At 38.2% G+C, this 136,739-nt stretch overlaps 20 protein-coding genes, 1 long non-coding RNA gene and 1 other non-coding gene across 42 annotated transcripts in view; 7 read left to right on the forward strand and 15 right to left on the reverse strand.

Annotated features, from left to right (window-relative positions):
• Positions 1-1,378: 1,378 nt before the first annotated feature.
• On the reverse strand, positions 1,379-5,711 carry LOC103978728 (uncharacterized). Its single transcript, XM_009394631.2, has 7 exons — positions 5,452-5,711; positions 4,691-4,757; positions 4,228-4,274; positions 2,844-2,931; positions 2,025-2,158; positions 1,832-1,930; positions 1,379-1,631 (listed from the first exon to the last, which is right to left on the reverse strand). The coding sequence occupies exons 1-7, from the start codon at positions 5,677-5,679 to the stop codon at positions 1,548-1,550; spliced, it is 747 nt and encodes a 248-aa protein (XP_009392906.2). The 5' UTR covers positions 5,680-5,711; the 3' UTR covers positions 1,379-1,547.
• A 439-nt stretch (positions 5,712-6,150) lies between these two features.
• On the reverse strand, positions 6,151-7,616 carry LOC135638028 (cytochrome b561 and DOMON domain-containing protein At3g25290-like). Its single transcript, XM_065150956.1, has 3 exons — positions 6,954-7,616; positions 6,599-6,856; positions 6,151-6,528 (listed from the first exon to the last, which is right to left on the reverse strand). The coding sequence occupies exons 1-3, from the start codon at positions 7,608-7,610 to the stop codon at positions 6,247-6,249; spliced, it is 1,197 nt and encodes a 398-aa protein (XP_065007028.1). The 5' UTR covers positions 7,611-7,616; the 3' UTR covers positions 6,151-6,246.
• Positions 7,617-9,009: 1,393 nt separating this feature from the next.
• LOC135632389 (uncharacterized) lies at positions 9,010-11,730 on the forward strand. 4 transcript variants are annotated; one of them, XR_010494694.1, is made up of 3 exons: positions 9,010-9,196; positions 10,817-10,936; positions 11,028-11,730. It is a non-coding gene; the product is annotated as an uncharacterized LOC135632389 (long non-coding RNA). The 4 variants fall into 4 exon arrangements; XR_010494693.1 differs by having other exon boundaries at positions 10,861-10,936; XR_010494691.1 differs by having other exon boundaries at positions 10,817-11,730.
• Positions 10,557-10,621, forward strand: LOC135639499 (small nucleolar RNA snoR101). Its single transcript, XR_010496969.1, has one exon. It is a non-coding gene; the product is annotated as a small nucleolar RNA snoR101 (small nucleolar RNA).
• A 612-nt stretch (positions 11,731-12,342) lies between the features above and the next one.
• Positions 12,343-15,545, reverse strand: LOC135632378 (protein neprosin-like). The gene is made up of 7 exons (XM_065140907.1): positions 14,096-15,545; positions 13,935-14,021; positions 13,649-13,861; positions 13,388-13,552; positions 13,261-13,314; positions 13,034-13,180; positions 12,343-12,970 (listed from the first exon to the last, which is right to left on the reverse strand). Exons 1-7 carry the CDS (start codon positions 14,261-14,263, stop codon positions 12,590-12,592), a joined length of 1,215 nt encoding a protein of 404 aa, XP_064996979.1. The 5' UTR covers positions 14,264-15,545; the 3' UTR covers positions 12,343-12,589.
• A 130-nt stretch (positions 15,546-15,675) lies between these two features.
• Positions 15,676-21,457, forward strand: LOC135632381 (uncharacterized). Of its 2 annotated transcripts, none has more exons than XM_065140914.1 (6): positions 15,676-15,904; positions 17,994-18,054; positions 18,146-18,541; positions 20,383-20,723; positions 20,793-21,023; positions 21,164-21,457. In XM_065140914.1, the coding sequence occupies exons 1-5, from the start codon at positions 15,755-15,757 to the stop codon at positions 21,003-21,005; spliced, it is 1,161 nt and encodes a 386-aa protein (XP_064996986.1). In that variant the 5' UTR covers positions 15,676-15,754; the 3' UTR covers positions 21,006-21,023; positions 21,164-21,457. The 2 variants fall into 2 exon arrangements, with proteins under 2 accessions (XP_064996986.1, XP_064996994.1); XM_065140922.1 differs by having other exon boundaries at positions 21,169-21,457.
• A 935-nt stretch (positions 21,458-22,392) lies between these two features.
• Positions 22,393-26,900, forward strand: LOC135580938 (cysteine-rich receptor-like protein kinase 2). 7 transcript variants are annotated; one of them, XM_065140956.1, is made up of 9 exons: positions 22,394-22,631; positions 22,990-23,110; positions 23,214-24,014; positions 24,133-24,243; positions 24,405-24,544; positions 24,721-24,931; positions 25,196-25,430; positions 25,594-25,756; positions 26,262-26,900. In XM_065140956.1, exons 3-9 carry the CDS (start codon positions 23,237-23,239, stop codon positions 26,595-26,597), a joined length of 1,974 nt encoding a protein of 657 aa, XP_064997028.1. In that variant the 5' UTR covers positions 22,394-22,631; positions 22,990-23,110; positions 23,214-23,236; the 3' UTR covers positions 26,598-26,900. The 7 variants fall into 7 exon arrangements, with proteins under 7 accessions (XP_064997054.1, XP_064997028.1, XP_064997037.1 ...); XM_065140965.1 differs by having other exon boundaries at positions 22,990-23,094; XM_018822718.2 differs by having other exon boundaries at positions 22,394-22,598.
• Positions 26,901-27,862: 962 nt separating this feature from the next.
• Positions 27,863-31,538, reverse strand: LOC135632422 (CBS domain-containing protein CBSX3, mitochondrial-like). Of its 2 annotated transcripts, none has more exons than XM_065140990.1 (6): positions 31,382-31,538; positions 29,452-29,714; positions 29,222-29,303; positions 28,607-28,680; positions 28,288-28,348; positions 27,863-28,199 (listed from the first exon to the last, which is right to left on the reverse strand). In XM_065140990.1, exons 2-6 carry the CDS (start codon positions 29,707-29,709, stop codon positions 28,057-28,059), a joined length of 618 nt encoding a protein of 205 aa, XP_064997062.1. In that variant the 5' UTR covers positions 29,710-29,714; positions 31,382-31,538; the 3' UTR covers positions 27,863-28,056. The 2 variants fall into 2 exon arrangements, with proteins under 2 accessions (XP_064997062.1, XP_064997067.1); XM_065140995.1 differs by having other exon boundaries at positions 31,368-31,477.
• Positions 31,539-36,444: 4,906 nt separating this feature from the next.
• LOC135632434 (ubiquitin-conjugating enzyme E2-17 kDa-like) lies at positions 36,445-37,463 on the reverse strand. Its single transcript, XM_065141013.1, has 4 exons — positions 37,306-37,463; positions 37,082-37,209; positions 36,897-37,001; positions 36,445-36,820 (listed from the first exon to the last, which is right to left on the reverse strand). The coding sequence occupies exons 1-4, from the start codon at positions 37,373-37,375 to the stop codon at positions 36,677-36,679; spliced, it is 447 nt and encodes a 148-aa protein (XP_064997085.1). The 5' UTR covers positions 37,376-37,463; the 3' UTR covers positions 36,445-36,676.
• Positions 37,464-37,590: 127 nt separating this feature from the next.
• LOC103978720 (rac-like GTP-binding protein 5) lies at positions 37,591-44,024 on the reverse strand. 2 transcript variants are annotated; one of them, XM_065141005.1, is made up of 8 exons: positions 43,594-44,024; positions 42,364-42,451; positions 42,127-42,236; positions 41,949-42,012; positions 38,547-38,611; positions 38,388-38,453; positions 38,169-38,302; positions 37,591-37,724 (listed from the first exon to the last, which is right to left on the reverse strand). In XM_065141005.1, the coding sequence occupies exons 1-7, from the start codon at positions 43,690-43,692 to the stop codon at positions 38,201-38,203; spliced, it is 594 nt and encodes a 197-aa protein (XP_064997077.1). In that variant the 5' UTR covers positions 43,693-44,024; the 3' UTR covers positions 37,591-37,724; positions 38,169-38,200. The 2 variants fall into 2 exon arrangements, with proteins under 2 accessions (XP_064997077.1, XP_009392892.1); XM_009394617.3 differs by lacking the exon at positions 37,591-37,724 and having other exon boundaries at positions 37,933-38,302.
• Positions 44,025-44,250: 226 nt separating this feature from the next.
• On the reverse strand, positions 44,251-46,149 carry LOC135638978 (leucine-rich repeat receptor-like kinase protein FLORAL ORGAN NUMBER1). Its single transcript, XM_065152625.1, has one exon. It carries the CDS (start codon positions 46,147-46,149, stop codon positions 44,251-44,253), a length of 1,899 nt encoding a protein of 632 aa, XP_065008697.1.
• An 899-nt stretch (positions 46,150-47,048) lies between these two features.
• LOC135580946 (protein PSK SIMULATOR 1-like) lies at positions 47,049-57,817 on the reverse strand. Of its 5 annotated transcripts, none has more exons than XM_065141038.1 (13): positions 57,394-57,533; positions 56,474-56,601; positions 53,220-53,545; positions 53,021-53,113; positions 52,846-52,936; positions 51,613-51,706; positions 50,928-51,016; positions 50,695-50,764; positions 49,374-49,474; positions 49,016-49,132; positions 48,054-48,130; positions 47,851-47,895; positions 47,049-47,718 (listed from the first exon to the last, which is right to left on the reverse strand). In XM_065141038.1, exons 2-13 carry the CDS (start codon positions 56,582-56,584, stop codon positions 47,205-47,207), a joined length of 1,728 nt encoding a protein of 575 aa, XP_064997110.1. In that variant the 5' UTR covers positions 56,585-56,601; positions 57,394-57,533; the 3' UTR covers positions 47,049-47,204. The 5 variants fall into 5 exon arrangements, with proteins under 5 accessions (XP_064997110.1, XP_064997103.1, XP_064997117.1 ...); XM_065141031.1 differs by lacking the exon at positions 57,394-57,533 and adding an exon at positions 56,720-57,387; XM_065141045.1 differs by lacking the exon at positions 57,394-57,533 and adding an exon at positions 56,289-56,370 and having other exon boundaries at positions 56,461-56,601.
• A 2,416-nt stretch (positions 57,818-60,233) lies between these two features.
• LOC103978718 (E3 ubiquitin ligase BIG BROTHER-related) lies at positions 60,234-68,274 on the reverse strand. Its single transcript, XM_009394615.3, has 7 exons — positions 67,982-68,274; positions 67,567-67,870; positions 67,435-67,475; positions 65,732-65,773; positions 65,522-65,643; positions 65,328-65,436; positions 60,234-60,501 (listed from the first exon to the last, which is right to left on the reverse strand). Exons 1-7 carry the CDS (start codon positions 68,186-68,188, stop codon positions 60,448-60,450), a joined length of 879 nt encoding a protein of 292 aa, XP_009392890.2. The 5' UTR covers positions 68,189-68,274; the 3' UTR covers positions 60,234-60,447.
• Positions 68,275-70,509: 2,235 nt separating this feature from the next.
• On the forward strand, positions 70,510-79,096 carry LOC103978717 (triosephosphate isomerase, chloroplastic). Its single transcript, XM_009394613.3, has 9 exons — positions 70,510-70,824; positions 72,037-72,063; positions 72,642-72,711; positions 72,972-73,095; positions 74,473-74,557; positions 74,678-74,810; positions 74,930-75,103; positions 76,078-76,160; positions 78,815-79,096. The coding sequence occupies exons 1-9, from the start codon at positions 70,642-70,644 to the stop codon at positions 78,869-78,871; spliced, it is 936 nt and encodes a 311-aa protein (XP_009392888.1). The 5' UTR covers positions 70,510-70,641; the 3' UTR covers positions 78,872-79,096.
• A 1,000-nt stretch (positions 79,097-80,096) lies between these two features.
• On the reverse strand, positions 80,097-87,050 carry LOC135632468 (uncharacterized). 2 transcript variants are annotated; one of them, XM_065141079.1, is made up of 7 exons: positions 86,726-87,050; positions 84,792-85,171; positions 82,553-82,628; positions 81,763-81,836; positions 81,499-81,668; positions 80,473-80,553; positions 80,097-80,337 (listed from the first exon to the last, which is right to left on the reverse strand). In XM_065141079.1, exons 1-7 carry the CDS (start codon positions 86,889-86,891, stop codon positions 80,289-80,291), a joined length of 996 nt encoding a protein of 331 aa, XP_064997151.1. In that variant the 5' UTR covers positions 86,892-87,050; the 3' UTR covers positions 80,097-80,288. The 2 variants fall into 2 exon arrangements, with proteins under 2 accessions (XP_064997151.1, XP_064997145.1); XM_065141073.1 differs by having other exon boundaries at positions 81,745-81,836.
• Positions 87,051-91,872: 4,822 nt separating this feature from the next.
• Positions 91,873-92,647, reverse strand: LOC103978714 (pectinesterase inhibitor 7-like). Its single transcript, XM_009394610.3, has one exon. It carries the CDS (start codon positions 92,538-92,540, stop codon positions 91,956-91,958), a length of 585 nt encoding a protein of 194 aa, XP_009392885.1. The 5' UTR covers positions 92,541-92,647; the 3' UTR covers positions 91,873-91,955.
• Positions 92,648-95,866: 3,219 nt separating this feature from the next.
• Positions 95,867-102,382, forward strand: LOC135638039 (kinesin-like protein KIN-1). The gene is made up of 16 exons (XM_065150970.1): positions 95,867-96,055; positions 96,134-96,236; positions 96,416-96,459; positions 98,514-98,543; positions 98,658-98,780; positions 98,871-98,896; positions 99,046-99,127; positions 99,209-99,250; positions 99,323-99,356; positions 99,485-99,560; positions 101,139-101,287; positions 101,390-101,451; positions 101,516-101,607; positions 101,677-101,791; positions 101,875-102,054; positions 102,127-102,382. Exons 1-16 carry the CDS (start codon positions 95,942-95,944, stop codon positions 102,280-102,282), a joined length of 1,428 nt encoding a protein of 475 aa, XP_065007042.1. The 5' UTR covers positions 95,867-95,941; the 3' UTR covers positions 102,283-102,382.
• Positions 102,383-103,139: 757 nt separating this feature from the next.
• LOC103978713 (probable calcium-binding protein CML7) lies at positions 103,140-107,332 on the forward strand. The gene is made up of 2 exons (XM_009394609.3): positions 103,140-103,794; positions 107,057-107,332. The coding sequence occupies exon 1, from the start codon at positions 103,310-103,312 to the stop codon at positions 103,754-103,756; it is 447 nt and encodes a 148-aa protein (XP_009392884.1). The 5' UTR covers positions 103,140-103,309; the 3' UTR covers positions 103,757-103,794; positions 107,057-107,332.
• A 1,891-nt stretch (positions 107,333-109,223) lies between these two features.
• On the reverse strand, positions 109,224-119,243 carry LOC103978712 (ATPase GET3A). The gene is made up of 7 exons (XM_009394608.3): positions 118,833-119,243; positions 118,562-118,683; positions 113,557-113,707; positions 111,351-111,461; positions 110,013-110,151; positions 109,783-109,898; positions 109,224-109,711 (listed from the first exon to the last, which is right to left on the reverse strand). The coding sequence occupies exons 1-7, from the start codon at positions 119,091-119,093 to the stop codon at positions 109,535-109,537; spliced, it is 1,077 nt and encodes a 358-aa protein (XP_009392883.1). The 5' UTR covers positions 119,094-119,243; the 3' UTR covers positions 109,224-109,534.
• Positions 119,244-120,461: 1,218 nt separating this feature from the next.
• Positions 120,462-128,281, reverse strand: LOC103978711 (cell division control protein 2 homolog). 3 transcript variants are annotated; one of them, XM_009394607.3, is made up of 10 exons: positions 128,191-128,281; positions 127,842-127,874; positions 127,562-127,746; positions 123,569-123,689; positions 122,464-122,488; positions 122,315-122,367; positions 121,801-121,964; positions 121,612-121,699; positions 121,268-121,321; positions 120,462-120,754 (listed from the first exon to the last, which is right to left on the reverse strand). In XM_009394607.3, the coding sequence occupies exons 2-10, from the start codon at positions 127,848-127,850 to the stop codon at positions 120,665-120,667; spliced, it is 789 nt and encodes a 262-aa protein (XP_009392882.2). In that variant the 5' UTR covers positions 127,851-127,874; positions 128,191-128,281; the 3' UTR covers positions 120,462-120,664. The 3 variants fall into 3 exon arrangements, with proteins under 3 accessions (XP_009392882.2, XP_009392881.2, XP_009392880.2); XM_009394606.3 differs by adding an exon at positions 127,974-128,048 and having other exon boundaries at positions 120,467-120,754; positions 122,315-122,488; positions 128,191-128,274; XM_009394605.3 differs by having other exon boundaries at positions 120,468-120,754; positions 122,315-122,488.
• A 2,221-nt stretch (positions 128,282-130,502) lies between these two features.
• On the reverse strand, positions 130,503-131,414 carry LOC135638984 (SKP1-like protein 1A). Its single transcript, XM_065152633.1, has 2 exons — positions 131,091-131,414; positions 130,503-130,676 (listed from the first exon to the last, which is right to left on the reverse strand). Exons 1-2 carry the CDS (start codon positions 131,412-131,414, stop codon positions 130,503-130,505), a joined length of 498 nt encoding a protein of 165 aa, XP_065008705.1.
• A 1,785-nt stretch (positions 131,415-133,199) lies between these two features.
• LOC103978710 (uncharacterized) overlaps positions 133,200-136,739 on the reverse strand; it is a 5,091-nt gene continuing 1,551 nt past the window's right edge. Inside the window, exons 3-8 of one of the 2 annotated variants that reach the window (XM_009394604.3) lie at positions 136,610-136,696; positions 134,363-134,413; positions 134,186-134,279; positions 134,011-134,095; positions 133,730-133,908; positions 133,200-133,459 (exon numbers count right to left, since the gene is read on the reverse strand). In XM_009394604.3, the coding sequence (XP_009392879.2) occupies positions 133,752-133,908; positions 134,011-134,095; positions 134,186-134,279; positions 134,363-134,413; positions 136,610-136,696 (474 nt within the window). In that variant the 3' untranslated portion in view covers positions 133,200-133,459; positions 133,730-133,751. Of the gene's footprint in view, positions 133,465-133,729; positions 133,909-134,010; positions 134,096-134,185; positions 134,280-134,362; positions 134,414-136,609; positions 136,697-136,739 lie in introns of both variants that reach the window. The other variant, XM_009394603.3, reaches the window with a different exon arrangement.

Raw genomic sequence — 136,739 nt, forward strand, 5'->3', positions numbered from 1 at the left:
TTCTACATTTCCTTCTTATTCCTATATTAACCGCAGCAAGAAGAACATCACATAGATCTGTGTTCATTCGCCTCCAAGAAAGAATAACATAGATAGAACGAATCAAAAGAGAAATGATTCTGTAATTTATTTACTTAAGGAACTCATTTTATGCTTGGATGGCATAAATTTCTTGTTTTCCCAATAAATGAGCCAAGACAATGCTTCAGCCTTTTTGTCAAACAACGCACTTGGAAGTCCTTCGTTTCATATCCTTTTCATGCCACGACAGGATGAATGTTACGGGGGATGTAACTGAGAGAAGGCATGCAGACACTTGAGAATGAGAAGAGAGGGAATATATAGTTTGAGAGGATCGATGATGACCACAAACCAAAGTGTTCATGGAAGGGGAGGTAGGAGGAGGGAAGCTGCAGTCTCTGTCAAGATGTACATGCTTGAGGAAGGGGAGGAGGAGGAGGAGGGAAGGCATGCAGCCACTGGTGGGCGGCGTGCTTCAAAGTCCGCAATGTTTTGCTGAGTAGGATGGAGGGATGCTTTCTGGTGTGAGGCTAAAGTGGATGCGGGAATCCAAGTGTCCGGGCGGCTTTGCCTCGACGTCGCTGTAGGATCGTCGGAGATGGAATATGATATCCCTTCCGAAGCATCTCTCCCCCTCTTTCTTCACATGCAATTACATCCATAGCAGCGGCACATGCAAGGAATCTTTTGATGATTCCTTATCTCACCCAAGTTGAGCCTCGTACCGTTCATTCATGAAGCAGCAGCAGCGCCGCCGCCGCCACCACACTCTGATGGCAACCGGCCGGCGACAATAGTAGCAGACGATTAATGCACGACCGAGCTTGATATTGATCGAAGCACCAACGTTGTTGATGCTTGACGCATTTTAAGCTTTAAGATCTACTGCTTTGGCAACCCAATTCAGGCATTAGATCCACATGATGAAATTGATGACTCGAGTGGGAACTCGAGATCTATATGATCCATGTCTGCGGATTCATAATGTTTGATTTGACATGGCAAAGTTTCATTTTTTTATGTTGGATGTTAATGAACACTTCTTTTTATTGAATTCACCCACTCAGAACTGAGAAAATGCACAGAGTTGATGCATGTTCAGTAGATTTAGATGATCGGCGTACAGTTAAATTGAAAACAGATTAGGCGACGAACAAATTATCACTGTTACTCTGTCGAAGAATAAATACCGAAATCATACAAGCAAACCAGAACACAAACAATTTATTAGAAAGGAAGAGTGAGACAAAACTCGTGCTTGATGATAAAATCATGACATTATTATGTTTCTGGATCTCCAATTTACATGAACTTCTCATGTTTCGGTATGATTGAAGGTATTTGTGAAAGACCCCACTTGAAAGTAAACGATCAAAATATTTGAATTGCAAACAAAAATCATATACGGGATTTTAAATGGAATTCCAATACCCCACTTGCTGCAAAGAAAAAAAAAAAGGTACAAGTATTCACTGATGTCACTGTCCATGTTCATCCACCGTCAGCGTACTTAAAGTCGGCTTTGTTCATTGGCTCTGGTTTTTCTTTGGGTACTCCCTTGGTCCGAAGATGGTTGACCCGATTCTGACATTTGTACTGCCCATTTCAATCTGTAGAAGTCACAAAAATTGCCTTATTTGTAATTTACATTTGCTACTATCTAAAGAAGCTGTTTTCTGCTGAATGTTGGCTTAGGTGCAAAATGCAAGACCATTAGTAGAGCGCGTGGCTTCAAGCTTTTTATTTCGATCAGGCTGCATTGTATCGACAGGATTGATTAAAATCTGAGAAAGGAGAGTTCAAGACTTACTGCTTGTTCAAAGTCGCCAGACATGCCCATGGACAGCTCAAACTGTTCCTCTGGTACTCCGAGCGCCTTGCACACATCATTCCTACAATTTGACAACATCTGTTCTTTTTGACAAAGAAAACAGAGAGGTTAGTTAAGCATTATAATTACTATCCATAATTTTATGCTGGTAATTTAAGCTAGTAAGTATCACCCTAAAATTTTCTGGGGTTGAAGTGTAGTCTGGCATCCCTATTGTCATTAGGCCTGAGAAAATAAGATTAGAACAACCCAATTTTACATGCTTAGCCAACTCTACACATGCTGCAGGTTCCACACCAGATTTTGCTGCAAAAAATTCTATGTTATATATAGAAAGAAGAAATTATACAAGAAAACACATGCTGCAAAATACTCGACTATTAGCAAGCCTGCCTCATGATACTATTAGAAAGAAGAAATCATGTCAACGGACTATTAAAAAGGCTATATATAGGATGACTAGATTCCAAAGCTCAAAACCTCTTCATCATCTGCCACAATGTAATAGTTTCATTCTAAAGCCTGCTTGACTAAGTCAATTATACATTATAACTGATTGCAAGTTGTTGGTGCTCCTCTCAAAAATTCTATGTTACACGAAGAATATTCTAGTGTTCTCAATATATCAATGGCTTGGGCTTGGAGTGTATCGTTTACTCAAGAATATAAAGCACTTCAATGAGAAGATGGTCAAGTTTAAGGTGATAATCACACAGTTGTGAGATCAACTTGGCAACTGTGAAATGAATTAACCCCAAGGAAGTTCCTTATGTAACTCCCAGTTAATGCACATGATAGAAACCACTTTCACCATGTTTTTGACTTTTAAATTGTTGTTTATGCTCCTCTAAATTTGTGTCAAGCTTGCCGACAGAAAATATAGAACTTCGATAGACATCTTCCATTGACAGCTGTCTTCTGTGAGAAAGATATAAAGAACAAACATCGATTTAACCACAATGATAAATAATACATTGTTTTCCAGACTTACATTCTTCACCACTAGTATTTACTTGAACCAAAACCTTCAGAGGCTTCCTTCCCAAGCTAGCAACAGCACGATCAAGATGATTAGCAATCTGGAACGAATGAACATGTGTAACATGTAATCATAATTCTTCCGACAGATAAGGCTTTTGGTTGTAAGGCTAACTAATTTCTCTCTCAACTAAATTTAAGCAGCTAGAAGATAGTAAATGTTTATGCCACAAAACACCTCACAAGAACAACATTAAAAAACAACCAAGATTTTGTCATCCACATACTCTAAGATAAGTTCATAAACTATCAGAAGCTCAGTACCAGCAGCACCAACTTACATCTGCATGAATATAATGCTTCCCAATTGGGGTTTGAATCACACTACAGCCACATTTATTTTGGGTTTGTGGAATAATTTGGTAGTTTTTGGTTGCCCCAAAAATACTCTAGGGGTATAGAGAGACACATTAATTCAGTCAGAAGTTTAACCTTGATAATCTACGTTGGGTCAGCGTTCTCCTGTTCTCTTGGCTTAGCCCACGTTTTAGCATCCAGACAAAAAAATGTTAACCCCCCACTCTTTGCTAACCCTGATTAATCCACCTTTTAGAAACCAAACAGAAAAGAGGTTTTAAATAACATTAGTGGGCTAGGATTTTTTATCCTGGTTATTTTAACACCCATCCAACAAATAGCCTAACACATGGTTATTGGTTGAAGTGAAACTCACCAATGGGAGCTTCATCTGGACTGGTGAAGCAACTTCCTTATTTTTTAGGCTTCTTCATGTAGTATCATATTTTACTTAAAATTATTTTCTTCCAAAGAAAACTTAATTCCAATTGTTGCTGCAAGCAATATGCTCATGTATAATAGATAATCAGAAAGCGTTGTCTAATTTGAGTTCAATTTGAGACATGAAATGGTACATTAGATTTTAATTCATATATTAGGGCTAATCTTCTACTGTATGTAATTCTTGGCGTGCAGCTAATGTTTCTGAAGATTCCATGCAGGGTACTAATAAAATGCATAAGTGGTATGTAGATGATCATAATTTCTAAAACTCCAAGAACTATGTATGTTAATAAGGAATCAATGAACTTGGCATGTTGACTAGGAACATGTTAGAACCTTAAACAATTGTAAACAACATGGTTTAAGAACCATATTGATGCGCATTTGAGATTTGCATTCTACGTGCTCCAAGTTAGAAGGTGGGGCTACCACTTGATTTCAGACGTATGTAAAACTACCAAGAGAAAATACCGAAAATATCCAGGTGCCAAACAAAGAAGTCTATTAGAGGCTAGTTTCATGTTAATTACATGACTAAGACTTTGGAGAAAAAAAATTGTTCCACTACCTTAAACACAATAAGTTGATTGATTTACCTTCTCACTATCAAAACTCTCAACCATGTCAAGATTCGGTACAGCAGCTGCAAAATAAAACAGAATTCCATTGACTCCAATTAGAAAATGGAAACTATATCGATAACACTGGATCAACAATTGATTCATTTTAAGTTGAGAAAAGGAGATGATATCCATGACTGTCAATATGCATCACTAGGCAAGGCAATGTAGTATTTTCCAGCACATGATTTATTCCAAATAAGAACTCCCTTAGTAAGTGAGCATACCCCATGAATTGAGTACCTTTCCTTACACGCAAACACTTCTTTTGTATCCTTCTAACAGGAAAATCTGACTAGTCCACTTGTGTTATCTTTTCACGAAGTAAAGGTAGAACTGATTTGTAATTTCTAGTTGTGTTATCCCTAGTAATTTGAGTACTTGAAATCAAACTAAAATGGCCAAACAAGCTTAACAGCAAGCGACAGCTGAAAGATACCTAACAGAGGTTTAACTTTGTTGCTCTGGAGGTGTCCAATAAAGTGCCACTCGATATCCAAAGGAAGCTGCAAAAGGAAGAATTGATGAATCCTTTTCTTTCTCAAATTAATCTGAAAAAAACTATCTTCCAATTAACTTGTAACAATGGTAACAGACATTTGATACTTGACTCTCTACTATTTAGTTCATTAATTTTTGGTTAGAGGTTTACCCACTCAAATATTGTCATGTTATTAAGGATTAAAAATAACCTGGATAACCCTCATTAAAATAATAAGCTTAGAGATGTGGGCATAAAGTCAGTGGCTGCTTTAAGGGGATTCAACCCAATGTTCTTCCACATTGATCTAAAAACTATCTCAATCTTCCTGATGAAGGTGAGACAGTTAGCTATTTGATCAAGTATATATATATTTTTCTTCCTTGAGTGGGAATGATGGACTACGAAAGTAATGCTTTGTTTAATTCAAGAGAGAGTCTGTTCATGAAGAAATTAGAAGTAAACGCCAAATGACCTGCTTCCTGCAAGAAAAATCTCTTTATGGAGTCACTTTGAATCGAATAGCACATCAAAATATAGAACACGTAGCCAGTAGATGCGCTGTCGCTATTAAAGACTTGAAATGTAGGATCAAGGTGATTAAGTAGCTAATAGAATGCGGTGGCTTCAAAAACCTACAAATTCTACATCAGAAGTAATAGAGTCCTCCAAACAAAAAGGGGTAAACAACTCGAGGAAACAATAGGAAGACGAGGCACCTGAGGCGCCTTCTCCATTATTTCTTGGGCGTAGTTCTCTCCGAAGCATCGGTGGCCGGCGTCGTAAAGGCCGCGAACGAGGGAGACCGGCTTCGTCTTGCCTACGGCCACCACGCGTACGCCCTCCGCCCTCCTTCCCGACCTCTCGGCCGCCTGACGCACCCTTTGTAGCACCGTCCTTAGCGCCGCCGCCGCCGCTCCTTCCGCCATCACCGGAGGAACCGCCATTATCGCTCTCTCTCTATCTCTCTCTCCACAGAAATAAATAAAGGGATTATATATATATATATATATATATATATATATATATATATATATATATATATATATATACAGTGGGCCACAACAAACAGAAACATAAATGATCTCTGGGCCGTCTCAGCGGTCCACAGTCGACCCGAGTCGGTCGACCCAAAACCCTTTGTTCGTTTCCTCTCTCGATAACGGGGAATAAGAACTCACACACACACACACACTCATAGCTATTTCTCATCGTCTTCCTAATCTTCTGCTGTCGGAGGTTTGTATTCTGAGCGGGTTAAGAAACTCGACTCTCACTGTAGCGTTGAAGATTAAATGCATGTCATTCTTTCTAGAAAGCAGAAGGATATCTGAGCTGAACATGGATCACTTCCATGAACAAACCATGAATCATCATCTTTAGATATCTAAACAAAAACACACACAAACATCATATTGTCTCATTCAAATAGACACCAACATGTCGTCACCCCCATGAAAAGAAAATTTAGGAAGAGAAGCAAAGGCAAAGAAGAGCAGAACGAAGCCATTGCTTCATCGTGATGTTTTCTTATTATTTCGACTTTTATGCACCCAAATAGCAACCTCCAATCCAAAAGCCACACAGGAAAAAGCAGCCAGTAATCCCACGTAAATCCACTTCCAAACTGGTGGTGGCCGCAGGATGGCGAAGCCCTTGAATATGTTCACTATGCTAAGAGTAATCAACGTATAGCCAACAAGATGATGATAGATGCTCCAGTATTTTCTGGGTCTATCTGTAATAATTTTGCCCCCTTCATACTTTTTCTTTGGCTTCAACCACAATGCCATAATCTGTAGGCAAACAAGAAACAAAGTCGGAAGCAGAGTAGTAAATCAAAAGGAGGAAGATGCTGATGCTTACTTGCAACGTGGCCAAGCAGAAGATGATGATGCCGATTGTCCTGTGGCCCTTGAAGGTGTTGAAGTGCCGGGAATTACTCATCAGTGCAATCCCAATGGCCCACGCAGTGACGCCGACGGTGTACCCTGAGATCTGAAATGATATATGCAGCATGAACCACACCTCCGGATTCTTAGTGATGTTCCTGGAGTACCTTTTGATTATTACCCCGACCGGCAGCAGGATCCCCCAGCCAAACACGCTCAGTACACCATGAGCCTGTGCACACCCAACAAGACCATGCATAAAACGAGTATCCTGTACACTTGCATGTGGTGGCGATTAAGAGCATAGGTGATCGAGAATGTCTACTCACGACTCTTTGCTTCGTAAGTCCTGTGTCCCTGAACCCGCGCCCGGTGGTGAGATCGATGACCTCGAAGCTATCGAAGTTCTTCAACCTCATACGGTGCTTCTGCGGCACCTGGTCGACCACAGAGGATCCGACTTGCCACACATGCTTGAGCTCGCTTATGTTGTAGGTGGAGGGATCAAGGCTGAGCGTCGCGGACATGGTAATGGCGCCTGTCTCCTCCGAGAAGTTGGCTTGCATGTTCCACACCTGCACCTCGATGGGAGAAGGCTGGAGCTTGCAGCCAAGCATGGTGTCGCGGGTCAGGTTGTAGGTGTTCATCGCCAGCGTCCCGTTGGCTGGGCGGAGGGCGATGAGGGCCCTGGTGCCCACCATCTGGGGCCTGTTCCCGGGGTTCAGGCCCCACGCCACCCAGCCGCCGGCAGCGGAAGGTATGGCGCTGAACACAATGTTCAGCGTCACGTTTGGCGTGGTGTTGTGGTAACTCCACCCGAGCTCCGCGCCGAGGGTGCGGAGTTTCCTGCAGTGAGTTACGTTTCCGGCTATGCCTTCTTCGAAGAAGGAGAAGCTGTTGTCGCACGAAGAGTGTTGAGCCCGAGTTGAGGTGCAGAGAAAGGAGGCTACTACAACTAGGAAAACTAGTGCAGGGGAAGAGACCATGGTGATGGCCATATCCTTATGCTGGAACCCATTGCCTGTTTATCCTACTATATAATGAGTAATCCATTGTTGCCGAAGCCATTGTTTTAAGTTGTATATGCTCATTCAACACACATTGCTCCTTTTTCCTTGGGTTGGCTTCCCAGGGTCTAAAGTCCCTGGAGGACTCGCCAGCTTGCTGTTGCTTTGCTTTGTCTTTGCTCTTTTGCCTCTCAATGGCGGACGTCTCCAAGGCATTGGGAATGTGAACAGCTTCTCGCTTTTGTTTGGTACAGTTTGGTTCTTAACCTGCGATTTGAGGTAGAATTGTCGGCTTTGCTTGTTTCTGTAGCCAACAGGCGATGCCCTTCTTTCTGCACCCACCATTCTTCGGATTGCCAAGTTTAAACCCAATCCGTTTTGATTGGTCCTCCTGTGTGGGCCCATCTTGGGCCCAACACTCCCTCTTCCTCTATTCATCATAAAAATAAAAATAAAAATAGATTAAATGTTATAAACATCATAATATAATTTTTAAAAATATAATAATCAAAATACTAAAGATAATTAATTATAAAAAAATAATATATAATTAACTCTAAATATTTATTTTAAATTTTTATCGAATACATCCTTTTATTATATTTCCCAAGTGGTGTCTCATGTTTCTTATATTTCACAATAATACTTTTTTTTATTGTTCCATACAGTGAATTCGTTAATTGATTTTGGACTAATTTATAAGGTGATTCTCCAGTTATCCTAGTTTTGAATAAATTTATTATGTCTTGTAAAATATATCTGAGAAGGAAGTCTCTCTATTTTATTTTTTTTTAATACAAATAACGATATATAATTTAAAATATTAATTTTTTTATATGAGTTAATTTCTATTGAGTTAATTTTTTAAAAAAATATTAATTTGTATATAAGTTGGTTTAGTATATCTCTCTCATACAAATATTCCTATTTAGTTATGATAATTATTTAAACCCTAGTTTTATATATAAGTGGGTTTGTATTGATTTTGAATCAATTTGCATCGATTTTATATATTTAAAAATACTATAAATCTATTCAAATACATTATATATAACAATATAAGTCATAGGGTTTGTATCGATTCACTATATCGATCGGTCTATATATTATTTGGATTAAAAAATTATCTCGGATCATATTAGTGTATTCTGAAAATTATGAAAAAGAGTTTTTTTTTCTGAAAAATCACTTTTATTTTTTTGATGATTTTATATTTTTTTATAATATATTTTTATTAAGTTTGTGGTTCGACCAACCGGTTTAATTAATGATCACTGATGAGCCGAGGCTTGAGCCACTTGACGCTGATCCGGTTCGAAACATGATTTCCGGTTCCAGTCCAACCATGGTTCGCCTATTTATAGGCACCGCACGCACCGCTGACTCCAATTCAACGCTTTTTTCCGTGCGCTAGGGTTTGCCCATCCTTCGGCTCCTCCTGTAACAGCATCTCACCCCGCGGTCGCCGTGGCGGCGATGGATCTTGCGGTGGACGGGAGGTGCGCGCTGCTGTTCGGGAGCGAGGTGGCTCTAGAAGTATAGATAGTCTTGTTTAAAATATCTTGGTACGTCTCTTTTTACTTTCTGTTTTCAAGTGTTCTTATCTGTATCTTGAATGGTGTATTTTATCTCCTATGCTTATTTCTTCCATTTACTTGTGCATTTTTGTCACCCCCTCAGTTTTTAGTCGACAAGCAACTCGTTTCTTTGTGTTTGATGCATCCTGGGAGATTAAGACTGCAACTAGGAGCTTCTGGTTGACTATTAAGACAAGATATTTTTGACTGCATCAACAAGTGGTAGAGCTATGATTTATCAAAAAGGAAACAATTCAGAAGAAATTAATCTTTTGTTATAAGATATCAGTAGTATTGTTTATGCTGTGAGAAAAAACAATAACAAAACCGTAAGTCCTAATATTTGAGATCGACTACTACATATAACCGTAAGGTCATATGTTTAGTTAATTTAAGAGTATTTAAATTTTTATTTATAGTATCTACTGTTAAAGTATTTTTCATTTTTTTTTATCTCCCATGTCACTAAAATTAATCATTTCATCTCTTCTTGTAGGTTTGTTGAGCACATGTCCATACCCTCTTGAACGATTCTATTTAATTTTATCTTCTATCGAAGTAATATCTAATTGTTGATGAATAAAAATATTTTTTTTCTTATCATTCTTGGTAACTACACACAGGGATGAAAAATCAAAGAGCAAGATCCAAGAGACTATAACAGAGACTAATTGGGATCTCTTGCAACCAAAATTTGGTACTGGTCATCCTTAAAATTGAACAGAAGAAGTGGATTTTATATAAATGTAATATATGATATGCAACATTTTTTTTGTTGATGGTCAGCCTCAACATCTTATGAGAGAAGCTAACAAACTTCTTCAAACTGTCAGTTGTTGTGAACCTAGTCAAATACACGCATAGAGCTCTGTTTGGAACTAATACTATGTTTTTGTCTTCAGCCAGAAACTAGCATGGGCTAGGAAACATTCTTATCATTATTCCAGCAAACAAATGTGAGGGAACCAAGCTTAGAATATTAGTTTTACTAAATTTTACAAAAAAAATTAGATGTTGGTTAATAGTGTCTTGTGATAGCTCTTGGGTTTTCTGATGAGTGCAATTCAGATATACATTTTGAGTTTCTAATAATGTTTTTTTCTAAGCATGCTAGGAAGGCCTTGCATGTGTAGGCTTTGCACTGGCATTCTGTGCATGATTCTCCTACATTCTAGTTGTTGGTCATTACCAATGGGGCCTAAGCCATTTGGCCAATCACTAATGACAGGACAGATTCATGTTAGAGAACTTCTGACTTGGGCCTGAATGTTTTCACTCCTAAGTTTGTATTCCCTCCTTTCTCCTATTTGCTTTCTGCTTTTATACAAAAAACATTGTGCATATGATGGCTTTACACTTGATCTCTGAGCTTTCAGGTAAGTAATATGCTGACCAGAACTCTCTGCTGATGCACAAGTTTCTTTTTTTACTTTTTTCCCTTTTTGCTTGGTTTTTATGATATTAGTGTCAATCAATGCAGTTTCATTGTTAGAGTGTCGCTTAGCAGAGCTTTTTCATTTTTCTCAGATATCCTCTTCTAGTATGTTTCTGTGATTTTTTATTTAAATTTAGTGCCATCCTCGTTTGTGTTTCAATTCTTTGATTTAGGAAAGTTGTGATTCTCAAAGACAATTGGGCTTTTCTATCTCAAGTTTGATAGGGCAACATGACCTTGATGGAATGCTTCTACATGAGGGGTTAAATTGTGCTCAAACAAGATAGACATTGGTATCTCTCAATCATAGTCCCATAACCTCTTTTAATTTTGTTTTTAAGATGTGACTTACATTGTGTTTTGTACCTTTATGTCGTGGCTGAGGTGTCGGCATGGTTGGGTCCGTCCCGAGTGTGCAAGATCACCAGCACGGCCTCTGAGCTGGAGCGCGTTAACCCGAGGTTTGGTTGAGTGGGCGTAGACCTTGTTCTCTTAGGTGGAGGCTGAAGGTCACTCATTTAGTTGTCCGTTGGGTGCCTGCACACAGGTCATAATCGGGAGGGAGATTTCCGACCCGACCCCTTCGCTGCTTAAGCTAGCAAGAGTTGGAGATGAGAGAGTTGGAGTGTGTGTGTGTATATCTGAGGTCCGACCCCAATGCTATTCTTGGGGGTGGCTTTAATACCTGTTGTCGTGTGTTGACGTACGTAGCTGTTAATGGTCATCAACGTCTTCATACATAGGTGTTTAAAGATGTCGTCGCCATGGGTGGTTAGCTTGTATGTTGGGACATGGGTGCAATTTGATGTCTGGCCTTGCTTCATTTGGTGTTGCTCTGGAGTAGCTCAAGATGGGGCTACGTTGCTTCGTACAGCCTTGAGCGGTGTTGGTGCAATGTGCTAGCAACGTAGATGACAAGCGGCTGCCTCATTCAGATCAGGGATGTTGAGTTGGCTCAGTGCGCCATGTTGGCTTTGGAACGTTGTGCCAGGTCCGTGTTTGTGGAGTTGATGCTAGAATATGCTATAATCACATTGTATTAGATTTAACTATTTGAGCGTAATTTGATCTTGGAATTTTACTCGTATGTGTTTGGTTGTATGGAAGATTTGTGGATAACTCTTTCTTTGGTGAGCATCTTTGCGATTGTTTGTTCCTAAAACAGCTTCTGTTTCCCTTTAAGAAACAAGTATTTACTCATGGAATTCTTACAATTGAAGCAATCGCCATTTTCATATCATATCAGACAACAATGTGACATTAGCACCTGTATATAATATTCACTGGTGCGTTGGGTGAGATGAAACAACATGCGTCACAACGTTATATATTATGTCTCGAAAGAAGTGGTCCAAAGTGTTTGGTTTAGCGAGTGAGATCAGAAATATGACTTTACCTCATTAGACTCGAAGCAAAGGACGGAAATGCAGCCTTCGTTTGCGTCAAGTTTAGTTAGCTTGTTCCTCAAGATTACTGTTGCTGGTCTTGTCTTGTGTCAGGTCAGTAGGTCCGTTTCTCAATCTTTGTATAGTGCATGCCTCGATGATTAGGAGAAAAAGGATGTAAGACTGCGAGCAGAGCAGACTTGTCATAATCTATCGATATGACAAAGTAAGTACTACTGATGATAGGTACAATTTCGACGGTCCAATTTGACTTATTAATAAATATAAAAAAAAATATATTTAGGGTTTGAAACTGAGAAAAACACTCACTAGCTATGGTGTATAATTCCATTGTAGTATGCTTCAAATTTTACAGGCCTAGCTCTAAAGCTGTGTACAATTAATGGGCAGAGATACAGGTTTGCCAGAAATCAACAAAACTCAGGTAATCAAGCGAGCAATTAATGGCGGAAATCAACAAAAATTCTTCAACACTCATCACAAGACCCGAAGAAGAAGAAGGAGGAGGCGCAAAAAAGGAGCTTCCTTGTGTGTCATTGATCAAGTGCATCTGTCGTCGTTTCTTCCCGGACCTCCGTAGTAGAAATAGTTCCCCCACACGCTGTTGATCCCGCCTTGTACGTCGTAACAACTGGGGCGGTCTGCGAGCACTCGCAGGTTCGCCACGGGAATCAAGCTGTTGTCCCAGTCCACCACCTGCAAGTTCCGGAAGTAGGAAGCCCGGCCGAAGCCTTCTCGGGCGTAATGCCCGCTCCCCATCTGGGTGGCGGTGTGCAGCCCCTGCGGCTGCGTGTTCACGATCTCCCCCCCAAACTGCACCATGCTCGCGTGCTCCGACAGGTGGCTGAACAAGAACGACGGCCAGTAGCCCACCAGCTCCCCCGACCCCAACTCCAGCCACCAGTTCCCATGGTTCGGATCCTACACAAACAACTCTGCTTCATCTCTGTCATTCAACGTTTTGTTTGACCGATAGGTTCTTACCTTCCAGACAAGCAGGCTGATGTCAAACTGGCCACCGTCGTACGTCGATGTCGGGGAGATGGCAGCCCCGATGGCGATCATGTTGTTTGTTTGGATGAATCCAGAACACAAAAGATTGTAGCATCCGGTTGCTTGGTACGCGTCGGTCTTCAAGACACGGCATGCCGAATCATTAGCCATATGATCTCCCAGTTCGAATCAGTGGTTTGTATGAGAAGGGAACTCACCGTCCAGTATGTGAAGAACCTGGCAGAACTGTCACCGTATAGCTGCGGACTCACCTGTGGCGAGAGAGAAACTGGAATTGGTTTCCTCTTTTCGCTTGTAGTTCAAATAGAGTTTATGATCGAGTACCTGCCAACCAGCTTCGATGGTGTTGAGGTCAGTGCCGAAAGATCCAGAGATGACCCATACTTGCGATAAGCTGAACTCGGAAGGATTCGTCACCTTTGGTGCCCACACATTCAAGCTTGCTTTTGCGCCGTAGTATTGATCTCCCACCACATAGCCCACTGCGTGCTGTAACCATGTAGGATCTTTGCAGGTTACGGAATACAGGCATCGAATGAGCAGATTAAGCGACGAGCATCACCCAAACAATTAGCCGAGACTAACCTCATGGCCGCCGGTCTCGGAATCATGCCTTGATCTCACTGCCAGCTTCCGGCCAAACCTCTTGACTGAGCTGGCTCGCAGGATGTCTTCTTCCTTCGTCCTCCTGATCGGCACGGTTCCACCTGGACACGACTCACCAGAAACTCTCCACAGCTGGAAGCTGTTCTGGGTCGCGGCATCAGCTCTGTGGCCTTTGGGTCTCTCTGGTGGATCCTGCAAGCAGTCGAAATCAACAGCTTTTTCTTCCCCAGTGTAACGCAGCGGTGAGAAGCTTTCGTTCTATTACCAGAGGTTTCATTCCTTTCAGTCTGGGATGATCGAATGCTGGTTGAAGATGAGAGAGCACGCAGTCGATGGTATCACCATCTGGACTCTGTTCAACAGGCAAAAGACTAAGACTCGGATTCCACGAAGAAGAAAACAACTGGGTTCTGAAACAACAAGTGCCTGAATTGTCTTCACCGCAGGCTTGTTCAGCCTCCTGAGATGAGCTCTGACGCGCCTGTAACTCCGAAGCTCTTCTCCTGGTCGGAATGTGTTGTTGGCTGCGGCTTCCGAGAAGACAGGACTCATACCAGCAAGCAGAAGAAGAACACCAAGCGAGAGAAGAACCATCGGAAGAGTGTCGTAGCCGCCAGTGAATCCGCCTTGTTTCCTTATCTTCTTCCTCTTCCGCCGGACACTCTCATCTCAGATCAAACCTCTTCTGCAATCAACTAAACCGCTCTGACTCCCACCAATGACATATCAATCTTCCTTCTTCTTCAAAAGAGCGTGGCGTAGCCTCCTCTGACAAGGCATGATTCTGTAACATGAGGCAACCAAAAGAACAGGCTTAATTGCTGGGGTGCTGCAGGTATAATATAGTCCTCTCATGCTGGGATGGTAATCAAGATGTTGGGTGCTTAAAGTGATGCCCACTGTTTCTTTTCCTCTTCTTCATCTCTTTCTTTTGTGCCTAAAATGATGGGTTTTATAGGTAGGCGTAGAAAAAGGAGGAGGATGAAGCATTGGAATACAACTCACGAGGGACAGCAGCATCTTTAGCTTTTCCTTTTTCCCTTCTCTTCTTTTCATTTCTGGTTGTGTGGGGGTGCTGTGGGTGCATGCATGCTCTTTGGGTTTCCTCCAAGTACTTGCTTTTGGGGTTTAAAGGAGGCAATCCACTCGATTCTGGGTGTCTTTTTTTCTCATGTTCCTAGATGTGTGTTGTCAGTCATTGTTTTCTTTGAGGGACCTCCGCCCTGTTTCCTTCCCTTTCCCTTCCCATCCAACGTTTTGGAACCATCCTTGGCATATGGCGTCTCTGCAACACAAGCTTCTCAAAAACCTTACAAAGAGGCAAGCTGTAAGTGGACAGAATGCTCTGTCATCTTGGGCTTCTCTTCTCCTCTCCCATTCCAACAGGCAGAAGAACAGAGACTAATGGCCGAAACTTGCTTGCCCCAGTCAAAGGATTAAAGATATATGTCAGTGCTTTCCCAGTGTAGGAACTGAGAATAGATTCTGATCCCACCACGAAGCTATAATCTTCTTACCTGTGCATTCTTAGATAGGAAGACCGAACCAAAGAATCCATTGTGGCCGAAGCTTTTCTCTGTGTAAGGGACTGTAGAGAGGCCGTCCAAAGTTGGCCAATATAATTATGTCTCGAGTATTACTGAGCTTTGAGAAATAAGTGCAGCCATCCAAAAAGGACACGCCGAGCACCGCATGCCGCCTACATTACATATATACTAATGCCAACCCATCGAGTATGTTTCTTCTCACATGTCCAACACCATGAATCGGTCTTTACCATGGCATGTATCAATCTCCTCACCCATCATCATCATCATCGAGGGAATCCGAGAACGTCGAACGACCTTTCTCTTTTCCGTTCGGCTCAAACCGGGTCCATCCGGTCCGGTATTCGGCCCAGGTCTTCTCATGGGCCGAGCCGGGCGCCTCGATTCGAAACCGGGCCAAATAACTAAGTGGTTCATGCGGACCTCATCGTTCGTCGTCGGCTGTTACCTTCTGTGTGTTATGTACTGTATAGTTAATGGTAATTATTCGTCGCCACTCTATATAGCGGAGAGGAAAGAGAAGAGGCAGTGTGGATAGATGATGGGTGTTCCGCCTCGGCCTACTTCGTCTGCTTCCTCCCCTTCCTCCTGCTCCTACCACTGGTGCTGCTCCTCCATCTCTACCTCCTCTTCCTCCTCCTTGTCTCCTTCCTCCTCTTCCTCCACCACCCTCCACAGGTATTTCAAGGCAAGTATTATCTGTACTGATTCCTCCCCTTTCCACCTTTTTTCTCTTTTTCCGCCCTTCACAGGAACTTCAGGTATTGTATCTTCTCCTCTTTGTTTCTTGGTCTTGTCTATTTGGAATTTGTAATCAAAATGATGGTTTTTTTTTTTATCGCGATTGTTTGTGCGTGTGATGATTTCCTTGCATAAGTCTTCATTGTCGCTGATGCCTGCTGCTATATGGTTGGATGCGTCTACTAATTCAGCGCTGCTGTCGAATCGACTGCGGCAGCGGGAAAGACTTGCAAGAAAACAGGAAGAATTAGGGTTAATTGATCAATGGATAAGGAAGAAAACAGGAGGCCACAAACACCCGAACCATGGAACAACTCGCCGATATTCTTTCATAGATTCCTGAGTTGCAGCCTATAAACCTCCGATTTCAAATCTATAGATTAATTAGTGGAGACATGACCTAGATTAATTATATGTTAACCAAAGCTGAAAAGAAACAGAACGTTTTGAAGGTAGCGTTAATTGGTTGGTTGTAATTGTGTTTTACTGCGATTGGCACCTAGAACCTCATGGTGATCACCTTAAGAAGGGGAAATGGAGTTGGATAATTTTATTTGACTTTATCATCATGATATGATTTGAAGGTTGCAATATCATCCATGCTTCTTTCAAAGGCTCGTGTTGACTTCTTTGGCATCTAGGTTTTGGTCAATGACTGTAAGGAAGTCAGTATTTTTTATATACTCAAATTGCAAAGTTGTGCCTTCATAGACAGATATCCTCCTACATGCAGGAAGTTGTCTTTTGTGTTTGTAGATGGTGAATTTTTAGTTGAATTGATCATAACATCCCAAAGAACAGTATTTCTCCAACAGTGATGGTGTCACTGTCTGGACTTCCAGAGATGACAGCATTTTTGGTAATGTTGCAATCTTATTAAAGGGATAACTTAGATCATAGTATTTATTGACTGCTGACTGAAAAAGTGATTGTATGTCTGTTTCTTTTTTTTTTCCTATTTGATGGTCTTTCTTCTCTTTCTTTCTTCTGCTGGTTTTCTCCGTGTCCACTGTCTTTGCAACAAAAGTAATTCTTTTTGCTTTAAATTTTGTCTTTTGTTTTTGTGTTTATTAGAACGCAGAATGTTTCTTTAACTTTCTCAGATGTGATTCTTACCTTGTTCTTTGCTGGAGAGATGAACATGTTACACCTTTAATTTTAATAATTAGAATGAAAAGCTGATTCACATAATTTCTTTTAGTCGTAGATATTAGATTATGAAACAATCTATGAACGTTGCCTAGGTTAAGGTTGAAGGCTTTATTATTAAAGATGTGACCCTTGGATCCAGGCTACATCAAGGTGATATCAAAATGAATATTGCCATCAAGGAACAATCTTTAATAGCACTTTGCGCATTGCAATGGTAGAGGAACCGTATGCAAACATAGATCACTTCACTGCATATTGCGGCCATCCACCGCAAGACTTCAACAAAGAGCTGTACATCTACAATTATAACAGAAATGATAGTTGAAATGTAAGAAGATTTGAAATATACCTTTCGATAGGTGTAACGAGTCACTTGAGGAAGAACGAGCTGCAGGAACTAAAGATGCAGAATTGATACCATGGAAGAATCAGCTTTATTGAAGGTCAATTTATGGAAGAACAAGTTAAAGCAATATTAAAGATGGATGTTGGGATGAAGTTGTTAATTGAAATGGAGCAAATCCATTTGAATGTCCGTCCAAATTAAAAGAAGCATCAAAGACCAGAGTAATGATGCAAGAGATTCATCGATATTGATGCCTTTTTTTCACAGCATATGCTGGCTCATGCCAATTGGAATGCAATTCTTGAAAAGCCTTTACAGTTGCAAATATTGTTGGAGGACAAATGTGTGAAATCTCTGTTATATATCTTGAAATAAATAAAATAAAAACCTTTGCGATTGGTGAGTCATGGCCACCCATTTCATGTTATTGTGTTTGTCTCTTTCTCTCTCTCTCTCTCTCTCTCTCTCTCTCTCTCTCTCTCTCTCTCTCTCTCTCTCTCTCTTAACCATTGCTGCTATTCCAATTGTACCTTCTCAGTTGGCATCGAGGAGGTGCGTTGATGGAAAGAAATATGAGATAAAACCACATAAGATCCAAGGTACCCTTTTTCATATTAAAATACTCTTTTTGTCTTCATTTTTTTCTTGTATTTGTAGTATGTACAAAATCTGTGTGCTTAATTGTATCAGGAAAACCAGCACATAATGTATATAGATATGTCAGATCAAAGAATCAGTTTCTGATTAGGCGGCTAACTCCTCTTGCTACATCTGAAGACCAGTCATCCTATACTGAGCTTGATTTGGAAAGTTTGGAGTCAGAAAAGTTAGATTTGGATAATCAAGATGGCTCTTCAAAAAGAAGTTTTTCTTATTTTACTGGGAAATCTGAAGGGAAACCAGGGTTTATCTCATTCCATGGTTATCATTCCATAAAGGGAGATGAAGTTGGATCTACTCCAACCAAGAAAACATCCAAAATTCTTTGGTTTATTGGTCCGACCGTCTTGGTAGCCTTCTTGGTTCTCCCATCACTTTATTTGCGAAAAATACTTTCTACCTTTTTCGAGGACTCTTTATTAACAGGTACTATGTCTTGTATACTTTAGAAGTCCAATCTTTTGATATTCTATTGATGCTATTTATTATACACACATATCTGAGTTTTAGCTGGCTACTCCATTTTGCTTGGTCAGACACCATTCTTGGTGTGGTAATTACTGTGTGAATGTTTGTGAATATATGTATGCAGTTTAGTGGTGTGGATGCAGTACAATAACAGTTCCATGAAGGCATTTAAGATCATGTATAAGTTTCTTTGAGTGAAGGTGTTACTTTTTTCTGGTAGTTTGATAGACATTTTTCAAGTAGTTCTAGTATGCAAATTATAGTATGTCTTTCATATAATCTTGTGTGTTGAAAGGTAGCCTTGCTAGCAAAGTTTCGGAAAAGATACTTTTACTCGTGGAGCTTTTACTCATGGAAAAGGGGGCACATAATGAACTCTATTGGTATGAACTTGGGATAGATGTTTGTTAATCATTCTTAAATGATCACTAAGGTTTATAATTACTATGTTGAAAATTATAACATGATAAAACTTTATTTTCATTCTCAACCTGAAAGTATCATTGGACATGTTGAAGCAAAGCTGAAGAGGTACAAACATAGAACCCTATCACTTGATTTGATGTACTAGTGTCAGCGAGAAGGACATTTATTGAGGAATTAAACAATTGTGTCTCATGTGAGTTTTGAGTGATCTGTTTGTTATGTTGGATTTCTTCTTCTGGGTTTAATTTGGAATACAACCTTCAAGATTTTACATCTAACATGCCCGGAGGTCTCATCATGTTCCACACTTTCACAGTCCCATAGATTCTTTTTAGCTAAAGAGATGATGATAATTTGTTTCTGTCAAAACACTACCTCAAGCCTAGTAAGTCTTCACTTGCTACATTTACATGGTTCACCTTAGATAGTGCACCCATGGACTGAAGATGGTCGAAGGATTCTTTATTAAGCAAACCACTGCAAGGTATGGCAGCAAAAAAATGGGTTGCCATGCCAGCTGGCACATCTCATGCCAACACAATGCCGGCACCAATTTGCCAGGATTCTATGTTTTAAAGATCCAATGATAAAATCTGGATAAAAATGGTCATAGAAAAACCCTAACCTACACTGGGCTAGGATCCTGTAGTTATAACAATGAGGGCCATATGATGGATGAAGCAATGCCTATGATAATAAGATTCAACATTCCAACTTGATTGTCTTATGTAGTAAATATCATCTTCTCTAGTTTTTAGAAAAATTTTTCCATGTTCTAGAATGACATCTTTGTGATAAATAAGTATATATGATATATTGAAATTTGATCGGGATAAAGATTGACCATCCTTTGGTGAACTCTTTTATTTATTTGTTCTGGCTACAGATGTTGCAACAGTGACATGACATTGCGACAGCAATGTGATTCACAAAAATGTTGAAACCGAAGCCTAAGCTTGAGATCTTATGCACTCCAACTGCAGTAATTGAAATACCTTCCAATTTGTTTTGAATCAGTACTTATCCTGGACCGAACAAGTGAGAGTTCCAAGGTTGAATGAAATTATTTCCTTCGTGATTGTTGTTCTGCCTTTGCTTTTCAGGTTAATTTGATTATTTGATGTAATGCAACACGATTCCATCTCTTTTGCCCATTTGTTTCTCTTCCTGGTTTTCCTCTTATGATATTTCCGGTACCAAGGCAAAAATTTTGTTCAAAATTTTCATCAACTGTTGCTTCTATTTTTGTGGTCAATGGAGTCTGGAAACTCATTACTAAATAATACTAGGTTGCCACCATGACGTTCTGATGCCTTGCTGCTCAATTTTACGAAATTGATTGTGGTAGTAATTTTTTTTGTTTATATGTGCAGATTTTCTCATACTCTTCTTTACAGAAGCTCTTTTCTACAGTGGAGTTGCAATCTTTGTTCTGCTAGTGGATTCTCTATGGAGACCTGTACAGGACAAAGCACCTAACCATTACTACTGGTTGAAAACCCAGTATGGCCTTCGTGTAACTTCTGTAACAACATTGGTTCTGACCCTTATAATACCTCTTTTGACCATGGGCTTGGTCTGGCCATGGACTGGGCCAGCAGCTTCGGCTACTCTATCACCGTATTTGGTTGGCATTGTTGTACAATTTGCTTTTGAGCAGTATGCTCGTCATAAAAAATCACCTGCTTGTGCAGTTATACCTGTTATTTTCCAGGTGAGTGCATCTGCTAATCTTGAATTACTGGCAGATAGCTCATAATATAAAAAGTTTTCATTCCTCCAGATATATAGACTCCATCAGTTAAATAGAGCAGCTCAGCTGGTGGCGGCACTATCTTTTTCAGTTAGAAGTGCCGAAAAAACATCATATACAATGGCCATAAGCAACTCCTTGGGGACTTTGTTGATTGTCCTTCAAATCCTCGGCATAATTTGCGTTTGGTCACTCTCAAGCTTCCTGATGAGATTTCTTCCTCCTTCAGAAGTGATCACCTAGCCTTCATATGGTTCCAAGGTTTGCGACTATCGAAATATTATTCTAGAGCTTTTCTTGATAGTTTCCATGATTTCATCTTTCCTATTGGTTTGCCTTGGTGATAAAATAGTTGGACAAAAAAATCTGCACTGTGTTATTGATACAACCTGCTGCTTCAGTGCAGAAATCAGATGAACATTTGTGTGACTTTGGAGCCTGGACGTTTGGATGCTACAGGGAAACAGAACCTGAGGAGACCCAAGAATGGTTGGACAAGGGGAATGTGAAACTGAGTAACTCCCTCCTTTTTCTTTATTTATTTTCTTTCCCTTTTGTATTTTCTTTGATGCATATGGGAATTCAATATGTGGCTATTTTGAATAACCATGTGGTCTCATCATGTAATGTCCACATTTATTGGAACCAAATAATTAAAATTCCGTGACTGATCTCATCAGTATTATTACTGCTAACTATTTCTATCATCATCAGTACTATCTAGTTCATGGTTCATTGGGACACTGCCAATCTTGGGGTAGAGTTCATGTATTTACTAATGTAAAACTTGGATGAGGATGTCTTCATCAAAATTATGTTGATCAACTACACATGAATTGGCTTACTATTGTGTGCAATCAAATCCAAACTTTATGTGGATTACTTATTTTATGCATAAATTTTATTTTATTTTCTTGTTGTTATAGACAATTCTCATCTGTGCATATATTTTTAGGAAATATTAAAAAATGTGTAATTAATATGACTGAAGAAGATGGTTTATAAAATAATAAATTAGGCAATAATTTTTTATATTTTATTTTTTAATTAGATTTTGGAAGAATGAACAACCCATTATTTGGATTCACAATTTTTAAATATTTTTACCAACTTAAATAGAGATATTTATCCCATAATATGATTACTAAGTCTGATAAATAATTTAATCATATGGATATTAATTTAATATAAAATTTATTTTCTTGAGTGAGCTCATCAAGACACATCAATGAAAGCCAATTAATATTTATTTGAGACTCTTATTCTTCATCTAATACTATCTAGAGCATCGAAGAAATCTCATCGAGAGATTGATTATTCGAATTATGCATCTGAATTAAATTAGGTTCATTTAAACATCACCCACATCCATCACATCAAATACTTAAAAATATTAATATAAAATTTTAGATTTTATGTGAAATCAGTCTCGGTAAATAGATTTATTGCGTCATCGTCGGACCAATATCATGTAAGCATGTGAGGATAATTACACATCGCCCACTGCCCATGGTTTTAAGTTCCCACAAGAAGTTTTATGTCCGTGAGTTGGATGTGGGTCCCATCTGCCACGTGAAAGGCAACCCGACCCCTTAAAACGCGTATGGGTGGGCGACAGAGTCAACCAACAGCGGTAGCACATTTTCACTGATCCTTCAAGACTTTTGGGATCTCACGGCATCCTTTTTGACTTTGACATTGGAGTGTCGCCCCGACGACTTGTGGTTGACCGACCATCCTAAAAATCCCTGCCCGCTCCGAACTTGGATTGAGCTAGAGACGGGGGAGGAGGGTTCTTCCCCATCGCAATCACCCACTACAATCCAAAAGCGTCGGGTACTCCCTCTGGTTCTCGATGTTCTGATCCATGTATGTATGTGTGGTCTTCTCCCCTTGGATTTCTGATTTCGCACTTGTTCTTGTCATAAAGTATTACGGCCCGATTTATAGCTGTCGCGGATGTTTCTCTTGTTTCTTGCCCCTACTGCTCAAAGATTTGCAAGCAAAATCTGTCAGAACTTGGTTTTGTTTCCTCCTCATAGTTAGAATCAATCTAAGCGGAGGTGTCCAATTCTGGCAAAGAGCAAAAGAGCAAGAAGATGAGTTGGTTCTCGATACCTGCAAAGGGTTCCTACTAAGCTCCGAAACATGATGTGAAAGAACACTTGTTTTGACATCTACCACTTCCTTCTTGAATTAACTTGATGTTTCCGTCCTGTTCTTTAAGCAAACAAACTTGGTGGACAGTGAATACAATGTACAGAGCAACTTCGGAAAGAATGTTCTGTAGATACGATCACTGAGGCTCTCTCTTCATCCGGTGTATGGTTAGGTATTTATGGTCTAAAGTAAGAAATGTGACTCAATATCTGTTCTGATTCATATTGAAATCAACTTGCAATGTTCTTTTTTCTTCATGGATGGATGTTTACGGTTTTGCTAATTCGACAGATAGATCTGGTACTTGTTGTGTTATGAAGAAGATTCGAAGTTCCGACACTCATCCGATGTCTACGGTTGGTTTGATCGTCCACCCACTGGTTTTCATGTTCCTATATGGATTCACCAGAGGAGATCCAAGATCTGAAACGGTTGAAGTCATGTGTGGGAGACAATTGGAACATAATACCACAGCTTATGTTCCAAATTTCCTTGCTGTAATGGATAATGTCGGCAACCAGATACGAGCGGGCGGTTTTGGAAAATCAACAGTGGGCTCGGGACCTGATGGAAACTATGGATTAGGTCAATGCTATGGTGACCTTTCTTCTCTAGATTGTGCTTTGTGTTATGCTGAGGCGCGAACTGTTCTCCCCAAGTGCTTCCCCTATAATAGTGGACGTATATTCCTTGATGGTTGCTTCATGCGGTCAGCGAATTACAGCTTCTTCACGGAGTACACAGGTCCTGAAGACAACATAAAATGTGGGAATGCGACCCGTAAAAGCAGAGTCTTTGAACAGATGGCTCAGCAGGCTTTACAAGAGGCCACCGATAAGGCACCCGGAAATGGTGGCTATGCAAAGGCTTCTGCTCTGAGAAGTGGGGTCTTGAATGAGTCGGCTTACGTTTTGGTCAATTGTTGGCGGACGTTGAATGAGAGCTCGTGCAGGGCTTGTCTCAAAAATGCATCAGCTTCAGTGGTTGGATGCTTACCTTGGTCAGAAGGCCGCGCACTCAACACAGGATGCTTCTTGAGATATTCGGATACAAACTTCTTAAACGCTGACCAAAGCAGCGGGCTCGGAAGAAGTATGTGATATTAGACAGATCATAGATTTCTTGATATGATTTACGATCATAATAGTTTCTTTTAGGTACTCGTTCTTCTTGGCTGATACACAGCTTTTTTTGTTGGACATATATACAGGAAGCATCATTGCTATGGTTGCTGCTATCGGTAGTGCTCTGATGGTTATTGGTGTTGGGCTTACAGTAGGAGTGTTTATGTGGAAGCAAAGGAAACTGAAAAAGAAAAGAGGTAATCGAGTATACTAGCACATGTAAACTGTTCCATTGTGCGACAAGATATCATGACTTTTTATGTACAAGATGCTAGCAACTTCGTTTCATAAGTAGCAGAACTATGTTTAAATTCAACCTTTGCGATCATCTAATGGTTGTATTATGCATATTCTTCAGGTGCAAATAATGCTACGAGATTGGCATCAGCCCTTTATGATAGTAGTTTGAATTTCAAGTATTCCACACTCGAGAAAGCTACTGGAGGTTTTTCCATTTCCAACAAGCTTGGGCAGGGAGGGTTTGGAACAGTTTACAAGGTAACGAACAAATCACATTTCCGTCAGAATTTTTTGGTGCTATTTTTCTCATTTTCTCGGATAAATAAGCTCGATGGACTATATTACCATATAAAAGAATCAGGAAAATTCTGCAGTTGAAGCAGAGAATCCATGATCAATATCTCGTGTTTGATAAACTTGCAACTGGTTGATAGGGAACTCTATCTGATGGAAGAGAAATTGCTGTGAAGAGGTTATTCTTTAACAATAAACACCGGGTTTCAGATTTTTACAATGAAGTTAACATAATCAGCAGTGTGGAGCACAAGAACCTTGTCAGATTGTTGGGTTGCAGCTGTTCGGGACCTGAAAGCCTACTTGTTTACGAGTTCCTTCCAAACAAGAGCCTTGATCGTTTCTTATTTGGTAAAATACTTACGAGACCATTTTGATACTGTTGTTGCTTCAGTCTGGCAACTAATATGACACACTCTAATTCCTTCCTCTTATAACAAGTGTCAATACTGCAATTGTAGGACCAGAAGTCTATATGCTAGTAGAATTTTTAGCTGTGTCCGCATTTAATTTTTGACAGCTGCTATTTTCACAAGCATTGCCTCTTCTCCCAATTTTGCTGCATGATTAATCTATTTTTATTGTAACAAAATGCATTCTACATGGTTTTGACAGATCGGGAAAACGGTAAAGCATTAGATTGGCGTAAAAGATTTAACATCATTACCGACACTGCTGAAGGTCTGTCGTACCTGCACGAGAACCCCAAGGTCAAAATCATTCACAGGGATATCAAAGCAAGCAACATTCTGTTAGATTTAAAGTTTCGAGCTAAAATTGCCGATTTTGGACTAGCAAGATCATTCCAAGGTGACAAAAGTCATATAAGCACGGCGATAGCAGGAACCCTGTAAGTAATCTTGCCTCATCCTTCTGTTTAAAGTGCCATGGAATGCTTGAATGAGCAAAACAACTCTTTTGCATCACTTAAACTTTGTATCGCCTGGCAATTCACATGCTTTCTTGTGCCTACTATTTATGTATGCTTGATAAATTTCATCATCTGCTTACAGAGGCTACATGGCTCCAGAATACATAGCCCATGGACAATTAACAGAGAAGGCCGATGTCTACAGTTTCGGGGTGCTTATGATAGAGATTGTGACTGGAATATCTAACAATAGGAGCAAAATTTGTGAATATGATTCTGAGTCCTCGGAGAGTTTGCTAACTCAAGTAAGTGGCTGACCATAAACTGCTATATTATTCTATGGAATTTGTTAGTATCACCTATTGTTTTAGGGTTGTCATGTTTGAGAATAAGGCCTTTGAGGTGGTCTAACGTTTCTTAAAGGTGATTTTCCCAAGAAAAAAATTTTCACGGTCATGATTTCATGTCTCTTCGACAATCACATGAAGGTTCCTATTCATATAGAGTGACCAAGGGGATATTCTTCTCATCGAAAATATTATAGAGAATGTTTTTCCATACGACTGATTAGAATTCAGGTGTTGAATCCTAATTGGTCGAAAATATCAACCATATTAGTTCAAGTGTATATTTAAGCCTCGGCTAAGATGCCATTAGACCTTCCAATCACATGAATGATGTGTTGAAGTCCCTAGATATGCACATTCACGGTATCTGCTCTATGAGCATAAAAAGTGAAGCATAAGAAAGAACATCAGTAACAATATTGTATGACCGATGTCACTAAATGTCTAATCTGTGGATGTGTAGGCATGGAAGCATTTTCAATCAGGAACAGTGGAACAGTTGATGGATCCAAATATAACTCTGGACAGATACGCAGATGGCGATGCTGTGAAAGAGGAAGTGATGAAGATGTTTCATGTTGGACTTCTATGCACCCAGGAGATCCCGACATTTAGGCCGTCGGTCTCTTGTGCATTGCAGATGCTATTGGATCGGGAGAAGCAGCCACCTGCACCCACCAAACCACCTTTTACTGATGATGCTTCCATGGAGCTAAATGAAACCAAGGAAGACATAGATTGGCCTCGAGATCCTTCCTCCATTGCCAATGTCTCAACCGGCTCCTACGATCCACGATGACAGTCTCCAGTCTCCATGGTGATCTACGAGTGTCTCCATATGGGGAATAGTATGCTATTCCTAGGTAGATTATAAGACTCAAAACCAAATAGGTATGACCATGATATATAGATTTGAAGAAGTGGCACCAAAAGGCACAAAATCTAGCAAGTGTGATGTGAAGATGCTGGTTTTATTCTTGTTTGTGGGTTTTTAGGAAACGATTTTAGTAAGTCTACTTGTATGGAGAGTGATTAGTCTTTTTTTTTATAAATTATAAAAAGAAATTATTATACCAAATGACATACATGACATTTACACATATGGATTCATTTTTGTAATAATGCACTAATCAACACGAATGTCTCGGTAGAGTTGGAGGATAAATAGTTAGATGTAGAAGTTGTGAATGTTATGTTTTCTATCATTTTTGTATTAATGCATAATGCACTAATCAACACGGATGTCTTAGTAGAGTTGGAGGATAAATAGTTAGATATTAAAAATTTGAATGCAATAATATGCAAATAACAATCACTATTACGATGATAACATAGACGGCCGAAGAAGGTCTCGGGATGATTTCTCATGAGAATAACTCTCTTGCTGATCTCGACTTCAAAAAAAACTTACGTGAGGTCTCAAGATGATTTCTCATGAAAATTCTCAAGATGATTTCTCATGAAAATATCTCTCTTGCTGATCTCGTCTCAATATGGTTTCATTCGTCTGTGTTGGTCTTCTTAGCAAAATGAAAGATGTGGAGCGTCAAGTTGCAGAGGGTCCATGAGATTTCGACAAGATTCTTCATAAAGTGTGCAAGTTTTTTGGACCCTCTGCAACTTGACGCTCCACATCTTTCATTTTGCTAAGAAGACCAACACAGACTTGCTAAGAAGACCAACACAGACGAATGAAACCATATTGCAAGACAGCACAACTCCCTCGCCCACAAGCTAGCAAATTTCCCAAGACAACAAACCTTCTTTTGTTGGAGAAGCAATTCGCCACCTGACTCTTTATGTAGAACTCTTTAATCTAAGTTGACATATTTTCCTTTAATCAATCACGGCTTTGGCAGCATCATTCCACACTTCATGTCCATGATTCAACACTTCAGTCGATTCAAGGTATCTCTCGTACATCATGCGATAATTGAATCACTTTGTGCACATCTATTCACCAAAACCATTAATTTTTGTTGGCTTGAGATACGCAAAAAGAATGCAATGCAAATCTCTAGCCAATAATAACAACAACCAGCAAGCACAAAAGATCCAACGAGCTTACCCATAAACTTCACTGGATAGAGTGGATAAGAAGGTTTATCCAGTTAGCAAAGACCAACACACGGCGCAAGCAAAGCACGACATATATGTACACACATGCTTAACAAGTAGCATAAGGTCCCGATGCCTACTGCTCAAAACCATCTTCTTCGCCATCATCATTGAGCATTATTAGATCCTAGAAAAGACTTCTAATAACCCCCTTGGATATATGCGTTGAGGCGGTTCAGCTCCTCACGATGCTCGCTCACCACGGCTCGAACAACATCACCGATGGAGACCATGCCGATCATACCGTTGTTGTCAATCACAGGGATGTGCCGGATGCGGTTATCTATCAACAAAGAAGACCACAACACATTGATGTCACTTTGTATAGCCACTACTTATATGCAACTAATGGTATGTAGAACACAGCAAACCTGTCATAAGTTGCATTGCCCGCAGAACTTTGGTATCTGGTGTCACAGTGATCAATTTGTTCTGGTCATAAGAGGCCAATGAAGTTTTAGCACGACAGGAAAAATAAATGCAAGTGAAAGAAGTACTTCACTATTTGTTGATTTTAAGGAGAGCAGCGTTTGTACAACTCCACCATAGAGATTATTATTTGCTGCAAATTCTGCTCCTTATATGAATTATTCAGATCAGTATTGCATAATTTTGAATACCGGGGCAAAGGAAATGGACAATCTTATTTTAAACAAGCAGCATATTGCAACAATAGCAGCTCGAAGTTACCTCCTCAGTCATGATGTCTCCAACTTTAGTTGATTTGGACGATCTGCCCTGGACAATGATCTTCCGGAGATAATCTGAAAAATGAAAATCTTCATCCTTAGTGAATGTCCAAAATTGCACATCCACATGAAGATGATTGAGGAACAATTACTGTGAATAGCAGAATGATAATTATATTTGCCAGAACAAATCATTAGAAATGGTTCTCTAATTTTCCATTCATCTTTTTCAAAAAAAATTCTTGTCATCTAGCCTTGTGAGTCTCTAATTGAGTGACACAACCCAATGGCTCTGGTGGTACACTTGTGTGCCTCCACTTGAGTGTCCAAAAACAAGTTTGCCTTTGGCGAAACTGCCACTAGATTCTAGTGGTACTCCACCACAGCACTTTTAGGTCTGCATAAGGCTCTCAGCTTATTTCTCTAGAGAAGTAGATCTTCCACCAGCCACTAAATTAGACCACATTTTCTTCTCCTTTTTTGTGCCTGAACACAGGCATGTGCATGTGTGTACATTTGCGCATGCAAGAAAAGGCACATTAGTTCCGTGTGAATATATGTTTTTGTACAAGTAGCAATTCACCACTATCAAAATAGTGTGTCGAATAGTGACTACCTCTCTCAGTGACAATCCCAGCAATTGCCTTGTCTTCTCCAGGTTTCACCACCACTAAAGCACCAACATTGTGTTGTGTCATCTGAAAATGCTCAAAGCAAACAGGGCAATTTACATGAATAACAGCAGTAATGTGCATATGCTTGTAAATACCATATATGTCAGGTTTCACAACACAATCCCATGCCAAACAATTAACAATCAAATATTATGGTTAAGAAAAATCATACCGACTTCACAGCATCATAAACACTGTCATCAGTTGTGCACCACAGCCAGGAACCATCAGCACTCTTGCCTTTAGCTTTCATAATATCTCGGATGGTGGTGCTTTCAAATCCATGCTCTTCCAATCGAGCAGAAGAAACTGACTCAAAACGTGAAAACACAGTAGGTAGCGTGGCTGGGTTCATGACACGAATATGTTGGAGCATAGCATTTTTAATAACATTTCCATGCAATCGTAATGATCGGAGTGCTCCCTGCATTTCTCCTGGCAATTAATGGTGCAGTCATTAGACCATTTGATTATCCAACTCTAAAAGAAACAAGCATCTCATCTCAGAATCCACCATACTCATGCAGCTTAAAGGAAAGATACACGATGAAAGACTTGCTTCAACGATTAAAGAATGGAACAAGACATAAGGCATGGAATAACAAACCATTTCCTTTTGGATTGCATATTATCCTTTTAAAATAACATCCTTCACCGTCCACGAGACTAATAATAGAACTTCAGAACGAGACTAATACTAGAACTTCAGAAGAAAAGTCCACAACATGGAGCCTGATCTTTGAAAAAAGGCCAAGGTTAGCTTTTAAAAATCACATGTTTAATGCTGTTCTGAACCTTCCAACTATCTTGTCTAACTTGCTCCTGGAAAATCAGTTTCGGTCTATAGATTTACGAGCAGGCTAGCTTCAGGAAAGTCAATCTGTAACAGGCAGAGATATAGAGATGACACAGCGGTACATTGTGTCACTCTACCGGAAGCTTGCCAGTAACTTTTGCCAACAGAAGCTTACCATATTGCAACAATGCAGAAGCATGATGGCTTGCAAACATCCTCTTCGTTCAAAATATTTCTCATCTCCAACGAAGCCACAAAAGATCCAGCTCGAGAAGTTTCATGTGGCATGCATCTTAAATCTTACCATCCTGATGGTACTTGAACAACAGCATAAAGCTTGGAAGTGAGTCCACCTCAAAAAGACAAGACTAAGGTCTTTCAAACCCAGCCGCTAGTACTACACGATAGTTATATTTAGTTGATTTATTTGTAGCTTTTGAGATGAGTATTGCTTCCTAGATAACAAGCTTGTCATTTGTATGAGATTCTAGGCTATTTTTGTTCTGGAGATGTCTTGAAAGTCTCGACAGATTTTTAGGAACCATCAAAAAGCCCCTCAGATTTTTTAAACAACACGTCCTTGGCAAGGAACTTAGCACCGACAATTGCCGTAGACATCAACATGTGTCATAAACATTTTCAAAGCAAAATGCCAACCTTTGTACAGATCCAAGACTGAAATCACTGTAATAAACTGCCTTATGTAGCTTCTCCACCCTTATCAGCAAATGAAATCTCATCCACAACTTGTATTCCGCTCCTATGACTCGATTTTACGTTTCAATCAAAAGAGGACAAAGCAATACGCTCTCGATCCACACCACCTAATTGTTTTGATAAACGAGATCTCCATTTCTTTTGATCATTTGGTTCTACGTTTTGATCAAACAAGTGTTCAAATTTCTCCTTTCTTATTCCTCCTATTTTTTTATAAGAAAAAATAACAGAAAGAAAAAATATTATGAGACCCAAAAAAATCCGCACTTTTTCACGGTCTTAAACATACACTCTGCTACTCATTCGTATCATCTTGGGAGACATTCTCAGAAAACAAGGAGGCAAATATCTCACGCACAAAGTACAGGAGATCTGGACGGGATCAGATAAGGAGAGATCGGAATCTCCCACAAAAGCTAAAAGCTTTAAACGATAGGAAAGCCACCACGGACAAACAAAAACGGCTGGAAGAAAATTAGAGTGAAACGATGAAGAAATATCACGCTGCTGCTGCTGCAAATCGTGCATAAAGGATGAAAGAGTTGACCGAAGGAGAAGGCAGGCGGTCAGTCTACCCGAGGGGTCTCACCTCGAGAAGGAAGGCGGTCTCACTGAGCGATATGGACGGATCGATCGTGTGAGAGAGATAGAGAGTTGATAGCAGAGGAGTGGATAGGGGAGCGTCGGCGGCGGCAGGGCACACAAGGAAACCCTCATAAATGAAGTCGCCTTCCTGTCATAGCAACGTCGCTTTATGGGTGTCGTCATTAATCCGCATAAACAACCAAATGATACGTCAGTTGATAACTACGCATCTTTTCTTCCTAATCCGAACCAATGACTTGCAGGAAGCCCAATGACCCAACTATTTTAGTAATCTTCCACAATATTCCTAATAACATTATGACTAAATATTTGTTATATTTTTAGTATCTCTTTATTCATTATTAATTTTTTTACCATAACTAATTCTTTGATTATATTTCTGATACAATAAAATTATTTTGATCTTGATTGGGAATATCTCGACTACCAATTAGCATCTGACATCTTCCACTTGCCTACCACTGTAAATAACAGATAAAAAAAGATCGTTTGGATGATCGTTCAAGCTTGTCTCATCTCTATCGCTCATGCAAACAAAATATCAAAGGAGGAAGTTGTGATGGTTATAGGTTTGTCTCCTCTTTTGACTACGTATAAAAGCTATCCTCGATACTATGCCAAGGGCTTTCTTTCCAAAAAAAAAAAATTAATATCTAAAAAGGACCTTGGACTAACTTGAACGTTGGAAGGATCGGGTCAGAAAGCGTCTTCCGACATTGGTCTTAGTATAAGTAATGCTCAAGATGCTCAGCCCCCACCCCAGAGCCACTCAAGAACTACTTTAGAGTCATATTGGATGTTTCTGTGCCCTTAGGCTCGGACCACGTCGGGTCAACTCAAACATCAATAATAAATTCTCATAATATTTTAGCTCTAGAAGGAGGGTTTGTTGTCACAAAAACATCTACTCATTAACCCTCTCAACGAATACTCCAGCAAGGAGGCATTGCCTCTAATCCATAACACTTTTACTCAAGGGGTATAACCTCTGTCCTTCCTTCACGTGGATGCGTCTACTTAAGTGCAAACGCTGACATGATACTAACGTATGTTCAATGACCCAGGTCTCTCACCCTTGGGGACAAATTCAAACCACCTGTTTGTTCCAATCGAAGAATTCTTGAACCTCACCCATCAGGTGCAAACACTCACGGGCATGATGTAGGCTATCCCCCACTCTTGCGTTAGCTAGCCCAACAAGTAGCACCATCCTCTTAGCCATGATCGAAACCTTAACCACCGTTGCCTCCGGCACCTATCGAAGTCCCCTCAACTAACACAATACCAACCTTTCAAGATCCCTCGAGGTTCTTCGGGCCCATAACCAAAAGAGCACCCCGCTCCCCAGTGGTGGAGTTCAGCGCACTGTTATAGCACTACCCTGCCTCGCCCGAGTCTGAGACCCAATTGGTAGATTCAATGGATGACTCCTAAGTCCAACTATAAGAAATGGATCAAGCATGGACGAGATGCAACGAGAGCTCTAGTAGTCCAAGGGGAGAACCCACTCAATCCTACCTTGGGTTGCTCCCCATTCGCCTAGATCATTCAAGAAAAATCATTCCCGACTAACTTCCACCTTCTATCACTAGAAGCCTTTGATAATAACACCAACCCAATTGTGCATACTATCACCTTTCATGCCCAGGTGTCTCTCTCTGGCACCTTAGTCACTTTGATGTGTCATGTGTTCCCGATGACATTAAGGGGCCCAACACGAGAGTGGTACACTTATCTGAAACCACTCTCAATTGGCTCCTTCGCTCATCTTATAAGGAAATTTGAACTCTACTTCCTCAATAATATATGCCCAAGGCAATTGACGATGAAATTGCTTGGGCTTAAGTAAAGGAAGGAAGAGGCACTCTCTAACTTCATCGCTTAGTTCACCAATGAGATCCGATACATACAAGAGGCTCATCCATCACTCATGATTCAAGCTTTCATGATAGGGCTTAAGCCCTCTCACCTTTTCTGGTTATTGGTAGAGAGGTCATTGATGACTGTACTCAAAGTCTTCCAGAGAGCCAATCAATACATAGCCACTAAGGCGATGGTCTCAAGCAAGTACGAGGAGATGGAAAAGTTTGTGACATGAGCAACCACCATTGACTTTGGCCTAAAGATCGCATCGACGAGGAAAGCAAGAATGACCCAAGTCGCCTTGCTCGAGACCCGAGCTGACCCCCCTTAACATGATGAGAAAAGTCTAATAAAGTAAGGAAAATTTTGGGTTATACCCTAAGGAGCTAGGTTGAGACCTACATCGACCAACTACTCCTTATCCATCTTTAAGACTGTCTTAAAGGAAAAAAGAATATCCCTTAATCGAAGGGGTGCTATCAATATAGTGCACCGACCAAGTAAGGTTGAATCCTTAATCTTAGCTCAAACTCATGAGAAAGAAGTGCTCATTTTAGCCTTTATTGTTGAAAGGGGCACTGCTAACTTTGAAACACTTTCGAGTGGATAGGTAGTAGCCAATTTTTCCCTTGCACAAATGGAAATAGGTGAAAAAGAGGGTGCAGACTAGAGTAATGTCGGCACACCGACATTACCTGATAAACTCTATCAGAAGCATCATGAGTTGGGTGCCATTTGGGAGGATGATATCCTCCATCATTAAAAATAAGACACTATCACTGGGTGAAAATGAAGTTGAAGACCCGCCTCAAGGGTGTCACAAGACAAATAAAAGGACCCTTAGATAGGATCGGATGAGCGTTGACAAGGCCAGGGAACTTGTGGGTTGAACTCGACAGAGATACAATATATAGCCCTCAAGCGATCTAAGAGAGATGCACTTACTATTGAGTCATAGTCATGAGAACTTCTCATAGACTCCAAATCTTGAAGAACCATCGAGTTCATAGGAGAGGCCCCTTCCGATGAGGAGGACCCAACTTTCTTTGCCCTCGGCCTACTTGAAGATGAAGCATAAACCTTGATTGATTGACGGTTAAAGGATCGAAAAGAATTTGTACAAGAAGGGAGAGATATCCCGAGCCTAAGATTGAAGAGTAGAACTAATGCCGAGACGGAGGACTTAAAGACCCACTTGCCTTGTTGAGAACTGAGGTGAGAGAGAAGATGCTCCTAAGGAGTCCTAGGGGTGAGATTGAGAACTCTCGAGGATCTGAAGACTCTTAGCTCTAGAGACTCAGATGAAGGAATAAATCCCACCCCACGAGGGGAGGAGATTTATAAGGAGAAGATCGATCTCTCTCCTCATGCGATCAAGCCAAGTGTCTCTTCGAGGGCAAATCCAAAGAGGCCTACCACAACAAGAAGGTCTGAGATCTATCACGACATAAAGAGAACTCGAAACCTGCCACAATGGAATGAGAACTCGAGGCTTGCAATGGTAGAAAGATTTAAAAATCTGTTATGGCGGAAAGAAGATAAAACCGCTATAGTAGAGTCATAGGGTCAAACATGCCCAAGACGTATAAGTTGGGAGATCTGACTTATGTTAAGATAAATCCGCTAAGGTGAAAGTGCAAGGCCAAATATACATGAGGCATGTGAGTCGGGAAACCCAACCCGTATTAAGATAAATCCACTACGACGGAGGTGAAGGGCCAAAACATGCCCGAGGCATGTGTTAGGAAACTCGATCTGCATCAAGATAAACTAGTTACGGTGAAGGCACAAGACCAAATGTGCCCGAGGCATGTGAGTTGGGAAACTCGACCCACATCAAGATAAGTCCACTACGACAGAGGCATAAAGCCAAACGTGCCCAAGACGTGTGAGTCAAGAAACTCGACCCATGTCAAGATAAATCCATTACGGCGGAGGCATAGGGCCAAACATGCCCCCAAGGCATATGAGTCAAAAAACTTGACCTACATCAAGATAAATTCACTATGATAAAGGTGTGGGGCCAAACGTGCCCGAAGCATGTGAGTCGAGAAACCTGACCAATGTCAAAATAAATTCATTATGATGAAGACACAAGGCCAAACATGTTCGAGGCATGTGAGTCGAGAAACCTGACCCACATCAAAATAAATCTGTTATGGTAGAGGCATGTTAAACGAGAAACCTGGCTTGCATCAAGATAACTCCGCTATGGTAGAGATCTAGTGCTCAACATGCTCGAGGTGTGTGAATAAAAAAATCCAACCAATGCCAAGGTAAATTCGCTACGATGGAGGTGCAAGGCCAAACATGCTCAAGGCATGTGACTCGAGAAATTTAACACGCACCAAAATAAATCCACTGTAGCGTAGACGTAGGGCTCAACGTGCCCGAAGTGTGTGAGCTAGAAAATCCGACCCACACCATGATAAATCTACTATAGCGGAGACGTAAGGCCAAAGGTGCTCAATACACAAGTCTAAAAACCCAACCCATACTTATTGGCCTCTCCTTCGCGTGACGAAGAAACAAGTTGGCGATAGGCTTGCCAAGTGAATTGACCATCATACTCCGAACCCCTCTAACATGAGCCCCAAAAGATGCCTCAAGAAGAACAAATTATAGAGAACATTTTTATGGCCAATCACCATCCGACATCACATGAAGACTAGTGTGGAAGGAAAGGATCCTCGTCACTTCTACCTGCTTACCCCCATGGACAATAGTTTAAGAGAGATTATTCGGGTGCTCGTTTAGGCTTGTCTCCTCCCTATTGCCCACATGACAAAACATCAAAGGAGGAAGTTGTGGCAGTTGCAGGCTTGTCTCCTCCCTTGTCCGAATATAAGAGCTAACCATCGTCGCTATGCCGGGAGCTCTCTTTCCCAAAAAAAAAAAAAAATGGATACCCTAAACGTTAGAGGGATCAGGTTAGGAAGCATCTTCCGACATTAATCTTAGTACATGTGACGCTTAGGAAGCTCGACCCTCGCATCAGAGTTACTTAGGAACTAACTATGATCACATCAGAGCCACTCAAGAACCACCTCAGAGACACTCAAGAATTATCTTTGAGTCACGTTGAATGCTTTTGCACCCTCGAGCTCTGACCATGTTAAGTTGACTCATAGATCGACGCTAAATTTTTCTTACACGTCTAACTCGTTTTTCGAGTACAGTAAGTTAACGTACAAATAAGTCTTGAATTCATTCTACTGCATATAATATGACGATAAAAATAGAAAAGACAAAGGAAAAAAAGGAAAAGGACTCCATAAACAACATGGTTAACTCAATCAAAGACGCTGTCGACATAACAATAAGATCAGTCTTATCCTTGTACTTCTCTTGCAGGTGCTGCTGTATCTATCAGCTAACGCTGAGCAATCTCTGGATCCAATTCTCCTTGCTGTGCTTAACCCATGGCATACTTCAGCGTCCAGCTCCGAGCAGTGGACTCATATCTCATACGATCGTTCTTGCACAGATGAGCGATCTCAGGCACCAGCGGATCATCGGGGTTTGGATCCGTGAGCAAGGAGCATATGGACAGCAGCACCTGCACGCAGCGTTCATCAAGGAGGAGGAGGAGGAGGAGAAGTAGACTGCAGAGACGTACGCGTGAATCACCTTACCTTGGATATGGTCAAGGCTGGACTCCATTGATCTTTGAGTATGTCCAAGCAGATGTTGCCGTTGTTGTTGATGTTGGGATGGAAGACCTTGGTCCTGAATGCTACCTACTCGCAACACATCATGGTCATAAAGGAGAGTTGGACTTGGATCGAGTTAGTACTGAAACAACGGCGAGAGTAATTACCTTGGGAGGTTTGAAGGGATAGTCTGGTGGGAAGTGGATGTTGACAAGGAAGACGCCGCCAGCATATGGGCTATCGTTAGGCCCCATGATGGTGGCTTGCCAGTGGAACATGTCATCAGCCACAGGTCCTGAGCAAAAACCCATAAGCAACAACACAATGATCATGGCACTAGAAGCTGTGTTAGTTAACAGGAAGGAGGAGTAGCTGAGCCTGACGTGTGCACCTGCACTGCACGAAGTTGGTGGGTCTCTCTGCAAGTCCTTCAACTCCTTAATTATCCTCCTCGACGCCATTGATCATGCTGAGGAAGAAAGAAGAAGAACCTTGGAGTTCGGAACGGCGTTGAGTAGAGCTGACGACGGGGGAGGAGTTATATAGCCAAAGTAGTCCCTGGTGTTGGTGATGCTGTTTGTGGTAGTGTTGAAGGTGGGCTCTACGAATCGGATGCTTGAAAGCATTGAGAGCAGAAAGTAGGCACTAAGCATCGCCGAGAAGAAACAGCTGTATTGGGACGGGAAAGGAACGAGGGGATCTCTTTCTCTTTGGCTTTCCAATGGCCACATTTCAACCTCGAGGGATGCTTGCCGTGTTGGCCTTCGTCTCTATTCGACACTCGTAACCATCTATCTTCAATTTTATTCCCTGCAGTTTATCGAAGAAAAAGAAGAACTCAATCCTATTAACTCTGAATGCTTTTTGGGTACGCCTTGTGAAAGAATACAGACTGCTACAGGAAATTGCGGTAGCTAATTAGCTCACAACATGATTGACACAGACTGCTACACATCATAATTAGAAACATGTAAATGAAAACACCAACCAGAGAACGTCCACACCAAAAACATGGAGATTTACAGAGATCTAATTAAGCAATTGGATATAAGGAGAATAATGGTTTTGTGCAAGGAAAACTGATTTCAACAATTTCCGACACAACGTTATATCGTTATCTGAAGATACATGCTCTAACCAGTCGAACACATAATCAGAAAAGAAAGCGATCATCGCGAGATGGTTCCGTATTTTGTCACCTCTCCCGGTATACACGAAGCAGAAAACAACCTTAAGAAGATCGAGATTGAATACCAGCGGCACGTTTCTGTTCATCGGTTCAATGATCACAAGATGGAGCATCCCTTGTGTGCCTTATTCTTCTTTTTCTTCTGCATGGATGGTTGAAGTGCTGCCTTGATGGCTGCATCAAATACTGCCTTGATATTCTGCACATCATATTTTATATCAACATAGATAGCTAGCAATTACACAGCAATGACTCCAAAGATGAGAGCAGTGGAAATAACTTACTTGTTGGGTCTTTGAACTGCACTCAACATATGACGGAGCGTCAATAAGCTTCCTCAGCTCTTCACCCTTGTATAATAAGAAAAAGAACAAAGCAAGAATCATCATAAGCTACTTTTGCGCATGATGACCAACAAATAGAGACAGAGAAAGAGAGAGTACCTGAGCAGTGGTAATGGGAACAGCACCTGGGTGATCTATGAAAAACTGCTGATCATCTCGAAGATCTGCAAACAATTCCATGTATATTTAGTTGGAGCAAGTACAAATGTAAAGAACCAATCACGCAAGTACTAGGAAGTACACCAGGCTAGAAATGGCTCTCTATGCGAAGACTCAATATCGGAAAATTAACACACACCAGAATGGTTTTCAAAGTAAAACATGGTGAAAAGTTCTGAAAATTTTAGTCCTGATGCAATCAGAAAGCCCTTAAAAGCTAGCGTTTTGTGAGTCCTGAACTAAACTAGCATGCAACACTTCAAAAGTCCCGGTAGATCTGTTTTGGAGTGCTCCCTTACTCCTGGTCCTTCATAGCATTCCACACACCATCATGACAAAGCCACAAAAAATCAAATGTTTTCTAGGAATGTTAGCTTCCTGCTGAGCCTTCCAACAGCTAAGAAATGTACAAGGAGTCCTGGAGTTCCTAACTGCAAACATAATTAACCTCTAAACTTGATGACATCAACGCAAAAGGTGTATACTGTTCTTCGACCATTGAAGGAAAAAAAGAGCACAGTTACTATGCTAATCAGCCTTTGCAATCAAGCAGCTTAGCTGTATGTAATTGCATACTGTTCTTCAACCATTGAAGGAAAAAAAAGAGCACAGTTTGTGTCCAAAATGATTTTTCAAATTTCAACTGCCATCCATGCAGGCTAAGAAACTTGTGAAATCTCTTAACAAAGAAATATCTCAAAAAGCTTCCATGTTGATTACTAATGATCCTCAATTCAAAGTTATGAAGCTGTTCTAACTCAACATGCAAAATCCATCAGGCTTAGGGCCCAAATCAGGAACAGCTTCTTTGAACTCCATAAGTGAGAAACTGCTTTCTAACCTCAAAAGAATATCAAGAATCACAAGAATGATATCGTCCCAGTTCTCACAAAACCCAGTTGTCATGAGGAGAAAACAGTTCGAGATGGAGTTCTCCAAAGGCTTTCTCAATTTCAGCATGATCATTCAATATTTGTCATGCAAGTTCAGATTAGAATTGTTCTTTCTGCATCTTCCATTAGATATAGCATAAAAGGTCTAGTATTCTAATCTCTGAACCATGGACCCCCAAGCACATCCTGGTAACCAGTTTAATCCTTCAAACTTCACCTTGTGATTAAATCTTCAAACTCACATGAAGTTATCCCAGAATCCAATTTCCTTCCATTTACCAGTTTTAATATCCTATTCAATTCTGCTCATTTTGCATGTGTACTACCAAATTCAGATAATCAAAATTAGGAATCCAATTTCTAAATCCATAATATACCTGTATAAATTTCACTTTAGAGGATTAATCAGGGTTATCCTATCATAATAAGGCTTGGTTTTGGGCTTAACTAGAGCATTAATTCCATTTTTTCTTGAAATATTAATAGCTATGACTAATTGGTTTTGACTAAGTTGGAGATGTAATTGACAGTTGAAGAAACATGAAATTAAGGGTTGACTTTTGGTTTTTCCAATTAATCAACCAAAAGACCCCAAATAGTTTTAAGGTCAAAACCACCACATTGTTTATGTTGGAATGAGAGATTCAGATGAAGCCTGGAATAATTTACAGATTGTAGGTCGAACTTTAGCTCTGTTCAGCTTTATATCTACCTATATAATAATTCATCCACAATAATCCTAATTTGGAATCCATTCAATGGAAACAAGAAGTCAACATGAACCTAAACAATGAAAGAAAAGTATTTGATCAGAGTTTTTAGACCTATTCTCAGTTCAATCAACTGTGTAGCTTATGACTTAGCAAGACACTATAATATCATTTAAAAATTAGCTTAAATAACTAAAACACCAGGATGAAGAATTAAAAACGCCTATCATGTACCATGAAACAAATCTAGTATCAAACCCTCAATGTTAACCAAAATTTTCATGTTCAAAGCATTATGGTTTGGATTCTTGAGCATGAAGTTACTATTGTATCTATTTTTGTTAGTTTGAAAATATCTGGCATATAGAGATTAACAAAGAAGTAGATTAGTGATTCAAGGGTTGAGGGCCAATTATGGAATAGGAGATATGGTGGTGGCGATTGGGCATGACAAAGACATGGTAATTGTTGGTTCCTGAGTGTCATTGACCATAGAGTCAACACGGCCTGGTTTAGTCCCGAAAGCGCGGACCTATCCCAGTAGCCCAAACGGATCGCTTGGGTGACAAGTGGACTCATGAGGCTTTACTGGCTCGCGGCGACCAATCCACGGTTATTTCGAGATGCGGTTCGCTTACTAAATGAAGTTTAGAGTCATCTCGAGGTGCGCCTTGACCTTGTCTAGTGATGCTCCACGCCACCCCGGGGTGCTCCTTAGACACGTCGGGACCTCTACATAATTGGTCAACGTTAAGAGATTTCCCGACCCGACCCCTCCGACGCTTAAGTCAGTAGAAAAAGTGGAGAAGATTTAGCAGAGCTCAGGAGAGTTTAGGTTGAGTCCCCCCTCGTCTAGTTTCGGGGGCTGGCTTTTTTACCTGATTTATCGATAGAGGGTGACCGGTTGTTTGTCCCCCTTTCAGCTTCTCATACCATTAAGGGTTCATTTATGTTGACGGCTAGTGAACACGTGTTCCCATTGATTATGTTCGGGAAGGATAGTTGGAGGCATGTCGTTTGTTAGGGTAGGGTCATGCCTGAAACGTATAGGAGATGGGGATTGGCGTCAAGTGCCCGAAGAGTCGGGCCACGTCATTGATGCGACCTCTTCCGAAATTATGGCCATGAGTGACGGATCGCTTGCGACCAACGACGCAATCGAGGGGAAGTTTAGAGGACGAGTTTGGTCACTGTGTACCGATGGTTGACTTGTGCGACTTCTTCGAGGATCATGTTCCGGTTGGGTGACCGCGTGAGGCGACGATGCGAGCTCTTGTGTGCGTGTCGATTCCAAGTGATGGCCCACGAATGGCCGGTCTAGCACTGGAATGCCTATGCCATTGCTTTCCCTCTCATGCTTCATTGGCCTTTTTCCGTGGGTCAAGACAGGTGGAGGCTGGTGGACCATTTCCGTGAGTTGCTCATGCCTTTGCTTAGGTGGCTTCTTTAGCCCAAGTGGCAGGGTGAGTTGGCAGCACTGTTATTTTTCCTATCAGTAATGAAAGGCAGCGCCACAGCAGCAAAAACTTTCCCATATTAATATGATAAACTATTATTCTATTTTTCAGGACTAATATCCCATTTTGTTTTGACAAATGAACTCACAACTAGAAACATTTTGAATTTCCAATCTACACAAATAACACCATATATTGACTAGATGAACATACATGAGAAAATAATATGGTTATGCAATATAAAAATCACAAACAAATTAATACATTGGGGAAGAGTATTACCGAGCTTTGTTCCAACAAGAATTTGAGGCACACCAGGCGCATAATGCTTTAGTTCAGGAATCCACTGATGAGTTAAATAGAAAAATAAAATAGATGAGGAAAAGCAAAAGAATGAATAAAATTTGGCATGATATTAACAAAGATTCAAACAAAAAAAGAACTAATATTGATTTCTCACCTTCTTGGTCACATTCTCATAGCTAGCTTTACTTATAAGAGAGAATGCGAGCAGAAAAACATCTGCACCTCGGTAGCTCAATGGTCTTAATCTATTGTAATCTTCCTGGCCTGTTCCACTAAAACCCAATATTAGGTCGGATCCACCAAAACTTTAGACTAGAGGAAACAGCCAATGCAACAAAATAAATGTAGCAGAATAGATGATGAGGCTGGAAGAAAGAAAAGGTTGAGATACCTGCAGTATCCCACAAGCCTAAGTTAACTGTGCTACCATCAACCACAACATTTGCACTGAAATTGTCAAAAACAGTTGGAACATAATCCTGCATGCAAGGGGAAAAAATTTATATGTTTGCACAAGATGGCCACTGAAGTTATTCATTAATCGGAATCATATAAAATCCAAAATTGACCAAGTTAAACGGAAGCCATGTCTTCCAAAGGAGACAACTAATGGGACTCCAAAATGAATAATATTCCTTCAGAAGAGATCCTACTTCTCAGAAATTGAGAAATGCTCGATGTGGCTAAAATTTCGATTTCCGAAATCTTGGGAGAAGAGGGATAAAGTCTAGTGGCTAAAAAATGAAGCATGTCATGATATTGATTTGGATCATTTTGGATTCAAAGAATTTGGCAATGATGAAGATGATACGGATGGAAAGTGGATTACATTAATGTGCAGGTCTATGTTTGTATATACTCACTGTATGTGTATATGTATCTTGAATCAAACATAAGATACTTGTCAGAAAATAAGATTCAGGAAAGGTAAGCAATCTTTTATTTGATCTAGCCCCGTCAAATTGCATTTCATTCATTTGAATGAAAAGGAGAAAAGATTTGAACTCTGTGCAGCAGGCTTATACAAAATTCCTGCTACTGAAGAAACAAAGAATATTTCATTCCAATATTTGCTACACTCAGTTAAAATAAATTTAATGCATTACTCATTAAGTTCTTTGCATACTTGCAACAAAATAAAATCAAGGAACCTAATTAGATATTTTAGTTAGAATATACTTTTCTATATCTGTATTCCACCATTTTTAACAAAATGAGATGAAAGTAAGGGAGACTTCTTAAGTTAAAAACCACATTCCTATAATCCTTCCTCAAAATCTAAAATAAAAGTAAAATCAAAAGTTTCCTTTTCGTTTTTCTTTTTAGTCAGACATTTGGTGCCATTAGCCAACTAAATACAAAATGAAAGCCAACATTGCCTCAGATCAACCAAACAAACCATGAAAACAACAAGTGGGCAGAAAAGGAAGCGTTTTTCCATCTACATTCCCTTGAACAACCTCAAAAAGAAAAGATTTCCCAATTCCGCTCCTTTCCCTGTGCCTATTTCCCGAAAATCAAACCAAAAACGAAACAAAGCCCCCTCCTCTTTCCTAATTATAGAGGAAAACCATAAATTCGTTTTGCCTTTCTGTGTGTGTGCGTGTTTGTCATCACCTACCGTGGGGAAAGTATTGCTGGTGTAGGAAATAAGCATGCAGGTCTTGCCGACGGCCCCGTCGCCCACCGTGACGCACTTTATAAACCTCGACGCGCTCATCTCCTCCACCGACCCCCTCGCCCTTCAGCCTCCGACGCTCCACGTCGGCCGAAGGCCTTACGCCGAGAACAACCGGCGAACCTCTGCGTACCTCCGTCACAAGACAGAGAGCGAGTCCGACAAACCCTAAATACAGAGTATATCCACTAATAAAATGATCTCTTCTTTTTGCCTTTGTTTCCTGTTTTTCCCTCATCAACTTTTCATTTTCTCTTATGAGAGAGAGAGAGAGAGAGAGAGAGAGAGAGAGAGAATGCAGGTTTGGGTTTGATTGAGTTGTGCGAGAGGAAGAGTTGGAGAAGGGAGGAAGAGGGAGCCGCGAAATGGTGCGGTTGACGCGGTCGTAGAGAGATGGAAAACCGCTGTATATATATATATATATATATATATATATATATATATATATGTATGTATGTATGTATGTATGTATATGTATGTATATACATACATATATATATATGTATATATGTATGTATGTATATGTATATGTATATGTATATACATACATATACACATATATAATAAATTAGTGGCTCGCTCTCGCAAAGCAGAGTTAAATTAGCAATTAAAGAGCAACGGAGGGAAAAGAGATGTAAGCAAGGCGAGTCTGCTGCGGCCGCCCGTCCGCCGGGCCCCGCCTGGTGTCGCACCGGCGGTACAGCTCACAGAGAAGTCGAGCTTCATGAGGCTCGTCTCCGACGACAATTGGTTGGGCAGGCAGTTGTTGGAGAGGTCGAGCGTGGTGAGGCTCGGCATCTTCAGTATCTCCGGCGGGATCTCACCCCAGAACCTGTTTGATGAAAGTTTGAGCGTGTTCAGGATCGGCAGTGCCGTGATCTGCACCGGTATCTCACCCGTCAACCTGTTCCGACTGAGATCTAACGAGACGAGCGATGCGCAGTGGGCAAGATCGATGGGGAACTCGCCGGTCAGCTCGTTCCCACTCAAGTTGATCATGGACAGTGCCTTGAGACGACCGATCTCCGGTGGGATCTCGCCGAACATCCTGTTCATGTTGAGTTCAAGTCTTTCGAGCGCGGAAAGGTTGCTAATCGCCGGCGAGATTGAGCCGGTTATCGAGTTGTTGGAGAGGATGAGCAAGCGGAGTTTGTCTCCCGCGATCACCGTCGGCAATTCACCGGAGAGGTTGTTGTCGTTGAGCTCGAGCATGTCGTTGGAGGGCAGATCGAAGAGCCCGGCGGGGATCGACCCATTCAAGGAATTCTTACCGAGTCGGACCCGAGTCAGCGACTTGCAGCCGCCGAGCTTCTCGGGAATCGGCCCGACGAGGCCGTTGTCCATCAGAACCAACATCTCGAGCCTTCCGCCGGCGCAGAGATCGGGCGGAATCGTCCCGGTTATCCGATTCGACGCCACGTCCAGCGTCACCAGCCGGCCGTTCATGCCGATAGATTCAGGGAGCTCGCTGCTGAAGTTGTTCTGCCATAACTTGAGTTCCACGAGACTCGGTAGCTCCCCGATGAACGGTGGAATGATACCTCGTAGATGGTTCATGAAAAGGTTCAATAGCTTGAGCTCCTTCAGCTCCGCGAAGCTCTCCGGTATCTCGCCCGTCAACTCGTTGTTGGAGAAGTCGAGGAACTCCAACTGGCTGAGTCCGCCGAGTTCTGGCGGTATAGAGCCATTGAGCCGGTTGAACTGGAGAAATAAGCTGTCGAGACGCTTCAACTGGCCGAGACTCGCGGGTAATGTGCCGGAGAGGCCGCATCCAGCCATGTCGAGTCGAACCAACGACGACAGCCTCCCAAACTCCCGGGGTATCCCGCCTTCGTACACGTTGTAGTACCCGATGTACATCTCCTTGAGCTTGGAGAGCCGACTGAGGCTGGGCGGGACGCGCCCGGTGAGGGAGTTGCCGTTGAGGCCGAGGTATTCGAGGTTTGGGATGTCAGAGTACGCCTCCGGAATCACCCCGGAGAAGAAGTTTCCACCGAGGTGGAGGTACCGGAGCAGCGGGGCGGCCGCCAAGCCCAACGGGAGCGGGCCGGAGATGTTGTTGTTGTAGGCGTCGATGACATCCAGCGCCGGGAACCCTCCTGGTTCTACCTTGGGGAACTCGCCAGAGAAGTGGTTGTTGGAGATGTTGAGCAAGCGGAGTGAAGGGAGGCCGGCCAGCTCGACGGGGAGGGAGCCGCCGAGGCCGGCGCAGGAGACTGTGAGGTTGACAAGGTGGCGGAGGAGGCCGATCTCGGGCGGGAGACTGCCGTTGAGGTGGACGAAGGAGACGTTAAGGGCGACTACGTGGGAGTCCTCGTCGCAGGTGACGCCGGAAAAGGAGCAGTGGTCAGGGGACGCGGCGGCCCAGTCGCCAAGCCCAGAGCCGCCGGGTCCCACCAAAGCGGCCTTCAGCTTCACTAGAGCACCGTGATCGCCATCACCATCTGAATCAGCTAAGAACAGAGGGCTAAGGACAAGCAGGAGGCCGAGGCACCTCATCATTCTGCTTCTTTCTCTCTCTAAACTGGATCGTACGACAGAAGGCGAGGGGAGACATATACCAGGTGAAGTGGAACAACGCATCAGCATCCGACGCGGATGAGAAGAGAGAACAAAGCAGCAGACTGAGGTATGCCTTCGTTCTTGTTCTACACTCTTTACTGTATCTATCTGCATCAGATGATACGAGTAGAAACAATGCATTAGCATGGATTATGCCAGAGAGTGAGTGGGAATCCATGACTTCTCCTCATAAACACTGGAATGTTTCTCCTCTCTATAACGAGAATCCAGTTCTCAAGGTGGAGGGCGGGATTCGATCCAGTTGTGATGGAAAACATGCAATTGTGGGTGTGGAATAATCGACAAAGTAATGCTGCAAGCATCTCTCTTCACCCATCGCTTTAATATGGGATGCTTAGTAAAGCGATGGGTGAAGAGAGATGCTTACAGCATTACTTAGTCATCTCTAACCTAAAAAGCTGACATTTTCCTATACCAAACTCTATAATAAAATGGTCAAAATGATTTATCCAAATTATATTGACACACAGAGTATTAAAAAAAAGTCTTTTTTAATTGAAATTGTTTTATTTGTGTCCTTTTTAACTTCAGATAGTCCATAATCCATACAAAATCCAACATAAAAAAGACAAACAAATTATAGTGCATGACACCATTCTTACCGGTGAAACCATCTCACACCTTCAAAAAATATGTATATCAGATCAAATTTTGAACCATTAATCTTTTGTAAATAGATCTAATACATAATTCAGATATCATTTTTCAAGAATTATTCGTCTTATTCTCATGCATTATGTCCTTCAAAGTCAGATCTATTTACCTGTTCAATCTGCCCCTCGGAAACCTATCAATTCTGAAACTGTCAAGGCAAATATAGTAATCAGCAGCTATTCTCATTGCTGCTTTCTTTTAATCCATATGTAATACTTCAGATCAAATAACTATACAGGATGAGATAAATCATGGAATCCCTTCCAAGGCATTTACATGAGAGAAAGAAAAGGCTTAGTGCTCATGAACACATGAGCTTATGTACAAAACTGAACTACTGGAAGCGCACCGAGCGTGTTGAGCCCATCCATCACATCCAACACTCTTGACCTCTCCAGCTTCCAATCTAATGCCACATTGAACTCTTTGTCTGGAGAATTCTCACAGCTCCTATTCCGACCCCTATGTCTCCTGGCTCTCTTCTCCAAGTCCAAGCTTTTGCTTCTCCCTAATGTAATCTTCCTCAGGGTTACTTGCTCCAACATATTTCTTTCGTCTTCTGAGAGTAGGGCACCTTCAATTCTACCATTGCATGCCTGAGATGGTTCTCGTATGGACTCTGAGATCACCACTGTTCCCTTATTTGGTTGACTTTGAACTGGGCTGGCTGATGTTAATCCATAACCCCTGTTCTTCACCTGGATAACTAGATGGTGAAGCCATACCACTAGTTCTAATATGTACTCCTCAGTTTTCTCTTTATTTGCATGATGAAGCGTCTGGATACGGGCAATGCAGTTTTGCATGTCTGGTTTCTTGTTAATCTCAGTACTGCAGAAGAACACACTGCTTAGATGCAATCACATACATAACAAGGAGATTCTGCTGTCATTTTCACATGCTCAGTTATTGCAAAACTAGAATAAAGACTAAAGGAAATGGAAGAACGAGTCCAGAACTAACCCCATGGTTGCCCACTCTCCTACCCATCCAAAACCTTGATGTGCTCTGATTAGATCAGATGAGAATAAAAAGAATTAAGAAACTGCAATAGCAATTCTAGCCTTGAAACAAAACATATGTAGCATAGATGAAAGTATGAGAGAGAAGGGGGGGAAGCTATTTAGTAAATGTAAATAGTTAATGAAGCCATTTTAGATACCAACCTAGTTGTGTTTTCTGCTAGTGGAGTGATCCAACATAAGATTTTCTGCATCTCAGCTTTTATCTGAGCAACTGTATACTGCAGAAATGCAAATTCAGAAATAGCAGTTATCATTACAAGTTTTAACAATTAGAGTTTAAAGAATACACACCACAAGAGTTTCACCAGTAGCTACCTATCCAAATGTACAAAGAGATCAGATAGTACATTTAGGAGACTACAATCAAAAATTTATCATACAATGAGAACATAAATGACTATACTAAGATGATCTTTTAATTTCTGGATTTGCTAAAGCTTCTGATATATTAGTTTTTAGACACTTAAATACAAGAATGTGATCTAATAAATGTACAGCTCAGTTTAACTTGTCAAGATCTTTTGGAAATTCATTATACAAAAATTGGTTAACTTGATTCAGCAACCTCAATCAGATCATTTTATGTATTAGGCAATGGATCTTTACCAGACCTTTTAATATATGCACCTAGGAAACTCAGCTACTAAAGCAAAGCTCACTTGCACATCGTGAATGATCTCTTGGCATATTTTGTGTAGAAATTTGATGAAGTTGCCCATCTTTACATATGGGAACACAAAATGCTGCTGAATTTCGATACAAGTATTTTTGCTCCATAATGCATGAGTGGCAAAGATCACTGCAGCTTTCCAACAGTGTAAGAGTGTTGTTGGAAACATATCTTCCATCAAACTAGAAGAGGTGTGGTAGAGTTTCAAGTCCGATCACACAGGTGCAGCATCTTACAGATATGTAAAATTTATTTGTGTTCAACTTTATAATGATATTCTAAAATATGTAAATCAAGCAAGTGTTTTGTTAATATAAATGTGCTGGTCTAGGGAAGGTTCACAAAAGAAATATTGAAATGTCACAGAGAAAAAAACCTAATAGGGAAATAGAGGCTTAGCACTATAGTATAAACTGAAGGAAGTACAACATACCTCTTCCTTGGCATCAAATGATTGTAATCGGGTACGAAGTGCTGCCTTCACGCGTGTAGGCAATCCTTGATATAAACTGTCCCTTGTAGTCGGAGGAAGGGATAGTGGTCGAGATACCTATGAACAAAATATTTTAAGAAAAACTCCATAAAGCATGAGAAACACCATTTCTTAACCATAGTTCACCAAGTACTAATTGCTTGGCATGTAGCTGGATCTCTCAGCTCCATATGTCAGGACATATAACTGAGATACATACTTTGATATGAGAAGCAACGGATATTACTTCGCATCTGCTTAAAACGAGCAGGAAGCACTATCAGTGATAGAAAACATATTGTATCCCAGGTATACTTACTATATTATCAATCTGGTTGATGATGTTAGCATAATGCAACGCGAGACCAGAAGCACCTAAGGTTTGATTCTGAGCTGGCTTATAGTCGAGTAAGTTGCAACCTGCAATTTGCTCAAACAGGTTTAATATTACAGTTACAAAGATCTCAACAACATACTTTCCAAATGGCTTAAAAAAAGGTATGGCGAGGATCAAGATAATCAACTTCAGCATAAGACTAATAGAGTACAGACCCTTTTTCTACATCCACAGATCATTCTGTATCTTTTTAGCACCCTTTTAAGGTGATGCTAAGAAATATATACATATAACTTGTCACGATTATTCCAAGGAAAAGATTTGGACAAATATATTAACAAAAAAATAATCACAACAGCTGGGTGTCATCTTACATGTACCTTTTCAATCAATCAACATCATGAATAAATAAAACATAATACCAACAGAACGTTTATTAATGAAGTTATTTAGTTAATCACATCGCAGAATTACTCAAACCGTTCTTGATTGTCATATGATGATGGAGCAGTATATCAACAGAACGTTTATTAATGAAGCACATTGAAAAAAGAGTATGACAAGAATCATACTGTTATTTAGTTGATCACATCGCAGAATTAAAACTATTCTTGATTGTCATATGATGATGGAGCAATGCTTTTATCTAAACCAATTTGAAGTCTCACGACAAGAATCCAGAAATTATAACTCATGAAAAAAGCACAAAGGAAATGAAGTTTCTTCCATTCTCGACAAGAACAAATTATAATGCATCTTATCCAGGAATTTAAACACAGCATACTTGGAATGGAATATTAATGATTACTTATTGTAAGGCTCTTATTTTCACCTTCATTAGATTTTGTTTAAACACAATTCAAGACGAGAACTAAAATATCACTGTATACTGCTCCATATAAGTAGTCCCCAATGGTCCACATGTTGATTGGTTCACAGCTCTGCAATTTTAATAGATATTAGGTTTTGTTCAGAATATGATTGGTATGGTTGATTGCAACTTACAAGGGAGCCTTATCACAGTTCACAATACATGATCCCCTCTCTTGCAACCAACCCATTCTACTAGTTGAGGAGGTGACAATGGTCAGGGAAGAAGATGAAGAAAGAATAGGAGCCAGAGGCAGCTAGGTCTTGAGGTGGGAAGGCAAAGAAGAAAAGCATAGGGGCATGAGAGAGGTTCCTAGTAGCCAGACATGAAACTGATCCTAAAAGGCTTAAAGAAATTAATATGAAGAGTTAAGACATCATCATTCTCAAAAACGTTGTCAATAGACTCAATACCAAATTTGCAATAACATACCAGAAGTTTTAAATGATTCCCAAATCTGCTTATACAAAAATGTAACAATGTCTACAAGCTTTTCCACCACCTGCAAAAACAATGAATATGTTGGAGAACTTTTTTAATTTTATATATATATATATATATATATATATATATATAAACTAAACCATCTGGACAATGGTCTTTTTACATATTTAAAATGAAGTCATAATGGTTAGTTCATAAGAATCCAAGAACAAAACCATTACCTCCTCCAAGTTTCTGGACCAAAGGGATTTCTTTTTCAAACTCTTCACAAGCTTCTTTTGGCGTTTCAGTTCACTGTTCAAAATACTCTCTGCTCATGTAAAAAGTGGGTAGAAGCCAATAAAATGACATTGCCAAACTATCAGCAAAAATACTACTAGTTCAACAAAAATGGAAGCATCAGCATGCATTTAATCCCAAAAAAGAAAAAAACACAGTAATATTACAAAAAAAATTTAATTAACGGCTAACAATTCAAAGTTGAATCAGATAATTAATAACCTTGTCAACGAGAACCAGACTAGGAATAAACCAAATGGTCTAAAAATGGCAGAGTCCATAAAGACTAGAGATGCATGGGACCATAACATAGAACTGAAAGAAAACCTGCCTTTGTATTTAACATGTCTAAGGAAGCCTCTCTAAGAGACTAACCTATCAAGTAGGAAAATATAAATTCAATCTAAAGATTCTAAAATAAGTTGTTTTATTTGTTACTTAGAAAAGGAAATATAATTGTGTACTGTATGGGATATGGCGTAGCTTAATATCCAAACCTCATAAACTATTTATGTTTTCTTAACATCAAGCAATACTTCCAATATGCAGTCAAAGTCAAAACATGCACAAGGAATAAATCTCCAGTCAGTTTACCATTTGAATCTTAAAAAAAGCTTACTAGCTTACCCTGTCTAGCTGCAGGTATCAACTCTTCTTCTTGAAGCTTCCTTCGGTAATCCTGTTCATATCTATCTAGAGCATGTAACTCGTGATAAAGCTCCTACACATGCAAGATGGTTTAGTTGATCATAGGCAAACAATGAAGAACTATTTTATAAGATAAGACTCATCACATTTGTTCATACAGACCAATAATCATGCCGATGTTTGCATAATTCTTTATCAGAAAAATATTATCAACTTCTCAATGAACTTGATGTCCAGAAAATGGGAATGAAAGAAGAACAAAATTGTTCCTGATCACAAAATGTGTCTTAGGCTGTTTTCAATGAAGACGATTAAATGTTTGTGTTAATTAACTTAAAACTAGGGAACATGGTTCACTAAGAAAAGTTCATCGATCAAAAAACAATTTATAATTCTGCAAAGTTGACCATTTCTATTAGATAATATAAAATCACCAAGAGTTCCCAATTGTTTAATTGCTGAACATAAGCATATGAAAGCAAATTTAATATATGGAAACAAGTAGTTTATTCTTTAGTGCACAACACAAGTTGAGCGAATGCTAAACTTGTGATATGACTGAAAATTGCTCAAGTTTATATGTTTCCATCGAACAATTAAGATGTGGCAGTTCAATCAGATGGTAGCTCATCAATCCATGTTATAGCCTAAATATCAAGATTAAACTTCTTTTTTTTTAATTTTTTGAAGGGTGTACTGCTGGTAATGGTACAGCCAATACAATAACAGTACTGGTTCTAAAATCTTAGTTTTCACAATGACAGATAAAATTAAACTATCTATTAACTAAAGTCTCAACTATTTAGGTTCAGCTACATGGATAAAAAAACCAGCCTTATTTGACCTACAAATAGCAGAACCAAAAAAATCAACGAGCGAAGAGCTTGCTTTGTAAAATAATGAACATGATTTGAGCTATGGCAGCCCTTTTAACTGATTAACTATGAGAATGGAATCTGGAGGCGACAGAACCCAATAATACTGAAAAGGAAAGAAAAGAACAAACATATGAGCAAAATTTAATGAACTTAAATGGAAAGATTCATCGAAACCTTTGGCACAAAACCTAGAATTTCATTCACCAAATGCTATAAGAATGTGGATTTCTAAATGTCAGATGGAAGCATATTCTTCCTCTTTTTCAAATCACTGATGAAAAACTATTTAGGATAAATAGAGACTATTAACAGTTTTATATCAAGATGTACTTACAGAAGTACTCTGAGCCAAATATATTAAGAGTTGCATCATCATTTCTGCCTCCTCTTTTGACTGTTCTGTGGGCGTCATATCCAAACTCAATCTGAGGAAACAATCAGCCATCATATTTCAAATTGAAAGTCTGTTTTGGACAACTTAAAATGCTTTGCAAAGTGTGACATCTTACTTCTCAAAATAGCGACCTAGATTGTGCCATATTGGGTCTTTACATAGGTCCCCAAACCTAATTACTTCTCTTGAAAAAAATTCAAGTTCTTCTCTGTTACAGTGATACAAGAACAGCTATGCATCAGATCAGGTTCCAGAAACAACTATAATACAAGTTAATAAGATGCGACATCTGCAGATTGCATTACTAACCCCACCTTTTGTCAGTGGCAGTGATCCACAGCAACTCATTAGCATCTGCAGAGATTAGTTTTCTTACTCCATCTGACTGCAAAACTTCTTCTTTCAAGATATTGATGTTTTCATCTGAAAGACTTCTCCATAAGTTAGCTCCTTTAGCAATTGTATTTGCCACTTCAAATGCTAAGATGGAAATTTTATATCCTCGGGCCGTCACTCCGGATGTGAATCCACTGCTAGGATTCAAGTTTGACATGCTACTTCCAAGGGTATCTAGAACCTCTACAGCTTTCTCCAGACCAGCAATGCTAGCTCGTCCCAGGATTGAACTTGTTTCTGGTACCTAAGAAATGTCATCACCAATAGTAGTCAGTTAAACTGGAAAATAATATAACCCTTTTATAATAATTCATCATTCATGGACTCATAAAACAATGACTATTGTTTTGTTTCTCTCAAAACATAATATAATATAATAAAGACATTTCTGCTTGAGAACTTTCTATCATTGAACACAAATAAGTGGTGGATCTGGGCAATTGGTGACTGCTTTCCAGTTGTCATGTCCAATCATTTATTGGCAATGATCAGAATCAAATTCAAACAATTACAACAAAGACAAGCACATCTTGATCTCACAGAAAACATATGCTTTTAGATTCATTACATGTCAAAGCGTTAACAAGAGATACTTTAAAAAAGGTCAATAACTATGAACTCGTGTTTTCTATGATTAACTTTTCCAAAAACCCTCTGATTTTTCATTGCAAAATGCACAAAGTAAAGCATAAGAAAACAAGAAAAAAATTAGTATTGGCGGTGAAAGTTTTAAATATTGTAAAAGTAGAATTTAGATTTGACAATGAATGAATTATACTTCTCAAATTTATTGTCACGGTCCAAACTGTTTGCTTAAGATTTATATTACGTTTCTTTCCGTTGCAGTGAATACTGGTTTAATATGTTAATTCTTATTCCTATATTCTGAGTTAGTTTTAGAGCTATATCACAGTGTTGAGTGGTTCTAACCAAGGATTATGTTACCGCTCGAACTGGTATAGTAGGGACGATATATACTGGTCCAACCACCGGTCAGCCCTTGGACCAGCGTAAACCAGGCAGTTGAAGCCTGGTATAGGGATTACTACCCAGTAAAGTCCTTGTACTGGGTTCATCGCCCAGTACAGACCCGGTAACCACCAAGCAGATAACATCATTAAGAAGTAATATGCAAGTGTTGCTGAAATAGGTCAACATGGTAAGTAAGGAAAAGAGTAGAAAAAGGAGAAAAGGCAAGAGAGAGGTCCACATACACCTTCAACATAAAACCCACCAAAGATTCAAAGGGACTTTTGAATCAATTGGCAAGACAAAGGGTAGATCAAGTTATAGAGCTTAAAAATATCTGGACTAGATTGATCAAAAAAAAAAAAAAAAAGGATAGCAAAGTCGAGCAATTAGTGATAGACCAACCACCCAATGAAAGTCGCAACAAAGAAAAATATATCAACAAAAAGCAGCAACATCAACACAACAATTCTCTCTTCATTAATCAGTAGAAAAGAAAAAAAAGAATTGAGGCATATCAAATGATGATCTACATTAGAGGGCAGTTCAAAGAAATTGCATATGAGGTTTTTGTGACATGTGAAATTGTCCATGAGTAGGCAATAGATTTTTTCCTCATATCATGATGGAATCTCTCCATTATTAGCAATCCTTTATATACATGTGAATTTTATCATATTCTTCAACTTTGACAACAGTACCCAGCTTTAGTGTATCCTGAATGTATCTTTTAGGAAAGAGTTTGTGGGCTCAGAATTTATTAAATTAGGAAAAGAATGGCTATTGATAAAGGCATATATCTTCAGTTATTCTGATTCATATTTAATAGGGTATTCTAATATATCTTTAATAGATAATTAGAGTTCATAATCAATGAAGGTGTAGCCAATTATATAACATGAAAGGGTATTCCAACAAAAAGATCAAATGCTCCTTGCAAAATAGTGTGCAACTGATTTGAGAAATAAAAGATGTGAAAGTTCTGGCTGACAGTCTAATAGTCCTCCCAGTTTCTCTGTTTGTCCATCTTTTTCTTCCTTTCTATGAGAATAGTACAGCAGATTCCCTCCACTTCTATCTTGCCATAATTAATTCTTTAGCACCTTCTTGAATGCCCTATTGAGGTCAGACATCCCTAATATTCTATTTGGATTTGTTCCCACAACATTTCTATGTCATCGTTGTGGGATGTCTTCTCTGTCAAACCCTACCAACAAGACATGTAAAGCATGACCAAAATAAAAGTTAAGTATGCAAATACATAAACATATGCACAGTTTCATTTTACATACACATAGAGAAACAAAGATCAAATTTGCCAATAACCAATGATTTTTGACAATTCAAGGAGTGCGCTTAACACTCAAGCACAGCACATAACATCCCAGCACTGAGGAAGCATGCAGCATGATTGCATAACAAGTATTTGTGTCAGTATATAAAATATGGAATATCAAATTATCAATCAGACTTGTACTGCACAGCATGGCATGGAAACCATGACGTGTACTCCAATAATCATGTAGCAGGCTATACCTAAATCCCAGATTCTAGATAGCTAAGCTCATGCGAAATCCACCTAGAGGAAGTCCATCCCTAAGATACTTGAACCAAATTTTAAAATACATATCTGATACAATAAAGGAAACCTGTTGAACTTGGACAACCAAGTCAATTCGGACCCAGAATGGGAATAACCCCAAAATATAATTAAAATTTATTTAATACTGGTATTTGGTAGGTAAGTACATTAATAAAATACCGATACCCACTCAGATGACTACAGTATGATAAGTGTATTGTCAAACTTCAAACCATAACTTGAACAACCACAACCAGAGATAATCTTATTGTGTTCCAACATCGACTAACACAAGCCTTCCCCCTCAATTTATATGCTCCTTGACAACCTGTCCGCACAACAAAACTCTCAAGTAATTTACCTTTACCGCCAAAGACTAATTCTACAAAGTACTGCTCCAAAATTTCTTAATGGGACAAAAACAAATGCCCCTCACCTTTCTTTAGTCTTCAAACTAAATGCACCTTAGCCCGTACTACCTCTCTTGAAAGTGCATTCCAGATTCTTTGCAGGCTTCACTGAAACACATCGGATCCACTTATGTAAGGCAAAAATCCCATGTGTCGTTTTTCACCCACTATGAAACCACAAAAGACTAGATGCAATACATTTAGAGCTCACATAGAAACTCAACGCATGGATTGGCAAGGTGGCATCATCTGCAAGTTCGATATATGCTTCGACATTTTGTCCATTCTTCCTCAATGCATTGCATGAGCACCCATATGGCATGTGACATGGAACATCATCTGTTAGTGGTCACAAAGCAGAACAGAATTGCACAATGTGAGTTGACTAGCATAGAGATTTCTAATTGCAGGACTTCCAAAATAGTTATATAATTCAACAGTATCCATTGATTATTACCATTTTCATATGTTCAATTATCAAGCTAAACACTCATTGTATGACTGTATCATTGTCCACTTACTGCTCTGATCGCTAACTTCCTAAACTTTTTGTACATTCTGCAAAATGATTTTCACGAGCATCCATTACGTTTGCACACTTGTAGGTCGTAATAATCAGGATCGTTCACTTTCCCATGTCCACTTTCTGAGCTCAACTATATTGTATCAAAGTCCAAATTACTGCTCTAACCCCTATATTCCTAAAATTCTTGTACATTTTGCAAAAAGATCAAGGGTGACCATTAGGCTTACATACTCATAAATCCTCCATGTAAACCCAAACTTTGGGGAATAAAAACAAGAAATCTCATATCTTATTCAATTATCCCGATCTCTCTGCATCACAGACAAGATTGCAACTCGGTATTCTTTTTTCTTCTTTCCTGCTGTGAAAAAAAATAGAACCCGATATGCAGAGAGATCTCCATGTACGATACATTCAACTTAGCCTCACTACCAGCATATCGTCATCTCCGGCTCATTTTCTTGCCGACTTCCTGTATCTTATCGGAGAGCTTTTAAGCCTTCATCCAGAACACTTTCACAAGCTCACTGATAATTCTCTAATCATGTAGCTCAATCGCCCAAAACCACAAGTAAAGAAATCAATTCAAGCAATAAATGAAGCACCTTTCCAGCCACGGCCTTGGTCGGTACCACTCGGAGCTCGCCGGAATCGAAAAGCTTGTAGTTGCTCTTCCGATCTCCAAAAGTACCAACCTCCTCCGCTCCATCGGCGTACAAAGCATCCTTCCTCTCCTTCCTATCACTCCTGCTTCGGCTCGAGCAAACGCAACCCATCTCTTACCCTCTCGATCGGGGCAGCTGCAGCAGAGACCTAATCGAGGAACCAGAGCCCTAGGATTCTCCTTTTACTCCTCCTGCCCCGGTCCGCGGGGCGCGGTACTTATCCAGGGATCCCCGCCCTCGTCCTGGCTCATCGCCGTCTTCGCTCGTGTTCTTCGGATTGACTCGTTCGCGTGTGTCGGGAGTCCAAGTTCGCAGTCGGAAAGCGAGGTGCGGCTGGGGGCTGTTTCTCGCGCCCCGAATTTACCGTCCTGCCCTTCCGTTAGCCCCACGGCGGTCCGCGTTGCCCGCAGGACCGCGCGACCCACGAAGAAGGGCCTGTTTTGCCAAAAGGGTCGCCTCACCCGACCATGATGAACCAACTGCCGTCCCACCTGCCCTCTGAGTCGAAGCCAGTGGGGGCCAACGTGGGTCCCGTAACCCGACTTAACCGAGAGGCATTAGGCAGGCGGGGTGAGAGAAGTGGGTACCGAGGCTATGCTTCTCGACGGACGGTTTGGGAGAGAGCGGGTAAGCCGCGAAGGAACGGCGGGGGAACGAGTCGCTCGCCTGCCTTCCACCCCCGCGGGGCCCACTAAACGCGTGGTGATCGGACACCGCCGGGTCGGTCTGGGAGTCCAAAGTGGGGACCACTCGGCCGGCCACAATGATAATTACAATAATACATAACAGCAATAGGTTGTGTGGGTCCCCGTGTCTGGGTTAATTGCAATTGAGGGTTATCTTTCTTTGTGCTGCGTTTGCCGGTTCAATCGGAATGGATAGGTTCAATCGAGACCATGATTTACCGGTTCGGACCGGATCTAATTGGATTAGAAATAAGGTAGGGGTGGGAGTTGACGAGGATAGTAATTATGATAAGATTCGGCTGACGTCAGATGACGCCTCACGCAACAGCACCTAGTCAATGTAGATCGGAACGCCGACCGAGACGCATTAATATCCTGCCAAAGCTCAATTCTTCATGCCACGTCAACACAAAGTCAGACGTTACCAACCTACCCCTGCAAGCGGGCAGCTCAGGAAGCAGCATGTTTCCCTATAAATACCCTCTCGTTCATTAGAAAGAGGTGGGGGGGGGGGAGAGACAGATACACAAAAACACTTCTTCATCTGAAACCCACTCCACATCTGCTAACTTGATCGTCGGAGGGGTCAGGCCGAGCATCTCAACCCGACCTTTGTGCAGGTGCGAAGCCGAAGGTCCCCTCCAGACGCGCAGGCGAGGAGTTCCTGCCCGGAGGAGACGACTACACCGTCCCGATCGGACACCGCACCCGACTGCCTCAGCGGGCTCGAGGAACGCCCCAGGGAGATCCCCATCGTTCGGACCCGAACTGAGCCATGTCGGCCCCGAGGCCACGGCTCAAAGTTGTTTCCCACGACAGGAGTATAACTCTAAAGGGCTCGTTTGGACCTATGGTGAGATGGTCACGGTAGAAAAGATTAATCCTTAGATGAAATAAGCCTATATCATCTAAGAAATGAGGTGGTTGAAGTCAGATATATTGACTTCAGTACTCATGAATTTGAAGATTTTTTTTTTTTGGGTTATATCTTCATTGTGAACAAATGTGAACTTGATATTGGTTGGACAAGAAAAACAACTCCAAAGACAAATTTGGCGTCAAGATGAAATCACAACTCAGTAGTCATTTTCTGACCCACATGAAGACAATAAATCACTTGTTCATATGCAAATACATCATCATCAACAAGGGGTTTGACGATCTTGTTTCCCTTCTCCATCTCTCACCTTACCCCAGTGATGAAGAACGAAAGAAACAGATGCATGGGAACAAGGGCAAGTATCTTGCTTGAATGGATGGAACACAACTGCAGGAATTTTGGCCACAAATTGAAGGTAAATAATTTTGACCAATTCCAATGAGAATGGCATCTCAATTCAGTCAAATTTAGCTCCATGACATGAACCATGTCTAAATCATTGTTGCCGACAGACACGCATCTATCGATTCCAAGCTAATGACACGTTTGAGAAAAATAAAAAACATGAGCCGTAACAATTTCTCCATCCAGCACTGAAGACTACTTAATAATTTGACCAAAATAAATCTTAGAGGCTGTGGTCTTGTCATTTTCTCCTTGTTTGACCATTTGCCTCCGACATGGTCAGATTGTTTAGTTTGAATGCTGAAACTTGCAATATGATTAGCATAGTGCATGATCTTCAAATCGTAGTCTGGGTCTATAATGTGATTATTATTTTAAAAACATAATATTATCTGAAGAAGACCTTAACTATTAATAACAATGTCTGATGCTGAAATCCAGTCTTCACCATTACCCTTGTAAAAAAAACTATCATTTCTCAACTTTGAGTAGAAACATTTTCTGCAGCAAGATTTATTGAATTTATCTTCAAATACAGAAAAAATGAAAGATTTCATTGACCGAAAGTGAATACACGGTACACCATGATTTTGAATTTGAATAAAAATTTTAAAAAATGACAGATCTATTCGCTCTATCTATAACCGAGCTGAATGCGGTATATCATAGAGGATTTGAAAGAATAACGATAGATAGCTAAACATTATCGAATTTGATAGTCACGATTACCATCACGGATCATATTACTCGTAACAATTTTATCATGCAGTTCTGCAGGTCATTCAGCAATAACAAATTTGGCAGCCAGGTTGACCAAAAAAGTACTCTAGGTTTAGTACATTGAGGAGGATAACTAATGGTAACAACATAATGTCACATTTTCTGATTTGATGGAAAACTACAGCTAAGTGCAATTTCATGACAAAGTTGAGTTGATGGTTGGGGCATCTGTACTGAATTTTATGCACAAGGCAATCTCCTTAAGAGCATCCCAATAAGACAATGGTCCCTTTACATATTATATCAATTCTGCTTAGTCCCTGAAGTAGAAACCTCGGCATTGCAGACAGGACAAACCTACAAGAGAACAGAGTATAATTGGTTAGTTTTCAGAAGTCTTTATGGAGCACATCATATGCCGTAATTAAATTGGTATTTGGTTCGCTAAAATGGTTTCTGAATTGTATCCAACATAAAACATAACAGGCATGTGGTAGCAGCTGCAATATCATCCAATGATGTTAATGCTCATTTAGAATCATGATCCTCATTTATTTTCACTTCATCTAAAATAATGGGCTATTCCCATGCAACATGTTCATTTTCCTATGCTACAACATTCTACCGATCATCTTCTATCTTTGTTAAAGACCAATAGAACAGTTGTGATCGACCCATCGCTTCTATCTTTTCTCCAATCATCTTTAACATCTTTCTGATAATCCATATTCCATAATGTTCCAGCTCATGCTACCATATGAGGCGTGGATGCCGTGAAACAACTGTGAAGCTGAGGGGAAAAGGTAAACACATGAAGAATTTGAAACTTATGGTTTAAATGACATGGACAACATTGCCTATAGTAGACATTGAAGAAGCAATGATTCAGCATATCAGAACTGTTCTATAGGTCTTTACCAAAAGTGCATCTCTTAATTGACTCTCAACCACTAATCATAATTTGTATTTCTTTAAAAATGTTCATAAATCCAGCTTTTTTATTTTTTATATGGTCAAATTATCTTTCAAGCACCATTCTGCTAAAAGATCTTACCTAATTATCCAGCAAAGACCATCCCACTAATTGGGGCTAAAAAATGTATACTAGAGTCCTTTGTAGAGCCCTACGTATACTCCATTGTGGAAATGAGTCTTTTGTAAAGCTATGACCTATCACTCATCCTCTAGAAGAAGATCCTCTTGTTGAGTGAGTTATTAACTTGATTCGGTTGCTTGGTCTCCTACCCAAAAATACGGAACCAGTGGCTTTTGTTTATGCCTATGCTCCACTAGTTGCTACAAGAGCCGACTGATTTTTTTTTTTATCGATTTCCTAACTTCTATTCTTGTTAATACCACCCACTAGTGGAGATTGGAGATTCAGCTTTTAACCATTGGCATATCATATGTAGCATTATATGTCAACTCTCAAAGTAAGCAGCCACCATTGGACAGACATGTCCTATGTACGACTTGTAGCATCTCAAAGCAAACAAAGCATGGTCAGAATTTCAAGACAACTCCAAGCCAAAAAAGCGCCTAAAATGAGTGAAATAAGACATATTAGGATGAATTATTCAGGTGAAGGGAAACACGATCAGTGCCCGCATGCCCTATTATCTAATGAGCTTTTGAAAAAACCATTTGAACCTATTTAACAAAAACGACTGCCTAGCGCACAAAGTTCATGCCAATGCGGAGTGTGGGAAGGGTTGGTCATGTTTTGAATGCCTAGTACCCAATCTTATTTCTTCAAGCAGAGAACCTATCTTCTGAATGCTGATCATTCATGTAGCAAATGAGCAGCCTTATTATGACTACAAGACTCGCTATTATTTAGAATCCATTTTCCACCAAAAAGAAAAGTCCAATTCAAGTATTTAAACATTGACCTAATAATGATTTCAGTGACCTATAGGACTAGTTTGGTACAGACAGACCGAGTCATACCACCTTGGATGAAATATATATTTCGATACTCATACTTGATTGGAACAGTAAATATGGTCCAATTAGTATTTAAAACCTCGAGCCTAATCAAGGTCTCAGTAAAAAAGAAAAATTGTTAACAAACAAACAACTTTACTATGATGCCAAGACACACCCCCATTTGAAAACTGTTTTCCCCAAGAAATAAGTCCAATCAATTTCTAAGGAAAATTATCCGGTTTAGTGTAAAAGCAAGTAAAGATCTCTCATAGAAACTATTTGGTTCATGAGCTTTGACATCGTGTACTGGTTATGTTCAAGCCATCTAGCAGAAAACAAAGCTGAAAATGAAACCAGAATATCAAATTTTGCAACAGAATAAGGCATCTAATTGTTCAAACAAACAGATTGTTCAACCCAAACCAACCTGTTCACAGCTCGATTAAGATTTTTAAACCAGTACCTAATTTGTTCGGTTATGGTTTACAATATTCACAATAATAAATATACAGAATCAGGGAAAATAAACAAGGAACCATATGAACTAACTAAATATCTTCTATTTTTTTCTTTTTTTCCTAAACACAGAATCAAATAGTAGTTGACAATGACAATTTTTACTACAAATTTATTGTGTGGACATCAATTTTCTTTTTGTAGAATTTTGGGAAAAGAATGGAGAGGGAAAAATAACATTGTATCCTTATATCTAAGTTGAAAATCACTGGCAGGATACGCAAGAGTAGAGCTGCATCTAAGAGTGTAGACGAGATTAGGTGTTGAACTTTTTCTACCATGCTGCCCATCAGATTGAGATCAGGTAAAGAACCCTATACAAAAACAAGGTCCTCTCATCCAAATCGATTGATTTTGTGGATTTAAGTGGGTTGGAATATTTGAAACAGGAAGTTTTGCCCTTCGTAAGCATAAATTACAGTGCTAAGCGTCAAGGACATAAGATATATCCAGTTAAATATGACATACATGTCAGGTGTGCTGATGCATCCAACACTTCAATATCTAAAATACAGCTGAGGGAAACTTTAATGCAGATTGACAAGACAACAGTATTGTGAGAGGAAATGCGTACATCAAGATTACTGTTAAAATATCTTAATGTTACCCTTATAAAAGAGAGAGGAACTTGCACTATGTGTCTTGTGAGAGGAAATGCCCTAGTTGCGCCAACTATTATTAAATGATTTTCTCAAGATAAGAAGCACTCATTTGGCTACTTGCTAAAAAGAACTCCATTCTTAAGTCTACAAAAACTTCAAATATTCAAAGCAATGATTTAATATGCACAAAAGTAACAAGAAAGCTCAGCGTAGTGACTTATAAATTATAATTCAAAATGCAAACTAAATAACATGTGGAATACCACAATAAGTGTTATGACCAAGCTCGATAGGCTGACTTATTTATGAGCTAAACGACTAATTCAAAATACTTAAACCCAAGTTAATGATAGTTCTCATTTAGATTGCTCAAGTTAACTAAATAAAGTATTCCAATCTCCTTCATTTAAGAGTTTCAACATCCTCGTCAAGGTTCAAACATATTCCTACAATCAAACTCTAACATGATGCAAGTGAGACCCAACCTAGTAGTGACTCCACGGTAGTCATTTCCTACTCAAGTCCCTCGATGGTTAGTAGTCCTTTACTAATTTGGGTCCCTCAATGTATATAATTTGTCATGATTAGACGATAAAAAAATTGACCATCAAATTGATGAACCTAAACAATTGATCCAAAATGCTTTAGGTTCATAATAGTGGTAGTACACTCATCTAGTCCTTTTAAATTAACTCAAGTTTTATCTTGCTTCCAATATGGGAACTAAACTAAGGGTGCCACAATGCTTTGATATCATTTGTCATGATAATAGAACATTTGACCAATTAACTTGATGAGCTGAATCATTGACCAAAAAATTTTTAATATACCAATCAAATTGACATATTTATATATCGATCTAATCCTTATAGACCAACTTAATTTTTTTCATTCTTAGGGAATAAACCATGGTTTGCCGTACCGAACAGTACCGCCCGGTACGGGCGGTACGTACCGGTCCGACAGACTTTCGGTACGTGGACCGCCTCTTACCGTTCCGGTACTGTAGCAGTACTGTAGCACTGCTACAGTGCTCGGCACACCCGGGTGTACCGTTCGGTACACCTCGGTATACCGGTCGGTACACCCGTACCGTACCGAGCGCGGGTCGAAACACCGGTACGGTACGGTACGGCGAACCTTGGAATAAACTGGATCTTATAGTAAAAAGTATTCTGCCATACAAAGATACCATATTGCCAAAACAAACTAAACAAGCAGCCTCTACGATGTATCAGTATGTAGATATTTTTTGTATTTATCCTTTAAGATGGATCAGAGGTTTAGTGCAATGAGACATGTACCAGACAGATGGATTCATATGCAACTAATTGAAACTTAGCAAATTGTAGTTCAAAAGCTTGACAATCAAGTAAATGTGAAAATCTTTCAGAAAGTTGACTCATTAGCTGAACTAATTAGATTTAAATCTCAGTCCGGTAATAACTTTGATAACCTATCAATCAAGACAACTCTTGTATATTGGATGGTATATTGATCTGACGCAGTTGATATCATTAAATAAAATAATTAAAAATTAAAAATGGATCGTATTTGCTACAATATTGAGTTATATGTTCCGATATAAGTACATGATCGTACCAGTATTTTCCAGTGATCAACATGAAACTTTGCTCCCATTATTGAGAAGCTAAGTGCAAGTCAACCTTAAAACAAACAAATGAATATAAAGTTTCTAATACATCTCCTTATAGTTAAATTCAAATTTAACAACCATAAGCTGAAACTAAGAAACTCTCAAATCCCTCAAGAAAATAACCAATTGTTGCAAAAAATCATCCAAAAGGGTGGAGTCAGTGCACGAGGCTCCCGCCAATGCAAGGTCCGATAAGGACCAATGTATGCAGCTTTACCATTAAATATTTAAAGAGACTGTTGCAAAAATCATCCATGTTCCAACTAAATTAAAATATATACAAATCAAACCAGTGCCCAAAAAAAAAAAAAAGGTAACCACTATAACTGTAATATTTAAGTGTGCAAATTCGAACTTGATCCTTCAATAAACAAATTTGAACTATAAACTACATTAAGATATGCAAACAAAAAAAAGCTAGAGGATTAAAAGGGTAATATGAATGAACAACAAAGTCTATCAGTTTTCTAAAATATTACCTTGTTTATTTGGAGCCATTTGTTTATGCATTCAGAGTGGTATTTGTGCTTGCAAGAGAGCAAGACCAAAGAATCACCATCTTCATACTCCAGCCGGCATACAACACATCTGTGGCATTCACTTACTTGTCAACAGGCTGATAGCAAGTCTTTCAATAAAGGACACTAGAAACCTAATGGAAATGTATGCATACTGTTCAGAGTTGTCATCTTGTATATTTTCTGCCTTGTAATTAACTGAAGGCAAAGAGGCAATCATATCAGCAGAAAGGCCTCTGCTTTCAGTTCCAACTACCTCACCCAGTGCGACTAGTTCCTGAAGTAGTAGAAACATCAAAAAAACAACAAAAGCAAAACTGAAATATCAAAAGAAAGATGGGTTTTTTGGGGGAATAATTTATTACCTCATAGACGTATTCATCTGGATCAATATCTTGCCAAACATCCTGAGATAGAAGATATAACATATAAGACAACTTCATAAGTTTGATGAGCAGGATTTGAATTGATGTCATTTCACTTATTTCTCCTAAAGATATAATTTCAATTGAGATTTGGCAGTTCATGATGTTTGATGATCAATTTTCATAAGACTACCAAAGATTCAAATTATTGGTGTTATAATTGTAAACTTCTAGCCTAGTATTTTTATCAAGATGTGTAAACAAATATTCACATTCATCCTCAGGTATAGAATTGAATAGAAAACAAACTAATACTTGATTTTGTTTTCTTCAGGATAACATATGAAAAATCTGAATAACTGAATCCCGAAAGTGATGCAACCCAGAGGTTCATAACCTCAGATTAAGTTTGCTTTAAATCTGAATGGGACATGCATTTCTTTATCTTTTTTTTTAATTTTGGAGGAACTTATATGCTATCATTTGTTGGAGCCAGAACAGTTTGGATACATTGATTCTATGACTGATCTAATCCAAACTTGGAGTTAAGTGGGTCTAGATTTGATAATTTCTTTCAGATGGTTCTCTTCTTTTTCAAGTGTTTAAGCTACTTTAAAGATGAGAAGTCTAATGCAACAAATAGAGGAGCAGTCTCTAATCTAGTAATATTTCATGATATTGCGAATTGAGTTTGATCTTAATTTGAGCATCAGTGCCTTGGCACCCTTTTCCATCAGTGCCTTTGTATATATTCTCTCTCTTCTCTACCTACTACATTGATATCAGAGTAGCCAGCATAACCCAGATCAAACCCTAGCATAGTTCATTTGAAGCATAGCCCAGTGGTGGCTCCACGCCGTGACGAGTCCTCTAACTCCATCCACGAATAGCCCTAACTAGCCTATTAACTTCGTTTGGTTTAAACCACTGACCAAAATGCTTAAAGTAAAGTTGATAATAGTACACTTATCAGACCTTTATAAGTCAATCTTAATCTTGCCCACTTCCGATATGGGATTAATCAGGGGTGTTACATTCATAGCCAGAAATATTGTTAACTAAGGAAACCCAATAAAAATGGTGGAAGCTTTAAAATTCAAAAGCATAGAGGGAAAACCGATGTTTAATTTTGCTTTTTTTCTTCTTCTTCTTTTTTACTTTCCAATAAAAAAATGTATTCCTGTTGATCACCACAGTTATACAGGTACAATTATGTGTTAATATATATTTGCATTGTCAAGATCTGAGTTGAGGCTAAGCAATGTTCCAAAAGCAACAAAAACTTCTGTTTGTTTAAGTATTTTGCATTCATAGCAGACCTCAGCATATCAACTTCAATTTAAAGCGGCAAACCACTATAAAATGAGGAGCTTCTCAGTATGGTATCCAAAATTAAAAATGATAAGTTTACAACTTAAAACAATTCTCTAGCAGCAACATATCTGTACATAACATGATGCATCTGAAACACAATAAATATAGGAATGAAGAGATAAATTTGCAGTAAGTATCAAAAATAGCTGAGATATGAACCAAACAGAACAAAACAGATTGGGAACAAAAACTAAAAGATCATTTTACAAAATGATATCCAAACAACAGTGTAAAGTATTAATTCTAACTTATACTTCATCCCCAATTGCATATATTTCTTATGATTAATGAAATCAGCAGAATACACTAACGAAAAAATGACAACTCACATTAGAGTTACCGCGATGGTCCCTATGATCATCCGGCACCCCTGCAAAAGATGCACCCAGAAAAGTCAAATCGAGATCTGGAACAACCAGAAGCCAACATAAAGCAATACACATTAATCAACATGCTCTCACATTCATTCAATCCTGTGAGGGCCATCAAACGAACAGCCACCTCCCGCTCCTCGGCATCCTGCAGCGCCCTGGCAAACGCCTCGTTATTCTCAACCTCCGGCTGGTCGAGATTGGGATTGTTGGCATCGAAGGCGTCCTCCCCGTAATCGCTCCCCTCGATGCTCCCGCCATCCTCGACTACGTGATCCGGCTCGTCTCCCACACCCTCCTCATCCTCCTCATCGTCATCGTAGGTCCAAGCGTCCGAGCTCTCATAATCGCTGTCATCGGCGCCGTTCATCCTCAGCATCGCGTAAGCCCTCTCCTGCACCCAATCGCGAACAACAAAAGAAATCAGGAAAGCCCTCATCCCCAACCGTAAAAGCAAACATTCGAACATAGAGGAGCAGGTGTGGGAGATCGGAGTATCGGGTACTTGTTCTTGGAGGGCGCGGGCAAGGGCGAGGTCAGCGTCGACCTGGCTGAGGCTGGTGAAGGGCGTGCGGGCGGGCGGCGGCGCCACCTCCGCAGCGAGCGGAGCATCTCGAGGAGGCGGCGGAGGGATCGGACTGGGATCGGGGTTTGAAATGCCTTCGGCGGTGGCGTGTTTGTTCCTGGCGCCGCCCTCTTCACCGTTCTCCATTAAGACACCGTAAAGGAGGAGAATGAGACAGAGAGAGGAGAGAGAGAGGAGAGAGGCAGAAGAGGCGGAGGAGATCAAAATACCGGGCTCCGTTTCTTAAAAGGCATCATTGTCGAGTAGGAATCGTATATTCCGATGGAATTGCTTTGAACTTCGTAGTTTCTCTAATCCAACGGCTCAGAAGTCACCAGTCGCGGCGGATGACCTCTGCAATAGTATTTTTCTCTTTCACGTTTATGTTACCAAAAACATGTCCTGCGATTTCGTTTCTTAACCATTTCGTTTACCCGTGGTGGAGCCCACGTGTCGCTCGGCAGAGACGCGACGGTGTAAATTAAAACGGGTAAAAAGTAATGCGGTGTTACCGACCATGACATCTCTCTCGAGTCAGAACAGAGGAGCAGTGTAAGTAAACCGGAACCGTCGAAGGAGCCAAGGAAACAAATAGTCAAAATAAAAAATTTGGTATTTTTGATTGGCTAATGGATTTTGATGCGCGAGATCGAAAGGAGCAACAGAAATGACCGACGGGACGTGACGTGTGATGGTGGGTGAATGAGCCGTGTTTGTGTGTGTGTATATATATATATATGCTTTGGTTAGTGGTTGGCAAATGCTATGGCACTAACAGTCGAAATTGCTCATGCAAGTAATATTATTAAATTTTATAAAAAATAAGGATACTCGAATATATATATATACATATTATATTTTTTATTTAGATAAATTTTAAAAACATATTCTTTTTATTTTTTTTATTTTTTATTTTTTGTATTTTTTGTTTAAAAATAAGATTTTCCTTTTGCATCGTCGTGAACATCTCTGCCCAATTATCTACAACTATTTTTTTTTAAATAAAAAAAATTCTTGAATAATATTTTGTTTTGACAAAATGGAGCAAAAGTTAATACAACAATAGTGTTACTGTGAGAGTGATTTCTCAACAACGATGAAAGTGACCATAGCAAGCTATAATGAGCAAAAGACATTTATAATGAGATGAAAGCTATCGTAACGGAGGAGATGGATAATATCATCTTTTATAAGAATAACAAGTACCCTATAGAATAAAAATAAAAAAACACTACGAAAATTAATAAAAATTAGTTTTTTTTTGAAAATTTTGCCTTTTATAATTTGTCAAACTTGTTTATACACAATTGTTACCAGAATTGACCAAATTAGAATAGGTTTATTACTCTCTTGATTCTATATGATAGATCACATCGGTTTGTTCCTAGTTCAATCGATCAAATCAGTTGGTTCAATCCAGAGTCAAATATGATCAAAGATTTAATAAGACAATAGTGATTTAAACTTTTTTTACATGCATATAATTATCATGTATTTTGCAAGTAAGAATTTACATTTTTAAAATTTGTGTTACATTATGATCATTAGGATTATAATAAGACTTCACGGATGAAAGGAATTTTAAATATTATTTTGTGTTTCTCCTTCAACTGCAAATGTTTTGGGTTTTGGTTTTACGGTAATTCCCGGATGCTTTCTGAGAAAATAAAGAGAAAAAATTGTATGATGGAAACAAAATATTAATATAAAGAGCCTTCCGGATGGATTAGATGATCCGTCACGATGTATACTTTAAATATTGTGCATACTATACTAGATTTTGATTGATCATTTACGGTAACCTAAAATCACATAAACCTAAATCATCATAAATTTTATTTTAACAAAAAATTCAAATGGATTCATAAAATGATAACTGCCTCACAGTAACCATGGTTAGGAAAGATGCTCTCAGGAGCAATTCTTATGTCCCTCGTGGACCAATCACTAGACAGGTATATTTTAGGGTATCGAATAAACAGATATTATCACAATTTACGCGCAACTGACACCCGTGGGTCCCGCGTCAGAACCGATCGCGTCTCTCCCGTCACTTGCAACGGTCGTTAGGTGCGTATGGTGACGATTAATGGAATATTACCCCGGGGATTTGACCAGTAAGTCTTAACTGGCTGGGGTCCACGGAACCGGTGGTTGCCCATTGGGTCACTTTGTACTGGGCCCCTGGTCCAACAGGTGCCACGCTTCTGCTGCACATTTCCGAATACCAAACAGCAATGTTGACAGATAAAGTTACAATCAAAACCCCGGAAGCACAATTCTCCCGTACAAATCGGTCGTATCGGACGGCGGATTGGCTCTCCGCTAATCCGTCCGTTGCAGCACTTGGAACTAAGCTCGCTGGATTCTTCGATTAGTATATCCCCGTATGTACGTGTCGGAAGAAGAGTAGTTCTGCGGGCTTATCCTATAATTTTCGTGTCCTCCACCAAACATCTCCGGAGTAGAAATAATAAGAGATCAGTAGAGAGGAGCGGAGAGAGGAAGACAGGAAAAAAGGTTTGGTGAGGCGATCGAGATCGAGATCGAGATCGAGAGAGAGAGAGTGAGGGAGAGAAAGGGTAAGGGAAGCCAAACGAATGGCGGCGGCGGCGGCGGCGTCATCTCTGGCAACGCAGGTCTCGGGGCTCCGCCGCGAGGTTCTCTCGCGCGAGTCTGCCCCTCCCACCGCCCTCTTCCTCCGCAGCGTTCACTCCCGGCTCCGCCTCCCGTCGATCCGTCGCCCTCACAGAGGTGTCGTAGCCATGGCCGGCACCGGAAAGGTCACGCCGCTTCTGACCTCTATCGACTCGCAATTTCTTCTAGAGTGTGTATTTATGTTGCTTGGTTAAAGTTCTCAATGTTGTAGTAATAGGATCGGCTTACATTGGATGTATAGCTGGAGGCGGGATCTTGCAGATTATAGATTAATGTTTTATGAATTTGAAGATTAGATTGTTAAAGAACTTTTCTCTGATGTCCGATCTGTAGAGACATCTAGGCTATACAATGACTTCATGAGTAATTCCCACTCGTTAACTCTTTCCTTGTTTATTTATATTTATTGGGAACAGGAATTCATGCAGTAATAATAATTTTTAAAGCGAAAAATAAGACAAGGTGATGAGTGTTATAGATACTCTGTGGCTGTAGTTAAATGTACATCGATTTGTTTTAGATTTTTGTTAGAAAGTATTTACGTGTTGATTTGTTGTATCTTTTTTCTAGTTAGATTATAGATCTCTAAAGTTGGTGCTCTGCGCTGAGTATGCGCTTGTGTAAATGTACATTTGGCACTAGTTACTTTCGTATGCAATGTGATGATCTTGCTGAACTTTATGAACAACACATCAAATATGGTGGCTGTTTGTGTTCCAAAGTCCATCAGGAACTTAGCAATAAGGAATTTTGTTTTGGGGCTTTTGGCCACTAAAGAACGTTGCAGCTTTGTAGTATTACTGTAGTCGATCCTTTTGGAGCCAGGTGTACCTGGATGGGCTTTTTTTGCCGATTCAGTTTATTTCTATAAAGGGCATAGTTTGCCAAAGATTGACCTGGAGGGGAGGGGATGATGTCACTTACATTATAGAAATATAATGAAAGGAACTTTTAATAGCTTTCCATTGTGAAAGGTGGTTGGATGAAGTACAGGATGAATATTCTGGATCTGTGATGCCTTTCAAGTTTCTTGGACATCAGGGGTTGGGTTGTTAGGTGAACTATATGCCACTATCTTTTTTTCTGTTTCTTTAGGAAATCTTGTTCATGTTTTTATTTTAGGACATATGTTGTTACTTTTCATTTTTTTTGTTCTTATAGACACAGTAATGGAGAACAAGCTGTTTAAACCAATGGAAGAAAGAAAATGGGATATTTTGTTGTTCCATGTGTATCTGTTTTTTCCTGTAAATTCATAATTTTCATGTATATATTTTATGTCATCTGTTATATACAAGCATAACATAGTGATATTTCGCCTTTTCATGTTCTTGCAGTTTTTTGTTGGAGGCAACTGGAAATGCGTAAGTTTAGAACCTCTTACTTCTTATTTACTTCTCCATCTTTCTTCTTTTCCATTTACTTAGAGTCAATGCCTACATTTATTCTGAGATTATACCTTTATGGACTAACATGAATTGTAATGCTTTATGAGTTCTCTTCTATGAGTTTTTCCTTTTTTGTTAGAGTTTTTAAACTAACAAATATTGCAAGTTATATTCCCTTGTTCTCTTTGGTTGTTTTTTAATGCAACAGTGATTTTTTTTGTTTGTTATTTTGTTTTCAATCGTTTGTTATATGTTTTTTTTGTTGCTTTGTGCATCTCGACTTTGCTGGAACTTAGAATTTTTACCTTGGAAAAAAAAAATTAAATGTACAATATCACGGATCTGATTGTAGCATTTGCTTTCTCACAAGGTATAAATTTACCTCAATCTCTAACATTGATGTTGCATTTTTCTTGACTTTTATAATTTATTGTTGGTTCCAACACCTGAGTTTTTACCTTAGTTGCTTCCCCATATGTTGAGATTGTGTTTTCTGTTGTATCTTTCTGTTATAACTATATCACATAGCTGATAACTAGTTTCTTTTTCTCTAGAATGGAACGAAGGATTCTATTACCAAACTTGTAGCTGATTTGAATGATGCTAAGTTGGAAAATGATGTAGGTAAGATTGTTAATTCATCATTGTTGACATTAATGCTTTGCAAACATTTCAGGTAGACTATACTCTTTCATCTGGCATGGTCCACAACCAATACACATATTTGCACCTACCATACCAGATCTAAACTAATACCTGAATCTGGTTCATATGAGCTATAGAGGAATGAGAGGCTTCCAATGACCTGAGTTATGATCCCCGTTAACATCTAGCAATGTGATTCTGAAATGTCCTTACTCTATTTTGACATGGCAATAATGCAGATATTGTTGTAGCACCTCCATATATCTATGCTGACCAGGTCAAGCAATCATTGACTGATCGTATTGAGATATCTGCTCAGAATTGTTGGGTTGGAAAAGGTGGAGCTTTCACTGGAGAAATCAGGTCACCACCACTGGAAACTTTCAGTTGATGCTTCCAGTTTCACTCTTTTACTAGAATGAATTTACTAAAAATTAAATAAATTTCATATTTAAAGATTCTTCCTTTCATACATGTGGAAAAAGAGAGCCTTAGTCATGGACTTAGATCAGTAAAATGGTCAAGTGGTAAGTACACACACATAGTAACATCTAACTCGAGTTATTGTATCATAATGTTGAAGGACGAATGCAAAAGACCAGTGACTCTCAAGTAAAACAAGGGAACTAGGTGGTCGCTACCATTATTGATCAGGTGCAAGTTTCCACAATATGAATTTATTGAAGCCTAAACCATGGTATGAGTTAATTTTATCCATAAAATTATCACATCTAAGAAGGTTCTGTAGTAAATAAGAAACAAAAATGATACTTTTTTATTGAATTAAAAGAAATATCATTATTCTTACAAAGGAAGATTAGATGCAATTTGCAGGTAGTTATGCTAATTGTTTTCTTTCTTTTCATTAGGTGAGGAAGATTTAATATTGACATGTAAATGGTTTCGTTGATTCAGGTTTTGAGAAAGCATTTATTTATTGGAGTAAGCTATAAGAAGCCACTTGTATAGCTTGCTCATGTAGTTGATTGATGGTCTTGGATCTACTTGTGCAAATGAAGTTTTTTCCTGACAGAATTTGTTTGTAAGATGGTAGAATAGTTGCCAATAGCATCTTGTTCTGCAATTGCATGAGAATGAGTCTCAAAGAATCATAGTATAACTTTCAAAGACTTGCATAATACTAAGACACTTGGAAGCCACATATATATGCTTGCATAATCGTGTACATTTGTTTACAACTAAGCAAATCTCATGACACTTCCAACTATGTTAAACTGAATCGAGGCAAATTCAGTCTTAATGACATACAGTTTCTGATCCAAGCACAGAGTTAGTTTTCTCATACCAGTGATAAATATATAAACCTAGCTCCTTACCAGTATCAAATATCATGAGTTCTCATAACTTAATAAATACTATGCATTTTAATTCAAATTATGAAACATAAATTGGAAGTCCTCATGGTATTTTTGTCCTGTCCTTTATTCTGCTCTGAGATATATTTCTATTACAAATTTACAATACCTGGCCTTTGCTTTCTATATTGACTACCTTAGCATCTTCTGAACATACTTTAGTCATCTTATAAGAAAGAGCTCAATGTTATTGAGGCTGTTGATTTATTACCTGACAGACTGTGTTTTTGAATGTTTTATACATTAAGGCCTGCATGTGTAGGGAAGCTGACAAGATGGCCTTTCTTTCTGTTGAAATATTATTTTTATTTTGTATTAGCCAGACACTTCCACGTAATTGCTAATATTGATTTGTGATTTACAGTGCAGAGCAATTGATAGATATTGGCTGCAAGTGGGTTATTCTAGGCCACTCTGAGCGCAGACACATTATTGGTGAGGATGACCAGGTACCATTTTAGGATTTAATACTTAAAATAATCAAATGTAAGATATGACATATTTAGTAAACTAGGTTAAGGACGTTTATATTTCAGTTTATTGTTGTTACTAAATTCCTTTGCTTCCAGTTTATCGGGAAGAAGGCTGCATTTGCCTTGAGCCAGAATCTTAAGGTAATTGCTTGTATTGGAGAGAAGCTAGAAGAGAGAGAAGCAGGAAAAACCTTTGATGTCTGTTTCCAGCAGATGAAAGCTTTTGCAGGTATTGTTCGACTTTATACTTCATCTGGCAACATATCACATTTACGATGCTTATGGTGAAAAAGAAATAGGAGAGATGGTGAATGATATCCAATGCCCATTATTTTGTTTTTTTCGCAGATAGCATATCAAATTGGATGGATGTTGTTATTGCATATGAGCCTGTGTGGGCAATTGGCACCGGAAAAGTGGCTACTCCCCAGCAGGCTCAGGAAGTGCATGCAGCTTTACGCGACTGGCTTAAGAAAAATGTCTCAGCTGAAGTTGCATCTTTTACTCGTATCATCTATGGAGGTAACCTTGTAGATCTAAATTTGTTGGTGATAGCTTAAATAAATGTAACAGAATTTGTGTTCCACAAGTCGAGGAATATAATATTCAATATTATTTTTTATTTGTAATTAATTTAGAGTTGTTTTCCAGTCTGGGAAACCATTAAGGTTCTTTATCAAAAGAAACTATGCTAATGCTATTTTCATCAGTCTGTTGACTGACTGTTGTTTCTGCTACTTCTTAAGTAAAACTTATAATTAGCTTCTCTTTGGTGTTGAATTTTGACAAGGAAGACGATAATGAAAAAAAAAACTCAAATTTCCTGGTTAATGTAATCGGAAATTTGGGTATGTCTTATTACATATTTACTCTGCAAAGCATCCCTTAATTTTAGCCATTTTATTAAATACTTCATTAGTTCATTTGACTCGAACCTTTTTTTATTAAAAGTTCTTAAAGTTCGTGAATGATCTGGATCATCTTTGTTTCTTACATGCTTTCCATGACTTTCATGGACAAAAATTCATTTGTGTCGCTCTGTAGCAGAGCTCTGCCCTCAACTGCATAATGTAACAATAACCTTTTCATTGCTGGTCCCAAATCCAACCAAAGACAGTGACCTTATTGGGCTGATATAACTAAAAGAATATTAGTGTCTGTGCTTCCTTTCCATTTTGTATTTGGATTAAGGGTACCAGAGTCTGCATTTGTGAAAGATCTATGTTATCTTTGTCAACTTCTAAGTTGATTGATCACATCTGTTGGTGGATTGTGCCATTAATATTTGTATTTGCAACATTAATTTTCTTGTTCATGGCCATTGAAATTTATGTGGTCTATTTGGGCTGCATTAAGGATGCCAAAAATGTTACAGGAATCTACCAATCTTTTTTACTCCGTAAGCAGGACATATTTTTCAAAGATTTTTTTATTCATTCAACCCAACCATTGGCTAATTTGTATTGCTAATGAGAACTGGTCATGGTCTATTTCAGGTTCTGTGAATGGGAGCAATTGTTCAGAACTTGCTAAACAAGAAGATATAGATGGATTTCTTGTTGGAGGTGCCTCTCTAAAGGTATCATCAAGTTCTGCAGTTGTCTTACTGAAAATTAGTTTGTGGAAACATGTGAAAGTTGTGCATAGTTCTAATTTTTTTATAAAAAGTAAACTTGTAGAGCTTGATGCCTGGGTTCATAAGAAATTTGTCTGCTTGCACTTGTATACTATGGAAATATATTTGTACATTTTGGTACTCATTGACTCTGTGCATTGGGTAAAATATGTCATTTAGGTTGTCATAGCAGTTTTTGTTCTAAAACACTTCTCAATTAATAGTTTCTTTCAAGGTTTTAGCAACAAGGAGGCTGTTTAACATTCCGGACGATATGGGATAGGTTTCAACTTATGGCATGTTTATCTTACTACATGGTGACACCTTTGCAACTGCAGATTACAAGGATCCTAGACCGGATCTTTCATGGATCTATGTTATGAATAACATGATGATAGTGCATTCATAAGCTGCAACATAACTGCGAATATTATGTATCTACTTATAGATTAATGCATTTACACACATAAGTAGAGTTCTAAAGTTTCAAATACGGCTAATAGAAGATCATGCTCTCAGTAAGTTTATAAATGCTCATCAGGTTTACAAATGTTTATTAGTAATGTTCTCCATTTCGCCCAAACCAGTACAAAATGGGTAATATGTATTGATCCGGGCGTGGACAGGTATATGGACCGCGCCCCTATTTTGGGCAGTCCGGTCCAACCCATTCGAAAATTTTTAAAAATTAAAGTCTTCAATTAGGGCTCCCGAACGTGAGCCCTCTTCTTTATACACGAGAAGCACAGAATCGCTCCCGAGCTGTTGCCATCCAATGCCGCCTATCTCCCCGCCGTCGCTGTTCATCGTCGTCTACCTTAGTGTGCTTCCTCCTCTTCTCCTCCATTTCCTCTTCTTCCTTCTTCTTCCTCTTCCGTGCTCTCTACTTCTTCCTCTTCCTCCACTGTCATCCTTTTTTCCTTTCTCTTCCTTCTGCTCCTTCCTCCTCTTTCTCCACCATCTCCTTTCCTTCCTCCTTTCTCTTCTTTCTCCATTGCACTTTCCTCTTCTTCTACCTCTTTGAGACATTGATGTATACTCGTGTACCATGTGTTGGCACACTGGTAAGTACTAATCCGGGCTCGATTAAGGTTTGTCGTACCCTGGCATACCGTTTGGTATGGGCGGTACATATTGGTTCGACAAGGGACCGGTATGAGTGGTATATACCGGTCTATTGGTATGCCCTACTATATTATGTGTCAGTACATCGGTATGTACTGTACTGACAGTCGGCCGATATAGTGGTACGGTTCGATAAGGCGAACCATGTGATATACAAGACAACATCCTTGTTTATTAGAATTTAAATCTTTGATCAATGATGTATAGCGGTGCTTGGGTGTTCGGGCGACACGAGACTCAAGCGCCTTGATGGGTTATGGGCGAGACACCTTCAATCGGACGCTGCCTAGGTGAGGTTCTAAATTGAGACACTAGGTATCCTAAGTGTTCGCAAAGGCTGGCCTGGGCAACAAACCCCCCCCTTCTCTTTTGTCGTGGTCTAAATCCAATTTCCTTCTCCCTTGCCCCTGGTCTAATATAAACATAAAGGATACCTTTTGAGGAATATAAACATAAAAGATATCTTATGAGGAAAAAGAATAAATAGAATGAATGAATTCAACAATGGGAGACCATGAATGCTGGTAAATGATAGAACCATATCATGCTTGGAAGAATATAAAATCCAAGTTCAATGAAAATCATTTAGTAAAGGTTTCAAGTTGCACATGTATTAGTCGCTGAATGCTTGTGTTGTACTCAGCATAAAATCCTTAAAAGCTATTGGGTACTTTGAAATGTGTATCTGATTAAATAGGTACTGTATTGACTAAAACTCTACTTGCTACCAATAGTTTGTGTTCCTAAGTTTTATCAGCATTGATTATCTATCCTCTGAAGCTCCAAGGCTTAAAAAAAATATATGAACAACCATATCAGGTTGGACATATTTTACTTGCCTTAGGGGAGGCAAATATGGTTGTGCCAGAGAACATAAATTTTGGCTTTTTCTTCCGAGTTCTGTACCTTTGCAATACCATGATTGACCTTCACATCACTTCTTCCTAGTTTGAACTTTGAAGAGACTCCGTTTTCAAGATCTCTTTGTACAAACAGATTTTGTCTTTGAAGTTTGGAAACTTTGTTTTGTTTGCATGAAATTTTCTTTGTAATTATCAACTGAAAGCTTGTGTACTTAGTACTGAATAAGTCCCCATTTTGGATTAAGAATTCAACAGGTTGCACATTAAGATGCCAATTGTATCTTTCTAGTGCGAGGCATATCTGTTGTGACTCAAATGCAAATTTCACTTGTTCCTCTCTCTTATTTCCATTCATACTTATCAAATACATGTATGGAGTTGGTTAAAATTTCATGTATTGCTAATAGTAGTTTTGGAATTTGAAAAAATGTGATTGGCCGGGTTGTCTGCTGCATAGTCGAAGTTGATCATATACCATAGAGAACCTCATGGGTGTCCTATGTATTGACCGGTAGGAGATCATCGTGACATGGTTACATGAACTATATGTTTTAACATTCATTCTTTTGAGAAATGCATGATCAAAAGTTATGTCTATCAATGACTTCAACATTTCACTTGTTTCTACAGGGCCCAGAGTTTGCCATTATCGTCAATTCAGTGACCTCTAAGAAAGTTGCTGCTTGATGATCGCTAAACTCAAACCTTCCAAGACCGAAGCTCCAGCCTAAAGCACAATTTTGGTAATCCTATTCGACTAAAAGAAGCGTGGAATAAATAAACGTGAATCATTGCATACATTTGGTATTAAATGGTTTGATTTTTGCTAAATTGTGGCCATATTATAGTTTTGTAATATGATTTTGCGTAGCAAACTTCTACAAATAAATCTATATAGTGTCTTGTTTTGCCTTTGATAAAGAAGCATGGAGTTCCACCTGACCCTAGGTCCCAAGGACCTTAGGGAGGGAGATTTCTGTATTGATGTACCGATCGATTATCGATACAATATGTATCGATATGTACTGATGTATCAATGTACCATGTACCATTCATATTAAATAACTTTGTGACTTTAAAAAATACATATTGTACCATATACAATATGACTTTAAAAAATAACTTTGTGATATGTTTCGAATCATCCTTTCATTGATATTAAATCATCTATAAAAACATAATTTATATTATTAGATTATTATTTTTTAAATAAGTTAATCTTTAAAATTTCAATAAATCAAGTAAGGACAAGTATTCTACGTCAAACCATGACATGAAGTGGTAGCCGCCATACCGTAGCGTTCGGTTCATCGTGCCCTTTTTCCAAGGATCCATGCTCGTTGTCTGTGCGCAATTTAACTTCCGAGGCTCTACAACGCATTTGGTAATGATAGTCGCTTTTCTCTTTTTTTTTTAAATTTTTTTATTATCTGTTAATAATATTGATGTATGTGCAATGAAAAGAGACTCGGAACATAATCAAACATCGCTAACGATTAAAAAAAAATCGAATTACATGTACTGTTAAACCTCATGCATGTTAGTCTTTACCAATTTGAATCAAAACTCAAATATTTGATTTCTAACATTGTCCCTGTCGCCCGATCCCAGCCTCGGGTCCATCCATCGAGGATCTAACAGAAGAAAACAGTGACCAAAGTCGTACCTTTTGGATCGCAGGAGGGAAGACGAGCCTTTTGATGTCACAGAAATCCGCAAGGAGTCCAAGAGATCTGCCAGTGCGAGTACCATGATATATAAATCATACAAATCTGCCACAAAAATTGCCTGTTTCGGATGCCACCGTCTTCTATCAGGAAGCTATTATTAGAATTATTTTGGCAACAAGCTGCTTGGTATCCATCCAAAGATGGGTGTTCCGTCAAGTGTGGATGAACTAAAACAACACACAACACACTAATGGCACATTTATTGATCAGCAACCAAAATCCACTTCAAGGATCCATCTTGCAATTGAGCAAACTGTTCCCTAGCACAAGCTCATCCTCCTATTATCAAACTGCAAAAAAGAGCATTCTTTGCTCGGAAACACTGAAAGCTTAAGCATTCCGAACAATATCCAGCTCCACAACACAACTAGAAGCTATGCAACGTTTACTGGAAGGACAGCAGCTTCTTTCTGAGTTTTACACCTGCAAAACAGCAACTGCTTAAACATCGCACGGTCATAGTAGTCCTCTTCCAGTCACAGTTAGGTGTAAAACTGAAAGAATCTTTGATGTGACAAGCATTGAAACTCAACTAAGCATTCTTAAAAGATGACTTACCGGTTACAAATAGAACGAGATGCAAAATTATGATTGTTGCAGTTACCACACATCCAATCCCCATCACGCCAATGTTTTACCCTAACAAGAAGGGAAAAAAATTAGTAGTAGTTCATTAAGCAGGTTTTATTAACTATGTTCATGTTAAACGTGTGGCCCAATGCATGAGACTTCTACCAATGTAGAATTTGGCAATGATCACTTATGCAGAAAGGCTGGGTGACCATGTCCATGTTGGTTACATTAAACATCAAGATAGTGTTGGCTGATTAAAATAAAATAGTCAATCGTGATAAAGACAGTTGGCTTTGTGTTTTATCTAAGTATAGTGTTTTTCTCATCTCATATTCTTATAAAAGATGCATGATGCCTAATTTATACAAAGAAAAGAGTTACAACAGAATAAACATCGAGATTAGGTTGGTCACTAACTGATGTATGCAAAACATTACAATCTAAAAACAATTCAATCTTGTCAAAGCCACGTGAAGTGATGAATTTGGATCCCATAAAGTGACTTGAAAATACCTAGCATATTTTTTAACAAGACCTGATTTAGAATTTTATGACAAAAGGGTCATTTGGTGCAGCAATATATAAGCAATTCTTATGAAAATATTAAAAAGATGAATAATGTGGTATGATTTTACAGAAGTTGACCATCCAATGCTAAAAAAATTGTTAGAAAAATATTAACCATTTGTTTAAAAACTCCATCTATGTGCCAGAATTTTGAGTAGCTCACAATTTTTTTTCTTAAACAAGTGCAAAATGCATTCAGCCATCCTCTTTAAGATTTTGCTGCTTTGCTCAATGAAGCCATGAAAATTTGATGACAAGGGAACAATACTTCTGACTATGTCAATCAAAATGGTAGTAAAAAGGAAAGAGGAACATAATATAAACTTGGTTGAATTTGATGTGTCATGTCATTTAAGTGCATTAATTAAATGTTATGATTAAAGAGATCATCAGGATAGCCTGAAGTGAAGAAATGCACATCTTATGATAAGAAATCAGTATCACCCTTTTCCATGGGAAGCAGGCATTCTTTGATGTGAAGAATGAATATTCCCTTGCATGGATCCAATCATGAAATCTGCATCGGCATATTTGGCATACTCTCCAGCTGCTTGATCGTAATTGTAACCTGCTTGTTGCTCAAAACCTTTGTATGAGTTCCTCCGTCCATTTATCTTGCATATTATAAAAAAAACATTGCTTTATTATATTCAAGATACAAAAACATCAGAACCTTGCATGTATAATTACCAAATTATTGTTATTTACATCGCCTGGATTAAGCCTTTTGTTATCCCAGCTGATAACAGACTCTTCTGATGCCGGATATTTTGTGCCCAAAGCTGGATACAAGTGTAGAGTTCATTCAGATCAACAACAGTAATTCAACGCCATTAAATCTTCACAAGTAAAACCATATCACTGGACCAGCATGTATATGTGCTCTAAAAAGTATAATGCATCAAAAAAGTGGAGTCCATAAAAAAATTAACAGCACATCAAACTGAGATGGTTGATGCTCTCCATAAGCTTAAAATAACCACTTGAAACCATACACATTCTCAGAACATCCTTGTATACAGGGGAATTAGTCATAAAATTTTCACTTTGGTTCATTACCATTTTCTGCTCAATAATATAATGAAATTCATGTATCCTTATGCATCTAATGCCGACTATTACTAGACTATGCAAATAAACTATAGACCTAGCACAGAATTTGTTGAACAATTGATGCCCAAAAAATAACTTAAATTTGATGATAAAAGAAATATACTATCTTTAAGAGGAAACCGTTTCTGTAGACTTAGCACAGAATTTCAGTAATATCATAACTATCTGGAAGTTTGCAGCAAATCATAACTATATGCTTAAGTTGCACATGCAATGTGAAGATTCTGCTTGCTTGTCATTCGGCTCTCCTTTAGTTTCTTAGTCTAATGTAAAGGTGATGCTTCTCAAACAACATGGAAGCAGCATAGAGAGTTGATCACTTTCAGATTTTAATACGATTCTGCATGCCAATTGATAACAAGAATGAAAGGAGCAATGAGCATACTCGAAAACATATCTGAAACAGTTGAGGTAGCTACAGAAGGAGCACCAGATGCTAAAGGTGCATTGCACTTTTTACACTGCACAGAAAAGAAAATTAATGAGTTTCTTGGTTTTCAAGTGAGGCACAATGTCAAAAGCAAATGCAGCTTCATGAACCAACGCAAAATATTGTAATTGTTTCAAGATAAAGATGTTCGGTATGTATTTGGTAAAGTCAGAAAAAAGCATTCGAGTTGCATTAGTAAAGAAGTTTAGTGCAAACTGAGTTAATGAATCAGAATGATACTGAAAAAGAATGTTTATGTCGAAAATTTAAGCAAAGCCACATTTGAAACTCTAACTTGTTAAACAAACAAAATTTTGTTCAAGAAGCCACCTGCAGAAAAATGATACCCAGTTGAAATATAAGGTACGAGTATTTGCTAAGCACAGTCACACAGTCAACTTTAGCCTCTTTTGTATGCATACCATGAAAAAGAAATTAACTATTGCCCAGCGAGCCTTTAAGTAGGACACTAATCAATATAGATATGCACTTCACTCAGCCAGAAGGAAAGGTTTAGATGCTTACAGTTTCTTAAGACCTGGCCTTAGTGATAAAAAATGACCAAGACAGGTAAGCTTAGATGTGAATCCAGGCTTTTTGTCTCTGTTTCAAACTTTCAAATGACCAAGATAGGTAAGCTTATATCCACAAAATGCAGGACAACATAGGTTAGGCCTAACCTATCTTCCAAGAAGTCTTCACAAAATGTTTTGCAAGTGGTAAAAAATATACAATCTCATCAATTGGAATCAGAAGCATCACATCTATCCAAGAAACATCCTACTTGTACCACATCCGAAATATTGACACTGATATGAGAAGCGATTCAAAGTCTGTATTTTACACCCTACGACCCTCTCCTCTCACTTCCTCCTGGGGACAAACTGCACCAGTAATGAGCTAGGATTAACAAATACTTTTTTACTTCCTCAGCTTCTCTCTTTTGATCCGCTTTTCCTTCTCAAAGGACAGGAATAGGCTTGATCTCATACATTAGTTGATGGGCTAATTACATATTACCCTCTGTAGTTAGACCTCTTTGGCATCCCGGTCCCTAGACTTAAAAAATTTACATTGAAATTCTTATAGTTATGAAAGTGAAACATCTAACTCCATTTTCCCTAACATCGTCAGTTTTATCATTGAAAATACAAAAACGATGGGCAAAAAGATAATTTTAACATCCCAATTATGTTTTTGATGATAGCGGACGACGACACCGCTGGGGGTCGCGAGTGACTATTGTGGATGAGGAGGGAGAGCGACGACGAGAGATGAGGCAACAATGCAGATGCTAACGCTCTACATTTACATCGGTGTCGACGCAGATGCAAAGTTTGCATCTACGTCATCGCTTCACCTCTTACCGTCGCTCGCCCTCATTATCCACAACAACTACCCGCGACCCCCAGCGGTGTCACCGTTCACCACCATCGAAAACGTAATTGGGATGTTAAAATTAAGTTTTTGCCCATCGTTTTCGTACTTCCGTCGATAAAACCAACGACGTTAGGTTAAATGGAACTAAATATTTTTCTTTCATAACTATAGGGATTCCAATGTAATTTTTTTAAGCTTAGAGACTAAAATGTCAAAGAGATATAACTACATGGGGTAATCTATAATTAGCCCTCAGTTGATTCTGATCAAGATCAACTATCAACTCTTGACTAACTCTATTGAAAATTCCAAGAAGGATGCTGAGAAACAAACGGTTTCAGTATTAAGCACAATCAAATTGAACAAAGTTGATAGAACCACCAAAATATGTCATGGATAACAAGCTCAATTATACATGCCTAGATAAAAAGGCACCATGAACCAGACATGTAACAAAATCTTAAGTAACATGCACATAGATTTTGGAGAACAAATATCTTAAGAGAAATTGCACAAAAGTTGGACAACATATGTTTGAAGACGACTTGATGAGCATATAACTTAAGAGAAAATTTCTAACGGTTCTCCTAAGAATAAGAATTATATTGTTTCTTTTTTTACCAAAAGATGAATGTTTACCAATCTTGTCCAACAACAAAATACTACCTAAATCACAAAAGCAGGGACAAAATAAAGTTGGTTAGACAATATGTTATAACAGCCACAGAAGACCAAAATATTGCCATTCCTGATCACAATAACTCTAAAATAAAAGGCAACATTTCTTTCCTCTATAACAAGCGTACGGACTTACCTCGGAACGTGACGAATAATTATGAAAGCCACAATCACACATCCAATCACCATTACGCCAGCCTCTTGGGGCTGGAAGAAGCTGACTTGTGTTGCTTCTACTATATTGAGTTAAGGGGCAACTGAGAGCAGACTGCAACCCGTATTTACTATTCTCCCCAAGTGGCCAACTTAAATTGGGTAGAAGGGACTGAATAGGAGGACTGCCACTTAATGCAGAATTCATCTGTGACCCGTAGAGTCCTTGTAGTGTTGCAAAATAATGTGCATAAGTCAGAAGTGATGCAGCAGGCATTGAAATAGCTGGCATTGCTGCTTCATCCTTCGATTGGCCACACTTTTTGCACTGTTCTCTGGATGCGTAATTGTTGTTACTGCAACCTATCGATCCATTTGGCACATGATTCAAAAATAGGTCCAGCAAAGACAGCATAGCCAGCAGAATCATACCCATCAGTCACACCAGATCAAGAATGCAAGGAAACTTAATGTAATTGGAGATTTTTTATGTCATCTTTAGATTGAAAAAAACTCAGGTTGAATCTGACTGATGATCTCAATACACCAATCATGAGAGGAAAATGCATCTGAAGTTAAAATAAACATCTACAGAATTGACAGTTATCTGGTGATGTAACTAAAAACATAATTCACAAATGTAATAGTCACACTCTGATTTCTTACACCAACATATCACATGAATTTCTCACACCAATTTGGGAGGCTATAATTACAAGATGATTGATAAGTTCCTTAAAAGGGAACTCTGTTACCAATGATGATTCCAAAAGAAACATGTATGTCAATAGAAACTATTGTTTTATTACTAAAAGAGCAAGACAAAATTCAATTTTGTTAATGTGGCTAGACGAAATGAGAATCACCTAGTTCAGTCCAAGTTATAGTTAGTTAAAGACAATCAGTAAAAGCAATAAACATGATGATATGAGAGCAACGTTAATTTTGCAAAAGAAAATTCTGGTGTATTAATAGCATACTTGGCATTTTTCTTATCAAAAGATAATCAGTTCTAAGCAATATGATTTTATTGAGAGAAAGAAGAAATACATATTTTCCAAAATAAAACATTAAATCTATAATTAGAAGGAAAAAATAACATATCATAGCAGAAACATATCTTAGATTCAACAATCAAAGTTTAAGACATAGACAGCAGAAATGACTTCAAACGCACATCCTGTATGATTAAGCTGCTCATACAGAAGGGAAACATAAAGTCAACTTCTAGGACATTAAGCTGCTCATACCAAGATCAAGCAATCACAAATAAAGTGAAATTAGATTAGTCAACTTGGAGGCGTTATATCGTGTAGGCCTGTTAATATTTATAGAGTCAATATTTAAGGTTGCCAGGAAGAGTGTTTCTTTTGGGTGGGAACATGGTGCATCAATTGGTTTTGGCAGCAAGTGGAATCTAGTCTATTTTTGGTTAATGGTATCGGATCATCCACGTGAAGCTTTTAGTGCAAATGGACTACGACCTGAATTTTATTGCACTGAGCTTCTCAGGTCAGCATCTCCCAGAATTGAACCTAAATATCTACTTGATCTTTCATTTTCCCCACTCTTGGTGGATTTTTTTTTTCCCCGGCAAGAAACTTCCCCAAATGATGGGGAGGCGGGGATCGAGTGCTAGGTCGTAATACATGAATATAAGAACGAAGAACTCAACTCCCAAATAATCCACCACTACAACTCAAGATCAATTGTTGCCGATCGAAAAGAACCTCCAACACCTAATCCAGTTTTCTAAAGCAAAACCTAATAGCCAAAACTATAAGCATAATTACACCACACCATCCAAGCCCACAAGAAACCCCTTCTCGAAGGCCCAAGCAGACACTCTTATCCAAAACTACGACAAGAATTTTGCCAAGAAGCAAAGATGAGAGAGAGAAACGAGGAGGGAATCACCAGAGCAGATCCAGTCGCCGACGCGGGGGAGCCACTTGGAGTCGGCGGGGGTCTTGGTGTCGACGAGGAGGCGCGGCTGCTTGCAGCGGTTGCAGAAGGAACGGAAGGCGTAGTTGCGGTTGCGGCAGCCGCTGCACTCCCAGTCGCCTTCCTTCCCCTCCCCCATCGCGGGCCGCTTCTCCGCCGACGCCAGCTTCGGGCGAGGGCACGCAGGCGGAGGAAGAGATGTGGCTGGTTAGGTCTCGGAAAGCCTTGTAGCTAATGGCCCCGACCGCGCTCGGGAGAAGCGGAATAATTCCGGTAGGCGAGAGGGGATATTCTCCGATTTCCCACCGACTTATGTAAACAGAAGGCGAGGGTTATATATATATATATATATATATAGTACGAGAGAATTGTTGAGCGGCGGATGATTTGGAGAATTAATTATTATTATTATTGAGATAGATTGATCGGAGACAGACGCGACTCCGTCATCAAGATAAGGGCTAAAACGTGATATATCCTATCTTTGAGGAGTGTAATATATGATGATGATGATCATCAGATAAAACTCTTTCTAGTGCTTATCCTTACTTTTTGACCATTTCATTTTGGTTTGATGAATAATAACTCTAGTAAATTTTTTTTATTGATTAATAGATCAGAGATGCTAAAAGCTTTATAGTGATAAATTTTTTGATCATGCCTATATAAAATCTTTAACTTAAAAATATCTGATTTTATATTTTCATAACATTATAGCTTGTTGATTAGATGCTAGAATTGACTTAACTGAATGAATGTGGAAGTAAGAGTTGATCCGAAGAACGATTGATGATATAAAATTTTTAATCTATCGAAGTGATGTTGAGGTGCTTCGTACTTGTGATTCTTGATTTCTCGAGATAAAATTGAGATGAAGACTTCGAGGTATGTATAAGAGAAGATTAATATTAAGTATTCTGATTCGATTCATGATGTTTGAGATAGATTGATCAGAGACTGATGCGACTCCGTCATCAAGCTAAGGGCTAAAGCGTATAGGATGATGATGATGATACGCGAAAACTCTTTCAAGTGCTTATCCCTATTTTTTGATTATTTCATTTTCGTTTCATGAATAATAACTCTAGTAATCTTTTTTTTATTGATCAATAGACCAAAGATGCCAAAAGTTTTATAGTAATAATTTTTTGATCCAACCTATATAAAATCTTTAACTTAAAAATATCTGATTTTATATTTTCATAACATTATAGCTTGTCGATTAGATGCTAGAATTGACTTAATTTGATATGGAAGCAAGAGTTGATCTAGAAAACGATTTACGATGTAAAATTTTTTATCTATCGAAATGATGTTGAAGTGCTTCGTGCTCGTGATTTCTGATCTCTCGAGATAAAATTAAGATGAAGCTTTCAAGGTATCTATAAGAAAAGACTAATATTATGTTTTCTGATTCGATTCCTAACGTCTAAATTAACGTAGAGTTTAAAGTTAAATTCTTATACAGTGTTTGAAGTGTGAGGAGAGAGAAATAAATTTGATATGATTGGATAAAATGCACATTGTTTTGTTTTTGATATATTATTATTTTTCTTGATCTTTGAAGAATGAATGAAATCGTAGACATTGAATGAGAAGGAAGAGAAATCGCCTTCGGAGGCTAATTCAAGTCCTCGGTAGATCTCTAAGTTTCAGCTTTTAAGGAAGAAGAAATAGTTAAGAGTATAGCATGCAGCAAGAACGATGTTATTTTCCTGAACAAGGATGACATATGCTACTCTTACAAAAAGGTGAAAGAGGTGAGTGAGATCCATCACAATAGAGAGTGTATGAGTGTTGAGGGATTGGCTTCATTGGTATAGTAGGAAGTAATTGCTCTATCCCATAATGTAGATGGTTGGAGGTGTTGGTTGCGATGTTTGCAATCATTGTGGTGTTTCTATAAGAGCTAAAGACAATTAGCCAAATAATAATTGAAGACAATTGGTTAAAGCAATTGCTCTAACCCATGATGTAGATGGTTGGAGGTGTTGGTTGCGATGTTTTTATAAGAGCCAAAGACAATTAGCTATTAGTAATCTACAAAAATTAGCTGAAGAGAGTCCAAATCGTCTCCTTCGTTTAGCTAAGATTCTTAGATCATTTATAAATATAAGATATATTTGATTGAATCATAAATAATCATGAAGAATTGTCAATCTATTTGATCAAAGTCCGACCTAATTATGGAGATCCAAGATCATTCCAAATATAAATGTTAGAATTGTTATAAATAATTAATCGTCTTGTGATTAATGATTTGTCTCACCTTATAAGGCACATACTTATGGTTGGGAGAGTTGTTCCAAAAATATTTTTCTAAGAAAAATAAAAACATATTTTATTATAGTTAGGAGAGTTATTTTAAAAGAATTTTTTGAATAAAAATAATAATTCTTTTAATATTTTTCTTAAAGACCTAAGTGCTTGAAGTGGGATAGCAATAATGGTAGGGTTAATAAGAGTGATATTTTCTTGTGATATTTTTCAATGATAATGTTTTGATAGGCATTAAAGAGTCTAGTGTGACTAATGAAGATGTCTAGATAGTTAATAGGTCAATTGTCCTCTCTTATATTTAGGATGATGAACAAGTCTAGATAGCTAAGAGGTTAGTTGTCCTCTCTTATGTTTAGTAAGTTATTAATATGATATTGATTCTATAAATTTTAAGAAAATAGATATATGATTTCTGCTTGTTTATGTATAGATCAATTATTTTGGTTTACATGATTAGTGTTTTGATAAGATTTAAGCAAGACTTATCATTGGCTTTAAATGCTAATATGGCATTATCCATAAACATTAGATGAGTTAGTTTGATACCTTTAATATTAAAAGGGGTAAATGATCACTCTAGGATATGTAATAGTGACAATGACGATACGGAATTGAAGGGTTTAAAGAGATTAATCTTTAGAAGAATAAAATGATGACAACCTTTCGAATGATACACTCACTAAATGCACAAGCTCATGAGTCTCTAAAATATTATCGTATATATATGGAATAACTCATGAGAAAGATTGATTAGGAATGATCAATATTTTTTTTGGGTAACACAACTCAAATCCTATTAAAAAAATTAATATAAATTTTATATATGACAGTACATAATGGAATGCCCATAGTGAAAGGTTTTAGATTTTAGATTTTAAAGCAAGGTACGTAATACTGTATCATATTGGTGTTTCGAGGTTGGCTCGGTATAGTATGGTACCAGCGTACGTACATCAAGACGTACTGAACGGTACACCAAAGTTTATCGAGCGATTTTCTCTTACTGTAGCACAGTAACACTGCTACAGTGTATTACTGTAGCACTGTAGCATGATTCATTTGGTAACGGATGATCCGCGTACCGATATACTGTCGGACCAGTACGACGATATCATTCGAAATTGCATATCATGTTTTAAAAAATGTTAGAAATGAATGTTGTGCAGTTCAAAACAGTGAAACAAACTTAAAATGCAGACAAACTAGTTTGGGATTGATCGGAAAAGAAGAAGAAAAAATTAAATCTATCATTTATGGAGGTAAAAGAGATATTTAATAAAGTCAAAGCACTTTGCATTTGAAAATGAGAAACTAAGTAGAAAACATTCAACTTATGGTATCCTTTACTTGTAAAAGATTGAGAGCTTAATATATCATTCAAAAAATTATTGAATAAGGTTAATTTATTAAAAATTAAAGATTTAAATTTCATTCAATAAATTTCTTATTTATCCTAAAGTTGAATATTTATATTAGACTCACTTACTACATTAAAGATTCAAAATATCATCAGAAAAGAAAAGAACTGATAGTTTTGAGATTGGATGGTACCTATGGAACATATATTACCTTTAACACTTTTACTTATTAGAAAAGTTAGATTTTATAGTTTATCCTTTATCTTTAAAATAATAATTTATTTAAGAAAAACTCATAATAATTTGTTTTTACCGCATGATCTTTATTGAGAAATTACTAAGGGGTAGGTTTTTTCATGAATGGATAATTATGTTGTCCTTTTAGTTTTATTTAGTGACTTTTGTGGGATTGAATGTGAACCTAAAACGAATCAAAGTGTCCGATTTGGTGTTCTCTCCATTGGCCCACTGCTTTCCTACATCCTCTTATTTCCGGGGAAGAGATGAGGAAGAATCTGAGGAGATAGACAAGGAAAAAATAGAAAAGAAATGAGAGAAGAGATGATTGAGAGGAAGAGGATGATGATGAGATTGAGGAGATATAAAAGGCAGAGAAGGGTAATTATTCAATATTTAAAAAAATAATAATTAGAAGTGAAGAGTAAAATTATTTTTTTAAAAAAAGCACTCATGGATACATTCATCATTTGATTAAAAAAATAAAAATATTACTGTTTACAATCCCTCTTTTCTATTTACAACCTCATATTATATTTTTTTTAATATTTTTAAAACTTCTCTTTTACAAATTGATCAAAATATTTTTTTTTCTTTTTTTTTTCATCCTCCTTTTTATTTTTCCCCCTTCTTACGATAAACAATAGATCTTTCGTGTGATTCATAATCAATTTCTTCGATGATGATGGGATACATAGGTAAGAATTATCGAAATATATATATATATATAATCATAATTAGAGTGATTATAAATAATAAAATATTTATTTTATTTTATTTTAAAAATATATAAATAGTAAAATAATTATGAAAAAAAAAACTTTAAATGGTAAACTTTAAATATAATCAGCACAAATTTTTCTTGGTAAATTGTAAAAAAAAAAAAAGAAAAGAGCATTTCATTGGTATGGAGGAGACAAAGTGGCGTAAGGTGTATGGCAATTTGCAGTATGGAGACAAACCGGAGATGGTGACATCACTATTTGCCCGTTATTATTGGGCTTGCATGAACGCATGAAAACAGCAGTGGCTGTCGTGTCAGTGAACGGCAGTCACGTGAACTGAGAGAAACAAAGTTGACCGTCCAGCCATAGATGGCAGTTGATGGGAACAATGTACCCTTTCCACCATAAACTCAATTAGGCCGTGGTAATGGCCCTTCGACACAAATGTTGACTCCTCGCATTAATCCCAATTAAGCAGTTAGGAAATTAATTAAGGAAGATAAGTTTCTAACACAGGATATCGAAATTAAGCTCGTTTATATCATCACATATTAATACACAGAGTCGCCTGCATTCCGCACCTGAACCGGCTCAATTCGTGTTTTATTTGGACCAAACCCGGTTCACGAGGGCCAGCGCATTGCTGGTCATCTGAGCCACCTCGACCACCTTCGGCCGGATCGCCGACCTGATGCCGCCGGAGCAGTGCTCCTCCAGGCTATCCAAGCACGTGTTCTCGTCCGTGAGGGCGGCGCTGCACCACGTGCGGACGTTGCTCATGTGCCAGGCGAACTCCGGCGACCCCGCCCCGCCCAGCAGGTCCAGCTCCTCCGCCGACCTCCGTAGCCTGTCCACGCTGTCGGCCATGTTCTCGAGGCAGTCCCGGACGGCGCCCGCGTCCCTCGGCCTCACCGACTTGGCCCCGGCGATGATGCGGGAGACGTAGGTCGAGGCGGAGCGAGCCCGGTCGGCGCTCACGGCCATGGCCGCCCGCGCCAGCTGCCGCGGGCTGTGGCGTACCGCCGGGGCGTACGAGGCGAGGCACCGGAAGCAGAGATCGGGATATCGCGTGGCGCTGCAAGATGAGCGGACGAAGTCGGTAGGAGAGCCAGCGGAGGTCACTGCACAGGTTGAGTAGCAGATTACAGCAAGGAGGAAGGCGAGTGAGAAGGGCATTGCTCTTGCCATTTCCTCTCTCTCTCTCTCTCTGATAATTTACAAGCTGTGTGTTGGGTGCTTTATATTGAGGGAAAGATGGCAGGATGGCACTGCAATATGTAAGAGTCAGTGGAATCTCTTATGTTAGAAGGAAGTAACTCATTTACTGCTTTGTTGTTCCTCACAGCTGGAAACAGACTATATTGCTTCAGAGTTCTCAGTACTTGCAACATCGGTGGGAATCTTGTCAGAAGTTTTGACAGAAACAACGTGGAAAGTAATATAAAAGCGAAATTGTTGGAGATTGAAGATGATAAGATGTCATTAAGTTCCTTTTCCACGGACATGTCCTTCAATACGTCATGAGCACACTGTTTTCACGTCTACCGCATTGCAAGGAAAACGCGAGATCTAATCCAACATTCGAAGTAGCAGTATCTATCTTATTTCCTATGTTAGATAGGCAAAAACACTAATAAATAAGTAATTCTCGCGTTAGATATATACTAAGGACAAATTCTCAAATTACTTAAGTCATAAGATATCATTGTATTATTCATCCGTAAAGAGTTAGCCTAGTTAATCTTGGACATGATGTTATTACATTGAACCCTAATGAGAAATGTAATTTTGGACGTGAGTTTTGTCATGACTTCGTGTAGGTGCAACCGAGTCTTTGGTGTCTTCCATCGTTCGATTTACTCATTATTAGGCCATGTCAATCGAAGATTTTGCTTCATCTTGCGAGTTCTCTGTCCCAAGAAGTCTTCGTTTGCCTTAGTAGAATTTATCTAGACTTATTTCGAGAACTACATGGTGGGTTTTCGTAGCCGTAAGCCTCTTCTCATGGCTTCTCTTTTCGATTGGCACTTCAGATTGTGCTTCATTCACTCGTGAAAAATAACCAATTTCTCGCTCGTCATTTTTACTATCGCGCTTCTCTTGAGCAGCTCCAATAACTTAAGAGCAATTTTGCACTTATAGAATATTTGCATTTACTTGGGGCAATGGTCTAGTTTAACTCGTCTTGTTCAAATCATCATAATGCTTTGCCATTGTGAGATTATGAACTTTCGTTGTTTGCTTGAATTGCTTACTCGCTCTGATACGACATTGTGATGGACTAGCAAGATTTGCTTAAGTCATGAGATACTCTTGCATTATTTGTCTATAAAAGGTCTACATAATTGCAATCTCGCTTAGGTCCCCAAAAACCTATAAAATAGCAAATCGATTAGTTTTGAAAGTAAGAGACGAACAACTCCCAATGTTTTACAAAGAGAGCAACTTTATAAGCAATTCAATAAATACTTAGTATATAAGAAAGAAAAAAGAGAAAGGAGAAAACAAGGCTTTCAAAGGTAAAGGAATAATCATAAATCTACAAGCGATTACTCATCGAATGTTTTGCATGTTGGCAAGTTCCCATATACTTTACGTGAGGACTTGTAAATCTAATCAATGCCCAACACTATTCCAAACCACTATTCAACCCCATGCTACTTGAATAATTCTAAAGTGCTGAGATAGCTGAGGCTTGGTATCGCAACCTACAAAAAACAAATCATGACATATGAAAAGTAAGTCATTTTAAGGGTACTTTTATCCATTATGGTGAGTAATCGCTTTGCAACTTTGGAAACTATTTTTTCTTATAATTCTTAAGTAAAAACATATAGAAACAAGGTCAAACACACTGCTAAACATATGTACAAGTAAACAAAAGTGATAAACGATCCGTTGACAAAGGTGTTACGGGTGCACGATGACCATTCGTGATACTATATTGCCTCCTCTCCCCTCTGCCCCATTGTATCTACTACCATCTCCACCCCTTGGCCCCCCTCACTTTCACTCTTATGTAATGGGAGATTAAAATGACTCTACCAAACCCTCCCCTATGCACAAGGGTCATCGTTGCTACACCCCCTCTTTCCTTGCATGAGAATACCGAGGGTTACCACTGCTATGCCCCCTCCTTCCTCATGTAAGGCTGAGGCAGGTCTGGCGAGGGTCGTAGAAGTGACAACAGGTTCAATGGGGCAAAAGGGAGGGGAGCTGACGGTAGAGGCGATAGCGGATCCGATGATGATAGGGGTAAATTGATCTTTTCATGTAACAAGAGCGGATGCTCTACGAAAATTTTTAAAAATTAAAACATTCTACAAGAATTTCTCAAAAATATTTTTTTTTAAATTCGCCCTTTATATACTTTGTTTAGACTTAATAAGTTTATCGTGTTCAATCAAACTAAATCATAGGCTCAACTCTATACTCTCTCGCCAGAACAAAGTTCTAAGAGTGGCATTTGGATCCTTGGCCATATTTATGGGTATATCGTTGAAAGCATATACCCATATAGATATAGTTATCATATCACAATACATACGATTTAAGATCGACACCGTCTAACCCTTTAAGAAACCATGAGAATCACATCATCACCATCTATTTCTTTGATGCTGAAGAGTCGATGACCCATCAAAAGAATTGAAGGATAACCCTCGCATCTCATAGGCCCGATAAATGGACCCCAGCCAAGCCGGTGATAAATTTCAGGGGCGACTCGGTCTTTCTACCCTGCTTCAACCCGATTCTGGTACTCGGTTGGAGTCGAACTGATTGAAAGGAGCCCGTTTTCCCTCCTTATAAGCACTCCCCATTCGAACTCATCGAGAGAGAGAGTAGCCCTTGCCATTTCTATCGTCTCTGAGGTATGATCTCGACTCGAAGCCCTAACCTAATATCTCCTCCTTCCTCAATCTTCTCATCATCGATCTTTCGTTTCTTTTGCCCCTCTTTTCTCGAATTCATCATCTTCCAATGTGCCGGAAAAAGCGAAAGTAGCAGTGGTATTTGTTGTGCTCAGATGAGATGCTTTGATTTCTATTCTTTTTCATGGATCGGTGATGCTTTCTGTTTGATAGGATTTATTAGTTGGGGAGTTGCAGAAACTCGATGATTTCTCACCCGATGCTTTTGTAACTTTGTCATACGCCATGACCTAGATTTTGTATCTTGTAGCAGGATCTTGGAAACACATATCAGATTGTAGTGGTCCGGAGGTGATATTTTCCCGCCAACCATTTTCAGCTTCTGGCTGCTTGTTGTTCCGTTCTAATGCACTATCTCTTAATTTGTTTCTTGCCTGCAGTTAGGAAATGAGTTTGGTCCCCCAAAATTGCTAGATTAAGTATTACTAATTGAGATCTGAATATATATTCATGCTTAGATGTTGGTATTGATGTTTCAACTTGTTCCTAGTCATCACTAAGTTAATGCTATCACTGTCCTCCTCCTTTTCTTAATAAAGTTACCAAATGAGCTTCTGCCAATTAAATCATGTTAAGTGCTGCAAGTTCATCGAGTATGAAATATATATTGCAGTCTGGTGAGAAATTTGAATGCTCTGGATACACTAAACTGGAGGGATGGTCAATGTAACAGTTTGTGTGAGGTTTAGACCCTTGAGTCTTAGTGAGAAAAGACTTCATGGCGACAGTATCTGCATTCAGGCTTTGAACACTCAGTCTTTTACATTCAAGGTTCTATTGCCCTCCCTGAATATTCATTTTGCCTAATTGCATGTAGCTTGTGGTAATTCTCTACTTACTTTCCTGCAGGATGAGAAGGAAGAAGATATTACATTTTGCTTTGACAGAGTCTTCTATCAAGATTCTGAGCAAGTAGATGTCTACGACTTTCTTGCTATGCCGATAATTGAAGGTTGTTGCTCTTACATGAGAGCAAACTTTCGTATGCTTGGTTTTTGTTTAGCTCTAGACAAGTCTTCTTATAATAAAAAAAATCTCCCTAGATTAGAAAAGCAAATTATTTCGAACTAGCATGGAATATACATAGTTTTGTCCTTATCTGAGAAGTATTTCAAATGTTTTCTTGAGCAGGGGCTGTGAATGCAATAAATGGAACCATTATCGCTTATGGACAGGTAAGATGTAACAGAGCCAAACATTCTTGTGCACAATGTTGACATTGCCACTCTAGCCTTCCTTACTATTTTGCTTTTGATGTGCATATGCTGCATTAGCAAGTAGAAGCTTCTATTTTGATGTCACATTTTAAGCTTTGCAACCATTAGTTTGTATACTTTAACTAGGTACTTTTTGGATAATCACTTGTTTTGGAGCTACTCTCAGCAGTAACAATATGTACTTCAAGAACTTGTGGTGATAAGAAAACATCTGTGGAAATAGAAGGCCTGAAGAACAGGAACAAGTGCTTAAAATGATGACAACACAAGTCCATAACCATCCGGTTGATGCGTAATTTAACCTTGACAGTGAAGAGATGTAGAAAGCTACTGTGTCTCCTACCACTTTTAACTTGATGATTCTACAGTACCATGCTTCTGGTGAATCTTTCCTAGTTATTTTTTTATCATTGTTTTGCTTTAGGAAAAAAATATTGACTTGAGGTTTTATCCTTGATATGGTCTTCTCTCATGCTAATTCTGTTGTAACATCCTTAGTTCAAATGATATCACAATGATTCCAAGTTTAGATCTCATGAGCCCTAATAAATCCAGTAAAAGTGATGAGGAAATAATTGCTCTAAAAGTGTTCTATCATGTAAAGGAGGATATGAAAGGATCCTGAGTGGTTGGACAATGAGAAATTATAGTTGAAAATAACTTAACTACCAGTGTCCCTAATGCTTCTTATAAAGAATAACTTGGGCCAGGATCAGCTTAAGCAGAGCAGGGAATTCAGGTAGCTAAATATAAATAGTATGCCATTACCATTCTTTACATGTTGAGAAAAACATCGTCAGTTCAAATCTCCAAGTGTGATGGTAATCAGTTAATCATAAAAGATTTGTGCTCAAATAAAGCCTAATTTTGCTTGATGATCACCTTAGGAAATGATTTGTATAGACTGTCTATATACCAAGGTTTAAAAACCCGGTTTGATACTGGTACTGGTTAGTGATCACATCATGATAGAGGAAGGGAGGAGGAGGAGAGGAGGAAGATGAGGAGGAGATAGTGAACATACCAAAGGAGATAGCAGCGCTAATGTGAGGAGGAGGTGGCAGTGATGCAAGGAGGTTGCTGAGACATTGAAAAAGGAGGCTGAGGAGATAGGAGAAGAGAAGCTACAGCTTTTAAGGATGGTTGACGACTGTTGAAAGCCATTAATATTATTTACATCCCTTCTTGAGCAGGTTTTTTTCAAAAAAACTAAAATTTTAGATAGAACTCCGATTACTGGAATGGGATGCTAGGTTTACAATCCCGTATAACTCCAAATCAGTTATCTAACCAAGCAGTGCACTTGGTAATCTTGCCAGATGATACGCCCAATGTGGATTTTGATTAGGCAATCGGTGTGTCTGTACCAGTCATGCATTAGACCGGTGCATTTGGTATTGAAAACCTTGCTTTATACAACATTATTACAAGTTATAAGTTAGTTAGGAAAATAAAAGGCAAGGATAATTTGTGGCATTGACAACTCATTCTGTGCCACAATTATGTTTAAAATACATGATTAATGCACTTAAAGGAGCATATATTTATTGTACTCAATTATATACCTATCGATAATCACGTTTTCTTTTTTTTGACAAAGGATAAGTGGCGAAGGCAGGATTCGAGCCTAGGACCTTGCGATATACTGTTAAAGTCTTTACTAGCTAGGCTTGCTGACACCTTCTATAGATCATCATTTATGATTTCATGCATTTAAAGTTCACTCAGTTTGACTGAATTGATTTACCACCTTGCAGCTCTGATGCATCAAATGATAGATAAACTAAGACTGTTCGAAAGTCACATAATAGGACATCCAACTTTCAACTTCTTAGTCTTTATTATGCATATAAACCTTGGTTAGACTGCAAAACTAACTGCAGGTCATATTTAAGCTGACTAACTGAATATCTTTAGTTTTGTTTCTTTTAATAGTACTGAAAACTAATTCATTGAACTGTAATAAACAAAGATGTTACTAAGTATTCAATTTGTTGAATGTGATTGAGCAGACCGGAGCTGGGAAAACATACAGCATGGAAGTTAAGTAAAAAAAAAAAACTTTTTGCTCTTTTGTTGTAAGAGAGATGAAATAGAAGTAATGCAATTGTCAATCAATTAGTTGCTGATAATCTGAATAAACTTCTATTTAAAAGGGCCTTGGTGTCTTAGATGGAGATCGAAACAAGAAAGGATTGCTTCCACGCATTGTTGATGGGATTTTTGAATTCCTGCAATCTTTGGTGGAAATGACTAAGTGGACAGTCAAGTTGTCAATGGTGTGAAAACAATTTGTTAAAATTTTTTATCTTATATCTAGCATTGTGTATCAATTCTGTTTAATCATTATACTCTCTTTACTTGTTCAGGTTGAGATTTATATGGACAAAATAAGGTTGGTAGCATCTGATGAATTAATTGATTACTTTCCTAATTTATCAGTTAATATGTCTAGAACCTATTTATAGAGAATAAGTAACTTTAGACTGTAGTATTAGCATGGTCTGTGTGGACTGAATCAGAAGGCATGCTGCTATTTGCTAGGGATCTTTTTGATTTATCAAAGGATAACATACAAATTAAGGAGAATAAGTGCCAAGGCATATTTCTTTTGGGAGCAACTGAGGTGAGCTACACCCGTTGAACATGTTTCTATAGGAAAGTCACATTTTTATAGTCACCTTTGTTCTCTGGTATGTGCTTTTAGATCCCAATCACAAACTCTACAGAAGCCTTGCAGTGCCTTTGTGTAAGACCACCTTTTGAAATAACGGAAAAATATATTAATTTTCACTAGCTGATATTTGAAAATAAAATGCAGCATGGAATTGCCAATAGAGCTGTTGGTGAGACACGTATCCTCTCTGTTACATGCTTTAGCTTTTTAATCTTTGAAGCATCTTCAGGATTCTTTTATGTTATTTACATGTTGAACTGCTATGACAATTTTAGCTGTCATTTTTGGATCTTTAAACATACACAGAAATGAATTTGGCCAGTAGCAGGAGCCATTGTGTCTACATATTTTCAGTTCAGCAGGAATCTAGAACAAATGGAAGGTGATTTATGCTTGTTTGGTTTTACCTTTCATGGATGCACCTTTATTAGAACTAGCTTTTATATACATGGTTTTCAGGATAGGTTGATGCTTAAGATTTCAAAACCAAGGTTTAATGTTTTGATTCTCTACACTCAAAAAAATTATTTGATTGTATGTTTAACAACTAGTTTTCCATTGGGACCATGGAAACAAGTTATGTTGCCTGGCTAGGAAATACAAGTTTCCTCGAGTTACTTGTTCTGAGTTGTAAAACTATTGTAAACAAGCACTTTTATTGATATAGTTCTTCAATGGTTTTACAATATAAATATAAAACTTGCCCATGCAACTCTTTTGTCAAATTCCTTATCTGATATTCTTTTATCTGGATACCATTGTAAATGAGTCCTATTTCTGTGTCTCTTAAGGATATCTATGGGCTTGTTTCTTATCGAAAACTATTGAGTCAATGAGTTTAAGAGTACTTATAAGCTGCTTTTTCATGCTCTTCTGAAAGTGAATTTTGGTGCCAAAGCAAAATTTGGACCGTATGGTTCGAGAGGTTAATTGAGACAAGGAAATTGCATTTGCTCATAGAAGCAGTTTAGTTTCTATGATAACACCCTAGAAGTTAAAACTACATGTGCCTCATATGGAAATTTTCCCTAATGGGGTATTTTGCAATGCAAGGAGAATAGGGATCCCGAGGTTGAAGAAGAGAGAAGAAAGAAAGAGATTTAATTAATCTTAGAATTTTTGTAATAATGAGTTCCTCAGATAATGTTTTATATATTTGTTCCAGTATCAGTTTCAATAACCTATATGACAAACCTTTTGACCTTGTTGATGACTGATATTAATGACTATATCAAGATAAGTGCAGGACCAAATAACAAACTTGTTTTGCGAAAGAATGAACAACTTAAATAGAAATCAAGCGACGATATACTCTAAGGATACAATCTTCAAATGGAACAATCAATCATCCTTGAAGAGCCTACCATTCGTGAATGTGCTTAGAAGCATCATGGTTGACTTAGCTGAGTAATAAGCCTTGAATGAGCTCAACAGTTAACATGTGCATGATACCTTAAAATTGCAATTTAAATGATGCATGTAACATGACTCAATATAACTTCTGTCTAAGATCAAATAAGGTTGAAACATGCCTATGGAAGTGATTCTATTGGCTGGTGATTGATCAGCTTGAGGAAGACTGCTTCAGATAAATTGACTTCATTGGATCTAAAGGTTTTTGAGATAGGACACAACCCATCGTGGGATAAATTTTCATGGATCTGGCTCAGCCAATCTGCAGAAAAATCAACCGTAGGATGCTATTGGTTTCAAGTTTACCATCTGGACCCAATGGGTCAAAGTGATTCATACAGAATTTGATTGTAAGTTTTGTTGTTCTTATTGTTAGAATAGGAAGGGGTAGAGAAAACCTGACAGCTAAGAAATTTTTGATCCGGGATAAAAATACCAATCTCACTGCATCCTGGAACACATAGTTTAACTGTGATGGCATTTCTTTTCTGCTTTTTAATAAATTAAGAATAACCAGATGTACCACAATATGCGATTGTACTAGCAGGTTGAAAACTGGAAAAATTGTTCTTGTGGACTTAGCCGGTTCCGAGAAAGCTGATAGAACTGGTGCTGGTGGAATAGTCCTTGAAGAGGCCAAGAGCATAAACAAGTCCCTCTCAGCATTAGGGAATGTGATTAATGCTCTGACAGCTGGTAAACAAAACTTCTTTCAGCAAGCATGCAACATCATTATAAAATGTGCGACATATCTAATGCTCTTGCGGTGATCAGCTATAATTATTTTCTTTTTTGCAGGAAAAGTGAACCACATTCCTTACAGGGATTCCAAACTTACCCGGATTCTGCAAGATGCACTAGTTAGTTGCCCTATGGTTTAAATTAGGACATCAGGTGCTATTATCATACCTCTTTATGTTGTAGGGTGGAAACTCCAGAACTGCTTTGCTTTGCTGCTGCTCGCCTAGCCCGTCAAATGTTTCAGAAAGCCTCTCCACACTTCGGTTTGGAGCTAGGCATGTTCGGGAATTATTAATAACCACTTGTCAACTATAATCCACTATAAGTATCAGTTCTTACTGCAGGGCAAAGCTTCTAAAATCTTCACCAAGAGCCAACATGAGTGATGCAAAGGACAACATGGAACAGATTATTGATTGTGAATCTCTAGACTACAAAAGTGAAAGACTATTGGAAAAGGTTCTTTGTGAGAAAAGTACTATCAGCCTTACATACTGTCTGCAGGAATCTGTTCTGTTCATGTTATGTATAATTTTGTACAGCTAAGGCAGAATCTCAATGAGGAAGATGTTGACATGTTGGATGAGTTGCTTACACTGGAGGGAATCTTCTTTGATCCTCAATCGACTGAAGAAATTGAATCAGCAATTGAAGATGTAACCATCAGAACAATTTCAGCATTGCATCAAGCAGTTGAAGATCTTAAGGACAGAAATGACATGGTAATCGTGTTCAAAATTTTCTGGTTAATTGTTGCTATAACTCTCGTATTAATGTACTCTTACTGTCTTCAGCTGATGATGGAGAATCATACTCTGAAAGCTGACCTCACAGCTGCTCGGCTAGCTCTAAACAATGCCAACACTGTCCCAAATGCATCTTTGTTTGGCAAAGCCAGAGAACTTTTGATCTCATATCTACCTTCATTTAACTTCCCTCTGAGAAGGTAAAAACATCTCCAACCTGCAATATATGATGAAGAATTTTACTACATTAACCACTCTAGACTACTGTAGAAGCAAAAACAGAATTTACTCTCGCAAATATTGTTGAATGCTTGATAATCTTGCTATGAAAACAACTGCTTATTTGGGCATTCATGCCCTTGAGTATCTTATATTTGGGCATTCTTTTTTTTTGGAAAATGCTTCCCTAGATAGCAAATATATGATCTGAAATGTGGAATGTCATTTAAGTCCACATGATGTCGATAGGATGGAATTGAATCCCTCTTAAGTTTGCTAAAGCTTTAAATATTTTATTTTATTTACTATAAGAACGATGGTTAGGAAGAAAAGTTTGTTATATAACATGTGTTATGAGAAGGTAAGAATAAAAGTAAAAAATAAATATAAATAATTTATCATATTTAGATATTACAATATTGTACATATTAGTATAATGATATATAATAAGATTATGATTATTAACATATTCGTGAGTAGCACAATTTTGTTTTAATTATATGCAATGTGTTTCTTAGTTCTTGATGTAAAATTTATCTATGTAATTGTAATCCTAAAATGCTTTCAGACTCATTTATCTCGTTCTATAATGTGTTCTTTAAACTATTCATCACGCCCCTTATTCAATCCTCTTCTGTCAGTTACAAATTGAACTCAAATCAATCTAGTCGGTCAATCCTTTTTGTCATCTTTCGCGGGTTGACATTTTTTGTTTGTTTATTTCGAAGGTACAGTTGATCAACACCGTAAGATTCTGAGATCGCATCTCGTCCTCGCCACTTCTTATACGTTAAAAAAAATTATCTGATTTATGGTTTTTCTTTGTCATTTTTCTTGGGCTCCAACTCGCAACGGACTCGGATCTTGTAATTGTTGAGGCGGACCCGGGGGAAACAATTTTTACGAACCGGTCCGACCCGGCGCCGAGAGGATTAAAGTGGCTTTCCACCGACGTCACTTTGTGCTTGCCAAAAAGCGAAGGTGAGGGGACGGAGGGAACGAAAAGCGAGCAATGGGGAAGGAGGAGCTTACAGAGGAGCAGGTGGCGTCGATGCGAGAGGCATTCACCCTGTTCGACGCGGACGGGGACGGCCGGATCGCTGCGTCCGAATTGGGGATCCTGATGCGTTCCCTGGGCGGCAACCCCACGCAGGCCCAGCTGAAGGAGATCGCCGTCTCGGAGAGCCTCACCGCCCCCTTCGATTTCCCCCGCTTCCTAGACCTCATGCGCAAGTACCTCCGTCCGGAGCCCTTCGACCGCCAGCTCCGTGACGCCTTCCGCGTCCTCGACAAGGACGCCACCGGCACCGTCGCCGTTGCCGATCTCCGCCACGTCCTCACCAGCATTGGCGAGAAGCTTGAGCCCGACGAGTTCGATGAGTGGATCCGCGAGGTGGAGGTCGCCCCTGACGGCACCATCCATTACGAGGACTTCATCCTTCGCATGGTCGCCAAGTGATCCACCGATCCCATCCCATCCAATGACTTCTGGCCCAGGTATGGTCGTGGATCTGTGCTTGTGTTCCATTTCTTTGAGATCTTGGCTTGTTTGCATATTCTTTTTGGAGGTCCTAACAAAATCTTCGATTATGTTTGGTCTGACATATGGTTAGGATTTGGTCGTATTATCATCATGACTATTAAATGCGAGATGCATATGCAATACATAGGTTGATAAATTATTCTTATAGTTTTCTTTGATGGCATCTGTCTATTTTACAGAATAACATAAACATTTATTTCTACAGATCGTGCCATGATTTACATTTTTCATAATGCTTGATAATATACCTTGTTGAGACAATATATTTCTGTCATCTGAATATAATTTTGAATTTTCCTAAACCTATGCTAAATTGTTATATGTTACATATGGATGATTGAGTTATTTTGCACTTATGACAAAGTAGACTAATGTAACAAAACATAAGAACTATCAGGAAAACAACCTTTTATTCTATGTGAGTGGTGATAAAAGAAATTTCTAAGTGTTTGAAATGTTACTATACAGATAATTGGTGCTTGAGTTTTACTATCTAATGCAAATAATTGGTCATGTAGAGTTCCTACTAACACTCATGGAGAATCTGTGAGTAATTTGAGTTTCGACTGAGGATGTATGATTGTATATACTGTCATGGAATGCATTTCCTATTTCACATTTGTGATTTTTTTTTTTTTTTGCATATTATTGTCCCTTGTGGCCAAATGCAGACTCATGCAAAAATTTTCAGATACTAATTGATGCAAAATTTCCATGGTAAACTTACAAACATCTAGCCTAATTTTAACCCTCATATATGCCAGGATGGTGATCATATCTAATAGAAGTATGATGACAAGTTCAGTGTGGAGATACAAGTAGGAAGGAGAAAATGAGAATGAAAGAGAAAACAAAAATGACAGGGCCTGCTGATCACAAATGCTCGTAAATGGCCAACCGACACTCTCCTCAAAAAACACAAAGCCAGCCTTTGTTACTGTTTTATCTAGGAGTTAAGACCTGCTAGGACTCCTAATACTAAACCATGTAAAACTGCTACTCTCTCTGTTCAACTCATTTTAATTAATAATAAGCATCTAGCAGTAAAAAAAAATAATTCAGTTATATTTCTACAAAAGTACCTAAAAATTAGAAAAACTAAAAAACTAGGAGTAATATTTAGAGTAATTTTCTGATGATAGAAGAAAAAAAAAATCAAGAGATCGAGTCCTCCGATACAGAAACAAGAATAAAAAGAGCATGGAATAAGTTGAACATGGTCTTCTATTCTCACTTACTATTTGGTCAATGATTGGATGGTGGAAGTTCCAGGAAGTAAACTCAAACAGATGTAAGTGGCCACTATGTTCCTCTTCATTTAAAGAGGAAGATGCATATCCTAGTAACCCAAGGAAGTCCACTCAATTATGATATACCTAAACTAATATTGGAAATGCAATTTTGGCATATTCATATGAACTATGAAGCCTCGGAATTTGCTTCAATCAACATATCCATTATGAATGTGCAACTCCAAGATTTAGCTATGAAAACTAAATGGGCAAATTTCAACTTATTCCAATGCTTGTATCTTTGATTTCTGATGCACCAAGGTTTTCTTGAAAAATCGTGGGATTTTTTTTATTGATGAGAGTAGAGGAAAGATGGTAAATTAAAGTTTTATGAATCAAGGAGATCAAAGTAAGGAAGAATTCTCTTTCTTCTCTTGTGTGGCTGAGAGGAAGGAGATTTAACTAAATCAAATCCTTTACTATATGATAAATATAATTACTGTTACTACCATGCCTTAATGTTGGCGACCAATCATATTCACAAATTATTAAAAGGTGTCATGAGAGTGAACTTTCCTTTATTAAAAATCCTGTCACCTTCATCTTAGAACTCGAAATATGACTCGTGATAGCTAAACAATTTGCCAAAACATATTCTAATAGATTTTCTGATTGTTTTCTAGCATATCATAGATTGTCATATTGGTCAATCTCGACTTGTATCACGTGATCTAGATTTGACTTAACCGACGCCAACCCCAATTTTGCTGATTTGTGGCCTTAACTTTAGAAGTGGTTAATAATGGTCGAAATAAAATATACACAGAGTTGGCCAGTTTTGGCCAATTTCAGTTGATTTGTAAAACTTGAATGCATTAAAATCTGTCAAATACAACATGCTCATATTTTTATGGTATATGTGAGCTAGTTTTCTTCCGTTTTACTTTGTGAAGAATATGTTATTTTCTTCCCATTTCAAATCAGGAATGAACTGATTTAATTCCATTATATTGACTTCATGCATGCCTTTTTGCCCTATGGACATACAAAATTCAATATTTTCATGTTGACTTTCTTGGACTTGTGGTGTGCTTATCCTTTTTTTTATTAATCATAATAAAATTTAAAATTTCAACTTAATGTCATCTAGTTATGATCTGACTAGATTCCTTTGGTTCAAATTGGACATTTACTATGTATCTTCTTAGAATTAATTCCACATTGAATTCATAGTTTTTTGAAAAGATGTATTATGAAAGTAAAAAAGATAAATAATCGTCTAGTATAAGATAACTTTATTTTCTAAAAATTGTACTGTTTTTTTTGTTTTAATAATTTCATATGATTTTTCATTTTTTAATATGTTTCAATTATTTTCATGGACGATTAAGGTCTTGTTGATCTAGTATAGTCCATACTGCTGATATGATCGTGATTGGGAGTTATGGATGAAACCCTTTTGTTTCAAATGAAGTTTTGTGATGGTGGCACAATTTTCATACATTGTGACACTAACTTTCAACAGCACCTGCAATGTTGTGAGTTTGGTTATGCATAGATCAATTCATTGTGTTCCTATCGTTTGTTTAGTCGTTCAGTATAACTCTTACAGAACATTCTTGCAAATATTTTGTTCTCCACTTCAACTTCCTCATTGCTAGGCAGAGATCTGAAGAAATTTCGTTTCCTCTTCTGTATGAATAATGTTTCTTTTACTTTTGGGAGACTATCTCTTGGTTTTAATAGAAGTAGTTCGTAGGCCTACATATAGACCACAATATTTTAATCATCGGTACTATCTTTTTTGTCTAACCTGTTTATGTAGAAATACCTGATTTAGTACACATCCACACTGATAAAATTTAAAGTATATGTATGAACTGAAGTATGACGTTCTGTATTGAATTTTTTATCCGTCCTGTAGTTGCTAATCTCTCAACATCACTAACATACCTACTTCTCATCACTTCGATTACTACTGCAGAGTTTCTTTTCCAACCAAAAGAATTGGCTGAAGAGCTGAGCATGAATGAATGAGTTGGTTGTAAGTTGTGGCTTTTCTCCAACATTATGTCAAACATGGTTGTTCTAGCAATACTTTAATTAACATTTTAGTTTCTTAGGTGGTTGACTCTTCAAGTGAATGTCTTGAAGCCGATTGTGTTTTACTGACTCGTGTTGTTTCTAATGTATCTGTAGCTTTTTGCATGTGGTGACAACTAAATAGTTATGCATCAGAGTTGGGAACCTTACATTTGCATGATCACTCTGTAATCGTGTGCATTTGAGCAGTTTTATCATGTTTATACACCCAGAACAATATGTCAATGATTTTTTGATATGCTAGACTAAAAGGTAAGATAAGGTAAGATTCACACCATATGAATATTAATCAACGAATTTTCTCCAAAGCTTATTTCATTTTTTCTAAGCTCTTAAGCATGTGTTGAAAAGTTGTGCTTATTTATGCAGTCTTCATCCTAGCAATACTAAATGATATTTTCCGCTGGTTCTTAGAGTTGCAAACAACCATCTTTTTTATCTTCTATATATGACTTTACAATCAAACTGCTCGCTTGCGACTAAAAAGATATCTTTTGCCAGATGTGACTACTTTTGGCGTCACCTTTGCGAAGGTTGTCACCACCAACATATATTAGCTGTAATATTTATTGGGCTAATTATATATTATTTTTTATAATATGATCTTCTTAATATCTCGGTTTTTTAACTTAAAAAATTTATATTAATATTTTTATAATTATTAAAATAAAATATTTAATTTTATTTATCATAATATCATCAATTTTACTAACGGAAGATACCACGTGACGACACATATATGAATGATAAGTACAAAAAGATAATTTCAAACAATGGTACTAGATGATAAAACTGTGGATGGCTGTTGTGATGGTGGTCGATAAGAATGATGTGATGGTCGATTTTGTCGATGTCGATTTGAACATCAACGATAAGTAAGAGGCAAAACGGTGAGGCATTTGCGTCGATGTTGCACCGCCCTACCTCCTCTTCGTTCTCGTCGATCATTGCATTGTTCGGTGCGATGTCACTCTGCCTCCTCAGTGTTGGCACCGCATCACTCTGCTTCCTCATTATTCTCATCAACCATCGCATCGTTTGATACAGCATCACAGTGCCTCCTTTGTGTCACTACTCTTATCTCCTTTTCGCTCTTGTTGATCACAACATCGTCGAAAGAGGAAGAGGAGGTAGAGCAGTGTGATACCGATGCAAATGCCTCACCTCCCTCCTCTAACGTTGCATTGCTCTACCTTTTCTTTGTTCTTACCAACCATCGCATCGTCGAAAGAGAAAGTAGGTAAAATAGTACGATGCTAATGCAGATGCTTAACCTCCCTCCTCTTCCTCCTTCGGTGTCAATGTAAATGTCTCACTACTCTGCCTCCTCTTTTTGTCGTTAATGTTTGGATCAACATCGATAAGACCAACCACCATATTGTTCTCACCCACCACCACCACAATAACCATCCACGGCATCATTAAAATTATCTTTTTATCCATCATTTTTGTATCATTCATGCATGTGTTTATCATATGTTATATCTTCCATCGATAAAATCAATGATATCAAGATAAATGAGATTAAATATAAAGATTAAAATTTTAATATAACTATAAAAATTTTAATATAAATTTTTTAAGCGACAAGAAAATCTTATCGCTTGCATTGCTATTTTTCTTTTTCCGATACTTACGATAAACCATAACCCCAATTGATCCTCATTTCTTTCTTGCATATTGGATATCATCACTCTATTGATGATTCCCAATATGAGACGAAATAACGTTTACAAAATTGAATTAAATCCAATGAGATAAAGAGTCCAGCACAAAATAACAGCACTTAAAGAGTAGATTATACAACGGGCTAGAAGCGACGTGGGAACGGCTGTTGACAAGGATAGCACACAACACACTCTAATGGGGTTAAGGTTACACATTAATAAGTAAAACTAAAATGTAGATTACTTCGTACTACTGCATCATTTATTGGCAATATGACTATGTTCTAAATAAAGACTACCCAATCGTAATCACTAAAAAATGTCAAACTATACAGATGAAACTACCAAAACTAGTAGAGGGAAAGATGGGTTGATCCCATGTTCAAGCAATAAAAATATGCTTATCAATATGTTGTAACCATCACATCACATTCTAATGGACACTACTTGTGAACAACTGCAATAAGGTTATCATAGAAAATCGTACTATATATTTGTGCCGAGATTACATGAGTCCAAAAACAAGAAATGAGAGCAAGAAAAGTTCCAGGCAAGTCTGATGAACTTACCTGTAACGAGTAGGGGATAATCTCGACTGCAATGGCTTTGGGAAATACTCGTCAACCATTTTCTGTTGATCTTTGAAAGAGATTCAAGCACCTATAGCCTGACTGACTCATTAGGAAGCACAATCAGGCCTCTTCTTTGCCCTTCTGCAGTCTCTCTAGCTCCAATTCAGCTTCCTCGAGCTGTAACCTCAGTGTAGATATTCTCTGTTGCACTTCCTCCACAGTGCCCCTGGTGAGGGAAGGCTTATATGGTGTAACAAAGTGATGAGAGAGCTTTTTAAGAGCTTCAACCCCACAGACCTACAAAACCCACATCATAGATGTCTCGTACTTAGATGTCAACTTTGAAATAATCAAGCAGAAATTTCTACCTCTTCCGGAAGTAATGGCAATTTGGTGATATGGAAGTCATCGTACAACAGGTAGAACTGGTCAATGTATTTTTGTTGCATCTTTATTCGTGCTTTCAGTAATTTGGATTCAACAGCTACAAGAATGAAAATGAGTGATCTGAACTAGAATAAGATATAGAATATGCTTGTGGAAATTAGCACGCGTCAACTTCAAAAGATGCAACTTGCAGTTTAGTCTAGATACGCACCTTCCTCATCAAAAATTACTTGATTAATAATAATATTATGGGCATCGATCTCAAACTTTGTTAGTTCTTGCACCAACCTCTCTGTTTCATAGAGAGAGAGAAACTCTGGAATGCAAACGCACACAAATGTTGTCAAATCCTGTCACAAAAGTTTACAATGTCAAGGAGGCAATAATCAGTAGATTTTCACACATGGTGCATTAAAACCAGTAAAATATATGATCACACCACTGAAACAAGTTTTATGAGTACACTAGTCACTTCAATTGGCATAAAGTGCATTAAAACCAACAAAATAGATGATCACACCACTGAAACAAGTAAGTTTTATGAGTACTCTTGTCACAGTTATATTAGATTATAAGCAACCAAATCATGAACCTAAACAGTATATCAGTACATCATCTGTATAATATTACCAATTATATACTTCAGCTAAAGAACTCCTATAAATTGGCGTCGTCTAAAATGAACAACTCCTGCTGGCCCTTTTTTTTTTCTTTCAAAATATTAGACTGAAGATTAATAGACATGACAGAGGCTTCTACTTTGACTAAAAGCAAACAAAACAAAAGGGAGGTGCAGTGCCACCAATATGAGGTCTACAGACAGCGTACATGCAGCCTTACCCCTATGAGCAGATGTTTTCATGACTCAAAATCTGATCAGCTAGATTGCAAAGGAGCAGACATACTGTGACACCAAGGCTCACCATCTAACTAAAAAACAAACAACCATCTATAATTTATGGGTGATAAAAATAACACGAGAAGGCCTCCAATTAAAGAAAAAAGTCCACAGATACATCAATAATTCCAGAGACAGAAGGATGTTTATTGTCAATTGTATTTCTGAAGGAATCCTACAATTCCACATAATCAGCACTGCACCCACATGATGAGCTCCCCATTGAACATATATGGTGCGTAACCACCTAATGTAAACACACACAATAATATCAAGATTCAATGTGTATGATAATTAGAGAACAACATATGGATCAAGAACATTATGATGTGTTCAAACAACATGTATAGTATGTACAATAATACACTCATGTACACCAATCTACCAAGGATGAAAATATAAGGTTCCCTTTTAAATTGACAATGATCAGATCATAGATGCATAGACTCATGCTTATCTTATTCATTATAAATGAACTGAAGATACCCCAGGAACTATGTTAAACAAATTTTTCTATAGAACACAAAACATCAATTGCTACTGGCCAGTTAATTTACTAAAAAAGATTATTAAACTTAAGAATCAATTTAAGAAACTTTCTTGATGCTACACAACAGACAAGTAGGATATCTGGATGGTACGTGATCTTACTGGATCCTTAAATTGTTTGTTTACTTGCTCAATCACATCCTTCATACCCTCCAACTTTCCCAGCATTGCATCCTCATTGAACTCATCACCAAGACCAAAAAGACGAGTAGCCTGTCATCAGTGTTTAATAACAGAGTAAGTTGGTGAGAAGTACGAAGAAAGAGTGTGGACATCAATACTAAGCAAGAAAGTTAGTGAGAAGAAAGAATACATTACCAAAGAATTACAAGCAAATATTCAAAGTTCAAAAATAGAAAACATTTATCATGATAGAAAAATATAGCCGTTTCTTGACATAGTAAGAAACATAAATGCAATCTGTCTGATAATGTCAACAACCCAGTTCTGGAAACCTATGAAATGAGTTTTAATTCCATTTACTGAAATTTTAATGTAAAGCCATGAGATTTTAATTCATTTACCCATTCATCAACTGATAAAAAATTGAATGATATAGCACAATTGCGATTGTTCATGAACTTCGTACAACATAAATGTTTATATGGAGACACTTTAAAGAATCTATATCAATGTATGTATCTTTAAATTTGAACTTCCTATATGAAGCTCTAGAGATTCTAGAAACTATTCTAATATCAATTTGATCTGAGACATTTTACTCCATATATTAAAACAAAATTTATAGTTGCACAAGATAATAATATGTAATGACTAATGAGTACTATATACGATACAATATTATATGAGTAAGTGGTTGGGTAGTGCCATCTATGCCAGTTTTGACATGTGTTACTTGTGGGTCATTCTGTACTGTATGATCTGCAAACTCCACACCAAATGCTTGGCCAACCTTAGGACTAGTGATCCAAGCCTCATGCATGTTAAATTGGGTTAGCATGAAGGTGGCCTGACCCTCATCTAAACCTTCAAGAAAACCCACATGCGGGAATGGTTTTAGACACTCACATGATTTTTTTGTATCCATAGATACTTTTCCTTAACAATCTTACCACATGTCATTCTCAGTCGCAACGTAGCTAACCAACAAAAAACTATATAAAAATACAATTGGTCATCAACTGAGTCATGACAAACTTTAGTAGGTTGTTGAATAATAATGAAAACAAGCTACACTTTGGCATTAGAGCAAGGTCAGACCTTTTATCATTTGGTATTACAGTGGGGTACTCTCTTTGCACTTTGAATTTCACATTGATTAGTAAAATACTTGCATGACCACCAATATGGACATCGATGATGCACTACCATTTTCTATGTCATCATACTATGAAGACTAAGACATTGAAATATAACCAGGGTCTGCCGTACCGAGCCATACCGCCCGGTACGGGCGGTACGTACCGGTCCGACAAGTTGTCGGTACGCGGACCGACTGTTACCGGTCCGAGAGTACTGTATCACTATAGCAGTGCTACAGTACTCAGTACACCCAGGTGTACCGCTCGATATACCGTACCGTACCGGTACCGAACCCAGGTCGAAATACTGGTACGGTACGGTATTGCGAACCTTGAATATAACGATACTTTTTTACATGATTGAGAATCTATCAACCTATCCAGTGAATCTACATAATGTCCCCTTGTCAACAATAATTTTACCATGTGTATCAAAAGACTCTACAAAGTACTTATTGATCGTTAAACCCACCTAGAATAAATTGTTAATATCAAAGATCATGCATCAAATATTACTCCAGCGATTATTTTTATATGGCTGAGAGATTGCCAATGAACTGATCATCATTAGAGACTACCCCACTATATTATTGACATTCTCAACCAAATTAAGGATCTCCCATAGCCACTATTGCCCGTCATAGGCCCAAGGAGGGACAAGTCAGGGTTATAAACCTACAGAACCAAGTTACATCTTGGCAGACACCAAATATTGCTGTAATGTGCTAAAAAATGACTTAAGTAGGTAAAAGACTATATTGCTGGTAGACACTTAATTAGATATACATGAAATTCAGAAGTAGGTAAAAGATTGGAGAGGTAGAAAAATGTCAATCATCGGGAAAAGTTAATATATGACCTAAGTAAAGCTAATAGAGCAAGATGTGTTGGCTCATCATATTCACATTTGACACTTTAAAAAACAAACAGGAAATGGAACCAAGCTACTCTTAGCAAAATTAGACCATCAATTAGCTATATATCCTTTACAACTTACAGAGCCATAGAGCCAATATTACACGAATAACTGAGCATAGTTCAAGTACCTGGCTAAAAATGCCACCAAATCTGTTTTTCAGAGCCATTACTTTCTCCAAACCCTTCTCTAAAGTTGATGGGAATTGCAACAATCGTAGAGTGTGACCAGTTGGAGCAGTATCGAACACTATAACTGAGTAATCCATTGTTTGAACTAATCTGTGGTATAAAGAAAAAGGTGGTTTTTAGTGCTTTGTTTCCTTGATACAGGAAGTAGCTTAAGATAACTAGGATTTCCGCACGGTCTGAGACTTGAGAGAATAACCATTATATTTAGGTGACTAGCATCAGAATTCAGAAATCATAAATAAATAGTAACAAAAGCTTCAAGCGTATTAAAATATTTCCAAATAAACATTATAGTAACATGATAAGCATCAGAAATCAGAAATAATAAGTACACAACTGCATCCACAATTTTCAAACATATCAAACAGATTATAACACAGGAAAAATGGGATCATTAGCTGAAAATTATCATGGGTCTAAAGTTTATTAAAGTGATAACCACATAAATATATGACATCAAGAAAAAGGGCACAGAGAAGCAAAGAGCTCAACAAAAAGGTAACTAATAGGCAAAGAGATCAGACATGCAATAAGGCATCACGCTTTTAAGAAAATAATATCCAGATTAGATCATCACAAAACAAGAAAGCAACAAAAAACACTCAGAAAAATCAGTTTTTTGAAAGCAAGAATACGAACTTGACAAATAACATATGAGATGCCACCCTATATGGCTATAGATGTGGGTTGTAATTGACTCACATGACTAGATGCAGTGCAAACAAGAGTAGGCAAGTCATGGGTGCAGAGAACAGATTAGAACATTTAAAAGGATGAATTTTTGGAAGTTCACATGAAAAAGATTTGAGTTAGAATTTCCCCAGAACCTTGGATCAAGAATGACTGATCGAATCAGTGAACTAGGATCAACTTATTAACTAATTTCAAATAATTAAAATAAACATGTGATTAGATCTTAGAAACCTTTGGGTTGCAATAAAAAATTGATTTATGTCATATCAACATTAACAGATCAAGAAAAAGTAAAAATTCCATGCAGTTTTATACATAGGAACACTCTGATGCTAACAGGTCAAAATAAAGTTAGTGGTGCTGGAAGGATTCAGGAAGGTTTGAGGGGATCTCCTAGTTATGTGTTAGCATGGCATAGAAGCACAGCAGCTTTCAGGAGTGCCTAATCACTATAAAGTAAGCATCAAACAGTGAAAAGAAGTCACCATATCAAAATGGAGTCTCTGAAAGCCCATGTAAGAATTAGGGGTGTGTTTCTCCTTTTTTTTTCTGATTATAGACAATAAAAAGAGTCAAAAAAAATTGTGTGAAGTCTCATCACTCTGTAGTTCACCCAAGAAAAGTCCAACAAATTTAGCAAGGCTTCTACCAATGTTCGCAGCACACCATGAAATATGAAAAATCTTCTCTGATTTTGTATATTCAAGTCCATATTACATGTGTCTTAGTGGCACATAATACAGGCATGTTCCTGCCAATTCTGTTTTAAGGGAATACCTAATCAATCTATTAGGACAAATTTTAACTCCATGCTGATCCTGTTGTTCTAATGGTAACTTACCTCAGTTATTTCAGCCAAAGGAGTTGTCTGCCATGATATTCTTAGTGTATGTCACGATATGGCCCAACCTAATACTCTATCTCGTCTGCATCAGCATAGCCAATGCCTATTTGGCCCTACATTAACATTCTTGATTCTGAAAAAGCCCAAATATCGGTTGTTTTCAACAAGGTCTGCCATACCGAAGTGTACCGCCCGTACCGGGCGGTACGTACCGGTCCGACAGGTTTCCGGTACGTGGACCGCCCGGTACCGCTACAGTGCTACAGTATGAAAAACAATATAAAATTATCGGTACATCAGGGTGTACCGCTCGGTACGCCCTGATGTACCGCCCGATACACCGGTACCGTACCATACCGAGCCCGGGTCGAAACTCCGGTACGGTACGGTATGGCGGATCTTGGTTTTCAACATGGTTCAACCTAGGATAGCTTGGTACAGTCCTTCAAAGTGCCAAGAGCCAAAACCAACATGATACAAGTCATGACTGGTTTGGTACCATGGTTAACTGGCCAAATAAGAATTACAACAGTTGAAATTCATCTCTTGTTATCCTCTTGAGTGGTATAGCATGCATGCCTTTCCCTGAGTTCATCTTGGTCTTCTCCAAATTGTCTTGAACTGAACTACATTGAAGCATATGGCTGAATTGGGATGGATATTAACTGAACTGGGCCCCCATAAGCTGGAATCTGCTGAAACAGTGTGCATTTAGAATGAAACGTGCTGTAATAGGCTGCCCCGCGTTGTTCTATCCCATATATGTCAACGATGGTAGAAATAACTGACTTAAGGACAGTTAGGCCCTGGGTGAGACACGTTGTAACAATTCTCCTGTCCTAAATCCACCTTGTCCCAAAAATGGAGCATTGAAATCGTTTTACAAGATCCTTGTAACAATCAACACTCCCAAATCACTTTCTCAGCTTCCTCATCTTTCTTTTCACTTCACATGTTGGAAGTCATCATGATGTGCATCTTTTACAGTGCATATCTAGAAAGTTTCTTGGCTTTTTCATTGCTAAATAATAGTTGTCACCCAATTTCCAACAAATCTATATCCAATTTCTCGTCCACCATCCAAGATGTAGATGACTCTTTCAATCTCCAAGGAGACCAGGCATTTGCTGCAAAAAAATCCTCCAGTTGCTTCACTTGATTATCACCAATCATTACGGACAAATAGTTGATCTAAAGCATAGTTCACAAGATTGGCATTGGCATGGTGACGATAGAGAAACGATACAATCAGGTTCAACAGATCAGTCAAATTAGATTGACAAAAAAAATTTAAATAAAACAATATCACATGTTAAAGATTCTTTTATCTTCATATATCTTAGGATACATAACTTCTCAAAATAAAAAATAGAACCAATATATAAAAGATGAGAACTGCATAAGAGAAATTATCGGAGTAATTCATTATAAATAACTAATATGAAGTGGTCCAAGGTTGGTTCACATCATAACAGTATGTTCTACTGAAATTACAGTATGAACTTTCTATTTGCACTTAATGTTATGACAAGAATTGATGTTACCATATAGGAGAGCAGGTTCTTATTCTGTAGAATACCCATCAAACTGAGAACAGTTATAAATCCAAATCCAAGAGTAATAACCTTATTGTGATTACTGTAAAGGCAATGAACTTTCTTGAAGAATATTCAACACAGCAAGTAGCCTGCAGTTTTGGATAAGACCCTTGCTTGAACCCATATAACAGAGAACAATATTTATTCTGGAAATCTTAGAGAACAATAAAAAATTAGCAACGTTTGACATTGATTCTAGACATAGGGTGACTCTAACCTGTCCTGAGGGTAAACTCCAACTGATAATTGTCTCAAATTGCCTATAGAACATTAATAGTCATTTACAAAGCAGCTCAAGCATCAACAAAGACTAGAACAAGTCAAAGTGTCCAAACTATTGGGTCTGGCTACATTTGATCTTTTCTCATCATCAAAGTCTGTAGAGGTGATATTTTCAGTTATATCAAGACTCAAGAGCATTAAAAAATCTCTTATAAAATATTTCTAATAAAGTTTTCTCAGGACCTCTCTTCAAACTACTAATCCTAATCAAGTCATCTCTTCTAATTATAGCATGTTTCATATGTCTCAATTGAACATGTCTATACCATTTTAGTATTCCCATATTTCATCCTCTATTGAGCTACACCTAATCGTTCATGGATAAAACAATTTCTAATTCTAACTTTTCTAGTAATCTTACATAGTCAGTTTCAACTAAAATGACTTTTTGTATATGATTTTTTTTAATTGACTAACATACCATAAATCATGGTTGACCATACACTTGTCATATTCTTTTAATTAAAGGGCACATGAGATTACATAAAACTATTGATACCTCTCTCAACTATAGTTATCCAGTTTTTTCACTCTATAAATGATGTATTTATCAATCCCCCCTACCTCTCAAATAATAAACCTAAAATAATTAAAACTTTTACTTATAGGATCATGTTGTTCATACATCTTAACTAAACCCACAATTGTTCTTTTAATATAACTAAAATTACATTTTATATACTTAGTGTTAATCTGAAAAAAATTTAAATTAATCAAATATTTAGAAGAAACTAAAGATTATAGTTTCAAAACCTTTTTGGTGAATGAACATGTGGTCTTATCAACCATCGTATAGAATTAATTGGTTCTAAAGTGAGAACAAAAAAACAGTTAAAAAAGATTAATACGTAAAATGCAGTTTTTCTCCTAGAAGTTATTCGAACATGTTAACAATGAATGAAGTCTCACGTTTCCTTATATCCCTATGCTGATGAAATAATTTGCTCTCGTATTATCAGAGCCAGACACAAAGCATGTTTAATGAAATGAGAATGATTTCCTTTACATGCTACATTACATGTATAAATTGTTCACTGGCATCATATTTGGTTGTTCACACTGCTCGCTAAGGCAACAAGTAAAGCTTCAAAATGTTGAACCAATAGCAGAAGTTAAACATAAAAGACTATTTGCATTGCATTTAACTAGTTTAACATATAATTCATTCACTTTTGAACACTGAGAATTTGTTATTAAATTGTGCCACAATGGGTAAACGTTTCAGTCATAAGCAACCAAGGGTCTGAAACAAAATCATAATAGAAAGCCTAAAATTGATCACTCTTTTTCATATTTATGCCTGATAAGCATTGCACTTGGACTCGGTAACCCTCCATGCTGGTAATATACGTAGTGAAGAATAAAAACCTATTGCTATCTGATGTAGCAATCAAAGCGAACACAAATATCAGTTAAATCATCAGCACGAGAACGCCCGGCCCAATATTTACACGATTGCACATATACAGTTGCTTTTTCTATATGCGCCCTGTAAAGAGAACACAAGTGGAACAAGAGAAAACTTACTTTAGCATTTCAGCAAAGCTCATGGCCTCATCAACTCCAGGGATCGCATTTGTCAGCTCCGATAGAAACCCCTCGAGCCCCTCGTCAGATAAATTGTCCTCCTCCATCTTCGGATCCACCTCCTGCAGCCGACAGACAAGAATGGTCAAGGAATCAACGATCGCCAGAACAGAAGAACAAGAAGGAACGTGGAATGAGAATGAAAACTGGATCGGATCGCATGGACGAGTCGACGGATAGCGGCGCCAGAGAAAGGGTTAGTAGGTAATACCATGGCGTAGAGGTTGGAGAAGCCGTGGACAAGGGTGGGGATCTTGGTGAAGCGCTGCTGGAAGGCGTCGCTGAGGTTGTGGGCGGGGTCGGTGGAGATGACGAGGACGGACTGGCGGACCTGCGCGAGGAGGATGGAGAGGATGGAGCTGCAGGTCGTCTTCCCCACGCCGCCCTTCCCGCCCACGAACACCCACTTCAACGTCTCCTGTTCCAAGATGTTCAGCACCGTCCCCTCCAGCACCTCCACCTCGGCCGCCATCGCCGCCACGGCCAACCCCTTCACTTTTTCTGCCCCACCCTCTGTGTGCCTACAGATTCGACGCTTCTCCCTGCCGTTTGATGTAGGTGTAACCGGAAGACGAAAAGCGAGGACTATCAAGGATGCGGGTTAAAGTAGATTGATGAGATTGGCTTTAGATTATTATCCGGAGGTCACTTATAGGGCTGCTGTTTTTAAAAATAATATTAAGCAAAAGAAAAATAAAAACTAATATCACATCGGTTGTAAGAGGTGGTTTACGTGGCATTCAGATTGGCAGTGACTATAAGGAACAAAAAAATAAAAATTATGAGACCCAATTCTATCTTTTTACTATTTATTATTTCCATGTAAGTTTTCTGTCCCCTACTTAATTGAAGATCTTGAGGGACTTTGTTTCTTTAATAACTTTGACAATAGAATTATTTAGTAAAACCCTTAATTGTTCTTTACCTTCTTTTTCTATTTTTTTTCTTTATTTTATATTTTGATAAGGGATCATTTGATCGATCGACCGTTGGTGTAGTCCGTAGACTCACAAGAAATTATCCGTTTTGGACGATGAGCGTACTTGTATGGTTTTGTCCTTTGAAAACATGTAAACTCTAAAAAATTCCTCTGAGGGTAAGGGAAACCTGACGAATTTATGAGCCATTGGTTCTCATACTCTTCAACCAATATGAAACTAAATGATCTTATTAATGCTCCCTCCCGTAGGGGAGCCAATGGCTCGTAACTAAGGTACATGACTCGAAAGCGAGTTTGCTCGATCGAGTTATAGGTCTCATACCCTTCTTCTAAAGCCAATCTGATAAGAAACTATTTGATCAACCAACTATTGATGCGACCAGTAGGCTCACAAAAAATCATATCTTGTGAGTCTACCCACACGGTTAAAGGAGGGCCCGAGACCTATATCTCGACCCTTTATCATATCTAAAATGTTTTTTTTTTTAGTTCTTATTGTCAGCACATAAAATTTCTGATGGGGTTCTCATTTCTTCGGTTTCTCCTCAAATAACGTATTTGTAATAGAAAGAGTATTCGTTATGGGCATAATTACGCATACCACTAGATCGATAGCAGTTGGACTACAATAAAGCCTCAATCGAACTATTCTTATGATTACCAAATCAACCCATCTAATTAACTAATTACAGGCAGCTTAGAAACTCCTAGTAGTCTAAAATTCTTATTCAAGAGTCAACTGTGGAAAATTGATAGCTTACTCTCTTTTTTTTCGTTATTTCTTTTCCACTCTATTCAATTGGTATTCTAGCCTTCCATCATTTTCTATAATTTGCAGTACTACCGGATGCTTGGCCACCCGCAAGATCGAATCAGATACAGTGGCCAATACATTGGTGAAAACTGAAAACTGTTTGAGAGTTGGTGTTTCGATAGAATCAAGCACAAACTCCGAGTTAAAATTGTGCTTTGGATCCAAACATATTCTATGAAGACTACGATCCCTGTACAAAGCAAACAACATTTCACACATTAAGAGCGGAGAGTTTGGACCTCATGGTTTCGGCTTCTGAACGTCATACACGATAGGCTGAAAATTCCGGTCATGGGACTGCTCCAAGATCCTTTAGATACTCGTGTTGAAGAGCCTCACGAGCATGGATTCTTTTGCCTGGTTCCCAGCAGAGCATTTTCTGTGCATCAATAGAGAATTAGCATAGAAGAAGTATACATAACAAATGGACCAGACATCCAGTGAACAGGAAAGAGAAAAATCTGAAGTGTATATTTCGACAGGCATAGGTCTCTGACTTCTGTCAGATGACCGACATTCTCATTTGTGATGATGGCATTTATCAGTGGGCAGTAAAGACAGCAACATCAACATCAACCATTTCTTAGAAGATAAATGCTCGATCTGGTTGACATGAAGGCATAGAGTTGCTAATATTTTTGTAATATAACAAGCTCAAGGTTCTTACCCTACCACTATGATATATCAAAACTGTGGTGTATGTGTATAGCCCAAGGACTCGAGACAACTGCTATGTTAATAGTCGTGTTAGTGTGCAGTAAATATGTGCACTGACAGAGCTAACATTCGGAGGGCATATTGTTTTCTTTAATACTAATTTATAAGTAGTATCCAAGAAAAGTGGAAGTTGCCAAGAAAATGTTGCAATACGAAAAAGCTAAGCAATACCTACCGAGAGAAGATCAATTCCTGCTGGTTCAAGCGTAGGCACCACTGTTGCCAGATCCTGAACAGGATTTATTCCATTAGGTCCTTATAAGTCATTATGGTCATTGTAGTTTCATGAACAGGAAATATTCCATTAGGTCCTTGTAAGTTATTATGGTCATTTTAGTTTCATGATATTTCATTAATTTGTACACATAAAGGCACAACACAAATAAGTACAGAATGCCTCAGATCATACAAAAAAGCAGATGTGATGCAAGTCTTTAGTTTATTTTCTGAGCCATCATGCATTTATTAATTTTGCAATCTCAAACATGAGGGTTCAGAGAAAGTTTCTAGTTTCCATACCCGACGACGCCATATGGTAAAAGAAGATTTGAAGTCAGGGAATGAAGTAACTCCTGGCCAAGTTTCTTCATTTGGAGTTCCTAAAACTCTTCAGAAATGCAAGGTAAAGTAAAATTGAAGGATGACATTGGTACTTTAATAGCAGAAAGGAAAGCCATCTTGAGACCTTAGTAACAATAACATGCAAACCTGAAAATTGTACGCAATTGATCAATCTCGGACTCTCCAGGGAACAGTGGTTTTTGGTTCACCATTTCTGCAAAAATACAACCTACTGACCACACATCAATAGGGGTAGAGTACTGGTGACACCCAAGGAGAATTTCTGGTGCCCTATACCACAAGGTCACAACCTGAAATTAAAAATATGTAAATTTAACGGCAGCTCCAAATGAATCAATAGAATGATAGGCAGAGTCATTATTTAAGAATGAAGATTATAGATGCAAATTAATCATCTAAAGGTGGCTTACCAATTTAAGCAAAAGAAAAGTATATGCAATCAACCTTTTCTTACAATGAACAAGAATGTCCTGTGATTGAACTCTTATTTTCCAACCTCATGATTTCGAAAGATCTTATCTATACCATAGTTTTAACCATACTTTCACTTGAGCTACCAAAGCATTTTGTATTGTCTAGACTCAAAATCTTAATGAACATAAATTTGCAGCAAAGAAACATTATCACATAGATAAGCTACCTCCTGTGTAAATGTTCGGATAGGAATACCAAATGCCCTTGCTAGCCCAAAGTCTGCAAGCTTTAGGGTATTAGTACGCTTCTCAATCAGTAGGTTCTGAGGTTTCAAATCACGGTGAAGAACTCTATGAGAATGGCAGTATGCAATACCACGTAAAATTTGGCAGAGAAATGACTGCAAAAAGAAAAGCAGCACTTGTCAGCCTTGAAGATTCTATATAGAAACAGCTACAACATAAGTTTCTTTTAGGTACTCGATCAAACACATCTACTCATAAAACAACCAAAATATGAATGATATATCTTAAAGCTGCCCTCTTAGTTATTTGATTAACAGTTATAATTTAGATCACAAATTATTTTCCAAGTTATCGACATTATTCAAGCCTATTTGAGACAAGATAGGCAATGCTCATTTAGCTTATAAGACATGAAGATTAACATGTAGATATTTTTGAAGGTCAGCCGGTGATACATGATGTTACTTGGCAATAATTTCTGAGCCAAGACAATTAGACAGATAATGACATGCTACTTGAGGTGTAGAGGTTTGCAACCTAAGGAGCCTAAGTGCAAAGAAATACAAATGAATAGGGAAGATAACAAAGAATCGTAAGACATTATATCAGCCTTGAATGTACTAAATTAGTCAATGAATAAAACTGAACACATTATCTTGAAGATAAATAATTGAAAGAAATTTCTTGAACATAAAGCAAATCAGACCCATTAAAAAAAGACAGCCCAATGAACTAGGGTCTCATTAATGCAGTATCTGTGGAGGATCAACCTTATGTTTTAAAAAGGAAGGCCCTTTCTATAACTTAAACCCTGGTCACAGTTTGCTAAGGGTGAAATAATGTCAATCTTGAAGCCACAAAACTAGACAATAAGTGAAACTATAAACAGGATCTCTAAAATAAGGTAGATAAATGCTGAACAAAATTCAAAAGTGAGAAATATGTCTTTACAAATACCTATGTGTACAAAAATTATAAGAGATGTTATGCTTGATTAATAAAAGTAAATGGTGCCTCATTCTCACATCTGCATTATGAGCAGAGTGGAATGTAAAAGATATAAGTGATTCAAGGATGATTCATATAAAATAATGAACAATACTTAACCATGTAAAATACATAATGTGCATTAGATGACAGCCCATGGAGATCAATGAATTTTTGTCTAGTGCAAGCCTCAGACATGTGAATTATTCTCAGTTTGCAAATGAATATTAAGGGAGTAAGGACCTCACTTTTATTAAACATGTATCTTTAAAAAATTCTGGATGGGAATCCATGTGCTTCTTCAAGTCCATGTCCATATACTCAAAAACAAGGTATATACTTTTCTCACTGTGCACTACGTCATGCAACCTGCTATCAGAAAGCAGCTAAATTCTCATATGGTCTTGTAATGTCACAGAATAATAACCCAGAAAGAATAGTTTTTTGTTGCATATAAAGGATAATACAAGAATTCATGCCATCACTGATATACATTCAGTCCAGAATGAAAGATGAAATAACACAGGCCTAACACTATGACATGGTCGAGTTCTTTTATGGATCATGAACAATGTGTATATGGTGAGACCAATATTTAATATATTAGTGTCTTATTGGAAGTTCAGCTATTATTTTCACATACTGATTTATATTATTGTTAATTGTTATTGCCAGAAGTAACATGGCCCACCATCAGACATATTGAACTGCTGTGACATGAACACATGATATTGTTCAAAGAGACCGTTTTTAGGGTAGAAACACAATTCTGACGGACCTATAGATGTATCAATATGATGTTCTATATAATTTCAATTGAGAAAGCCTAGGATGGAAGAAACAGAAGGGACAGTTTAAAAATTCACTAAGATATTTCTTGGAGTGTGCATAGGGCCCACACTTAATATACTCACATAGTTCATAAAACTAATATTTGATCATTTTAAATGATGACAAATGTAGACACTAGAAGTAGGATAATCACTCCAGTCAAAGCTTAAATGTCAAAAAATACATCAAGATTCCTAGTATACCTTAAAAATATCTTGCTCCAGAAAGAATTTGGCATTGAATTTTAAACAAGAAATCTTGCCTCATATATTGATCTCCAGGTAAAGAGTGTCTAATATAACAAATCCAGAAGTAAAGATTGTAAAGTTACTTGCTGAAGCAGCTCAAAATAGAGTATGAACAGGTTAGTTTCATACAGATAAGGTTCATCCAACAATTCACTATCATATCTACTGATGCTGCAACGACCAGAGCAGTAACTTCTAATTTCACATCTTCAAATATTATTGCTGTTTTAAAACTATGCAGTCACTTAAAATTAGAGAATTAGAGATTAATATCTGTTTCATGAATTTTAGATGTCCACATTAATAATTTTGTGCACCAGATATAATCTAAAGCATTCTTCAACTTAACATTGTTAAACTAGCACAATTGAAATCACAATCACATCATTAGTTGGGTTTTCTTAACAGCTAAAATGATTGAGATGATAATATATGATCATACAGGACTCCAACTTGAGGTGGAGAAGAAGATTTCCAAGAAACTAATAACTAAGTGAATTGGTGTTATAGAGAACTGTCTGAACATACAATAAAACCATATGATGCACGAAAAGTGTGAAGAGGTGCTCTGATCAAGCTGAGGAATACCCAAATGTGAGAAAAGATTGCAAACTCTATGGGACAGCATGCTTCTTTGTCTTCAACTGCAACTATATAGATTTGCTGACGAATATTTAATTTATTTGTTCTGCAGGCTTGTACGAGGAAAGATGTTTATGTTTTAGCAGCCACAGAATATGATCTCAGAGAAGAGCTTTCAGTGAGTTTCTATTTCATTTGTGTCTGCCACAAGTTTCAAGATCCAAAAGCTTAGACCTTGTGATAAGTTACTACTTTTGTTGCCAGTATTTACAAAAAGAAGACAAATGGTAAATCTTAGTGGACAAGGATTATCAATGGTGAAACAATTTTTTTCCTAATCTTGTTGGTTTATAGTTATAAATATCTTGTAAAGGTGATGAATAAAGAAAAGAGAACATATGAATTACAGGAAAAAAAAAATAGGCAAGGCAGGAAAAAAGTTTTCTTTTTTTTAAATAACTATAACATTAAATTTTCTACATGAGTCACTTATCTAATACAAAAGTTTGCAAGATTTCTTCAGTACTCAGCAATCAGAGCAAAGAGAAAGTTCCAAGTATGCCTAATGTGGGATGATATATGTATTACAAATCAAAGTTAAGACATAAATTCACCAAAAATCCTTAAAAAAATGCTAACCAATTCCGACTCAACTATAAGTCAAAATCTGTTACTCCCAAATCTTAGCTCTTATCTGAATTAATCTGGTACCAAAGTTTATCGCAAATCTGCTCAAGTCTTCTTGCTATTATGCCTGCCATTGATTGCTTTCATTATATGGTATCTTGTCACTAAGTTTGGGAATACTCATGCCTAATCAAGGTATGGCACTAAGATGCCACCACCACACTATCATAAAGCCATAATCTTCTGATAACATCATGTTGCACCTGATTCACTAAACCTTCAATTGAATTGGTGACCAAGCACCTTTCATGCGCCTGAGATCAGTGTTGTTCATTCATCGCCCATGCAACCTTGTTTGATTCAGTGTGGCTTAATCTCTAACTTCAATTTACACATCTTCAGAGAAGACACTGGTGCAGCCACTAGAGTCTATCAATAGGGTGCAAAGCTGGCCATTGCAACAGATTTGGTTGTGGAAGATGTGCACCTCTAATTCGCAGTTCATCTTGTGGGTGGTCACCATAGTCATAGGACACCACATTGTTGCTCTTGTTCACTGTCTTCTTCTTCAGCAATGACTAACTCTAGTGCAAGTGCCACTTCTCCTAAGATTTTGCAGCATTGCCTACATAGGATAACATGCGAGTTGGGTATGTCATGATGCATTCATTCATGATCATTGGATCACTGTCACCATCATGAGAGGATTTATGACCTTGACAAAGCTGATCAAGGAGGAGGCTTGGCTGACCATGCCAAGGACCCAAACAAACCTATTCCCTAAGTTGGATGTGCTTTTATTGCTCAGCTAACATTGGTGGAGAGAAGAAAGGGAAGAAAGGGACAGTTACCCAAATCAGCCCCAAGAATGACTTCGACACCTACATAGACATTTGTTATATCTTGTTTACAAATTTGACTGAGTCCATTCAAGTTGACTTGTCAATTGGGCTGATTTCTACCATGCATGGTCAAGAATCTAGGATACATGCAGCGTGTTCATTGTTGCCATGGAGCCATTGCATATAGTTTTATGTTGGGTTGGGATAAAAGAGAGGTTGCAAATGGGCTACTTATGTCACATGATTTGCACTGCAAGTTCATGATACTCTAATTTTCTTGGGTTTTTCAAATAAATATTTCACTAAATCATATCAAAGATTGTGGACACGAGAAAATTCTAGGAAAATATCAATATCATAAACTTCACATTCTGAATCCTTGGAATTCAGCACAATTAATTTGCAAACTTGGATCACCCAGTAAAATTGTAATGCATTGCCAAAAGTGACAAAGCAATGATATGGCTAAACCACTAAGGAATATTTCCCACTATGCACTGCCAATAACAGAAAGCAGATATTTAACAAGATTTGGCACCAATGAAGAATAAGTATTACAATAATTTATAGCACGAATTTCATGATGAACATGCCACAAACAAGGGTAATTCCAAGAAAGACTTTCATTAAGCAACTCCCGTGACCAGTTTTGAGTTTTGGCATAATCTCATACAATGACATCAATTGAGTCTTATGATTAAAATATATTGTGAAGCTAAGAATTACATTTTCTCGAGTCTTGTAACAATCATATCTCATTCAATAAGACCAGCAGAAGTTAAGAATTTTCTCAATTTGGTCAGCGTAACCTGGCTAAGGATGATTTGATCTCACTACCTATATTCAGATTAACTAAATTCTTAAATGTGAATTCAATGAATAGACGTGATACTAGATCTACAAAGAGATCAACCAATGATGCATCTGCTGTCTCAACTAGGAGAGCATAACCTGACTATAGTGATTTATCCTCAGTAACTATATTTAGATTAACTAAATTCCTAAATTCAATGAAGAAACATGATGCTAAATCTATGAAGAGATCAATCGAAGATGTGTCTGCTACACAGACCGACAGAAGTCAAGATTTTCGCACTTTGGCGAGCATAACCTGACTATGTTGTCATGCTTCATCTCCTTCAAAAGTGAGACCTCTCGGATGGCGGTGCCGGGGACCCCCAAATCTTCCCGGTCAAGCCGAATCTTCTTGAGGGCAATCATCTCATTAGTTAGACGGTCCCGAGCCTTATACACCACTCCATATGTCCCTTCGCCGATCTTCTCCACCTTTTCATACTGAGATCAATATTGGCACCGCATTACCACCCAAAAACCTTCGCTTACCGAGAATAAGAATGCAGAAAACAGTAAGCCGGTCAGTGCTTGCTCACCTGGTCCATGTCAAGCGCAAATCACGTCGTGGCCTGTGGGTACAAGAACAGTTATCCCATCAAATCAAGCAGCGACGTGAAAAAACTTCAAATCCAACGACAAAAATTAACCCAAGCACGCGAAGCCCTCACTCGATTCGATCATGAAGTCTCAATCAGAACGGCGGAGAGGGCGCAACAGAAACTTAATCCGGCCGATTAAGAACCCTAAGCGAGGAATCGAAACGCATGATTTTCCACGCCAATGCAAACGACCAAGCTAACGACGACAAAGAGGCATCGAAAAAGAAGCAGCGAGAGAGAATGCGAGAACGAGATCAGACATGGAGGGAGGACGTGGTCAACCGACCTCAAGAGCTAGGGTTTCGCGGTGAGGGGAGCCAGACCAATGGAGACGCGAACGTCGCCGAGAGGTAGAGGAAGTCAGCACTGGGAGAGCGCGCGTAAGGGAGAAGAAACCTTTTATGGGGTATCGTCGCGATAAAAAAATGGGGAGCTTCATTGTGACGTGGCGGGAGAAGCAAGTGGGGCCCATGTAATCCACTTAAGCGACGGTAGGATGAGGGTATCTTCTAAGAATATGAATTGGTTTTGGGGCGTCAAGCCGAGTCTCCTGGCAGCCTTTCTTGGAGCTACCCAAAATGACACCGGAGTCGTACCTAACAAGTGAAACGGTCTGTTGTAGGCCCCAGGGCTAAAAAGTTCGTAGAGCAAGGTGCATGGTGATATTTGTGCGTAACACCAATAATCCTTTTTTTACTGGTGAGAGAAATTGGTTATTGGCAACTTCATACTATCGATAATCTTGTAAAAAAATAATAAAATATAATTTTATTACTTTTATACTCTCAATTACTAATCATATCTTTTATTTCCATAGCGTCTTGTTTTAATCGTCCGAATCTTATAGTTCTATTAGAAAGTAGAAAGCCCTTTAATTACTAATTATATCCTTATTTTTACGACCCGAATCTTAATTGTCTTACGAAGTCATTTATTCCACTTGTAAAGCAGTATCTTAGGAATATTAAATATTTTTAAAATATGATTGAAGATTATATATATATTCATTTATGGAGGGATATTATTAAAAGTTTTTAAAATGAGATAGTAAATAACAAAAATGTGATTGTGAATAGAAATATAGAAGTTTACTATTCACAACCCCTTTTTATTATTGATAATCACCTTAATGTTGATAACCCATAAAAATTAATAAAATAATAATTTATTAGCTATGACTCTTTTATTATTTTTTTCCCTCCACAAACACATGCTCCCTATCAATGTTATCGTAATTGACTTTGCTTGTTGTGGATATTGTTCGTTTCCTCCTTTAATGTCTCTTTATTTATCGATGCGATGAACTGATGCGTCATGACTGATAAGTCAGCATGGCCTAATCCACGGGACGATGTCCGGAGTCTTCGGTCGGCTGAGCTAGATGTCAGAGTCGATCGGACCCTCCAATCAGTGTGTTGGCATCGTAATATTGATTAATGTCTCTTCGTCGGGATGCTGATTGACGCGTCGAGAAGAAGGACACCTCTATCGATCGAGATGGTCTCGCCTCAGACGTTGTCATTTTCCTGTACAGAAGGTCCTGTCGAGTGGTAACCGACTGTGGCCCCTTGATAAGTAAGTCAGTGTGGGATTCTGCTTTTTGCCTTCTTCTTTTTTTCTTTTGGTCGGATGCCGACCACGGGCTTACCGGGACGGTCGTCGTACGAGGGTCGGTCGTATGCGGGTTTGGCATGGTAGCCGATCCTCGAGGGCTGAGATGGTATCTTTGTGCAGTCGTCGTCCCGAGCTTACCGAGATGGGACATATCGAGTGGCCCTCTTGATACGATTGCTGACTCGGCGCGTGGGGGTGCTTCTCTTGCTGACTTGCTTGTGACATGACGTGACATCGATTATGACATGATTTAGGCCTAAAGTATACCTTATCACCGGTCTCTTGATGCTCATCTTAAGTATAGTTAAAAGGCAACATAATTTGCTACCTCTACTTGTTGTCATTATCACTCCGTCCCTGGCATCACCTAATGTTGTCTTAGGAGGAATAGTAAGAAAGAAAGTAGAAGATAAAGAGTAGAAAAAGAAGATGATATTTATGCATATTTACAAAACAATAACTTAGAAATATTAAAAATTTTAAAATTAAGTTGTAAATAATATAAAGAGATTACTAATGATAATCTTTGGAATCTCCTTTGAGAACTTTTAATATTTCTAAGATATCCCTTTTGTATGTAAATATCATAGATTTATCACTTAGTTTCAATAAACTCTTCACTATTCCATCTAACAAATGTAAAATAATAATAAATAAAAAATTAAATGAAACTATCTGATGATCAAAAGGATAAAGTATGAAATAGATTTTTAATTATTTTTAACATTTAATACATTGAGTTACGACTGTGGCCCCTCGTAGAGAAGCCAAAGCGAGAAGCTCGAGGTCACACTTGCATTACTCTTTAGGTGATTAGTCCTCTTAAAATGTCCTGATCACAGTATGACATTTGGAATCGTAAGTCTGCTTGTAGCAGCGTACGGTCAACACTCAGATGTATTAAGCCATTTGTATGATCTACCAAAGAAGCTACAAAGGACATGAAAAGCCTAACGAAGTTGCTGCATCCGTGACAAAGCAGCTTCAGTGAAACGCCCAGAAGTGCTGCCGTCGCACCTCCTGCTCTTCCTCCGGTGTGTAGTCACAAACAATGTCGAAGGTGTCGCGGATCTCTTCAGGCGTTTTGCCTTTCATCTTACCAGCAATGGTTTTGACGGTCAGCTCCAACATACTGCTTACGTTGAAATAATCCGCTGCCTGAGGATGCCAGAAGAAGAACAAAGTTAATAGACCAGCAGCAGAAGCAAAGGTCTTTATGTGCACATAATGGAATGCACAATGATGATGGCATTATAGCACTCAAGTAGTGGGAAACAGTGTGAGGTGATTAACGTGATATTAACATGTATTGTGGTATTAAGCCGATGCATGCGTGATCCTTCACGTACCAAATTAAGAAGCTTGTTGATATGAACCATGTCATTGTAACCTGAGTCAGTTGATAAGATTAGCTGAATGTTTCTTTCAAGCGATCATCATCAGAAAGACGATGAGAAGTAGAAGCATTAACACAACCAAAAGAATCGATCATCACTAAAGAAAGTTGGTAAAGAACGATGAAGAAGAAGGGTTTATTTTCTTTCTTCTTTTTGTTCTTGTTTCTGCCCTTACCTCGAGGAGGTCGAAGAGGGTGTCGTTGTCCACGTTGATGAACTCGGCGTCCCGCTTCTTGAGCCTTTGGGCGAGGACGGGGTCAGGACCACCGAAGACGCCGTTGTTCGTGGCGTTCGCGTGATTTTCCATGTACTCGAGGAGCATGCGGAGGATGCGGCCGGTGACATTGTAGATGGGGATGACGCCGGTGGCGCAGTCGTCCTCGATGAGGTTTCCGATCGACTGCGAGTACTGCCGGGCCACGCCTTCATCCACCTTGAACAGAATGCCGTCGGAGCCCTGCAGCTTCACTATTTTCCTCCCGTTGTCACCGGAAGCCATGGCCGAGAATGACAAGCGGACAGAATCGCGAGAGCGCGCTGTGAAACGAACGAGAGAGAGAGAGGATGGAGTTGGCAGGACGGAGGAGCGCAGTATTTGTAGCGGCTTTTCGTGATCTACATGATTTCATGAGCTAATTTCCTGTCTTGACGGAGGCACCGAGCGCGGAAAACACTCTTCGCAGTGGCCTATGTCTGTGGGCCACGGGTTCCATAATTGTGGGACCCGCGATGGCGACCAATGCAATTAATTCCTTGCCGATAGATATCTCTCTGGAATCAAGAAGAAAGGACGTGTCAGAGAATATAGAGTTAAAAGAATGACAACGATCAAGAACAGTAACTAAAATAATTAGCTACAATTAATCACCGTAGTAGGAATGATGCCTCTGATACAATCAATATTACGTGTATAAGAGTTGATGTCATCATCTCATAAAACTAATTGGTATGAATCAATCTACCTAAACAGTGATGTGAGTAAACAAAAGAAACATCCTACTCCGCATGTTTATGTTTGTGTCTATTAGATCCAACGGGACATGTAACACAACTCAATTTTGTTTCCAAAGCAAGCCCTCCTATTGAAGTCAACCTTATTTGACACGTCTGTATTCAGATTACGGGCTAATTATAGATTACGTACTAGTTAGTTATATTTAACATCTCGATTTCTCTATTTTAAAAAATTATATTAATATCCCATGATTAGAAAGTGAAACATCTAGATTTATTTATTTTAATATTATTTATTTTACTAACATAAACATAAAAATAAAGAGTAAAAAGATAGTTTTAATATTCTAGTTGAGGGTGATGAATAACAACATCGTTGGAGACTATGGATGACAGTTATAGATGAGAAGAGCGATGATGAGACGTGATGGTCATTCTATATATGCGTTAACGTCAATGCAATTACCGAGCAACCCTTTCGTTGCTTTGCATTTGCATCGGTGTTGGCTATATGTCGAGCAACACTTTGACAACTACGTCGATATCAACGCAGACCAACGATAGGTAAGGGCCACTTGACAATTGCAATGACATCAATACAAATATAGAGTGCCCCTCACGTCTCACCATCGCTCTCTTCATCCACAACACTCACTTGTATCCCAATAGCAACATTATCATCTTGCTACTACGATTTACGATATATGGACTTAGATATTTAACTTTTTATTTCGAATTATTTATTATCATAATAAAATAAGAAAAAACCTATGAAATAATTTTAATATTGGATACGTTTGTTAGGAAATATGCATAATTATATTTTTTTTCACCACGAGACGCATTCCATGTTATTACTTTTCACCTCGCTTGAGTAAAGAGTTTTTACTAATAAATCAATATTCAAAATTATTTTTTAAAATATAATTTTTTAAAATATAAACACTCAAATATTAAAGATAATTAATTAAAAAAAATATAATTAGCTCTCAAATTAATTTAGATCAGAATAGGCTTCGGTTGGAGTCTGGTTACAATATAAATGTACCACTTGTCCTACAATCATATTCCAAAATCTCAGGTGATAGTAACAACGATTTGTGTTACTGGTAACTCCGTACTACTGATAATAATAACATAAAAAATAAACAAATAATAAAAATAATCGATCTCAGACACAATGACCTTTGTTTTTTTAACGTGATGTAGACAACTAATTGAAAAGAACACGTACATTATTTACCACAACAAAAGACATAAAAAAGAAAAAAAATGAAAAATACGGAAGATGCACTGACACACTGGTTCGAGGTAGAACACACATTGTAGCCTGCACATAAATACCGAAGCAGCTCTTCGACTTCATTTTCTTCAAGAATGTCTAGATCTTCCATGCTTCGTGGTGAAAAGAACTTAGGGCATGCATGAGCAGTCTTTGAAGAGGATTTCTCTTGATGATATTGTTAATAGAACATTCTGGCCTGAGAAAATGGGGTCCTTGGGGAGCTTTTGCCCAGCACGTCAATGTTCGGTCATCTTCAACCAAGTTGATCATCCTCCAATTGGTGCTGGATGAGATTGGTTTCCCACCTGCTCTGATCACGTCAACAAATTAAGCAGAATTTTAGGCAAATGTTATAACTTAAAATGGATCAAATACAAATAGGCAAAGATATCAAAAATGGCTTTTCTTTCCTTAAAAAATACTTGTTATAACTTAAAAATGGATGGAATATAAATAGGTAACGATATCGAAAATGCCTTTTTCCCCCCTTAAAAATCACCTGTTATAACTTAAAATGGATGGGATATAAATAGGCAATGATATCAAAAATGAAAATTTTTTTTCTTAAACTTCACCTGGACTGCCAGCTGCCTATCGTCATCCGGAGAACTGCTTGTCCAATGTAATCTCAACTAACTGAATATTGCCCTGGAGCGAACAAGCTTTGCATGGTGGCATGAAAGAGTAGCCATCGAGAAGTTTTGAACATTTCAATCCCCATTTCACCATCAAAAACTCAATTAAGTGATGACCACTGTACATGAAAATATTCATTGTCAGTTACTACAGTATGCTGTCCTATAAAAACACACACCTCCATGCAAAATTTAGCAACACAGAAAGATGAGGCCAAAACCTTCTATTGTGGTACGTTGTCATAAACACTGATCCAGGAGAATTTTCCAGAAGAAAAGCCACCGTCGCAAAGAGGTCATCAAAGTCTTCAGAAGACAGTGCCATATATATTTCAAATATACTAAGCAAAATTTAAAGAAGCCAACTGCTTTTAGTGCACTCAATCATATTCCTACCAGTTGAATCATAAAGTACATCAGCTCCAAGCACTATCTGAGGATGCAAATTAAACATAGGCTCATCCCACTCCCCCCATGTGAGGCCCAATATCTTCAGACATAACAAAAAAGCATTTCGATAGCAAATTAAAGAACCAGTACCACATAAAAGATGATTATGAGATTAAAATTTACTTCACAGTTGAGTTTGTTGAAATCACATATCCTTTTCATATTGTCCAGGACCTGCAAGCCCCCATCATCACAATCAGAAAAACTGTATACAAAAGAAATAACCAAATAGAGTTGATGCATTGACAAGGATAATTAAGTTATATAAACAGGAAAATATGAGTGAACATAAATTCTGTAGCTGAATTATTATCCTCGTCTTCTTGCTAGACACTAAAATCCAAAAATGTATTTCATAATCTTAGTATCGGATGTTCCTAATAAATCTAAGAAAATCCAAGCAACAAGAATGAAGAAAGTGTAGCAAAATTTAGTTGTGCTCCCTGTTTAGTGAACCGGAGAAAAGAAATTTTATTTTGTCATGTAGCAAAATTTACTAAAAGCAGGATTTTGAAGATAAACAGAATGTAGTTTGGCACTAAAGCAATATGGGACAAAAGGACTTGTGGATACAGGAAGAGTACCACTATATAAGCTTCTTGGATTTGGTCTCAAGTGCAATGCTAAAAGTCATTTGAAAAATTTTGCCACTCCTATATTCTCCCTGACATCAAATACAATCAATAATGCATCATCCTTTTCTCAAATTGGAGAGAACTTCATTTTCGCCGTATCATGGAAAGCACAATATAAGATGCTTTACTTGAAGCATGCTTGTAAGAACTGAGGTTTGTCAATTATAATGTTTAATATCATCAGAGACTCGATCTTAGGTGTCCCTGATCCTAATTCTTTACCGTAGCAGGGTACACTTGAAAGCCTCAAACATAGCCCATCAAGCTTATAGCTTGGAACATCTTGGATCAACTGGTTGACCATCAATATATTTAACAACTTGTTATTCCTCTAACACTATCAGGTCATAAACCACCAATAACATAGTTTTCTGTATGTTCACACAGAGATCAATTAGCTTGGAATTATTAATAAGAATAACTGAAGCATAGAACTAGTTCCATATTCATAAGCTCTCAGTTTACGGTTTCCAGTTACTCCTTTCTAGTTCAAGTGTTCCTTAATGACTCCCATAAATAAAGCTCATCTTTTTTCAATGGTTAGCTTCTGCTCTATAAAGGTATGCCCATCTGAAATTTTCTTGATCAAAGGCACCCAGTTAATGAATTCTCTGCCTGCAAGCCTCCCCTGCTACTTAACAAGCTCTTACTTTATAAAGTTCTCCAAATATCGATCATAATGACCAAATACCATTTACTCTCTCACAGAAGGCTTGACCATGGAATAATATATAAATTCTTTTTATCATCATCACAACCTTGAGTTTCAGCAAGTGAAAAGTGCATGAATAAGAAAGCCACCTTCTTATTCTTAAATCTCATTTCTATAAAATCTCAGTGATGATCTAAGTATAGCCTTGGTTCCTTATTGCCATGAAATGGAAGTACAGCAGCTCAATCTTTCTAGGTTCAGTTTGCAGCATTTTGTTTCCTTTCATAACTGCAGGCTGTTTTATTGTCAGATTTGATTCGATCCATCTTGTTTTTGAAATCCATGGTCACCATGAGCACATCAGATATCAATCTTTCTAGGTTCAGTTTGCAGCATTTTGTTTCCTTTCATAACTGCAGGCTATTTTATTGTCAGATTTGATTCGATCCATCTTGTTTTTGAAATCCATGGTCACCATGAGCACATCAGATATCAATCCCGAATATATACCCATTTGTGAGTTTGGAAGCTAAATGATCTTGAAGATTTCATAAGAGGATTGCTATGAAAAACAATTCTTAAAAGGTTAACATGTGGATTTTATAGTATTTCACAAATGACATAAATTTAGCATACCTGAGAACCCTTTGAGAAATATTCTAGTTAACTGATTAGTGTTTACACACACTAGACATGTACGTCATCTGCAGCAACTAAACCTAACTAGGCCTCAGTCAAGCAGAAGAATATAGTTAAATATTAATGCTTATATTAGACTACAAAACGGAACTGAAGATTTGTTACAAAAGAGGAGATTATCTCTATGTATGATACTAAATTAATGGACAAATGAAACCTCTAAATAAGTGAGTGTCTATTTTCTTTTTCTTTAATTTTTTTACTCAAAACCATGCAACTATTATTTCCATGTGAAGTAATCTTACCACCAAATTATTGCAATTAGTAATGTGGCATTTCCAAAACATTTTCTTGATAAAATGATAAAATGGAGCAGAGAGAAAGGAGCTGGGATGCTACTTATATGTTTTGTCCATGGAAAGATCAGTAAAGTAAAATCTAAACCTCTGCTTGGTATGAGTTATCTGTTAAGATGACATTTGCCCCTACTTTGGCTGCTACCAACCCAGGCAATGATGTTCCGGCACCTAACTGCAAAGTATTAAAGAAAAATATCAAAAGGTCAACAAACAAA

The sequence above is a fragment of the Musa acuminata genome, chromosome BXJ1-3, assembly GCF_036884655.1.
Source record: "Musa acuminata AAA Group cultivar baxijiao chromosome BXJ1-3, Cavendish_Baxijiao_AAA, whole genome shotgun sequence".
In the NCBI taxonomy this organism is placed as follows: Eukaryota; Viridiplantae; Streptophyta; class Magnoliopsida; order Zingiberales; family Musaceae; genus Musa; species Musa acuminata.

Coding starts and splice junctions, on each gene's coding strand:
- LOC103978718 (XM_009394615.3), bottom strand. CDS start 68,188: ATGGAGAACGGTGAAGAGGGCGGCGCCAGGAACAAACACGCCACCGCC. Junction 67,476..67,566: donor CCTCACAGGATTGAATGAAT/GTGAGAGCATGT, acceptor CATCTTTTGCAG/GGGTGCCGGATGATCATAGG. Junction 65,644..65,731: donor CAGATGAATACGTCTATGAG/GTAATAAATTAT, acceptor CTACTACTTCAG/GAACTAGTCGCACTGGGTGA.
- LOC103978714 (XM_009394610.3), bottom strand. CDS start 92,540: ATGGCAAGAGCAATGCCCTTCTCACTCGCCTTCCTCCTTGCTGTAATC.
- LOC135580946 (XM_065141025.1), bottom strand. CDS start 57,564: ATGGGTTGCGTTTGCTCGAGCCGAAGCAGGAGTGATAGGAAGGAGAGG. Junction 51,707..52,845: donor ATTTGGCTCAGAGTACTTCT/GTAAGTACATCT, acceptor TTGCATGTGTAG/GAGCTTTATCACGAGTTACA. Junction 51,017..51,612: donor GATACCTGCAGCTAGACAGG/GTAAGCTAGTAA, acceptor TTACATGAGCAG/AGAGTATTTTGAACAGTGAA.
- LOC135632468 (XM_065141073.1), bottom strand. CDS start 86,891: ATGGGGGAGGGGAAGGAAGGCGACTGGGAGTGCAGCGGCTGCCGCAAC. Junction 82,629..84,791: donor ATTATTCGTCACGTTCCGAG/GTAAGTCCGTAC, acceptor TTTTCTGTGCAG/TGTAAAAAGTGCAATGCACC. Junction 80,554..81,498: donor CCTGCTTCCCATGGAAAAGG/GTGATACTGATT, acceptor CCTTCTTGTTAG/GGTAAAACATTGGCGTGATG.
- LOC135632378 (XM_065140907.1), bottom strand. CDS start 14,263: ATGGTTCTTCTCTCGCTTGGTGTTCTTCTTCTGCTTGCTGGTATGAGT. Junction 13,553..13,648: donor CCGAGACCGGCGGCCATGAG/GTTAGTCTCGGC, acceptor ACATGGTTACAG/CACGCAGTGGGCTATGTGGT. Junction 12,971..13,033: donor TCAGCCTGCTTGTCTGGAAG/GTAAGAACCTAT, acceptor TTGTTTGTGTAG/GATCCGAACCATGGGAACTG.
- LOC135632381 (XM_065140914.1), top strand. CDS start 15,755: ATGATGGGTGTTCCGCCTCGGCCTACTTCGTCTGCTTCCTCCCCTTCC. Junction 15,905..17,993: donor CCCTCCACAGGTATTTCAAG/GCAAGTATTATC, acceptor GTACCTTCTCAG/TTGGCATCGAGGAGGTGCGT. Junction 20,724..20,792: donor TTATACCTGTTATTTTCCAG/GTGAGTGCATCT, acceptor TCATTCCTCCAG/ATATATAGACTCCATCAGTT.
- LOC135632422 (XM_065140990.1), bottom strand. CDS start 29,709: ATGCAGGGAGCACTCCGATCATTACGATTGCATGGAAATGTTATTAAA. Junction 28,349..28,606: donor GAGACATCATGACTGAGGAG/GTAACTTCGAGC, acceptor TCTTATGACCAG/AACAAATTGATCACTGTGAC. Junction 28,200..28,287: donor GGCAATGCAACTTATGACAG/GTTTGCTGTGTT, acceptor CTTTGTTGATAG/ATAACCGCATCCGGCACATC.
- LOC103978717 (XM_009394613.3), top strand. CDS start 70,642: ATGGCGGCGGCGGCGGCGGCGTCATCTCTGGCAACGCAGGTCTCGGGG. Junction 74,811..74,929: donor GCAGATGAAAGCTTTTGCAG/GTATTGTTCGAC, acceptor TTTTTTTCGCAG/ATAGCATATCAAATTGGATG. Junction 75,104..76,077: donor TACTCGTATCATCTATGGAG/GTAACCTTGTAG, acceptor GGTCTATTTCAG/GTTCTGTGAATGGGAGCAAT.
- LOC103978711 (XM_009394606.3), bottom strand. Junction 122,489..123,568: donor AAGATACATGTTTAATAAAA/GTGAGGTCCTTA, acceptor TTCTTTTTGCAG/TCATTTCTCTGCCAAATTTT. Junction 121,322..121,611: donor TTACCATATGGCGTCGTCGG/GTATGGAAACTA, acceptor AATCCTGTTCAG/GATCTGGCAACAGTGGTGCC.
- LOC103978713 (XM_009394609.3), top strand. CDS start 103,310: ATGGGGAAGGAGGAGCTTACAGAGGAGCAGGTGGCGTCGATGCGAGAG.
- LOC103978712 (XM_009394608.3), bottom strand. CDS start 119,093: ATGGCGGCCGAGGTGGAGGTGCTGGAGGGGACGGTGCTGAACATCTTG. Junction 113,708..118,561: donor AGCTTTGCTGAAATGCTAAA/GTAAGTTTTCTC, acceptor TTTATACCACAG/ATTAGTTCAAACAATGGATT. Junction 109,899..110,012: donor AGTAATTTTTGATGAGGAAG/GTGCGTATCTAG, acceptor TCATTCTTGTAG/CTGTTGAATCCAAATTACTG.
- LOC135638039 (XM_065150970.1), top strand. CDS start 95,942: ATGGTCAATGTAACAGTTTGTGTGAGGTTTAGACCCTTGAGTCTTAGT. Junction 98,544..98,657: donor GGAAAACATACAGCATGGAA/GTTAAGTAAAAA, acceptor TCTATTTAAAAG/GGCCTTGGTGTCTTAGATGG. Junction 98,897..99,045: donor ATTTATATGGACAAAATAAG/GTTGGTAGCATC, acceptor GCTATTTGCTAG/GGATCTTTTTGATTTATCAA.
- LOC135638984 (XM_065152633.1), bottom strand. CDS start 131,414: ATGGCTTCCGGTGACAACGGGAGGAAAATAGTGAAGCTGCAGGGCTCC. Junction 130,677..131,090: donor CCCTCTTCGACCTCCTCGAG/GTAAGGGCAGAA, acceptor TGGCATCCTCAG/GCAGCGGATTATTTCAACGT.
- LOC135638978 (XM_065152625.1), bottom strand. CDS start 46,149: ATGAGGTGCCTCGGCCTCCTGCTTGTCCTTAGCCCTCTGTTCTTAGCT.
- LOC135580938 (XM_065140948.1), top strand. CDS start 23,183: ATGGATGTTTACGGTTTTGCTAATTCGACAGATAGATCTGGTACTTGT. Junction 24,244..24,404: donor GAAACTGAAAAAGAAAAGAG/GTAATCGAGTAT, acceptor CATATTCTTCAG/GTGCAAATAATGCTACGAGA. Junction 25,757..26,261: donor CGGAGAGTTTGCTAACTCAA/GTAAGTGGCTGA, acceptor GTGGATGTGTAG/GCATGGAAGCATTTTCAATC.
- LOC135632434 (XM_065141013.1), bottom strand. CDS start 37,375: ATGGCGTCGAGGAGGATAATTAAGGAGTTGAAGGACTTGCAGAGAGAC. Junction 37,002..37,081: donor ATCCCTTCAAACCTCCCAAG/GTAATTACTCTC, acceptor TGTTGCGAGTAG/GTAGCATTCAGGACCAAGGT. Junction 36,821..36,896: donor CAGCCTTGACCATATCCAAG/GTAAGGTGATTC, acceptor CGCTGCGTGCAG/GTGCTGCTGTCCATATGCTC.
- LOC103978728 (XM_009394631.2), bottom strand. CDS start 5,679: ATGGCGGTTCCTCCGGTGATGGCGGAAGGAGCGGCGGCGGCGGCGCTA. Junction 4,275..4,690: donor CAAAGTTAAACCTCTGTTAG/GTATCTTTCAGC, acceptor TTTATTTTGCAG/CTGCTGTACCGAATCTTGAC. Junction 2,932..4,227: donor AGAGTTTTGATAGTGAGAAG/GTAAATCAATCA, acceptor CATTCGTTCCAG/ATTGCTAATCATCTTGATCG.
- LOC103978720 (XM_065141005.1), bottom strand. CDS start 43,692: ATGAGCGCGTCGAGGTTTATAAAGTGCGTCACGGTGGGCGACGGGGCC. Junction 38,612..41,948: donor TCTTGTTGGAACAAAGCTCG/GTAATACTCTTC, acceptor AATTGTTTGCAG/ATCTTCGAGATGATCAGCAG. Junction 38,454..38,546: donor TTCCCATTACCACTGCTCAG/GTACTCTCTCTT, acceptor TTATTATACAAG/GGTGAAGAGCTGAGGAAGCT.
- LOC135638028 (XM_065150956.1), bottom strand. CDS start 7,610: ATGGTCTCTTCCCCTGCACTAGTTTTCCTAGTTGTAGTAGCCTCCTTT. Junction 6,857..6,953: donor GACTTACGAAGCAAAGAGTC/GTGAGTAGACAT, acceptor GGGTGTGCACAG/GCTCATGGTGTACTGAGCGT. Junction 6,529..6,598: donor TCTGCTTGGCCACGTTGCAA/GTAAGCATCAGC, acceptor GTTTGCCTACAG/ATTATGGCATTGTGGTTGAA.